Source organism: Cajanus cajan, chromosome 4 (assembly GCF_000230855.2).
Source record: "Cajanus cajan strain Asha chromosome 4, NIPB_CcT2T_4, whole genome shotgun sequence".
Lineage (NCBI taxonomy): Eukaryota > Viridiplantae > Streptophyta > Magnoliopsida > Fabales > Fabaceae > Cajanus > Cajanus cajan.
In genome coordinates, this window is record NC_138520.1 from 74,722,258 (window position 1) to 74,853,065 (window position 130,808).

Sequence of the window (130,808 nt, forward strand, 5' to 3'; positions counted from 1 at the left end):
TATAATTATCGGATAAAATTTTAACTATTCAATCAATTTTATTAAAATAATATATTTTGTTATAAATTAAATTTAAAAAATTAAGGGTCAAATTATCACATTTCACTATCAAATTGAATCCTGATTAATCGATATTATTATAATTTTTGTTAACTTTATTATTATTTTTTTTAAAATAAAAAATAAAAAATTTAATCTTTTTTTACTGTTTGCTCAGAACGGGCCGTTCCAAAACCAGAACGGCCCGTTCCAAACCAAGGTTTACTTCCTGAAAACGTCATCCGGAACGGGCCGTTCCATTGTCGTTCCAAATTCCAAAAACATGTTAAAATTTTGCCTCTGGAACGGGCCGTTCTGGTCCCATTTTAATTTAAAAAAGGCCTCTGTGTCTTTAAGCAGAACGGCCCGTTCTGCTTCCGGAACGGGCCGTTCCACTTCCAAAATTTGCCAAAAATGGGCCAGAAACACGAAAAAAAAAATTAAGTAACTCAGAATTCGGTTCCCGGGAATCGAATTCTGAGTTGAAAAAACAAAAAAAAAATAAGATTTTGAAGCAGAACAGTAAATAGTTCTACATTGATAAATAAACCTGCACAGTTGATACTTTTGTAATTTTTTTAAACAAAATATTATTTAAGTAAAAATTTCTACGCTCGTCCATATGAAGTTAATTACTTGATCCCCACCTAATTTTGAGCTTTTTTATTTATTTCAGTGTCAGCCACAAAATTCGGTTGTGGGAAATTGTTTGTAATGAGAAATTTTAGGTAAAGTTTCATAGGTGCGTTATTTTCTAAAATGAGAGTTTTATTTTGGTAATATATTTTAATAAATATTAATTTGATTATAATAATATTGGTGTAACTTTTATTAAGTATTATCAATAACTTTATATTAATTATGAATTTTATAAATTTAACCGTTAGATTGAAAGTTTATATCACTTTATATGTGTATACAAATTTTGTTAAAATTGAACAACTTAAAAGTAATCAAAGTATTTATATTTTAGTATATTTTGAAATGAATATATTACGTCAATTTTTTTTTATAAGAATTAAGTATCAAATCATCTTGGATTAATATCAAATTTTGTATATATGATATAAGAGTAAAGAACTTTCAATCCAATAGTTGAATTTACAAAATTCACATTTAATATAAAATTATTAAGTAGTGTAATACTTAGTAAAAGTCACATCAGTGTTATTATAACTTTCCTCATATTATAAAGATAAATTTTCAATTCTAAGAGAATAATAACTCCATTTATAAAACTATAATAAGTTTTGTTCTATTTAATATACTATGAGAAATGATAGTAACATACCATCCAGCACACTTTTTAAATAAATTCTCAATTATTGAAAAATATAAAATTTAGTGATCATGTATTCTATTTAATGACTCATTCTTTCTCTCCTAATTTTATAATTTTTAATAAATTTTATCCAATAAAATATATATTAAAAAAAATATGTCAAAGAATATTGTATTAACACTTCTTAATATATTGTAGGATTATAGTAGTAAAAGATTGGAACAGCATACACATAACCTTAAATTTGAATCCTATTATCTAATTTCTACATATTAAAAAATAATATAGGATCACATGCTTATGTGGTTGAGAAGGTCAAGATAAATGTTTCGAGACATTAATTAAAAATCACAAATTCTCATATTCTATTATTTCTTTGATGTATAAAATATATAAAGGTTAGGCACGAAACGATGGTCCTCAATGTTAAATGAAACTTTGCTAGCTAAACATATAACACAAAGTCATAGATTTCAACTTTATATGGCCCATAGAACACACAAATTTATTGTATATCATCATCCAGTTTGAGTTAGACCCCTCCCATACAATTCTTGCTAATGATTAAAGATGCCAAGGCCATGGTAATATGAAATACTTGTTACATATATAACAATGAGCTCACGTGGTTTAGAGAACAATTCCATCAATTGCATGGAATACAACTTGCAATATCTTTCCACCTTAACCTTGTGTTCCTATGCTACTAGCTATATAAAACCTACCCTCCGGCCCATTCATTTTTATATCACCTCAAACTCCAAATCCACACCCAAAAAACAAAGCCAATGACAACAAAGTTGTTTATCCTCTTCATATTTCTCTCTTACACTATACCTTCCCTTTCTAAAAGGTATTGCAATCCAGAAGACAAAAGGGTCCTTCTCCAAATCAAGAAAGAATTCAACAACCCAACCCTTCTCTCTTCATGGAAACCAAACACTGATTGTTGCCATGACAAGTGGCACGGTACCCAATGCAACCACAATACAAACCGTATTGAATCTTTAAAGCTCTCATACAACAACCACCTTGCCTCTCAAATTCCACCCTCAATTGGTAGCCTACCTTACTTGGAAACCCTTTTCCTCTTCCATTTACCAAACCTCACAGGCCCAATTCCTCGGCCCATATCCAAGCTGACCCATCTCAAGTACCTCACCATTAGTGCAACCAACATTTCAGGCCCAATACCTAACTTCCTGGCCCAACTCAAAAGCCTCATTAATCTGGATCTCACCTTTAACAACCTCTCTGGGCCACTCCCCTCCTCTCTCTACCAATTGCCTAATCTCACAGGAATCTTTTTGGGCTATAACAAGCTTACAGGCCCAATCCCTTACTCATATGGGTTCTTCAATGATAAGAACTATAACAACCCAAATTTGTACCTCTCTCACAACAAACTATCGGGGAGAATCCCAATGTCCTTGGGAAGGTTGAATTTTTCATCTATTTCTTTGTCACATAACAAGTTTGAAGGTGATGCATCCATGCTTTTTGGGCCCACCAAAGTGACGGCAGGAATAGACATTTCGTGGAACAAGTTTGAATTTGATTTTGGAAAAGTGGAATTGCCTAAGGTAACAACATCATTAGCATTGGATGTGAGTCACAATCAGATATATGGTAACCTCCCTGTTGGGATAGAAAATGTGTTTATGCTGAACGTGAGCTACAATAAGTTGTGTGGTGAGATTCCAAAGGGTGACAATGGGAATAGCCATGATCATGATGTGTACTCTTACATTCATAATAAGTGTTTGTGTGGATCACCACTTCCGAGCTGCAAGTGATCACTAGTATTTCTTTCCTATACAAGACGAATTGTATTAAGAAAGAGTTAATAGACATGTGTTCATTTTTAAACATTGTGTGTTCCTTGTTTGTTTGAATAATGAGTTGTTCTACCATGAAGCAACGTGAAAAGCACCCTCATGGGTGAGGCATTATGTTTTCGAATTTTGATTATACAGAATATATTAAAAAAAAATTGATGATATAAAAATATATATATATATATGTTTTAATTTATATTTGTATGAGAGATGAAAATTATAATAACAAAAATATCATTCATTAAAAAATATCTCCCTCCCCTTCTCTTGTCATCATCTCCGCCTTTGGCTACCTGGGCCTCACCCACCACTCCTCTTTTTTTGTTGTCGAGTTCAACACCTCCTTCCACCCTTCCCTCATGTAGCTATGATTGTCCTTGTTGGACTTCTTTTTGAGTGTTTTTCAACGTTAATACTTTTAATCACATGGTGTTATTTGATAAAGATAGTTAGGAATTTAAGAATATCACTTAATAATATGCCTTTGATCAAATGTTTTATTTCAAACTTTTGATGGGGATAAGATGAAATTGAAACAAGTTTTTTTCATTTTAATTTTCTTCTACTTTATTTCCAAACAATACACCAATAATAAAGATTCAATTGGGAAAGGATGGATCTGGTCACTAAATTATCTTTCATATTCCGTATGTAAAGTTTTTTTAAATAATGAACTAATGATAAAATACAAGAGATGAATCTTTATTCACTTATGCTAAAATTTTAAGATACAAAATTTGAAATTGTATTACATCTCTCGTCGCCACCACATCATCGTCATGACAATGTTTATGATCTACAAACAATATAAATAGAGACATCGAAAATTTTGATTGAAGGACAAAAATGTAAATTTAAAAATAACTTTAAAAATATACTCCTAGATAATGTTTAATATATCTAACCATTAAATTTTTAATTAATATATCCAACCTTTTTAAATCATGATTTATCCATATACCAACCAATAAACACTTTAAAATTACAAAACTTTAGTACGTCATTGATGAGGCACCACGGCTTAATTGTATAACAGTTCCTTGAATAATTGTCTTCAATATCAAGGCATGCAATAAGTTTTTTCTTTTCTTTTTTAAATATGAAAGTTATGTATTTTTATCATTCAATAAATATATATATATATATATATATATGTGACTATTTAACATTTTTTTCTATTTCCCTCTTCTTATCATTTTTGCAGGATCTTAATCATTTTTTTCATTTATATATTAATATTTATATTCTAACGCTTGATTGGAATAGCGAAATTTAGAAGCATCAATTGATGGTGGTCTTCCTAACATTAAGTTAAGAAAACAAAGATTTTGTTTTAGCCCAATAAAATAAAGTGGTTTTTCAAATAGAATAAATTAATAATATTACTATTAGAATTGTATTAGTTATTAGATGTTAGTTACTTGATATGCAAGTATCCGAATGTAAGTTAATTAGTTAGTTTGCTATTAATAGTTAGCTGATTGATCTCAATTATTGATTGGTTCAAGTTAGTTAGAAATCAACGGTTGGATGATGTAATATATATATTGTAGCTTCCTTTGTTAGCGATTAGAATGAAAATCATTTTCACATATTCTCAGTTTTTGCTCTAAGCTCTTCTCTCTATTTCTCTCAAATTACTCAACCATGGAGATTCTCAATTTTTACATGGTATCAGAGCTCCTTTTGAAGAAGTTTCTGATTACCGCTGCGAAATCTCTGATCCTCCATTCTCTTCTTATATTCAACACAGATTATTTCACAATCTGTTACTTTCGATCTTTTTTGATCGAATTTTCCGTTTATTCGAATCTTGCAAAGGAGACATCGATTTCTTGCGATCGATTCATTCTTCGGTTTTCTTTTTCTGATTGAAGTTTGATTTAGCAAAGGAGACATCGAATTCTTGCGATTGAACTTGCAAATTTCTTTTTCAATTTTGGCGGGAACTGTTTCAACAATTCTCAGTTTTCTGTTATTTCTGTTATCGAAGTGATTGAACTTACTTCTCATCAATGGCGAATGCTAATGTGGTGGTGAATTACCTCAATGATCCGACAAGTCCTTTTTTCATGCATCCTAGTGAAAATCCAAGTGCTAGCTTGGTTACTCCTCTGTTGAATGAAAATGGCAGTAACTATCATTCGTGGTCACAGGCGATGATTATGGCGTTGGAATCCAAGAATAAACACATGTTCGTGAATGGATTACTACCAAAACCGAATGTTGATGACAATACGTTTGCGGCATGGAGTAGATGCAATATCATGGTTCGATCGTGGATCAATAACTCGATTTCTCCAACAATTGTTCAGAGTGTGATGTGGTTTTCAACTGCATTAGAGGTATGGAAAGATCTTAAACATCGATTTTATCAAGGAGATATGTTTAGAATTTGCGATTTGCATGAAGAAATGTTGGCTGCTAAACAAGGAGATTTGTCGATCAGTGCTTATTACACTTATTTGAAAGGTTTATGGCAGGAGTTAGATGATTTTATGCCTATTCCTAGTTGTCAATGTCAAATTAAGTGTAACTGCATACTTGTGCCAACTATTCTGTCAAATAGAGACAAAATCTATGCTATTAGATTCTTAAAAGGACTGAATGAACAATATGCAGCAGTTAGATCCCAAATTATGTTGATGGAACCTTTTCTAGATATAAGTAAAGTGTATTCTATGGTAAGCCAACAGGAGAGACAAATGAACTTATTGAATGATGATTCAGTTAAGACTTTAGCCACTGCTTCTGTGAATGCTGTTGGTAGAGGAAGATCTAGGGGAAGAGGTTACAAGAGTAACACAGCCAATTCTACATCTGGTAGAGGTAGAGGACAATACACTGGAAAAGGTCAAAACACTAAGGTTTGCACTTTTTGCAACCGAACTGGACACACAGAGGATATTTGCTATAGGAAACATGGTTTTCCTGCACATTATTTCAAGAACAATGACACTGCTGCAGCCAATAATTTGGTTGGTTCTAATGAGGAACAGTTTGAAGATGAAATTGATGAACTTCAATCTGAAAAGGATAATCAAGAGAATTCTGGTCTTACCTTCACACCTGATCAACACAAAGCTTTATTGGTTTTACTCAAACAAACTTCAATATCACAGTCTCAGCATTCTACAAACCAAATTACTACCTTAAACACTACCCAAACCAATTCAGCATCAGGTAAACAGCTTAACCAGTCTCATTTCTGGATTCTAGACATAGGAGCCACAGATCATGTGTGTTTCTCCTTGTCTGAATTCCAATCTTATAAACAAATTCCATCAGTTTCTGTCAAGTTACCTGATAGCAGCATCACAATTACAAAGATTGCAGGGACTGTGATGTTTTCAAACCAATTTTATTTGACTAATGTTCTATATTTGCCTAGTTTTACCTTTAATTTGATTTCAATATCTCGTCTAACTAATAGCCTATTCTGTAAATGTATTTTTTCTGCTTCTAATTGTCACATACAGGATATCCATACATTGAAGATGATTGGTGCAGCTGAGCTCAGAGGGGGCTTATATGCAATGATGTCTAGAGGATTAACCACAAATTTACTAAAAACAGAATTCAAACCAATCAAACCTCCTGATCTTTCAACTGCAGCCATTCATCACATCAATTCGGTCAATCATACTGATATCTGGCACAGAAGATTTGGATACCCTGCCCATGATAAACTCTTAGTTCTTAGTAAAACCTTTCCTTTTATTACATGTACCAAGCATAGTAATAATAGCCCTTGTGATATCTGTCATTATGCAAAACAAAAAAGACTTGTTTTTCCTTCTAGTGATTCTCACTGTAATAGACCTTTTGATATAATAAATGTGGATATTTGGGGTCCTATTTCTGTCCCTTCTACTTTTGGTCATAAATATTTCCTAACTATAGTTGATAATCACACACGTCATACTTGGCTTTTTCTCATGAAACAAAAATCCGAAGTCCCTAAACTACTAGAATCTTTTGTTGTCATGGTTGAGAACCAGATTGATATAAGAATCAAGTGCATAAGATCGGATAATGGTCCCGAATTCAATATGACTGAATTTTTTCAATCAAAAGGGATTATTCACCAAGTATCTTGTGTTGAGACTCCTCAACAAAATGGAATTGTTGAGAGGAAACACCAGCATATTCTAGGGATAGCTAGAGCCTTAATGTTCCAATCTTCTTTACCCAAATGTTTCTGGAACTATGCTGTGTCTCACTCAGTTTTTTTGATTAACAGACAACCCTCTTCATTTCTAAATAACAAAACACCTTAAGAAATGCTCTTTAAACAGCAGCCCAACGTTATTGACTTAAAGGTGTTCGGTTGTCTGTGTTTTGCTTCTACACTCACTACTCAGAGAAAAAAGCTAGATCCTAGAGCAAGGAAGTGTATATTTCTTGGTTTTAAGTCAGGGATTAAAGGTTATGTGATGTTTGATCTCAAAAGTAAAGAAACCTTTATCTCTAGAAATGTCATTTTCTATGAGGATGTTTTTCCTTTTTCAAAGGAGTCACTGTCATGTAATAATGACATTCATACTGACATGTCTAGCCAAACCTTACCAATAACATCCTTCAGTGATCTTAACCAATTTTTAGACTACCCTGAACCTAATATCAATCCTGTTCCTGCCACTCAAGATCATTTACTCAATCAATCACCAATTCCAAACATAAATGATATTCCTGATTCTCCTCCACAATCACCTGTTCCTCACCAGAATATTCCAAATCAGAACCAACCTGTTTTGAGGAGATCAGAGAGGAACCATCAACCTCCATCCTACCTCAAAGATTATCATTGCAATCTTGCCTTAAAAGGAGCTATAACTGCATCAATCAACTCTAATGTCAGGTATCCTTTGTCTCAATTTCTTAGCTATGATAAACTGTCTTCTACTCATAAAAACTACACCTTAGCCATTTCCACTAATTCTGAGCCACGAACCTATGCTGAGGCTGTGGTTGATGAGTGTTGGAGAAAAGCCATACAAGCTGAATTGTTGGCACTTGAGAAGACTAAGACTTGGAGACTCGTGGTTCTTCCTGAAAATAAAAAAGCCATAGGTTGCAAGTGGGTTTTCAAGGTAAAACACAATGCTGATGGGACTATAGAAAGATACAAAGCAAGATTAGTTGCAAAGGGTTATACTCAAACTGTTGGAATCGATTATCTTGAGACATTTAGCCCCGTGGTGAAAATGACAACAGTTAGAGTTCTTCTTGCTTTGGCATCTAAGTTCAATTGGCATTTACATCAACTGGATGTAAATACAGCATTCCTTCATGGTGACTTATATGAAGAGGTTTATATGGAACCTCATCCTGGTTTGGCAGTAGCACCTAATGTTGTTTGCAAACTTGAAAAATCCCTATATGGTCTAAAACAAGCAAGTAGGCAATGGAATGCCAAACTCACTGCTGTTTTGCTATCCTGCGGTTATTATCAATCACAAGCTGATCATTCTTTGTTCACTAAATCATCTGGCCAGGACTTCACTGTTATACTTGTCTATGTAGATGATTTAGTACTAGCAGGCACATCTTTGACAGAAATTAGTCGATTGAAGCAAGTATTGGATGAAAAATTCAGTATAAAAGATCTTGGTATACTAAAGTACTTTCTAGGTATGGAGGTAGCCAGATCAACAAAAGGGATTAATCTATGTCAAAGAAAATATGCTCTGGATTTGTTATCTAGTGCAGGATTGCTAGGAACGAAACCTGTATCTACACCTATGGATAGCACCATCAAGTTACATAGTGCTTCTGGTCCAGCTTATGCTGATGTAACAGGTTACAGGAGAATGATTGGAAAATTGGTGTATTTGACTCATACACGACCAGACTTATCTTATGCTGTAAGTCATTTAAGCCAATTCTTGGATAAACCCACAGTTGCTCACTACAATGCTGCAATCCGAGTCTTGAAATATTTGAAGAATGAACCAGGAAAAGATGTGTTCTTTCCTGCATCTTCTTCTGACAAGGTACAAGGTTTTAGTGACTCTAATTGGGCATCTTGTGTAGACACAAGGAGATCAGTTACAGGTTACTGCTTCTTTATTAGTGACTCTTTGATTTGCTGGAAAAGTAAGAGACAACGCACAGTATCTCGATCCTCAGCAGAAGCTGAATATCGTGCATTATCTCTTGCTGGTTATGAAGCTCAGTGGTTAACCTATCTCTTTGCTGATCTGAAATTGCAACATTACAAACCTATTTCTCTATTTTGTGATAATCAATCTGCTCTTCATATAGCTGCCAATCCCGTTTTTCACGAACGGACAAAACATATCGAGATTGATTGTCACTCAATTCGAGAAAAAGTGCAAGCTGGGATTGTTCATCTTCTACCAGTGCGGAGTGCTCACCAACTCGCTGATGTTTTTACGAAGCCTCTTGCGTCTGGGCCATTTCACTTGAATATTTCCAAGCTAGGAATGTGTAATATATGTAACATCTCAGTTTTCAACATGATTATTACTATTATTATTATTATTGTCATTATTACTATGTGGTATTTGGTCATAAATTGGTGGTTATATTTTACTTCAATTATAGATAATTCACACTCCATTTATGCTTAGAAAGATATGTGTGTTGTTAGATCTAATTAGATAGTTGTGAAATTTTTTTTTTTTAGAATCATTTCTCGCTGGGCTGACTGACTAGTCTCAGTGTCCGAGGCATAACTTGGGCTGTGATGGTCCAAATGATGCAAAATTGGTGTCAATGGAAATCTAAGAGAAAAACGCACAACTTTTGCAGAAATAGCCATTTGCAAAATCGGTCGTTTAGAAGGTCAAAATTGGACTTTTATTAATACAATTGTTTCTCGCTGGGCTGATTGGCAAGCCTCGGTGTTTGGGGTATAACTTGGTCGGTGGTTGTTCAAATGATACAAACTTGGTGGCTATGGAAAGATAAGAGAAAATCCTACAACTTTCATGAAGGAAATATTTTCAGATTCGGCTGTCTATAAGGTCCAAATCAGTAGCCAAAGTCGGTGCGGAAAAGAACATGGCACCAACTCCATTAATTCACACCAACTCCATTAATTCATCCCACCAACTTCTATAATTCATTCCACTAATTCATTCCACTTAGTTTTGTCTATCTTTTTCTCCATTATTTTACATTATTTTAATGTGTTATGGAGGCTATAAATAGGCCTTCACTTCTCCATTGCAAACCATCCCAAGAAACACTTCTCATTCTCATCCTCTCTTCTCTCATACTCTCTTCTTTCCCTCTTCTTCTCTTTGAAGACCAAGGGAAATCTAGAGGAGGAGGTTCTGTCCTAGTTTTAGCTCCGGCCCCTATTTTAGACGGAAGGAGCCTTGGGGAGGCAGCTGTGCTATAGTCTCAGTTTCTGCCCGAGTTTCAATTCAGGTTTATCCAAGTAAGGGTGGCATTTATAAAATTAATCTAGTATGGGTAGTACTTATAAGACTTAATCTAGTATACATGAGCATGATAGGAGTAGTATAACTTTTAATATGCTATTTTGTTTGTATGAAGGTTGTTATTTATTTAAATTGATAGTTGTTATTTATTCAAGTTGGTGGTTGTTTTGGATATTTAATTTGGCATGGTTATGATTATGTTTATATATATAATTATGAAGTATGTGTATGTGGTTTGGAAAAGTAAATAGGACTGAGAGGAGTAAGGTTATGGATGGGAGGTCTCTTGGTGAGATCAGGGATATAATCTTTGGAGAAAATATGGTATTTCGGAATCCCATTGTGAGGATTTCCAATTTGGAAATTTTCCAAGGATTATATAGTAAACCGCTTCAGATGTTAGGTGAATTCTGAAGTACTCCTCTAAGTATCTATTTGCTACCGGTATGGGTCTGGGTCGAGTCATACCGATGGATGAGGTGACCCCACCAGGGTTACGTGACGACGTAATCCAACTGTATACTTTCCATGAGAGGTTAGGCGTGACACATGGGTTGCTGACATGTTTCACCGTATCAACACTTGGTTTGGATAGGTGTTGAGGCCAACATTTGGTTTGGATGTGTTGGTTACATCATGGATTATACGGTGGTGTGACTTTGCTTTGGATGTAGATTATGTATACATATGGTATGGATTGTATACTATGGTTATGGATTTCTTTAATTAATATGTATGCATTGGCATGGAGGTGTATACATTATATTGGTTTATATCTATCTTGGAAATACATGTTGGCTTGAATAAATAATTGTTAAATGATATTTATACTATGGTTGGTTTTATACGTGCTAACCCTTATGTTTCCATGTGGTGGAACTGTGATGATCTCACTATGTGGGGGAGCAGATTAGGTGTGAGGCCATGGGATAGCAAGGAGTCTTCTGGGTAGCTGCTTTGAGAAGTGGCTAGGCTTAGAGCTTGACCAGCACCTAGGGTGTTTCTGTTAATGGTTAATGTTAATATATTTTGGATGACTGTATGATTTTACTGAGAATGACTAATATACTTATGTTTGCTATTATGAAAACAATTTTTACACTCTAGCGTAGCTGGCTTTTGCTCTATTTTTTTTATTATAAATGCTCTTTTATTTTGGTTGGTTATTGATGTGATGACCTAAGGTGGGTCGTTACAATATACACCTTCCAGCTTGAGGGGGTCTATTAGAATTGTATTAGTTATTAGCTGTTAGTTACTTGATATGCAAGTATCTGAATGTAAGTTAATTAGTTAGTTTGCTATTAATAGTTAGCTGATTGATCTCAATCATTGATTGGTTCAAGTTAGTTAGAAATCAACGGTTGGATGATGTAATATATATACTGTAGCTTCCTTTGTTAGCGATTAGAATGAAAATCATTTTCACATATTCTCAGTTTTTGCTCTAAGCTCTTCTCTCTATTTCTCTCAAATTACTCAACCATGGAGATTCTCAATTTTACAATTACAATAAAGAAAGATTTTCTTTTGGCCTCCTCTAAAATTACAGGAATAGATTCTGACGTTTCCTACAGTGAATTCGCCGACCAATCTGCAACAATGGTCGAACTTCATATTGTGGAATTTAATGTTCTGAATTTATCAAGCTTACCGGTTTTCTTTATAAATCTTTAGGTGAGAATAGGGATGACAATGGGCCCCATGGGGGCGGGTAATAATAAACTCGCTCTCGTCTCGCTAGATAAAAATTGGCCCTATACTCACCCCATATTCGCGCGGGTATTCATTAAGCGGGTATTCATAAATTTCTTGAATACCCACGGATATCCATGGATATTTATAAATTTTTAAGAAATTTAAAAAGTTATATTACAAATAATTTTAAGTTTATATTTAATGTCATTGAAATATTAAAAATAAAAATTCAATGTTAATTTTGAACTTGTATTTAACGTTAATTTTGTTGAAATAATAATAAAAATACAAGATAATCAATAACATAAAATACATCAATCTCACAAGTAAGTTAAAGTCTTATCACAAAGCTACAATAATTCAATCTTTCATAATTTCAAACGCAAGTAAACAACTTAAAATACATAAATTTTATTGGTCCAATCAAAGCTAGAAAATTAATCAAATTACATCCAACATAATTTTATAACATGCTTAACGCATGTTGGTAACTTCATCAACCTCTCTTTTGTAAGAAAAAAGATGAGAGTATAGTTTTAGGGTTATGTAGTACAAAGTTAATTAGGATATTTAAGAAATATTATTAAACGGGTACCCGCGGGTATGGATATCATCATACCCGCCCCCGCCCCGTTTATAAACGGGTAAAAAATTATTCGTCCCCATTATCCACGGGTACCCAATTAACCTATTCATTTATTATCCGTAGCGGATTTTACCCGCAGATACCCGCGGGTACGGATATTTTTGTCATCCCTAGGTGAGAACTCCTTTCAACTTAAAGTTATATTTGATTAAACTTATCGAAAAGTACCTATAAGAAAAAAAAAATAGAATAAAACAAACTCCTATGTAAGTTAAACTTACTGATAAATTTACTATTACGGAGAATATGAATCTTATTTCTTAAGGAAAGGGAAAATAATATGTTACAATCAGAGTCATATTTCTTCATCGCTCATCAAGACACACTATTAGATTTTAATTCTTTAACAACATTTTCTTTCTTATATTTGTTAAAATGTTATTATATATTAAATAAATAGGTTATTTTGTAACATTTTTTTGAAAAATGTTACTATAGATATAATAACATTTTTTATTTCAATATTATTCTTTCTAATTGTTCTCAAAATCAAAGTCTCATATTGAATAAAAAAATGTAACATAGGTTATATCGAAATATTTGACTATAATTGCTTCTAAAATCAAAGTCTCACATCGAGTAAAAAGAAGTATATTTCTCTCATTTATGATTGTTACTCATAATTAAAGTCTCACATCGAATAGATGAATGACTCATAAAGAGTATATATATAATCATATAATTATACTTAAGATAAATAAATTTTGATATTTTATATATAATTAGTGGTGATTAACTAAGAATGTCTTCCCCTAAAACAAATTAAGAATGTCTTTAATCTTCTCTTAAAGATTGATAGTAATATCTAAATTAAAATTAATTATCATTTTATAGAGTTAACAAAATTTTAGCAACATCATAAAAATGTTACAAAAATAAAACTTTGTTAACCTTTGAAAAATATTGCCTAATTATGTAAAAATGTTATTAAAGGTTTAGTAACATGGACTATACACAACATTTAATAATATATTGCTAAAGTAAATTAGTAACATTTATACACAATTAACCAACATTTCTTAAATGTTACTGAGAATGGAGGTAAAATTTTGATTATACATATGCCTTTTATGAGCGGGAATGATGAGATGCTGTTAAAGCAATTTAAAAGGTACATGATGACTGAATTTGATATAACTGATGAGGTAATTTCCTAGGCGTTGAAGACTGAAGTGGTGCAAACTGCATATGGCACATTTATTAGTCAACGAAAGTATGCATATGGTTGGAATGAAGTCTTATGTATTTAAGTATTTAATTAACAGCTACACGTCCTGATCTCATGTTCACCGTAAGTCTAATTAGTAGGTACATGGAGCACCCATCACAGAAGAAGTACTTGAGGTTATCTAGTTAATTATGTCTTTATGATGAATTATATATCAGGAATAGTTTCATGTTAACCGGTTATTACTCTTCATATATAAATATTATATTTTGGGGAGGGTGATAATAACTGTAGATAGGGACAAGTTTGTTTATTTTAATTTGTTTCTGATTTAGTCAAATATAGCACAATTATAGGAGCAGTATAATCGTGGCTGTTATCTTATTTTGTGTTGGTTGTAATGCTATTTTAGTAACCCTAGTTTAACTAGTGTTTATTATTCCCAAAACATTTCTAGTTCAGTTCTAACAATTTCTTCACCGAGAGGAGGTCTTGACTGAGCCCTAGCTTAATTGGTTCCTCTTGGCCCTTTTTCTGCTTATATTTTGTTGCCATTTTCCGAGTAAAAGTATAAGAAAAAGAAGAAGAAGACATATTAATCAATGGCGGTGAAACCGACGAAAGCGCAGAAGAAGGTAGCGTACGATGCTAAACTGTGCCGGCTTCTGGACACTTACACACAAATTCTGGTGGTGGCTGCTGACAACGTGGGATCTAACCAGCTTCAGAACATTCGAAAGGGTCTACGTGGCGACTCCATTGTGCTCATGGGAAAGAACACCATGATGAAGCGCTCTATAAAGCTCCACTCCGAAGCCACTGGCAACAACATCTACCTCAACCTTGTTCCCCTTCTAGTGGTCAGTACCTTAATATTCTTGGGACTTTCCATCCGATGAAATGATACACATGCAACAATTTCTATAACATTCAAAAAATGGACATACAAAAATAATATTTTACAAGTTTTTATATATCATTACTTTTTTTATCGATAGTTCTGTATTAACAATAAAGTTAGAAGGTAAGATTTTATGTATATTATTTAAGTTTTTTTTTTTTGTTATTAGGCCAACCTTAATGTGTTTTGGCATTAATGTTTGTGAGTTTGAACCATTCAAGTGATTGGTCGATTGATTTAATGTACGTTGAATCTTGCAGGGTAACGTGGGGTTGATTTTCACCAAAGGGGACGTGAAGGAGGTTAGCGAAGTTGTTGCTAAGTACAAGGTAGGGATTTTCACTTGCTAGGTTTTGTTTACCGTTTTTATTTTTGGTGCTTTTATTTAATTTTAATGTGGTGCAATGAATCAATCGTCTTTGGCAAATAGCCAGTGTGTAAATTTTTTCTAATAAATTTTATACCCTGCAAAGCTTATTGGAAGACGGTTTATGCATGGTTTATGGATATATTTTGGAAATGAATAATGATATCTAAACATTCAAAATTTACAAACACTCAAATAACTCCTTTTATGTCTCACATTTCAGTTGCAATATTTTTCTTGTATATAATGCTATGTGTTGATTTTTTATTAAAAAAATATAGTTTATTACACTTTTGTTCTCCTTATTTATTTCTCAATTTCACAAATTTCATTCCATTATTTTCCTCTTTTTTTTTCCAATTTGATCTCCTACAATTTTAGTTCACAATTTTGATTCACGCATGAACTTAACATCCGGTATTTAATAAAAATGTTGTGCATGTAGTGGTGCAGTAAATTGTCTCATCAGTATTTCTAAAATATTAGATGTTAAAGTTATGGATCAAAATTACTTAATTAAAATAATGAAATTAGTCTGTATTGTGTAATTGCAAAAGTGAAAAATTAAAAAAAGAAAATGGAAGATGGAAATGGAAAATTTGAGAAAGTGAAGCAAAAGTAATTAAGCCAAGAAATTATATCTGTATGGTGTTGGAAGTTTGGTGCATAGTTGCATGAAAAAATTTAGCTTTAAGCTGCTGCTTGGTTGCTATATATTCAGTTTTGAATATTAATATTGTTGTTATTGAAATGTTCTTTACAGGTGGGAGCTCCTGCTCGTGTTGGATTAGTTGCACCTATTGATGTTGTTGTTCCTCCAGGCAACACAGGGCTGGATCCCTCTCAGACTTCTTTCTTCCAGGTTTCTGCAATTAATCTTGTTCCTAATCCTAGAAGAAAAAGTGAATATAACATATGGTGTTTATTACGTTAATTTGATGTATATACAAATTATATATATTTCAGGTGCTTAACATTCCTACCAAGATTAATAAGGGTACTGTGGAAATTATCACCCCTGTGGAATTGATTAAGAAGGGAGAGAAGGTTGGCTCTTCAGAATCAGCATTGCTTTCCAAGCTTGGGATAAGGCCATTCTCTTATGGGCTTGTTGTGGTTTCTGTTTATGACAATGGTTCAGTTTTTAGCCCTGAGGTTCTTGACCTCACTGATGATGACCTCGTTGAGAGGTTTGCTCTTGGTGTGTCCATGGTGTCTTCTCTTTCCTTGGCTATCTCATACCCTACAATTGCAGCTGCACCACACATGTTTGTCAATGCCTACAAGAACATCCTCTCCGTTGCACTCGCAACAGAATATTCCTTCCCTCAGGCAGACAAAGTTAAGGACTACTTGAAGGTATGTAGATACTATGGATAAATCAAATATCATTATTAATATAATTTATTTTTTTATTATTAAAGTGAATATAAATTATAACTAATTATTTGTGTTGGATAGATAATATAAAATTACTTTACAATGTCATTACATTGTAAAGTAATAGAAATTTGTATCTTATTAAGTGAGTATCTTCTAATTTAATGATAAGATCTATCAAAATTTGTAATTTTCAATCAATAATAAAAATAGTATTAAGAAGAGAATGTAAGAAATATTTATGGGTTATAATTATTAATAAAAAAATAATTTTTATTTCTTAACAAGTATCCTGTAAAGGTGCTATAGTTAGAACTTTTGTATTAATTATTTTCATGTTTCTTAATTAGTGACCATTGACATGTTGATTGCAGGATCCTAGTAAATTTGCTGTAGCTGTTGTTGCAGTACCTGCTGGTGGTGGCACTGCTCCAGCTGCTGCAACGAAGGAGGAGGCAAAGAAGGAAGAATCGGAAGAAGAATCTGATACTGACATGGGCTTTGGTTTGTTTGATTAAGTGTTGGATGGCTATGCTTATGGAGTCTAGTTTTAACTTTTGCTCTCTGCTTTCGTAAAATACAACTTTTCTTATTTAGGTGTTATTTTCTATTTTGACCATTTATAATGTTTCCATTATTATTATTCTTTATTATAAATAATTCCCGCTTTAATGTTACAACGTGTGACGTGTCTGGCAACTTCGCCGAGAGAAATGCTATTACATGATTAAAATATGGGACACTAATATACAGTTTTACACAACTAAAACTATTTTAAAAAAATTATAAAATGAGATTCATTAGATAGAAAGTGAGGTTCACGTGATTACATGATTTGCAAAAAAAAAATTTATTAATTTCAGCCAATATGCGTTTGAAAAGTATTTTTCATTTGGTTGATATGCATGCTTGAAGGTTAATTTATTTGAGCTACAAAGTTTCGTTGCCACTAGTTAATTATGGGTAGATCGAAGACTAAGGGGGGTGTATTGGATTAGGATTTTAAAGGACTTTTTTAGTTAAAAAAAATCCTGCGGATTTTAAAAGACTTTGCAGGATTTTCATGACTTTTAAGATTTTGCAAGATTCTACAAGACTTAAAATCATGATTTTAATGGATTCTGCAAGACTTTTAAATTAGGATTTTAATGGATTCTGTGGGATTTTGTGGAGTTTTGACATTTGATAAGATTTAAAAAAAATTATACATTCAAATTTAAAAAAAGTCAAAGATAAAAATAATAAATAAAAAAAAATAATGTCTAGATAAATAATAATAATAATTCTCTATAATATTCTATCCTCTTTTTATAGCATCCACTATCAATTGTAACAATTCATCGGAATCATCCTTAATCCAAGCTTCATAGTTTTCTTTTTCTTTTCATTTTTCTTTATTATTTTCTTGTGAATCTCCCATTTGAATTACTAAAACAATATATGTTAAAAAATAGTTATATAAATAATTACGGATAATAGACAAAATCAATAAAATTATATTATTATTTTTAGAAGCACACCATCATACAAGATCGAATATATTTTTGCTATCCAAATGGATCAAATACCTCAGTTATTATAAAAAAAATGTAAAAACGAAAATATAGAAACATAAGATAATTTTTTATATAAAAAAATTAGTATATTCGATACTGAAAAAATATTTAGATATATAATTTTTTTTTATATAAACAGAAGTATTTAGATATAGAGAATATATATATATATATATATATATATATATATATGATAATTTTTAACGATATTTATAAATATAAATTATTCTAACAAATATTTTAACAATATTTTCTTTTTTAAAAAATAAGTTAATGAAGGCATAAATCTTAAACCCTAAAAAATTAGATATTGCAATGTCTTATGTTAATTTTCTTTTTTTAAAATATAAAAAATCTTAATTTCATAATATAAAAATAAAAAAGAAAAATTCATAGTAAAAAAAATAAAATAATTGTTGAGTCATAAAAGGAGGAGGGATAAGAGTAACAAATTCAAGGGAAAGAGAGAATTCGCAATTTTTATGCTAAAAGGGTTCTTCCCCCTACTAAGATCCATTTTTATCTCATTCTACTCACAAAAACCCTAACAAATTCATCTTTTATATATATATATATATATATATATATATATATATATATATATATATATATATATATATATATTGTTGAGATTATGATATCAATTTCATCTTTCACCTTTTTCTTTTCTTAACGTGTGTCATAAAAAAAATTATCACTTAAAAGTTAAAATTTCAAGTATTTTTTTGTGTTATATAAAGGAACAAATTCAACTACATAGAATAAAATAAAGTAAGTCAATTAAAGAGAACGAACAGAAAAATAAAACAAGTCAATGACACTATCATTTACATATTAGAGTTTCACAAAATAGGAGAATGGTATGAGAATAGTATTATATATGAGCAATGAACAATAGTGTAGTATTATTAGTAGAGAAAAAATGGAGAAGACAAGAGCATAGAAAAAAAAAGATGAAAAACTCACTTGAAAATTCTTAAAACACTTGAAAAATCATTTCAAACAATCCTTCAAAATCCGATGGGTTTGGATGGGATTGTTTTATGAATCTGGTATTTATAGATAACACTAGAAAGTCTTTCAAAATCCCTCTCACACAACAATCCTTTAAAATCCTTAAATTTTTGAATACCAATGGATTGTTTTTAAGTTGTAAAAAATCTCAAATGAATACCAGTGGATTTTAATGGACTCTTTAAAAAATCCTAAAAATCCAGATTGAATACCACTGGATTGTTTTTAAGTGACATAAAATCCTGATTGAATACCAATGGACTTTTTTACTCAAAAAAAGTCTTTTAAAATCCTACGAAATCCTAAACCAATACACCCCCCTAATTGTCACATCTTCACTGGCTAGATAAGAATCTAATACAAAACGAATGGACTGAAGTAAAGAAGAACAAATAATATGAGAGAGAAAACTGAATTGTTGTTCCACCAATATATCAGCTAATTAATTCATATAGCAGTAACGCAGAGAAACTAAATTTATTAATAGTTACAAAATTTAGGGATTATTTTGTATTTTTTAAAAAAATTTAAGGACCAAATTAATCAATAGCATTTTTAGGAACTAAATTAATTGAAAATTTACAATTTTATGGACTTATTTTGTCGTTTTATTAATTTAGGAACCATTTTATCAATGTGAGAATTTTAGAATTAATTTATATTGTTTTTTAGGTATTATAAGTTTATTGTTATACTAAATATATTGTGTTTTAAATATATATGAATCTAGAAATTTTAAATAATGGACACAAGATAATAATTTCTACTTTATATATACGAAGTGATTGACTTTGACTTTTTTACAAAATAAAAATACCCAAAACAATAAAGATACTTAGTTTTTAAAATGATAAGTTGTGACATTTTATTAAAATATGTACTTGAAAAAATGAATATAAAAAAGTTAGTAGAAGCATTAGTATAAAAAAGATATACACATATGATAAGTTAGGGTACTTAGTTTAAGATTTGAGATTTATAAAATCATTATAATCCACTTAAAGATGATTATTTTTGTACACAAAATTTAAAAAAAAATGTTACACTAGAATATAAAATATAATGAAATTAATCAATTGTAATTTTAAAATAAAAAATATCATTATAAATATAATATCATGTTATAAATAGTATAATTTATAAGATAAAAGTATATTATTAATAAATAATTACTTTAAAAGAAATATTTATATATATATATACTTTTTAAAAAAATATATAGGACATGTTAGGAATTCAAAACATAACCCGAGCATTCTAATTTTAAAATTGAAATTTGTCTAAATCTATATGGACTAAATTGGGTTAATGGATAGGTTGACAAGGATAGAGGGAGACACGGACGGATTCAGCCTATGGAGTGTGGAGGCAGTTGTCCCTAATACTTTTTTTATTTGTTTTAATATATATATATATATATATATATATTCTTCTCTCTTATAATAATTATTTTTTCTTTTTAGTTTTTATTTTTTTATAATTTATATAAAGGATTGTGTTTGTTTTCAGTTTTTTAAAAATAAAAAACATTTTCAAAACTTTCATGTATTCTTCTTTATTTTGACTAACTCAATTATTTATGTTTTTCAATCCTAGTTTTCTTTATTGTCCGATATTTATATCTAAAAGATAATTATATATTTAAAAATTTAAATTCAAGTGTAAAATGTGTGTGTTTTATTTCTTTCTTTCTTATCATCATTTCAAATAAATCATAAGAACATGAAAAGTCAAATTAGATAAATGGTCAAATAAATTTTTAATTATTTATGTAAAGAAAGATTTTACTATTAAAAATAAAAATTCATTAATTATTTTTAAAATATGAAAAATTGTAATAAATTAATGATGATATATATTTAAAATTTTAAATAGTATATCAAATTTTTAGTATTATAAATTTTTCTTTTATAAGCATTGACTCTCCATTATATATATATTTAGCACACGTGCAAGCGAAACGGATCGTTCTGGTTTCAGAACGAGCCTTCATATCATTAAAGAAGGAGTGAGAAGGTATGTCACATATGCATCTACGTGGCATTCACGTCATCACATTTAACACTATTTATAAAATTTGGACGGAAAGTCTCACATTGACATTTTTTAAATTATTGGAGACCAAATTGAAATAAAAAAATTATAAAGGAATAGAATTGAAATTATTAATTATTATAAAAGACTCAATTAAGTGTTTTGCCAAATAAATACATTTTACATTAATTTTTATTATTGCCAACAAAATTATTAAATATTACAATTATAATATATTTTTCAAATGTATCACTGTTCACGTCAATCTATATATTTTTACAAAATATTATTCAGTTTAAATATTTATTACAAAATTAAATACCTAAATAAATTAATATATACATAAATATTTATTTTATTTATATTATAAAATGAAAATTATGTATATGAATATAATAAATATTTTTATTATCATTTTGCATGAATTATATAAATTAAAATAATTGTCTTGAATATGAATATACTTTTTAGCTGATTTTTTTTGAATGAAAATGTTTTTTAAGAATTTTTCTCAACCACTCATCCCTTTAAATATAACATTTCATCTTCAATTTTAATATTTTTGTAAATTATTAACAATTAAAATTTCATATTGCAATTTCATTATAAATATATATTATAATTTATATCTTTTAAAATACTCATTTATTGTAAAATAAACATTTATTTTATGCATTGCACATACTATTCATCCATTTTATTTATTTAATAAGTAAACAGTTGAAGTTCATCAACTAATTAGAACAAAATTGAAAGCCAAAGTTTAATAAGGAATTTAGATTCCATAGCAGTCTAGGAAATAGAGAACATATAACGCTAAATCAAGGAAGATTTTATTAATTATGTTTTCAATTATCAAAAGTGGCATTGACAACGACGAGCAAAGTAAATTGAGATGAAGAAACGTTGATCTTTTTGTTAACTTTTCTTTTCCATCATTATTGTTGCCATTAAATTAAAATAGTACTAACTTAACAATGACGATGACATCCAATTACTTTCACCAATTTTAAACGAACAATTCCCCAATTACATCACCCTGTCATCCATCAAAACCATTTACCTTTCAATTCATTCATGTAAAAGTAAAACAGTCTCTAACCATAATAGTGTTGACCTGGAGGCGAAGCGCCACCAGGTCTAGCATTTGGCTGAATCAATCCTTGAGCAGCTTGGCTGGTTTGCATGAGAGGTGAGGAACCAGGAACTGAAAGTGAAGCACCACTGGGCTGAGCTATTCCCATTGGATTTGCATTGTGAGCAATGGGGCTGCTTTGTGCAAGAGGTGAGGAAGCAGAAGGCATGGATGCTGGTGCATAGGGTGCACCAGTTTGAACAGGGTAAGTACCAGGTGCAGAAACATAACTCGGTCTAACAGCCTGAAGGCTTGGATCCCATAATGGAACTTGTCCTCCGGGAACTTGAGTCTGAAAAGCAGGGGCACTACCAGGGTACATAGGTGCAGCCTGATGATTTTGCCATGCTGTTGCAGGACCTTGTGCTGCAAGCAGACTAGGATCGGGCACTGTGTAGTCTCTACTTTTGTCACTGAAAGCCTACAACCAAAACATATTATATAATACAATACTAAAATCAGAATTGGATGATTATTCGACTATCATGAACAAATTACTATAGAAGGTAGGTTAGTCAAGTGACAAGAAGCATACATTTAAGAATCAAATCTCTTTCCGATCAAGTGTCCACATTGCTTCTTAGGATATCTTTAATTTTCCCCCATTTTTCATTTTTCCCCCTCATGAACATTAACTCAAAAACACATATTTTTATACCTTTACATTGAGATCAGTATGACGAGAGTATGATAGATGAAGCTTACAATAGCCACCATCATAAATGCAATGCCCCTCCAGAGCTTCTCTTGCAGCTGCTGCCGTTATGACATCTGCAAAAAAATTGTCTACACGTGATCAAGAACAAAAACACATGCTTCATCAAGAAATAGGGGATAGGGGCCCAGTAAACTTGTGTTGAGTATGCCATATGACATGGACCGTAATCTCCAAGACTATATAATTCATAAAGCCTGAAAGGTGGAGTGGAAAAGAAATTGCCAAAACAATCATATATTACTAGAAAAAAATTGAAAAGTTAAAGGGTGTACAAGAAATCCTTCTCATATAACGAACAAAAATAATACAACTAGAGAAAGGCTAAAAAATTGACCAGTTTCTCTTCTGTGTCATCAATGGAAGCTACTCTAAAGTAACATGTGCACATTAGTCCTCAGATAAAAATATAACTTATCTCAAAACCATAAAGTACTGTAATGTCCACCTACTAGAAAGAAACATCATCCACATTCAACATTGGGGCAGAAGGAAAGCATTTGGTTAATGAAATATAACAATAAAGAATAAATTTATAGTGTAGAATTAATATGGAATATTCCAATCACATAATGTAGCATGAGTTACAAGCTAGCAATCATACAATCGGAACACTTGTGCATAAGCCCTCTATGCTAATGAAACTACTCCCCCCCCCCCCCCAAACAAAGCATTAAACATGCAAGGAATCTCCAATATATATAAGGAAGCAGACATGCATTCTAGAAATATATATAAAAAGGGGCACAGTGCGCTAGTTCAAGAACTAACAGTTGAATATGATTAATACCAGGGTACTGAATTAGTGCCTGTGTTTGACCATTCTTTTCGAATATAGCAATTTTCTGTACAGTGCCAAATGCAGAGAACACCTGTAAAGATAGACTGGTGACGTAGAGTATAAATCACTTACAAATTTGGAAGTTTTTCTCAAAAATAGAAATTCTCACCGTGTGGAGGACATCGACGGTAACAGCATACTGCATATTTTCAATGGAAGCCAACAGCACGTTGCTCTCAGGTTCTTTCCTCTTCCCATCAGGGCCTACAGCAGTCTGAAGATTATGTTTGTTAGCATGTAATAAAAATAGTAAAGGCAGAATGCAATAAAGCATAAACAAACAAAATACCTGTACTGTCCCCTCAATAGCAGTATAATTAACAGGAAGCATAGGATTTGTGTAGTCCCTGAAAAGCCATGGGAAAAAGATACAATAATACTGACTGTTGACAAAAGACTAACATCAACAAAAAAAAAAAAAATCAAAACACAGAACTTTGGTCTTGCACATTAAATGTTATGCCTGAGTCAAAGATTTAAAAAAACAATTGATCACATTAAACATATATATAAGATTTCTCTAGATTCTATTTAGAGGCAATGAGGCATTGAACCAAAATGGTTGACTGACAAGATTTTTAATCACAAAAGTGATAGACAAGCCTGTGAAATTTATGTAGTAATAAAAAGACTGATAAAGATGCTTAGTTACAATTATGGTTCGCTAACAATTTCCAATGTCACTCTATCAAACTGTTTTAGCAAAAATGTTCTCCGGACAGCAAGTAAAACCAAGAAACTCAATCATAGCGATCAAAAGATATGGCAATTACAGACTTTCATTTCTTAATTCTTCCTGACATCTGGCTTGGAAACCTCATTTATGAAACAAGACTTCAAATTTGCAGCCTCTAGACAAAATAAAAATTAATGTAAAAGACATTTTAGAAAGTAAAATCTGATGGCCAATCAACTTTGGATGTAAAAACCATTCTGTTTTCAACTGAAGAACTAAATTGACAAAAGAAACTGGCTCTACAACTATAAATCAGTTAGTAATGAATACAATACAATACAATTATATGAGGCAGTTGCACATTGTAAACATCAGAATTTCCTTCAAAGACAAAGATGGAAACCACATTACAATGACAACAACTACAATAATTAGTATTGAATGGTCAATATGTTATAAAAAAAACCATTTAAAGAAAAAGTTGTTTAATACATTTCAAAAGGAATAAGAACAATGATTTCAACAATATTGCCAGAAAATGCATCAAACAGCTGGAAAATGATCAAGAAAATTACTAAGTGGTCATGGCAAGTCAACAGTATCCTGACTACCAAGCTTCAGTAACCCCTAAATGATAAAAGCACATATATCAATTAGCAAATTAGAGAACACCACAAAAAATGACATACAATACCTTCCACAATTTGCTTAAGTTTCAGAGGGAAATAAACAATGGCAAAAACAACTGAAGAATAATATAAGACGGTTGTCTTTACGTCTATCATTACCTGCTGCGATTTGATTGAAATTTGATGTTCAGATCTTTATGTGCAGAGTATGAAATACGTAAATTACAAGAACCAACATGGGCTGGAAGCAGGTATCTACATGCCAAAGCACAAGTAAATCAGCAAATTTATGACTTATGATCATGCTATAACCAGAATTAAAGATGGAATTGATGAATAAGGATCAGCAAATTTATGACTTATGATCATACTATAACAAGAATTAAAATGGGGTTGATGAATAAGGAGAAAATACAAAAGCACTTGCCTTGGTATGCTTCTTCCATCGAGTGCATCCCTAGCTGAAGAAGCAATCTCAGCATCGGTAAACTGAATCAGAGCCTGTCATGGCATTAAACATTGTCAAAACTTACAGTGAGTCAGGGACATTTTCAAGCCAGAGGCAAAGCAATTGATAATAATTCACTAACCTGGAAACCTGCTGTCTTTTCAAACGTAGCAATTTTGTGAACAATGCCAAAAGCAGAAAACACCTGAATAACAAATAAAGAAATAGTTCAAAATTCATTTTTTTTCCTTAATCCTTGTTCAGTTATTCATTAAATGAAAATGTTGGAAGATAATAGGTCAGCACACAATCAGAAAAACCATAACAAATGTTGAGATCACAAGGGAATGTCAAGAAGGAAAAATAAGTTCCGAACATAAGGAATAAGTGCAGAATGACACCTGTACATATATGCGTGACCTTAGAAAGGTGTATGACGTACATGACAAATATTCCAAACTGTCTCCAACAAAAGTATCTAAATATGAGAGATCACCATCTGTGTTTCAACCGATTTCAGTAAAAAAATGGCACATCATTTAATCAGGATTCTGTCTTAACTCTAAATAGAAGGGCAAAAGATAAAAGATCATGTCATTAAATTGAAGAAAAAAAACTATATAAATTAAAAAAAAAAAGTATTAAAACCCAGATTCCTGACCACTCATCCACAAGAAATCTTCACCCCTCCCAAATGGAAAAAGAAAAGATGTAAATATGAATGAAAAACTTGCATGAGACTTCAATTCCCAAGAACATCAGAAGATACCATAATATAAAGCAGGTTTCAATCAAACACAATATTTTTACATTTAAAACAATGACATGCAGTAAAATGTCATGCAATGACCCTGGTGCACATACATTTTTCCTATAGATGATGTGAATGTCTGTTTTAAACTCGGAGTACCAGACCTCCAAATTCAGCTAAAGATCTTTCTCCTAATACTAATGCCATTTATTTATCTTTCTAAGCCATTACCACTCCTTTCAGGGACTTTTAAGGAGGCAAAGACAAAATAGATTAAACACATCAATAAAAATAATTTAAAAATTATTATATCATGTATTACAATAACATATATATATCAACTTTACTATCTACTTAACTTTCTTTAAAAAAATTAAAACTTCAATGAATTCATAGTTCAGAAAGTAAAATTCTAAATCAAGAAGAATAATCCTTTTCACAGAAAAAAGGTGATATACAAGAATTAATTCAGGATTTGATTAGTATAAAGAATTAAATATTAAATTGATTGAATTTTCAAATAAGAAATCCTAACATTGCACTTTCTAGTACAGGGTACGTATCCCATACTGGTACTTATTGGGTACTCGCAGGAAAGTACTCAATACTGACATAATCAATAGGTAACTGATAGATGTTTGGTATAAGGAATTTTTTACTTTTCTGGAAATCTTAAGTTGGAAAAGTTAGTTTCCTATGTTTGGTTTATTAATTAAAAAATAACATTCCTAGGAAACATTATCTTTTGAGGATTTTTTTTTACAAACATTTCCCACAAAAATGTTCTTATGGGAGTAGGTGAAAATCTAGCATTCCCAAGTTAAAAGAAAAGTTTTACTACAGTAAAAATGTCATGTTACCTTTATTTGTCAATAACAAAAATCATTGATTCCTAAGTAAAATTTAAAAATATTCACAAATACATTTATAACCAACCAAACACATTTAAATCATTCCCATAAATCATGATTCCCAATCATGAAAAAAATTTCCTTCTACTAAACACCCCTTAAACATGTCAATCCACACAAAACACCAAGTTTTGTTGCTTAAGTTTTGCTACTAAATTAAACAAACTGCCACTTTATTCTTTTCATATACTGTAGCTTTAGAATATTATGAAAATTGTATTTATCTTATGGTTTATTCATTTAATTTCTTCATTGTTTATAATTATATATGTATATTCTAATGGTATATTATGTTATACCGATACCTTAATTTTCAGAAAATTGGATGAACCCTGTATTGGTATTTGTATCCCAACCCATGCAATTTATTTAGTACAAGCAAAGAAATGGTATCATAACAAACAAACAAACAAAAAAGCTTACATTTATCATAAAAAACTTATTAAAACAAATTATTTTAGTGAAAAAGTTGTTGTCTATAGAAATTTAAGTACATTTCAAAATATTCCATGTTTTTGTGTTGTATACCCCACCCCAACCTATTTAAACATTCCAAACTTTCTAAATTGGGGGAAAAAAACCTTGCATTATCCAAAAAGGGAGATGTTTCTGCAAGTTAACGATACACATAATCATAGCCTTCTATTACTATCTACTTCTTGGATTAGGAGCTTTTATAACGTTCACTTCATGATTAACCCCTATTGGGATTCGAATCTATAGAACTCTGAGCATACTACCCCAATCCCCCACCACTAGACTGACTAGTGGTTATGACTTTAATTCACACTTAAACATTTCATCTACACACAAGCCTTAAAACATGATTCCACCATCAAACCAGAAGTTTGGAAAATCACATACAGATAAAAGAAAACCACAGCAACTAAATAAAACTAAGTCACACTTACCAAGTGAAGCTTGCAAAATCACATACAATTAAAGAGAACCACAGCAACTAAATAAAACTAAGACACACTTACCAAGTGAATAACATCGATGCTCACATCCCCAGCTTCCACGCCTTCAATAGTTACCAGCAAGACATTTCCAGGAATATCTCCAGGGCTTTTGTTGTTGACAATTTCATGTCTATTAGAATACTGAATATAAACAGTTTTACCACGAACCATTGCAGGTTCTGAAGATGAAGCATAATACGAAACCATTGAAATGGCTTGATTTAGATCCGCCTGGAAAAGCATGCATACTTGAGAGTTCAGAAATCAGATTAAAAAAAAGGACCACATCTCAAACATAAAAGAAAACACATCCTCAAACACTCGGCAGTCACTTAAAATACTAAACAATATTCAAGGTAAAATAAGCTAAACTGGTGAACAGTAGCAGAAACAAAAGGTTTACATTCGAAACATCTTTTTTTTTTGTATAACTATGAGGTATAGTCGGCCCATTTATGAGTAAAATGGCATTTCAAACCATTTGTCCAAGGTAAGGATTGAACTCTAGTCCTTGATTAATAAACACAAGTGTCAAACCACTTGCGCTAACAACTTTCTGCATATATCAAATCTTAATTGCGTAGCAAGCTTAATATTTCCCAAAATATCTTCAATCTTTACAATCGAAAAATCTATTTTGTGCAGCAAGCTTAAGATTCCCAATATATCAAATCTTCAATCTATACACGAGAAGGCTTCTTCAACTCATAACAGATTTGAACAGCCATGGTGGCGCATGGAGTAAATTCAACTCCGGCAACGATACTTCGGGTTCCACCGATAAGAAGACCAGACCTGAACTGGAAACCCTAACAACAGTCGTTACGGCCACCACTGATATTTGCAACAGACTGCGATCTGGACGCTAAAACAGTATCATTGATTTTTCCTTTTTGCTTTCTCTGCTTGTCATCAAAAAAAAAAAAAAAAAATCCTCCCTAAAATATCACTCTCACGACCATCATTGATCTAATTATAAAAAAATTAAAAATTAAAAATGATCCATGGCTTAGAGTATAAATAGATGTAATTGGCGGTGCCGGTGCCAGCGTGACCACTAGGTTACAGCACAAACCCTAATAAAAAAAAAAAGGATTGAAAAGAATGGGAAAGTAGAGAAGAGAGGGAGTTACAAATTCAACGAAAGCCTGGTTGCGATTGGCGCCGACATTGCACTTGGTGTTGACGATCTTGCCGAAGGGTTTGCAGAGGTCTCGGAGCTCGTCTTCGGAGCATTCCCAGGGAAGGTTGCGGAGGTGCAGAACTTTGGAGGGGGTTTGAGTGTACCGGAACTGCTGCTGGCTCGAGGTCGACATGTCTTGCAGATTCCTATTTTGGTTTAGGGCGAGCAAATTTGATTTCGCTTTTCTACAAGGTGTTTGAGATTTTCCTATCTCCAAATGTGAGGAATTGGTTTCAGATTGGCGATTGCGATGGCGTTTTAATCCCCTTTCGTTAGAGACACAGGTTACATTAAACTCTTTCTTATTTAAAAGGAAATAAATATATATAATTATAATCAAACGATAATAAAAATTTAAAATAAAAAAAAACCTTTGCATAACAAGTTCCAACGTAGCCAGCAAACAGTAGTTGATTCCTTATCCACGTTGAAGTTTGTATAAGATGTTGTTGGCAGGCACAAAAATTCATTAGGTGATATTTACGCTTAAAAAAATATTTTTTTTAAAATATAAATACTCAACTTAGTCCTTAATACACGGTAAAAATGCTTGATAAGTCCTTGAAAAAATATTTTTTTATCTCAATTTCTAAATTTTAATTTTGTTATACAAATTAATCATTTATATTATACTTAATTACTAATTATATTAGTTTCGTAATTAATCAACCGTTAATTATTATGTTATACTTATTTTTTTGATTGATTGTTTTCCCCTAATCATCTAATATAGATTATAATGCAAGGTTTTTAAATTTTCTAATCAACAAATGACACTTTGTCATATTTAAGTATTTTGGTCATGGTTGTTTTGTTTAAAATGAACAATTATTTTTGGGTTTCATAGATTTCTTATAGTTGAATTTTTTTGTCTAAGTCGTCCTTAAAGTTTGTTCTCACTACAAGTCTAAAATTATAAATCCTAAAATATTTAATTTGGATTTAGCAAAATGAGTAGTCTTAAAGATCTCAAACAATAATGTATCAATCGAAGATAAATGTTTTTACTATATTTAACAAATTGCAAAACTCTAGTAAAAGTGAAAAAAAAAAGTTTAATGGAAACGATTTTTTGTTACTAAGAAAATAAAACTTTGTTGAGGGTTTCATGAACAACCAGAAATTCACAATTGTTTTTTCATTTGTCCTTTGTGAAGAGCATAGTAGTTATGTTATTGACTTAGTTTTTTTTTTCTCTTAATGGACTAACATTAAGGTGTTTTTACTGATGCAAGGATAGAGAACAATCAACTTTGGAAAAAGAACATACGTTAATGTGATAATTAACTGTTGACTGATTATAAAGATGGCAAAATGGGTCAGTCCGACCCATTTTGGCCCAGTCCACCAATGACCTGCCAAAACCAAGACGAGCTGCCATTAAAAAACGGGTTGGAAATGTTGGTCTGTCCCAACTAAGGGCAGGCTGGTAGGCCAGCTTGTATACCACTAAAAAAATGCAAAAAAAATTATCTTATGTTCAAATAAAAAAAATTACTACAAATAAATAAATATAACTACATGAAATTGAAAATGCATACATTTTGTGCATAATATATGTTCAACAAAAGCAAATTATAAACTTACAACAAAATCAAATAGAAATTAGTCCACTTACAACAAAATTAAAACCAAATTACAAACTTATAAATTAGTATTTTTTTAACAAGAACCTCAAATGCGGATTATTGGATTGTGACAGGCTAGCCTACCATTTGGCCCGACGAGTTAGTGAGCTTGGCGAAGCGGGCTTAATGGTTGGCGGGTTAGGATAATGGGCCTGACCCGCTAATTTTTTATGGGCCAACGAGTCAACTCACGGGCTACGATCTATTTTGTCATCCCTAATTGATTATAAGACTAACACACTTAGTGTTTGAGTATAACAAAATAACTAACTTAAATAACATAGTTAAAATTTAGAGACTCAAATACCACAAAAAAATCTTTCAAAGACACACCGATTACCTTTACCGTTTTTTACAATACCAAATTGGATGTTTACTTTTAAATTGGATGTTTACAAAAATATTTTCTATAAATGATATACATATTGTGTAACGACCCGCCATGGTCTCTACACTTAGTGGAATCGCACTACTACTAGCAAACTAAGAGAAATATTAAGCTGGATAACTCATACATACAGGTATAGGTAAGAATAAAAATAACTAAGTTTTTGTATACAAAATAGAACACCATATACGTATAGTCATCCCAAAAATAATATTCCCTAGTGTCGGTCAAGCACAAACAAAATTGTTACCCAAAATGGTAACTCTAACACGAGGATCAAACTTCCTGTCTCGCAGCGGTCACCTCAACTCCAAGTTATCCCTGACCTGCTCCCATACCAAGTATGATCATTGCAGTCCCACAACGTGGAAACAAAAGGGTAAGCTAGAGTTCAAAAATCAATCATACAAGTACAAAAAAAATCTATACTACACATGCGTCCAACTCAAGTCCCAAAGGAACTTTCATCTCAATTAAATCATCTTCATCAAACATGAAGTCAAACACCATACACTTCATCATCATAACAATCATGCAATACATGCAACTCATGACAGATATCAATGCATATCAATCATCTAATGCGTCATCACGCATACACCTAGGAGATCTCCCTAACAGTAGAGCAGTATAAGTGACATCCCATCCTACTTAAACCACCCCAACCGTTTTCACGCCCAATGCGCCCGCTTGGTCACAGCTAAACAGGATATAATCTTCAATCAGGTTTACTCAGATGATGTCACTTACACAATTAGAAGTCCAGATCCACCGTCAGGTATAGCACAGCTGGGTACAGACTTACCACGACCTTGGCATGCATTACCAAATCAATTGTGGAGTTCGCCCGCCGACTATCCGCAAGGATCCACGCACCTTCCCGATTACTTGTTTAAGGGAATAACCCTCGACTCATACCCCGCTCCAACACTAGTTAATGACTTAGAGGAGACTCACCTAATCAAGTGGCCTACCTGAGCACTACTCTCCCAAATCCAGTGGCCTACCTACGCACCACTCTCATATATCAGTGACCTATCGAAGCACCATTCTCAAGAGACTCTATGTGAGCTCTTCCAGTTCGAAAATATTTTTCCTCTCCTCAAGTCCTAGGCTAGACTCATGCCATAAGGCATCACATGCAATTATACATCGCACATCATACATGGTCTGCCCACCATCATGATCAACAATCATATACATGTCATAAAACATCACATGTAATAATGCATCATACATCATACATGGTCTACCCACCATCATGATCATCAATCATACTCATATGAGCATATACTCATGTCATATCATATTTATACATTCATATATATCATTACCAAGCATACATATGAATCACACCTCAACATACATCATATATCATACATACATGATCTAAAACCAACTTTAAACATGTCGAAGCATCATTTCAACTATTTCAAATAAACATGTTCATGCCCTGCGCAACTTGAGCGTGCCCGACCTAATCCTAGTTAGAGAGTTTCAAAACTCTCATCCAAACCAACAAATCCAGCCAAATGCAAACACAAAACACAATGCATAGACTCCATACAACTCAAAAATAAACTTAAATCTCACATGCACCCATCCGATGCATCAAAATCACCAAAAACCCCATTTTTCCAAAACCCAAAAAAATGAGCGAATTCTCCGATCCAACCATGGATCCTCGACTTTCATGCATCAATTGAGTTTCTAAACTCACATGCAACCTAAACAATAAACATTCTAGCTTCCCTTACTTGAAAATTGGCTCAAAATGGCCAAGAAAAGAAAAGACAGAAGATATTAGTGATCTAGAGGAGAAAAAGAATTATATAGAGAAATTTGGGAGAGAAAGGAGCTCACAGACCCAGAGTCCTTCTCTCTAAATCTTTTCTCTAAAAAACTTCACTTTCTCCTCAACAACACAACCCCTATTTATAGAAGTTCAGGAGTGGTCAGAACGACCCGTTTCAAATCCAGAACGGCCCGTTCTGCACCCCTTCATCATGTGCAAAAATCACATGCAGAACGACCCGTTCTTAAACCAAAACAGTCCATTTTAGGACTTATCTAGAATGATCCATTCTCCATCCAAAATGGCTCGTACTTCATCCAGAACGACCCGTTCTGGGGTTTGAAACGACCCGTTCTCAACTACGATTTATAGGTCAATTTAGTAGTTTAGAACGGTCCGTTCCAGTTTGGGAACGACCCGTTATGGGCTACTAAATCACCCATACGGGGCTTTTGGGCCTTCTGAACTAACTTATTACGTTACATATTGGAAATGTAAATGTCTTTTAGTTATTCAATTACAATTATAATATGTAATATATTTATTTAATTATAAAATAATTATTTTAAAAATTATGTTAACAAATATTCCTAACTAATTTTTAATATAAAAATATGTAATTATGATATATCTATTAAATTTAAATACTTTTATAATGTCTTTATGTGTGTGTGTTTGTGTGTGTATCTGTGTGAAGAAAAGAGAGATATTCACTTACTCTAATAGTATATTTACTCCACTTAATTTTTTGTATTCTATATTAAAATTCAACATTCCATCTATTAAATTAAAAGTTTTTAATATACGGATTAAATTTACTAATTTTTAAAAAATACAAATATTTGATACTTTGTTTTGTTGATTCAAATTGACATATAATCATAAAAATATTTTATACGTTAAATTAAATTTATATAATAAAGTATCAATACTTTTAAATTTCTAAAAAAATTATAGAATTGATTTATGTATTAGAAAATATTGATTCAATAGTTGAATTATTTAAATCTAATGTAGAACACGAGTTATTGAATGAAATAAGTATACTCAATAAGTGAATCCCTATTCTATCTATGTATATAAAGGACGGGTCAAATTTCTCAAAGAATATTCATCAATAAAATTATTTCACTCAATAACTCATAGTGTATGTTAAATTTTAACAATTCAAACACTAAATTAAAAATTATTAATATATCATTAACAATTTTTTCATTATCATCATCACTCCATTACTACCATTGTTATTATTATAGTCATTATTATCATTGTTATGCTTGTTGATATCACTTCTCCATGATAATAATGGTGATTGTTATCGTAGTAGTGACAATCTTATTAAGACTTCTAATTGGGTGTTACTTTCGATAGGGTGTTACTTTCAATAGACTATTAAGTTCAATTAGATTATATATATATATATATATATATATATATATATATATATATATATATATATATATATATATATATATATATAGGAATTATAATAATGATAATAAGATTTAAATTTAACACTTTTTATATATTACACTACTAGACCTACTTTTGTTGTTCAATAATTTTAGTTTTAATTTATTCAAACTAAAAATAAGAGAGATAATATATAATGTGTACCTACACAAGGATATATAGGTAAATTTACTGCTTCAAGTCCTCATCCAATAAGCTTTTATTTTGATAATTTTCATTCATAGCTTTCTGTCAATGATATATAACATCCTCTCTCTCTTTTTTATTAAGAGTCTCGATTATTGTTTTACAACCTATTATTTTTACCCATTACATAATTTTCATCACATAAATGAAAATGAAAATAATCAAATAATTTTTTAGTTTCACCTTCATCGTAGAAGGGGTGAACCTTTATCTCATTTGTCACAAGTTTACTCTTCGAGGGTTGTAAAGCTAAGTGGAGAATATTAGGTAACATGCCTCAAATTCCATTGAAGACTACAACTCAAGTCATTGTTACTTATATAACTTTGTATAATTTCATAAGAATGAATAATTCAAACAATGAAGAATTTTGTTTATATGATGAAAATGTTGTTTTAAAGGTCAATGTTGATTTACACGATACTATAGTTGAAAATTTCACATGTGAAGAATTAACTAAAAAACGTACTAGACAAATGAAGTGAGTTAAAAATGCTACTAGAGATCAATGCTTAAAAGTATCTTCTTCTTCTTTTTCTAAATTTTTACTTTGTTATCATGCAATGATTTATTTAATCATAGTTTTATAGATTATATGAAATTGGTTTTTAATTTTAAAATTTAAAATTTAAAATCATAAATTTTAATCATGATTATATCTATATATATATATATATTCATAATTAATTTCTCATATTTTATCATTAATCTTATTTTTATCAATTAAAATTAGGTGAATGATCTTTGTTTATTATTATTATTATTATTGTGATATATAATATATTTTTTATAATTATTTAACACTATAAAATTTTATATTCTTTCTAGTTAAGGTTTAATTTTTTTAATTAGGACAACATCTAATAAGTATTTAAATAATAATACATTCAAACATTTTAAAATAATATTAGTATTCTTTATACGCGATTGGACAGGCAGGTGGCGAGGTGGTTTCTCGCGTGGAGCGTCGACTGGGGATGCGCTACGTGCTGAGCTGTTGGCTTTGGAGGATGGCTTATCACTTTGCTGGGCAAGTGGGTTTCGGAAGGTGAGTTGTGAATGTGATTGTCTGGAAGCTGTTTCGCTGTTTCAAGCTAGGTCAACGGAAAGGGACCACTTGCACAATCATTATGATGTTATTCGCCGGATTCAGTGCATGCTAGCCTGGGACTGGGTAGTTTACATTAGCCATATCCCTCGTGACATAAATTCAGTAGCCCATACGCTTGCCAATTGGGGGGTGCGGAACATGAGTTCCATTGTATTCTGGAGGAGTCCTCCTGATTTCATCCCGTTACAGTTAGGAAGAGACTCGGTGTCTTGAGCTTTCTAGTGTTTTATGTTTCATTCTTTACCAAAAAAAAAACACAACAACTTCTTGAATTTTAAACACTTGTAATATAAATTTTTATAATATAGGATCTCATTAAATAATATATTAATTAAGTTGTTTATCCAAGTGGACCCTAAACCCTAAACCCTAAACCCTAAACCATAAATTATAAACTTTAAATTAAAAGCTCATAAGTTAATTGATTGAATTAAAAGTGTTAAGTGTCATTAGCTAATGACCTAATTGATTAATGTGAAATGACATATTTATTTAATTATAAGAGTGAAAGTATAAGATATAGGCAAAATAGTTTTTAAATAAAAAGGCATAAAAATCAATCTTGAGAAAATTAATGAAGATAAAAATAAAAAAGAAAAAAAAAGTTAAAACCTTGTAAGCTATTTCAATTATCTTCTATAAACAAACTATAAGTTCCTAAATCAATCTTTTGCACTAAACAAGTTTATTTTAATCAAATTAACTTATAAACTTATCAAAAGAGTTTATAAGTTAATCATCTATCTTGCTAAAAAAAAATTAGTCCATAGTTTCTTAAATCATCAATTGTAAATTGATGTTTATATTTTACTATTTTATCAATCTGATTACTGAAATGACTAAATAATAATGAGAAAAATATATATGAAATAGTTTATTCTAACGTCTAAACACAAATAATATGCATTTGTATTATATTTGAGGGGATATTCCATGAAAAATCTTAATATATTTTTATTCATTTTAATTGATAGTCTACAACAAGTTATAATCATCTATTATTCTATTTTGATAATTAGCGACAACCTTACGAGAAAGATTTTAAATATTCTTTTAACTTTCTAATTTAATTTTTTATCTATCATAATTATTTATAAATTAAATTTAATATAAATTATCAATAAATAAAGATTATATTATACTACACTATAAATTATTTATTATAAAACTAAAATATATTTTATATATTTAAAAATATATAGCTATTCAAAATTTAAAAATAATTTTATATATTCAAACATAATATTTATCTATATATAAAATTTATTTTAAATTTTAGTTATATATAATAAACATTTAATATAATTTGTGCATTGCACATATTAAAATATTAATTAACTAAAAATATTTTAAATAAAATAAATAAAGTAAACACTATAAATATGTTTGATATGATATTTGAAGAGCTTATAAGTTATTTCAATCAATTTTAAATTTTCATTTCATTTCATATTCATTATTAATGTTAGCAATATCAGTGATGATTAAAATTTTAGATAAAAATCAAATAATATTTTATAGATGTCAAAATCAAATTTTTTTATATTGACTAAAAATATTTTTCAAGGACCAGAATATAATAATTATAAAATTTTGAAAAATAAATAACAGAATTTTTTTATATAAAAACTAAAATCAAAATTTGATTATTTTATATGAATTAAAAATATATCCAATATTAAAAAGATTAAATAATTAATTTTTTTTAAAGATCAAGTAATAAATATCTTTTGTAAAATCACTCATGAAAATAGGAAAAATCCATAAGTATCTTATAAAAACGAAAATAAAGATTATTATTAGCCGGTGGCTTAATATATTTGATCAAATATTTTTATTTGGCAAAAAGAATGCATAAATAATTGATTTTAGATATTGTAAAATTTTCTTACATCACCATTTAATTAAATATAATAATATATGGTAAATTCATTAATATTATGATACTTATTCAAAAATCATCCTCAAATAATTTTTGTTTAAATATTTTTACATATGTTCATTATTGTAGATTATATTATATATATATATATATAATAATAATATATAATATTTTTTGAACCTTAATATACCCAAAAATAAAAGTAGTTAAAGTACAACTGCAAAATAGATAATAGATAGATACTAACCATACCGCAACCTTACCCAAGAGGAACCAACCAAAGCGACCGAATGGGCCGAGAAAAAAAAAAAAAAAGATAATGAAACGAGTTGTAGAAGGCGGCGAAGAATCCCTATATATGAACGGGTTGAAACAAATCTAAAACCCTAGGACGCAGAGCGAGTTGTAGAAGGCGGCGAAGAATCCCTATTCCCATATATATATAAACGGGTTGAAACAAATCAAAAACCCTAGCACGCAGAGCCACTTCTCTCTCTTTCTCTCGAAACCGTAGGCGATATCGCAGCACAGTCCTCACTCTCTGCGATGGCCGGTCAACGCAGTTCTCACGGCAAGCGCTCCCACTCGCACACGGATGCCGACGCCGGCACCAAAAACAAGCGCCGCAACCCCGCCGCGGATGACTCCTCCCTCATCGCCGCCGAGGACACCGTCTTCCGCTACCTCTGCCCCGTCCGCAAGATCGGCAGCGTCATCGGCCGCGGCGGCGACATCGTCAAGCAGCTCCGCGCCGACACCAAGGCCAAGATCCGCATCGGCGACGCGCTTCCCGGCTGCGACGAGCGCGTCGTCACCATCCACAGCGTCTCCGAGGAGACCAACCGCCTCGACGACACCGGCGACCTTGTCTCGCCCGCGCAGGACGCGCTCTTCCGGATCCACCAGCGCGTCGTCGCCGAGGACGCGCGTGACGACGACGATGACGACAAGAACAACGTCACCGCCAAGCTCCTCGTGCCGTCTGATCAGATCGGATGCGTCATCGGCAAAGGCGGCCAGATCGTGCAGAACATCCGCAGTGAAACCGGCGCGCAGATTCGGATCCTTAAGGATGATCGTTTGCCTCCTTGCGCCTTGAGCTCCGATGAACTTGTTCAGGTGAATTAGCGAATTCCTTGGTTATTGTTGGATCTGGATGAAAATAATGTTGAACGTTTTTGTTTATATTGGAATTCATAAAGCGAGAAAGTGGGCAGAAGGCTATGGAATCATTAGATAGATTTTGTTTCAAAATTTGAATGATTAACTGTATATTCATAGCTTGTTCTGATAGACGCATGGTTTTAAATTGCGGTCATAGTTTTGTCATAGTTTGGAAAACGTTGTCTGGAACCAATTGCAATTACGGCTGCTGATGTCAAGTGGTTTTTTTTTTTGGCGTTTCGTGAAAGCGTTGTCACTGCAATTGCTGCAGCAATTTTTTTTCAATATTAAAGATCGGGTTAAAACTGTCGCAACTGATAACAGAATAGCTGATATCAGAATTAGTTATGATACGCAACTGTCCAATGAAGTTTGAAAAGTATATATAGGCTTGGCCGTAATACTGTGAGCTGCACATACACACTGCAAGTTTAAAACTATGGCAGTAGAGACTCTAATGTAGGGATATTTTTGAATGGTTGAAGATGAGTTTTTGGTTGTGAAATTGCAGATTTCCGGGGAAGCTGCGGTTGTGAAGAGAGCTCTGTATCAAATTGCATCCCAGATTCGTGATAATCCGTCACGGTCTCAGCATATGCTTGCTTCTGCCGTTCCTGGTGCAGCTGGTGGTCCTGGTGGAGGGGCCCCTATTGTGGGTGTGGCTCCTTTTGTGGGTGCTTATGGGGGGTATAAAGGTGATGCTGGTGACTGGTCACGGTCTTTGTATCCTGCTCCTAGGGATGAATCATCTTTGAGAGAGTTTGCAGTTAGGTTTGTTTGTCCCACTGGGAACATTGGTGGTGTGATAGGAAAGGGTGGTGCCATAATAAATCAAATCAGGCAGGATTCTGGCGCAAACATCAAAGTTGATAGTTCAGCAATTGAAGGAGATGACTGTTTGATAATCATTTCAATGAAAGAGGTGAAATATTGATTATCAATTGTGGTATGGATGTGATTTTTGCAGTTCTGATGGTTCTTAAATTGTGTTTATGCAGTTCTTTGAGGACTCTTTCTCTCCAACAATAGAAGCTGCTGTGCGATTGCAACCCCGGTGCAGTGAGAAAGTGGAAAGAGATTCAGGAATTGTCTCATTCACTACCCGTCTTTTGGTGCCAACCTCACGAATTGGTTGTCTTATTGGTAAAGGAGGGACAATTGTAACTGAAATGAGGAGGCTTACAAAAGCAAATATTCGCATCCTGTCAAAGGAAAATCTTCCTAAAATTGCATCTGATGACGATGAAATGGTGCAGGTAAGGGCATTGACGAAGATTGATTGAATAATATTGTTACTGTTGTGGTCAAAAAGTTGAATTGCCCTATGATTATGAACTATGGTTGCTTTTATTTTAACTGTTGATTAGATTTCGGGAGACCTTGATGTTGCCAAGGATGCTCTTGTGCAAGCACTTACACGGCTGAGAGCAAATCTTTTTGATAAGGAGCGTGCTGTCTCAGGATTCCTTCCAGTGCTACCATATCTTCCTCCTTCAGTGGATGGATCAGATGGTTTGAACTATGACAGTAGAGATGGTAAACGACACGGACGTGGTGGACATTCATATTCAGGTGGATATGGAGGTTCAAGTGATTTGGCATCTGGTGATGGTTATGGAAACTACGGAAATTCACAGGTTCTTTTTACAACCATACATGCTTGTGAAAGTTTTAATTGTTGATGAGCTCACCAGTTCAATTACTATTTGTCAATTCATTGATTCCATATATCTATCTGTAGCTTGCTGGCGGTGGTGGTGCATATGGAGCTTATGGAAGTTATTCTTTGGGAAGGGCTAATGCCTATGGGTAACTACTCTTAGTGATTTTATTCAGTGTGTTCCAGAAAATATCAATGCTGATATTTAGTATCTATTATCAGGTCTAGTCAGAATGGTGCTTCCCGGAGGAGAAACCATGCTTACTAAAACCTGACGGGTCCTAGCAGGTAGATTGCAGTTTTCATTACTTTTGTATTTTATCTGGCAACTCTAATACTACTGTATAATATAGGACATTCACATTAGTATATAACAGACTGATATCTTAACCTGACCAGTGTACCATTTAGAATTCTGATATTCGTTTTCCCTTTGTTGCCTTTCCCTTCCCATCCAAACAGCTGAGTTCTGTGAAGCCTGAAGCCTACTGCCTAAACCGGAAGACCAGATGAACCAGGGTTTGACAAACTCATGCCCACCTTGATACCTCTTCTTAGAAGACCAAACACGTGGAGACTATTGAAATTGGCCATGCCCATTTTACCTTATTTCACAAGCTTGATAACTAATGCTCCCCCAAGAACCTATAAAGCTGGCATGCCTTTTTGGCTGCTTTTCAATTCCTGTTCAGTTGTCTTTAGATTTAATAGCACCATGTAGCTGTGATCCTTTGGCAGTTGTATACCTATATTTTTATTATGATTGGGTTTTGTTTTCCTTATTCCTTATGGTCCAGTGTTACTTGCAGTATGAACTTTTATAGTTATTTGAATTAAAATATTAATTTCTAGTAAAACTTGGTCTGGTATTTATACGTCAAAATCTGGTAGAGCTTTTGTGTCTGTCTGTATTGCAGGTCTTTATACGACAAAATTAAGGGTATGCTGCATCGTTTGACTATGATAGTTCATATTTATGGATGTAGTTGAGTAGTTCAGATGTGATGAATTAGAGGTATGGACTCTGTTTATATCTGCAGTTGATTGTCATATTGAAGCTCATAGTGCTTTCTTGGCTAAGGTAATGTGCATTCGGAGGCATTTAAAATTTTTCATGATACAGAATTTGAATAATATTTTGTTTCTTGTCTCTTTTCTGCACGCCCAATTTAGTACGCATGGTCAATGTTTTAAATTCTTGAACCATGATAGTCTTTAATTTTTGCTTAGTTGGTATTCATTTATACGTTGAAGTAATTGCATTCATTTTTTGGGGCCCCCGCTTCCCCAATTTTTTTTGTTGTGTAGGCCAATGTGCTACTTGCACATGTATTTGGTTTGTCTTATGAATCAATGGCCCTTGTGCAAAGATATGCCTTCTTTTCTTGGGTTAGAGTTCCCAGTTGGGATCAATTGAAAAATTGTGTACCACATTGTTAAGAATTGGAATCATTTCCCACCTTGGCATTATTTTTTTTTTCTATGCTAGCGAAAACAAACTATTATTTTCCTCGTAGGCACAATATTGTCTATAATCTATATATTGGAACCATTTTATTTGAAATTTTTTTTCTTAAAAAAAGCATTTTTAGCAGTTTTGTTATTTTGTAGTGTGCTTGTCTAAACCACTTATATTAAAAAAATTCGGTTTTCTGTTTTTCTTGAAGAAATTCAATTCCATCTGCTTAATTTTTTTAAAATTTTTTATTTTTATTTTTATTTGCAATTGTTTATTATAAGTTTAAACAAACTGGCCCATTAATAGATGTTCAACAAAATATTTATAGATTGTTAAATCTTAAGTAGGATGTATGTTATAATGGTCAAGCATTTGCTATGTGGGGAACTTAGGATTCAAATTGTGACTTGGAAAATCTGTTTTTAGAATTGTGAACATACCATTTTTATATTCCGGATCTTGTATGTCGGTCTTTTTTATTTTATTTAGGCTGAAAGGACGAATCAAATGCTAACATACCATTTTGATATTCCTGGGATTTTGTTAATCGAGCAATATTTTGAGTTATCGTGGATAATTGGAATACGGTGAATTGTGGTATGTATTTTCTTTTTTCTCCCTTTTCATCTGTAACTTAAATAGAATGCTGCTTAATCACTTCTTTGTAACTCATTTTGCCAGGTCATTTCAGATATGAACAGGTAAGCTTCCCTGGCTTAGGTAATTTATGATGCACAGTTGTGCAGCAAATGTGGCCGAGTTGGGAATTAACAGGCCTAAACAATAGGAATTTTCTAAATTTAATGGAGCAAGTTTGGGTCTGGTGATGGTCCGCGGTGAATATTTTAATTTCCTTGTGCTCTGCATGATTAGTATATATTGTCATATTAGTATATATTGTCATATTCCGTTCTCTACACCCATCCCCCCACCCCACCCCCGGTCCCTATTTCGTCTCTTTCGGGTAGCATGCTATTTTGCACCTATAGGTGAACGAATTGCCAAATCATTGTATCAAAGGAAATCATACTGTAGAATTCCAATGGATAAGTTAGACCGGATCCTTTCCGACATTTATCGTTCTTGATTAGGAGATATGATTGTGATTCAAGGATGATGTATCAAACAGAAAAATTAATTTAAAAAGAAATGATTGCAACGTCTTTGGAAGTGATACAGTTTGCACGTTGAAATGAGTGAAAGTTCGAAGAGCACATTTGAAGTGATTAACCAAATTTACACAATCTTATGCACACTCATGACGATGATTTAAATTATTTCTATCGTACGAACTACGAAGTTCACATGGGCCACGAGGTGTCGCGTTGCCCGCTGTGGATACAATGTTTACTTTTGATGCAATCTTTTGCATCTTAAATTGGGTCAAAATAATGCAATTTAAGATTAAATTAAAAAGTAAGCAAAGAAAACATAACTATATTTGATTAAAGTAATAGAAGAAAACATTTTTTACTGAAGTCATACGGTTGTCTCCGACAAAAAGGCTTCTATTGCACAAGTACAAGTATACAATACACTTGTCTTTGAGATAAAACTCTTCTACATTAGTTACAATCAAATATATATTCCTAATACATAATTACCAACATTTATGTTTTACACGTTACTGCTCATAATCAGTTTCTATCAAATGACAATAATGCTTTATTAGTTTCTCAAATAAATAAATAAATAGAGATTACATTCAAGTTATTAAAAATGTTGGAAGTGTGTCCGAGTATGGATGTTTAAGTATTCAATGATTAAAAAAAAAGTATTCAATGGGTAAATGGTAGGAGTATTAAAGTTTTTATTTACTTGGATATCGCTTTTGTTTTAAGCTTCTGTTTTTTTTAATAAAATAAATGCAAGAATGATGCATAAATTTTACTGCTATTCCTGTTGTCAACCGTCTATGAATCAACTATGCAAGCTGTGTATTGTAATGGTGCACTTCTAGCGATTGTAGTAATAAATAAGTTTTGCAATCAATTTTTTTTTGTTGTTGCAAGGTTTAATTTTTGAACTTGTGTCATGTTAAATATGCTTAAACCAAAATTTGTGCATTTTTTTAATCTAAAAACATATATTTAAAGGTTATATTTAGATTAAAGTTGAAATGTATTTTTTGTAAATTTAAATATATAAAATAAAGTAGGAAGAATTATTATTTAAGAGTAAAAGTACTTTTGACATCTAATTGAAATCCAAGTATACATTAAGTCATTGAAGCAAAAGTCCAAGTATGTTGCCAAGAAATCTACAGACCATAATTAAACACGAATGCTATCAATAAGGAGCCTTTGGATATCAGGACATTACTATTTTTATACGTTAAAATATAAGATTAGAAATTTGCCAATAATACCCAATTTTTCTACATAATTCATAATATACTTAAGTCCTCAGTTGAGGCCTGAGGGTGCAACTGTTATGGATAATAAATGGGATAACACAACTTTGAAAACATGTATTCGACGATTTATGGTATAAAAATAATAATTATTGTAGAAAAGCATAACTGTAAACATCATCTAATAAGTTTCAAAATATTAATATTTATTATTTATTTTATATTTCACATAGCCAAATGGAGTAAATCGGTCAAAACCTGTTATTTCCCTTAAATGAGCTTTAATAAGTGATCTGAGAAACTAGCTAGTTACTCAGACCTTGGTGATGGGGATGCATCTAATAAAGTATTTGTTTATTGGTCTTTTCACCATGCCAAAGTCACATCCGCCACTAAGATTACCCTCCTTCTTGAAACTTTCCCTTATACAAAGGACTAGCTCCATTAATGATTTGGGGTGACAAAGGCTACATGCAATTAATTAACTTCCTTTATATAACTAATCAGACCCTTTTTGTTCTCTTCAAACAAACTCCATTCGTCCATTTTCTGCCAGGAGAGGCCTTCATGGCCAATTGGCTTCTTCTTTTTCTCTCATTTTAGTTGGGAGTGTTGTCTTCCCCATCCGGGAAATTTAAAGTTGTATTATTAGTGCCAGTGATAGGGTTACTTTGATTGGTTGCACCAAATTGTGTAAGGTTAATGATTTGTGTGTGGCAATTAAAATTTCATCTAAATGTCTTGCATGTGGGAATGAGGTCTTGTAGTGCAGCCAAGGATGACTAGCTTGTTAAGCTTGTTTTGGCATCATTATGACCACCTACTCATGCCATGCTATGTATCATGTTCCTATGCTTACTAGTTGGCCGACAAGTCAACTCTGGCTACACAAAGGCCTCTTTCTTCCATGCTAGATATTTGATGAACTATTATTAGTGTTGGACATGCACACTGATAGATAGTCGAGAACTATATGACATAATTTGGAAGAGTTCTTTGTTAAAGCTGCTAGAATTTATTTCATTTGAGGTTTATATCCATTTCTTTGTTTGTTTTAACTTACAAAAATTCAGGTTTCACTTTGAATTTCCCTTAAATTGTGCCAATGTTTCAAGCCAAGGTTGTTACAATTTAAAATCTCTTAAATCACAGTGTAATGTTATGAATGCATTGATTGCCATCTATGATTTTTTGTTGGTTTAAATATACTGATTAAGTCCTTCAAATCTTATGAATTATTTCATTTTAGTCTTTGTTTGTATTATTTTTTTTTTCCTTTTTAGTTTTTGACATCTATTTGTTATAGAAACTAAAAAATAAATATGAAATTATAGAAAATAAAGAGTATATATAAAATTTTAAAATTATAAAAAAATATTTTTAATTATGAAGACTAAAAGTAAAGTTTATGAAACATAAAAGTTAAATGAATATTTAAACTTTTATTTTTGCATTTCATGTTTAGTTTCTTAGCTGATTTGTGTTATGTATATAGAAAGTTAACTTATTGTTCAAATTATTGGATTGATTAGTGTGAAGATACACTGTCAGGTACGTAAAGAAGTACTAGTTACACATTTTTTTAATTGGTTGAAATTAATTAACAAATATAAAATTTGGTAAATATCACACTCATTTTAATAATTTTTTTTATTTTAAAGATTTCAATAAATTATAATCGAAAAGTGAGTGTATTAGGTGAGATGTGTTATTATCGGACTTTTCTACATATACTACATTTGTAAAGTTTTGTTAGTTGTATTTTGTTGGGTATTTTTAGTTGGAAGTCAAAAAATAATCCTCGAATGAGATCATTTATATCTTCTAACAACAATGTTTTTCCATCGGATATTATTGTTTGTATCTATTGGTTAGTGATTACTTATAGCAACTGTTTGTTGCAATGTCTACAAAGCTACAGTATTGGCTTTTGTGATGCTAACACCAATTTCATGGTAGTTCTCCATGGCCAATAATCTACAGGCTTAGGTTTCACAAATTTGGAAGAACACAGAAAAGTGAGAATGGAAATCATGAAGAATACAATTCCATTTTGATGTCTTAGAAGGTACCAATCATCGTTATCTTTTATTTCTTTTTAGTGGGAATGTGGGATGCAAATGCAAATGGCTTGAATTAATTGGAAAAGAACGCATACGATGTGATGTAATATGAATCACTATTTTTTTTACACCAATAAAATCATAGTCTTTGAATTAAAATAATAGGAATATGAATCGCTATTTGAGAACAAACAAGACGAGGCATGAAATTTGAGGCGGTTAATCCGTCGACAACTATATAAACCCAATACAATGTTTAGCGCAGACACTGAATATTTGATTTGTGGCAGTAAAAAAGGACCATACTTATCATAAGAATTAAATAACTAATTCAATACGATTAAGAAAAGTTTTTTTTATTTTATTTTTAAAGATATGTTTATAATTTTTACATTTTTTAAATTACTCATAAATTAGTGACACATTTAATGTACATTTTCAAAATTTTTGTATTACAAAAATAAAAATAGGAGATTATTTGTATTTTAAGAAGCATACATTAAATAAATTTCACTTATTTCTTGAACTTAAAAATGTATTTAATAAAAACATTTTTGTAAAGTAAAATTAATGTTTATAAATTGAGTCTTATAAAAAGGAATGAATTAATTTAAAATTTGGATAATAATACATACTCTATTTCATAATAATTTTTGTTTTTATTAATATTTTTTTGTTAAAAATGATACAACATATAAATCTTTTAAAATTATACTTCTTTCATTTTATAACAAGTGTCGTTTAAAGAAATTAAGTCTTAAAATGGGTCATTTTAGTTTTAATTATCTCATTCTATTTGTATCCTTCATAATATTTCATTTAAAAGAATATTATTGTATTATATTATTTAATAATGAATAAAATTATTAATAAAATTAATTTTATAAAGTTTTCATTCTCTTTTACATTTATTGGTGGCATAAAAAAAACTTAATTAAGATGGCATTCTATATAATGAACACTTAAATTTTTTTTTACATATACTGACATACAAAGAGTATCACTATAAATATAAATCTATTTAATGTATAATTATATATAATTTTAATATTTATTTTTAATAAACTCAACAATATGTATTAATATAATCTATATCTACACTTTTTAACAATATATCAATATATATTATATTTATAATATATATAAAAATAATTTTTTAATAACAAGTATTGTAATATTGTATGACAATTTTTTTTAAATGAAAAAAAAGAGAATAATATTAAAAAGAGGTAATCATTTCATATAATATATATCAATCACATGATATCATATCATATCAAAATCAAATTTACCTATATCTGATAATTATGCTACTTAAACACAGAATTAGGATTGAAAACAAAGCCCCTTGTTGGATCCGTGGCATTGATACAACACTTCGAGTAAAGATTTTTCTTTAAGTATAGTTTCATACGATGTATACATATTTGGACTTAGTTTACATCCAATGGCACTACAAAATGAAATTAATTCGAGTGCACTAATAATATATTTTTGGCAAAAATATATTTTTTTCTCTTATATAATTTATTAGTATCAATTTAGTCCTATTTTAATTTATTGAATCATTTAGTCTCACATCTTTAAAATGTATCTCAATGTTTGACCTTCCGTTTCCTCCGTTTAAATACTTAATAGATCTGACACGTGTCATATCATCATGCCACGTGTCATACCATGTGTCATGCCATGTGTCATGATGTTATGCCACGTGGCATGGTAACATGACATGTGGCATGACACATATCACATCCGTTAAGAGCAATTTCAATGGGAGTTACTTGTTTCATGAAGCAACTCAAGCCACGGTTTCTTGTCATTGGAGGACTCTGATGTGGTAACATGAGTTGCTTGAAGAAGAGAGAGAGTTGCTTCCTCAAATAACCGTTCTTTACCAAATTTCAAACAGATCTTATTGAACATATTTAGGAACGTTTCAGAAATAATAATGATGAAAATTAATTTCGTATAATGTTTATGTATTTACTATTGCTTTATTTTATTTTTAATATCTACTTATTATGTATTTTTTCTCGTAATTTATTTTTTTTCATTATAGTGCAATTATCCTTTTCAATAAAAATTTAAATTTGGTTCATAAATAATTAGAAAAAAATTTTAAAAGTTGAATTTCTTAAAGTTTCTTACTATTAGAGTAAATTTGTGTTTGAGTTGCTTAATGCTGATATGGCACAATAAGGACCACTTTTTTCATTTTTTAATGCATGAAACAACTCAAATGAGTTGCTTCTATTGGAGATGCCCTAAGTATTTAATCGGAAGAAACATAATGTTAAACATTGATATACATTTTAAAGATGTGGGACTAAATCAATTCAATTAATTAAAACAGATTATCATGTGTGCTATTTTTTTGTTAACTTTTTTTAATAATATTTTAAAAACTATATTTAAGATTATTTCTACTTAACTGATGATATAGAAAAATTTACATTGATAGTATAAAAAAAACTGTATAAATATTTTATTTATATTACAAGGGAACCGCATTTTGACACTTGTTTTTTTTTTTTTTTTGTAGTTAAAAATATTTAATGATAATGAAAAATCTCAGTTATTATCATGACGGGAAAAATTTTGGTTACTAATAAGGTAAATATAAATTCTCACAATAATTTTTTTTTTGGGTTAAAAACTCCTACATTAATTTAGTTAGGAAGTAACACTGAGGACTTCAGTCACTCTGCGTACAGTATTTTGATTAGCAAAAAAGCAAGAAAATGTCCATTTGGAGGGTACATGAACTAAATGCTATATGAAACAAGAGTTTCGCATTTTTTTTTTGTTTTCCCATTATTGCTAACATGTAATTTGGACCTCCAAATATATTTTTTTGTAAAAAGATTGTTCCTTTTTTTTTTCTTTTTCAAAAGTCGAACTATACAAAAAAAAAGAGAAAAATAATTATTTAGTGTGTTATTAATTTAATTTAAGTTAAAGAAGTAATAATTTATTTTTACTAGCTTCTTCTTGAGAAAAAAATTTGAAAAATAAAAAGATTATTTATCTGAAGTTAAATGTTACCATATTCACATACCATAGAACCATTAAGATCAATTTAATTGTGAGAATTGAAATAGAATGCAGAAAATTTTAAATTCAAAATTTAGTATTGACTTTATACTTTCGATGGATAAAAAAATGTTGGCATAACATAAGTGACCAATAAATTTTAAAGTACAGGTCATTACATCTTGAATTTTATCCCACAAAATTATAGAACTGTTTCATCATTTAAAGTTCAAACAAATTATTCGCTACCGTCCTTTTCGTAGCAGTCTTTATGTCATTTTCTATTCTGAGCACAGAATCTTTACATTCATCCATAATCTGTATACTGAAATGATGTTAGCATTTGGTTTTTGTTTTATTTCCTTTGGCATCTACTGTTGAGCAGACAGATCGTTATTGTTCAGGTGAAAATCACTAATCAGTCATGCCATGCCACACATATGCACCATGAAATTTAACATCAAATTTATCACCCCAAGAGTTTTAAGCAAGAACTATTATGGCAAGCAAACTATTCAAACATTAAATTTTGTCATATATAAATAGTTCAAGCATGGCCATCCCATGTTTAAAAAAGAATTCATTTTACATTGACTACACATTACAAGAATGTGACGACAAATAATTACCTCCTTGCAATGGCATTTGATTTCAACTTTGGTTTTGATTCAAACAAATAATGCATTAGAGCTTTATTATCGGCTTCGATAAAGCCAGAGCTCATTCTCTGTCACACCAATGTGCATTGAAGCACAAGAAGACACGCATTACGCAACTCAATTGCGCGTTTTGCCAACCTCACATCTCCATTAACTATGCAAGCTCCAAGCAAAGTCCTTCAATAACTGCATTAGGTTCAATCTTCATCCAGGCTTTGAATTCAAATCCCGAGATTTATGAGTTTTTACATGGATTGCTTCATACTCCATATGATATGGACACGTTGCACGCACAAACATCTTAACAGCCCCAAAGATCAAATATATCTCCACCCCATCATGTTCACTCCCCTAGAAACAAATTGACCTTTGTGTGAATATGCCAAAACTAGTTTTCTTCTGCAAGCTCGAAGTTTCTTATTGTGGTTATCCCAATGGAGTTGGATCATGGGCGTAGACCATTTTTAAATTCACCTACTTATTGGTGTTAATATACCAAAACTGAATAAATGATATTTCCATAATTGATCAACATCCATGTTATCAATCATTTAACACGTGATGATCATCAGCTATATGCCTCAACAAAGCAGGAGCCACGATTTTTGGTCACACCATTGTCATCCATTAACTTCCTTACCTTCTCAGCCCCACCCCACTCACCTTGTGAAGCATATGTGTTTGACAGCAACACATAGTCACCACTGTGGTCAATTCTCATTCTAAGCAGCTGCTCATTTGCTCGTTTTGCCAACTCCACATCTCCATGAACTTTGCAAGCTCCAAGAAAACTCCTCCAAACAATCGCATTAGGTTCAATCTTCATGGAAGCTATAAAATCAAACGCTTCCTTTAAAAGTCCAGCACGCCCTAGCATGTCCACCACACACCCACAATGCCTAATGTTTGGCTCAATCTTGTACTTACTTCTCATAAGATGAAAATAACGATTACCCTCATCAACATTCCCAGCATGACTACAGGCTGCCAAAACAGCAATAAAAGTGATCTCATCTGGACAAACCTTGGTCCTCTGCATTTCCCTGAACAGATCAAGTGACTCTTCAGCATGGCCATGAAAGGCCAACCCCCAAATGACCGAGTTCCACGAGATGACATCTTTATCTCTTATCAACCAAAACACATGAATTGCTTTATTGATATTTCCACACTTGGCATACATATCAACAAGAGCATTCCCCAACACTGTGCTCAACTTCCCCTTGCTCATCTCCATGATCTTGTCATGCACCTTCTCACCACTCTCCAAATCCCCCAAATCAGCACAAGCAGACAACAAGCTCAACATTGTCACCTCATCAGGGCACTCTCCAACTCCACACATGTCATCAAACAACCCCAATGCCTCCCGGTTCAACCCCCGAAGCACATAACCGCCGATCACCGTATTCCAACTAACAACATCCCTCACAGGAGCCTCTTCAAAAAGCCTCCTAGCACTTTCTATCTCCCCGTGCTTTGCGTACCCCGTGATCATCACATTCCAAGCAACCAAATCTCTCTCCGGCATTTCATCAAACAGTTTCCGCGCAACACTCAAATCCCCTCTTTGGGCATACCCAGCAATGAGTGCAGACCAAGCAACCACATCGCCCTTATCCGATTCATCAAAAATCTCAGTTGCAACCTTCAAGTCTCCACATTTAGCATGAAAAACCAAAAGGGAGTTACTCACAACCACATTTGAACCGAACCCAAGCCTCAAAACGCGGCCATGAACAGTAGAACCGGTGTTGACCCATAAAAGCTTGGTGCAAGCCTTGAGAACAAAGGGGAAAGTGAAGTTATCAGGCTTCACGGAACGCTGGTCCATCTGGGCGTACAGTGCAACCGCGTGCACGGGATCGGGGCTCTGACATGAGCCTCTGATGATGGTGTTCCACATGAAGGTGTCTGGTTGGGGAATTTGAGCGAACATTTGGAGTGCGTATTGTGTCACGGCGGTTGTGGCGGCGGGACCCACCATTGACATGGCGGCGGCGAGAACGAGTTTTCGGAGGAAACCAACGTTCGAATTGTAACCGTTAACGATCATTAAAGCGCGAATTTGTTTGAGGGTTCTAACATTGCTAACGGTGCTGGTGCTTCTATTTTTTCTGATCATGTTTCCAAACTAATGTTTCTCCACAATTATTATTTGAAGAATACTTATAATGTTTTCTCACCTGTTTAATTTTGTTCTTAATTGTTGCCACTCGCGTTTATGTTTGAAGAATGCATACTGAATTTAAGACTCTGCTTGGTACAAGAGAATCAAAAATATTTTTAACTATATATAAAATAATTTAATTTCATATATTTTTATTCTAAATCTTTATGTTACAATTATTTATTTTAATACAAGTATATGTTATAAAATTATTTTTGTAATACAAATATGTTTAAAATTATTTATTAATATTTATTTAAAATTCCACATTTTAATAAATATTTATGGATACCTAACAAATATTTAGTGATGCGTGTATTGAAAACATGTGGGTTCAAAATCAAATGCCATATTTGTATGTGTTTGAGTTCTTTTAGTTGTATCTATGTGCAATACTATAACTATATATTTTTTTTAATAATAATGTGTATATTTTAATTTTATATTTTTATTAAGCAATGCCTTTTTCAGTTGTGATATATCACAATCTTCCTTTTTGGAAGAACTTCGTGTGCAAACCAAGAAGGGAAATATTATTGCCTTTCATAACTTGGATGTGGACACTTGTTCCTTTTTTTAAGCCTTTGGTTTGGTATGTAGGAGAGTTCAAGCTTGGTGGAAAGAGAAAAATGAAGTTTTTGAAGATGGATTGAAGAAGTTGTATGATGATAAGAAGGCGCTAGAATTATCATGTTATTTCAATTAGAAATGAGAAAATTGGTATTTTTGTTGAACATCTTAAAGTGCAAGAAGCTGTTATTATATATGAATTTTTTTAACTAATATCTATAAAAGAGAAGCTAGTGAAGTATGAGTTTGTAAGTATTAGTAAGGATGAATGTTGATGTGGAGGGTGGAGTAGAGGTACATCATGATGTATAGGTAGGTTCAAACTTATGGGGCAGAGGTCCAAACTGATATGTGTGATGACTTTAACAACATGAAGATTCTTTTATTCCAAGCAGACTTGAGGACAGTGAAGAAGGTAATGAGGTGGATGGTTTTTATGAAGTAGAATTTGAGAATGAGTAATTATTTGATTGATATTGATGCTTTAGATGATGATGAATAACAACACTTCCCTCTTTTTTCCTGTGCCACAACCAACTTCGCATTTCATCAACATTTAAGGATGACAAGTTAAAGAAACAAAGCATAAAAAATAGTTAATATAATGATAAAATCAAATTAAATCTTTTTTTTTTTCAGCAATCAAATTAAATCTTATATGCTAATGTAATCCACAGCAGATCAACATATAGTTAAGGTGATACGATTTTAAGAATAATATAAATGTGTATGTTTTGTTATATAAAACTTTAATTTTGATTGAAGAATAACGATTGCGCTTAAAGAAGTGTATTTAAGTTTTGTCCTTTATTTTATTTCTCCTACATTTATAATATGAATTCCTTGCTTTTAATCTCTTAATTGTTATTAGTTTTTAAAAATTATTAGTTTTTTTCTTATATTTTAGTTCATTTTCAACTTATTTTTCTATTACTAACGAGTATTTTTCCCTTTTCATGTAATTTTTATGTTTTTATTTTAATATATAATAATGATTTTTTTTTTAATAAATCGTCCTCACTAATTTAAGATCCTAAATTTGTTGCTTAGAGCACCTCCAACGGAGGGTGCGTAATGGGTTCCTTAAGGTTAAGCAACCTTCCTTATAAAAAATTCTCGTTGGACTTGTCCTACATGGCAGCTGGGTTTCTTAAATTTTTTTATGAATTGCTTGTACAAGCGACGTTCCTTAGTACTGACAACAACAATTTTATTGGTTGAAATTTATCTACGTGGACCACGTTTATGAAAAAGAAGATTTCCAGTGCCTCCAACGCTGCTATTCACACTCTCCCACTCATGGCATCGCCTTCTCTACAGCCCCACCTTCCCACCCTTCAACTGCCTCTACGCGCTGCTCGCCCCGCCCCACAGCCCGTCACTGCACTTCCACGCCTACGACCCTCTCTCCGCCACCTGGCAAGCCCTCCCGTCGTCGCCCCTACCCGCCCCTCCTCCTCCGCCACCCAGCCTTCCTCTCCCGCAACCTTTCCGTGCAGTCCATCTCCCTGGGGGGCGTAGCGTAGCGTACCTTGTAGCCGTGATCAAACGGCACAGGGCGAGAGAGGAGAGCGAAGATGTTCTTCTTGGAGAGATGTTGGTGCCTCTCGGGAGGCATGAGAAGGAGGAGATCGTGGTAGTTGGGAGGCAGCTTGGCTTCCCAGACGGAGTCGGCGGAGGCGGCGCCGTGGAAGGAGCGGTTGAGGTGCGCGAGGTTGCATATCTCCGGCGGAGTGAGGTGGAGGAAGACGCGAGCGACGCAACCCTCCGGGATGTCGCCGAGGCCCGGAGCGACGGCGGAACCGTTGCTTCCGAGGTTGGACAGCGAGGCCCCCATCCCTCCCGATGGATTCACCCCTTTTCCTTCCCTTTCATTCACAGTCACACCCTCTTTCTTTTCCTTTTCCTTCTGGAAGGACATGCCCGAGGGCATACTCAATGGCTGGAGAGACTTTGAAAATAAAAAAAAGAGACGTTGGATGTTGATAAACGAAAAAAAAAAAGAGACGTTGGAGTTGAAAGAGAGACGTTAAAGAGACGTTGATAAACGAAAATTAAAGAAAAAAAAAAGACGTTGGAGTTGAAAGAGAGACGTTAAAGAGACGTTGATAAACGAAAATTAAAAAAAAAAAACTTGGAGTTGAAAGAGAGACATTAAAGAGCCGTTGGAAATTTATGTATAAATTGATGTCCAACTTTCAATTCTTTTGCACTCTATTTTTCACATTCAGCAATTCATTTGCACTCTATTTTTCACATTGTGTAGTTTATTTGCAGTCTATTGTTCGGTTAATTTACATTTCATTATCCAAGTTTACAATTTATTTCAAAAAATTACTATTCACGTTTATTATTTACGTTTACTATTAGCATCCAAAAAAAATTATTTTTTTTGTTCATTTGTAATTTTTTTTATATTCTACCACATGGATCCCAATCAATTTAATTTTCAAAGTTATTTTAATTTTTTACAAAACCAACCACCACCTCCAATCCCTTCCGATGAAAATTCTCAAAATCCTCAATTTTTTACATACCCACCACCACCACCACATTCAAGCAATGATAATTCTCCAAATCCCCATTTTTTTATGTATCCACCACCACCACCACATTCAACCAATAATAATTTTCCAAATCCCCATTTTTTTATGTATCCACGACCGATACCAACCAATCCCAATATAATTTTTAGGCCTTCAAATTTTTTCGAAACAGATTCACCAATTGGTTCCGTATCCGAGTCTCAAGTAGGGCTAGCGAACATCACACTTGATGTTGGAAGGCAACAAGGAGAAGAAATATTTACTCAAAAAAATCACGTGTAAGTTTTTCTGTTGAAGAGGATAATTTACTTATTCAATCATGGCTCAACATTTCGAAGGATCCAATTGTTGGAGTTGATCAAACTGGAAATAGTTTCTGGATTAGAATCAAGGATAATTACAACAACAATCGCAATCAATTTCCAGTAAGAAATCCAGGTCAGTTAAAAAGTCGTTGGTTTCGAATTAATAAAGTTGTTCAATTATTTGTCGGATGTTATAAACAAGCTCGTGATAAAAAAAGTGGTAACTAAGAAAAAGACATCATGGCAAATGCATATAAAATTTACTCGCAAGATGTAGGTGAAAAATTCAATTTTGAGCATGCATGGCTATTATTAAGAGATGAGCCAAAATGGAAATCGGAATCAATGGAGAGCTCTTCCAAACGATCAAAGATTTCAAAATCTGGGCAATACTCAACGTCTTCTAACACAGATGCAGCCAATGATTGTGAAGAATATGACCCAACAACACCAATGTCTCGTCCAATAGGTCAAAAAGCAGCGAAGAGAAAAAGTAAAGAAAAGGTTGGCGAAACATCTTCCAACAAAGAGGAGTTGGAGAACATAACAAAAGCAATGTTAGAAAGAAGTGCTGCAGTAAAGAAATTGGCTGAAGCGAAGGAAGCAGCTAACTTTAGTGCAATGTATGAAATTCTCATGAAGGACACATCTGGAATGACTGAGAAGCAGCTCAAAGATCATGAATTGGCTTGTAATTTTATTAGGCGCAAATTAGGAGATTAAATATTATTGTAATTTTAATTTAGTGCGTATTTAATTTTTATATTTAATTTTATTGTAATTTTTTGTATTTCTTTTTATTATGTCATTTCTCTTTATTATGTAATTTTTTTTATTATTGTAATTTTTGGTATTTCGTTTTATTAATAAATTTATTTTTATTATTGTAATTTTTTGTATTTTTTTATTATGTAATTTCTTTTTATTATTAAAATTTTTGTTATATTTTTTATTATGTAATTTTTATTATTATTGAAATATGAGTTGTAAAAAAATTGAGGTGTCAAAAAGTGTAATATGAGTTGTAAAAAAGTTGAGGTGCTTATAAACAATTGCCATTGGAGCAAAAGTTGTAAAAATATAGTATGAGTTGCTTATAAGTGACGTGACAGAATGGGACCCATTTAAAGTGGTTGGGAGTTGCTTATAAGCAACTCCCACTAGAGATGCTCTTATATAATTCTATATGTGTAGGGGTGAAAAACGGGTCAACATTACCCATTTTTGCCTACCTTGGTTGATTAAAGCAAATTATAAATCTTGGTCTGTTTCACTTAAAGATGTATTAGCGACGTCAATTTTTTTTTTAATAAATATTTTACCATAAATTTAAATTAACAAATTTAATTATTTTTCTATAGCAATTGACAAATTTAATTAAAGTACTCATAACATAAATTTGTCCTTCAACTTTAAGACTACAACATAAAAATAATAAATTATAAATTATTAAAATTATTTTTTTCAATCAAAATTACTATTAATAGTCTATCAACAAAATAAAATTATATAATCCTAAAAAAACTACAACATAAGTACTAATAATCAATAATAATAAAATTAAGTCTCAACACAAAGTGATATACACTATAAGTTGTAAATAAATAAAAAGTAATATTTAATTAAATAGACTAGTGGGTCAACTTATCTTAACTTGTCATTTGGATTAACAAATTGATAAGACAAGCAAAAATGTCTATCTTGACTTGTTAATATTTAGCAAGTTGATAGGATGGTTTGCAAGTCATGATTCACTTTGTCACCTCTATATACATATTTATAACATCAATATTTTTTTAAAAAATTGACTTCTCTAAAGAAAAAATTATTTTAAAAAATAAAGTGTAATAATAATTATTAATTAAAAACTAATAATAAAAAATTATCATAAAATCAAATCTATATATACTAAAATCTAAAATTAATTATAATATTCACTATTAATTTTGTAATCGATAGTTATTATGACAGTATGCGATGTAAAATCTCTTCGTTTCACAAGAATATATAACTCTTTTTCTTTTCCAGTTGGGAAATAACCATTTGCTAATAAGGATGACACGTCATTGGTTAACAAAAAAAAAAGTTAAATGGCGGGACTAAACACGAAAACAAAATTACGATACACTACAACGGATCAACGACTTTACACGAAGGCTAAAAGCAAAATTAATAAACCTACATAAAAATATGGGCTTCTCGAATTTACCATGCGACTATCATCTTCTAATGTAATTATAATTTGGTAGATATTATTATTTAAGACCAGGGATGACAAAATTATCTACACTCGCGGGTGTTTATGGATAAAATTCGCTATAAATAATAAATAGATATGTTAATTGAGTACTCACGAATAATAAGAATAAATAATTTTTTACCCATTTATAAACAGGGCGATGACGAGTATGATGATATTCATACTCGCAAGTACCCGTTTAATAATATTTCTTAAATATCATAATTATACTTGTACCATATAACCCTACAACTACACTCTCTCATCTATGTGATATGAGATTTTCACTTACTTGTAAGATTGATGTATTTTAAGTTATTGATTATCTTGCATTTTTATTATTATTTCAACAAAACTAATGTTAAATACAAGTTCAAAATTAACATTAATTGAATTTTTATTTTTAATATTTCAATGACATTTAATATAAACTTAAAATTAATTGCAATATAATTTTTTAATTTCTTAAAAAATTTATAAATATCCATGGATATTCATGGGTATTCAAAAAATTCATGGATACCTATTTAATAGATATCCGCGCGGATATGGGGTGGGTATGACACCAATTTTCATCCAGCGGGACAGAGACGAATTTATTATTATCTACCGCCATGGAGCCCCATTGCCATCCTTATTTAGAATTGTTAAAATGTCAATTCGATTTATTCTCATCCACCATGTATTAGATAATAGGTGGGTCAATCCAAACCTAACTCATCTTTAAGTGACTTAAAAAAAAAACCTGTTTTGGTCTACTATGGATTAGTGGGTTAAACGGATTGGATCACTTAAATTACATATTATAATATTATATTTTAAAATTTAACTATATTAACAAATAGGATAAATAAAATGTAAAAAAAAAATATCATCCATAACCAACTTAATTAATATATAAAATCAAAGTTGTTTGCATTAAAAATCGATAAATAATATCAAATTGACACTAATTATCATAATTCACAACTAATATGTACAAAATTTAGTCAATGATATAAATGTATAATCACAAAAAATAACATTTGGGAACCTAAAAAATAGAATAAAATGATAAAAAAAAATATACTAGGTGAACCAACCTATGAGCTATGGATTGACTTATGGTGAGCCAAGTTGTAAGTGAGTCGAATTAAGTTTTTCTTATATCTGGAATGAGTCAAAAATTTCTGGCCTAACCTAACTCAAACCTGTGGTGGGCCAAATTGACTCATGAGTTTTGGCACATCAACTTTATCACTATCTTTGTTTTTAAAACTCAATTTAAAACCCTAAACACTTAATGGAAAATGAGCCTCACTATATGGTGGATAAACAATTCAATTTAACCTTTCAATTTTGAATTTTTTGTTGTATCTTCTAAATTTTATCTTTTATATATATATATATATATATATATATATATATATATATATCATTGATCACTGTATGTTTTTTTGAGAAGTTTAAAAATTCAAATTTGATATTGCTAACAATAAACATGCAAAGAATATATTTAATACTCGAGAAAAAAGGTAAATTCTCTGACGGACCATTTAAAGAAGTGGTGCATGGGTGGTGAATGAATAATGACCGTAGATTAAGTGTTAAGAAAAGTAAACGGTTGAGATTTAATTTAATGAGTAAGTTTTAACAATTGCAGAGTAGTCCCTTGAGATTTTTTATTGAGGGACATTTTGTATTGTGTTTAGGGTTTCATTTAGCATGTGGGGGTGTTACGATTGTCTGGGTAGTTTGTTGGCAACCATGGTTGAAGTAGGGCGGCTGACGGTGGTGGTGTTTTGTTTGTCGCAGTCCGCAACCCCTTTGAACATCCGTTTGAGTGACATGGTTGAAGTAGGGCGGTTGACGGTGATGGTGTTTTGTTTGTCGCAGTTAGCAACCCCTGTGAACATCCGTTTGAGTGATTTTTTAGATCTAAATAAATGGGTTGTAAAGAACGAAGTGTTTTGCAAATGACAAAGGCATTATGCATTATTGGTCGGTATTTTACTTTCCGTGAGGCGGAGATTTGAGGTAAAGGGTTTGTTGATTGTGGAGTCTGAATAGCGGATTGATGATGGGTGATTTTTTGTTTTAGTTGTTTGTTAACATTGTTGTTTGGTTGTGATACCTTTTTTTTAAATTGTAATTTGAAGATAGCATATGTGGTTGTTATACCTTTTTTGGTTTAGTTGATCCCTGATTTTGTGTGTATACGTTTGTATTGTTGTATGTGGCCCCATAGATTGTTAAACTCAAAATTTGATTAGTTGAAGCAGAGAATGTAGAGACACAGCTACAGCTTAAAGAAGTTGAACATCCAATATTGGGGATTTTTTGTTTTAGTTGTTTGTTAACATTTTTGTTTGGTTGTGATACCTTTTTTTTAAATTGTAACTTGAAGATAGCATATGTGGTTGTTATACCTTTTTTGGTTTAGTTGATCCCTGATTTTGTGTGTATACGTTTGTATTGCTGTATGTGGCCCCATAGATTGTTAAACACAAAATTTGATTAGTTGAAGCAGAGAATGCAGAGACACAGCTGCAGCTTAAAGAAGGTGGACTAAGTAGGTAGACTTTATGAGGAAGTGGTGGTGATGGTTAGGTGTTTGTGGTGTTTGTGTAATCCTTAATGTTGTGAATTGTTGTAGAATGTTGGGTTTGTTAACAAAATACAAATTTTGTCATAGTTGATGAATGACAATTGTAGCAGAATACGTTATTTTGAGGTCTGTAATTAATAATTACAAGAGTCGTGGCCAAATGAATTCATGGTTTAAGGAGAATGGTGTTTAAAACTCAGGTTCATTATATTTGTCTGCTTAAAGAACCATTGATTAGGAATTATAAATGATATGTAGCAGTTTGATGAAATGAAAATATGTATTTGTTAGTTGATATTCTATGTTTATTTGTTGAAACGTGAAATTGAACAGATTAGTTAGTATGGATTTGGTATGGGAAGTATAAATTTTTTGGTTTGGTTATGTGAAACATGATAGATATGTTATAGTTATGGTCATTTGTGTTGTAAGGTGTGGTTTAAGTTAGTATGTGGTTTTAGTTGAAGATCATTTAGGATGTAAAACATTTAGAAATGACAGTGCTGGTTGCACGTATTTTGGGTGATGTGGAGAATTGAATGTGATTAGTGTATGTTAGATTTAGAATATATTGGTTTGTTAAATTTTGATAGTTGGTAACCGTGTATGGATTTGTGCATGTTTGTAGCAGATGAAATTGGTGTTTAGGTATTGATTGGAAGTTGTTAATTGCATAAATACTGGTTTAATAATGTCAGTATGGAATACTTATTAAAAGCATGTGATTAAAAATGGATTCGTGTGTTTTTGGATGTAGAATATAATAAAAATCATGTTTAAATAGTACATTAAAATTATAATTATATTTGATTAATTGCATAATATAAATCACAAAATATGAAACACAAAAATGTGATTGTTTTTGGGTGAGTCTTAGAAAGTTGCGAAGAAAGATAGAATTACATTGGATCTGTTGCAATATATGTATCCAAAAAAGGAATCAAAAAATAATTGGGCCAAGTGATACAATTTTTTTGTTGCAGAATAAGGATAAAAAAATGTGCAGCCCAGCCGATGATATTAATCCGAAAGGTGTAGGTTCATTCGTCAAGTTGTTTTGTTGAATTGAAGTTATGATAGTCCAATACTTTGACAGAATTCTGCAGCTCTCATGTGGATGGTGCGTTTACATTCATTATGATCACCGGAAACCAAATCTAACGCAATTTTCATTCGAACAGTTTCTTCATCAAGGCTCTGAAAATGTTACATTGTTTGACATATATTAATATGCATAAGTAAAATAAAATGAAATTTCAAATGTATTGCATTATTTGCTCACCACTTTGATTAAGTTTGGTTGAAATGCATATTCCATATCCATCCATTGTAAAACCCAAATAATAGAGTTGTTACTGTTATGCATTGGAAAAAAAATTTGTGAATATAAAATTCATTACGAAAAAAAAATGTAAAGTAAAATAGTATTGGAATAGTATTGGTTACCTATGTCCACAATTTGGAACTGCTCTTCCTTGCAAAATCTCCCAGCTTTCTCCATGTACTAATTCTTTAACAAAATGTTGAGGAAAAAAACTTGATTCCATCATTTGTATTATGACGTTGGACTGAAAGAGGAAAATAGTATGTGACAAATTGATAGTGAAGTTAGGATGGTTGATTTATTTGGAGTTAATTCTGACATACTATTCGCATCATGTTGTGACGTCTACCAGCCATTCTTTCCTCCTTCAGATAAGAATCCAAATGGTATATTACATTGTCTTCTAAGCTAAGAACCATCAAATACCAGTGTCCGCTATATTCCTCAATTGGCACATATATCTATGAACACAAAAATGTTGTATTTAAATGTAGTTAAATAAATAGTTTTGTATTTGATTTGAAAGAAATATGGAATGGAGTATACATATTTTAATTTTTTATATGGTTTCATCCAGTGTTTGGCATATGTTTCCAATAGGTCTTCAATTGTGTCTCCTTCAATGATAGCTCTCTGGAAATATGACAATTTGGATACATGTTATTAGGTGTAGTAAGGAAGGAAAATTAATGATGAAAATGTTGATAATAGATGTTATATAAAGTTGATAATTGTACATTAAAAAGAAATGATAATTAAATTTACAGTATTTTAGTGTAAAAGTTATATGATAATATTTACAAATTGTGAAAATTATTAGTCAGAAAAGAAAAGTAAACTGTATTTGGTTGTGGAGTTGGAAAAAAAAAAAGAATTCTTACAAGAATAATAACAATGAAAGGTTACCGCAAATTCAGGAGGAAGAGACCAAATGGTTTGGTCAGTAATCTTGTCCTGCATATGAGTGATCTTCATTGACATCCAAGCAACAACCTAATGAGGTTAGAGAGCAGAAAGGCTAATGAGTAATGTTGTAAATGATTAAACATTATGAAATATTAAATTTATACGTATACCTGACGTTTGATTTTATTTCCAGGACTTAAACATTGTAATTGTTGTCTTGTAACCTCTGTGTAATTCATTTTTAGGAGTACTTCACTAGAACAAAAGAAATAGAAAAATAAGTAAACAAAAAATAAAAAAATTGTAGTTGTAAATATTTAATACATTATGAAAGAGTTATGAAAATGGTAACCTGAGTTTATAGTCAGGGTAAAAAATATAGGTGCAAAGTAGTAATTCTTCTTTTGTTAATGCCATGTCTTGGGTAGGCCTAAAAATTGAGTTGATTTTCTGCAATAGACATGTGGTAGAGGAGTTGAATTAAAAAAAATTGTAAATGTAAAGATTTTTACCCGTGGCAAAATGTGCCCTACAGCAACTAGACCATCTAACTCATCATCACTTGATGGTATATCTTGCACATCTGTCTTGTTTGGTTGTTGAACCTGCTTTTTTGCATCCTGTGTTAACTCAGTTGGTATGTTAGGGTTTTTAACATTGGTTTGTGCAGCTGAGTCGTTAAATGTCAAGTTTCTGTATACATTGGATGGCAACGCTGACTCCAATGAGCCTTCGTTAATTGTTGGCTAAAAAAACAGGAATTGTAGTTTTAGTGCAATGGAAAAACTAATTTCATTGACAAGTAATTGAATGTATTATAAAGAAAATGTAAAGTTAAGTATACATATGACCTTCCGTTTGAGTGGAATGGAAAAACTACTATTTTCATTGTAGTTGGGTGGTTGGGTTGACTGACGATGATGAACTTCCAGTTGAATTGCATTCGTCTTGTTCGAAGATGAATATCCAACTATATTGTTATTGCTCAAAATGCTTTTACCAATCATCTTACGCTTACTTGGTCTTGTATCAACTTGATTCAGAATGTGTGACTGATTGATAAATTTCCGTTGGGATTGCTTTGTCAATGGAGATGAATTCCGAGAATATATTCGCTTAGGTGTGGTGTTCAGTCCAGTATCTGGAATTGTTGTTGTTAATGTTGGAGAATTTTGTTGAACATTCATTGAGCGAGAAATTGCAGTCATAGTTATGTCTCTTGTAATATTAATTTGAGACTCAATCTTTGCAAGCTTCGTATGTATTTCATTTTGTTTTTTCTCCATTTCCTGCAGACGATCATTAACACCCTATAAAAGAAGTTTGTAAAAAAATGAAGTTAGTATATATGATTGAGGTTGTTGCGTAAAGAAAAAACTATAAAATGTTTGATGGCAAACCTGACTGATGTTAGAAATGAGTTTTGTTGCGGAGTATATGGCCTGAATAGTTTTGTCAAGAAGCAGTAGTTCAAGTGCAGTCTACAAAATCAAGCATTAAATGGTTTGAGCATATATATGTACATAATGACAACGATTTTTGAGATGTAGTAGAATAAAGAGTATTACCTTGGAATGATTTTCATGTTGTTTGGTTGTGTCAGGATTATTCGTTAAAGCAATAACTTCTATTGGCCTGTATAAAAAGTATTGTTTAGGAAGCATCCAACTTCCATGAATGAATATAAGTGATTTACAATAAATGCATTGTTAAACTAACCCAAAAGAAGTGGAAGTGGTTTCAAAGGCTTCAGCATTTGCTGACGACGTAATGGTTGGACTTTTTTTTGTTGAAGGCCCTGCCATTTCAATAGTAGTTGGTTCTATGTTCATGCGGTTGGCATTAGGAGAAGCCATAGCAAGTGGTGAACAATGTAGTTTATTTGTGTGTAAAGGAATATAAGTGTGCTTATTTATCGTAATTGAGATTTGATTTTATTAAAAATAAAAAAAAAAACTAGACTTAGGCTTAATAATGAAATGCATTAATAGTTGATTGAATGTTTGACATGCACTGAGGGAAGAATTTATTGCAAGCAGCAGTGATATTATTATTTTGTAACAAATGTGTGCTATTTTTGTACCGTAAAGCGTAATAATTAAATTTATTAATTTATTTAATTGATCTAATCTTTTGTGACAGCTACTGTGATATGGTGATTGGTGAACTATATGCATGTCATGTGTCTAATGACAACAGAGTAGTGCTGTTTAATTTATTTTATAATTTCCAAAAAGCCTTCAGTGATGTTGTAAGTTGTTCATTTATTTTGTTGACACGCAAACATATTCATGAGAGGGAGGGAAACAGCTGTGTTGGCAATTTAATGAGGCTCCTCGGCAAAGTAAAACGTTCATCAAACGACGTAACACCGTCCATCATTAACCTGCTTTGCTTGGGGTTCCGTTTTGACAAGTTTTAGTATATCAATTTAGTTTGATAAAAGTTAATATAAATAGATGAAAATTATAATTTTAAATAGTGAAAATTTTCTGTCTGATAGATAACAAATTTGATATTAATTTGATGTTTGTAGTCTAAAAATGTACAATTTTTCATTATGATACTTCTTTATATAACAGTTTATAATAAAAATTAATATAACAATAATTTGATAGAAGAATGAAATACAATATTTTTGCCATTTGGTAAATGAATTGGTAATTTATTTATTATAACAAAATTTGTATTTTTAAAAAAATATATATATAACATTTTATACAAACAAGTCATTATTATGAGAAACCGTAAATGTTAAACGCTACATACAAATTATTAATTTATACTGTTTAGAATAAAAGTTTTTTAGTTATGGAATTTTATTATTGAAATTTTATGTTTTTATGAATATATAATATTGGTTATTTTTGGAAGTAAAATATTAAAAATACAATTGTTAAATAAAACATATTAAATTTATATATGTTGTAATAATATATATTAAATTATTTGTTAACATTAAAGGCTTTAGTGATATAAATTAGGGTAACTACACGGATCCAGATTCTCTGACTTTGGGAAAATAAAGTTATGGTAACTTAATACATCTCAACCGTTAGATGTATAAAAATAAATCAGATTGTGACACGTGTACAATATATATTTTAACTTAAATGTACACGTGTGACAATGTGATGATTTATTACAAATCTAATGGTTGAAATGTATTAAGTTACCCTAACTTTCCCTCCACAAAGTCAGGGGATCCATTTCGGTAACTACATACTTCAATTAAGAGTACACACATGTACAATGCACTATTCATGACTTCGTAAGACAGCATATGACAATTTTAGTAATATTTAATAATAAATTCGCAGAAAATGAAAAGTTAATAATGAAAATAAAACATTAAGTTACAGTGATCGACATTAAAAAACAACATAGTCTTAAAATCCATTAATGTTATGATCATTAAATCATATATCCTTTTGAATGACCTGAAACAAACATGGAACAAACAATTACAAAAAAATATTAATTGGTTTATATTAAATATTAAAATGTTATTAAGTTATACTTTCAGTGCGTATACTCACCCGTTGCACATTATTTTGTGTTATGTTCAAAAAGTATGGACCACGAATACGCGCTGGTGCAAAGACGACTATCTGAACAAAATTGAAATAAATTAATTGAACAAATAAGTAAAATTAATTTCATATATTTTGTTATAGTACAAATATTACCTGCTTCAAAACTAAAACACAACCAACGACAATGTGGTGGCCGTATTGTGGGTGTTCTTTTGCTTTATAATGTAAGCTTGCCCCAATCGTTGCAGTTGGGTCCTAAATGAAAGATAATGTTATAATTAAAATGAATACATTGTATTAAGTTTACCAAAGTTTAGGGTTGGTACCTTCAAATTGATTGTATAATTGCCGTTGCCTGTTGGGGTCATGGAGTCGACAAAAGCAACAACAGTTGGAACTCTTTCTAAATTATGGTCTATGTTAATCAATGGTGTCACTTCTGGTAGCCCTATTGTTAATAAACAAAAAATAATAATTTGAAAGTGCGTTGGAATATTTAAAGAGACAGAGGTGAATAATGGAAAAAACCTCTGGATATGACATAATGAAGAGCATAACGCCAGGGTTTAATGTTGAAGGCCATGTTGGCAAGTCGAGCAATATTTGAATGCAGTTGTTGCGTTGTCAAAGGATTATCAGACTGCCTGTTCCTGATCTCAGCTTCAACCAAACCAGCAGGTCCAGGCATAACAGTGGCTATGTTACATGAGGTAAATGTGTCGTCATCATTGTCATCTCCAAGTTCCTCGGGTGGTGGTGATAATGGAGACAATGGTTGTTGTTGTGTAGCCTCAGCCACTTCCTTACCTGCCCTAATCCTTCTCCATTCAGATAGTAGTTGTTGATGTATGATTTCTTCCTCTGAGGGAACTAAGTGTTCGTCCTCATCGCTGTCTGGTACGTAATCCACTCCTCTACGAGACATTTCTAATATAAAAGAAAAAAAAATATGATTCTAATAATATTTATAAATTTTGTAAATTATTTACTATTTATGAAGTTATTGAATTTGGGGTTTAGATATTAAATTTGATGTATGGTTTTTATTTACAATATTTAATAACTACGTTCAGTCGTTCAATATATATATATATATATATATATATATATATATATTTATGATATTTATAGTTTTTATTAATTAAATTTAACACGGTATGTACTTTTATTTGAATTAATTAAAGTCATATAGTTTATAATATGTGTAAAATAATATATTTTGAGTATGTTGAGGAATTTTATTAAAAATTATTTAAAGTTGTCATCACATATATTATTTATCTTAACTTCCAATATAACTTATATATAGCAAAAGACATATTTTTTATACTGAAATGTAAAAAGTGAATTTACAATTATTTTATGTTTATGGTTAATAAATTAAGTACGAATTTCGTAAGAATATTCGTTATAATAAATATAGTTTTGTATTTTAAAATTTGGTTGACATACATCACATTTCATTAAACCAATAATGTGAGGATAAACGAGAATATATAATTTTTATATTATACTTACATGTAAAAAGTAGTAGTAAATAGATGATAGTTTTTTGTAACCTGCAAACGAAGAATACAAATATATTCAGAAAATATAAAACAACTATGAATAACTTATATTAATGTCATATAAAGATTATATACATAACATAAAGTGTTACAAAATAAAACTCACAGCAACGAAGTCTACCGGAGAAGACGAAATTAACGCAAACCAACGGAGGAAGAGTTGGTGGAGAGAATGAGATGTATCATGTATAAATAGAGAATGAAATACATTAATGAGTTTCAATGGAATGGTTGGTCAAAGGCTGGTCATAAGTCAGTTGATGCGGCATGTCCCTGGTCAGCAGTCAGATGGTGGTGAGTAGTCACGTCATGCAGCAATAAAAGATCAAAAGGCGCGAAATTGGACATGCGTTTGGTATGTATTTTAAGACAATGGTAGGCAACATGTGCTACACAACACAAGTCAAGTAAATTAACACTTAAGACACTCATATTGCACAACAACAGAACTATATTAGTACGTGTTAACTAAATTAAACAAGTTTATTAAAATTTAAATTTCATAGGTTGTACAACTGTTAACAGTTTAACAAATTTTGGTTGAATTTATTGTTTAATAATTTCAAACGTAATGTTATAGTACATTTTATACTATTTTAATGAATATAATAAATAACATTATTCGTATATATACACATTATATAAACAGGATATATTATGGTATCCATGAAAATTAATAGGTTTTGGTACTTTAAGTTATGTCAACAATTAATATTTCAAAAAATATTTAATATAATAAAAATTTAACATTCAAAATTAATATAACATCAATAAATATAAAACATGAATTAAAAATTAATAATGAAAAGGTAAATTTTCATTACAAATTTTAGTTATATGTGACAGAATAATCAAATATAAAAATAAATTAATATTAATAAAATATTCAAATAAATTAATTAAAAATTATTACAAGTGTTAAATTTATTTATATTATAAATTTAAGAAATTAGCAGCAAAGAATAAGTAAAATGTATTTAGGAAATATTAATATTGAAGTATTTAATTATAATAGATGGTATTAATGTATTATTAAGGTATGATGTATAATACATATATGATATATTTTTTCAAGATGGAGAGCAACCCGAGGACATCAAATCATTTGTATTGTCATGATTATGTGACAACTTCATCCGCAGAAGGTAGTCCCCGCATACTCGTGGATTCAAGTTTCATTTGTATTGAATGATGGCAATGGTTTTACAATGAGTTTAGATACAGAGTATGAAATTTCTTCCGACTCATCCTCCGATCAATTAAAATAATAATATTTTATAATAAATTTATTAAAAAATAATTATTTTATAATAAATTAATTAAATATTATTATTATTTTAATTGTTGGGACAAAAATTCGGAGAAACGATTCGGAAGCTGAATCATTTCTCTTTTGCAATTGTTTCAACTTTCAAATTCGTTCTCCAGTGTGTACACCTTTTTTTTTGGTTTTGTCATTGACCAAATAAGATGGGAAAAGAAAATATGAAATGATATGGGTTGATGGTTTTTTATATTATATACGTGTTGTACAATATTTATACATAAAATAATGTTTGCATTTGTCAACGTCATAATTTTATTATAAATGCTAATTGTGTATTGTGAGGTTGAGTCCTCCTCATTGAACACCAAAAACATGAGTACAAGCAGCTCTCAGCCAAAGGTTTATGTCGTCTTTGAGGGACGGAACCCAGGAATTTATTACTGTTGGGAAGAATGTGAATCACAGGTTAGGGGCTACAAGGGTAACAAACATAAATCATATGCGACGTATGAAGAAGCATGGTCCGCTTGGATGATGTACTGCAACAAACAACGCACCGAAGAAAAAAAAAAAGAAAACAAAGGTCACAGAAAATGTCCAAAAGAATCAACCAGTAGTGGAGAAGGTGAATTTTTCCATTAATTTATAGAAATATTATTTATTAGAAGAAATTATATATTTAATTTTTTTATGTTCGTTTTAGGTTTTAAGGCACATGATATTGCAGAGGACACAAATTCTGATGTGTTTCTTGTTCATCAAAGCATGGGAATATTGTTGTGTCACATATGTTCCGTTCGTGGTTATTCGGAGCCAATTTTCACAGTCGAGCGAAAACAGATTGTTGAAGGAGTTGAGTATCGTAGATACTACGGAACATTGGTTACGACTGATGTTGGGAACCTTGTATCATTGGGTAAATTTGCACCAAATGACTATGATGCTCAAGAGGATGTTTCCGCTTCATTGATTCGTCGACTACTAGCAGCAACGGGTAAAAAGATTCGTGACTACAACTACTATAATGTTCAAATCCTGGAGGACCAACTTGAAAAAACAATGAATCAAAATCTGGAGCTGGAGATGGAGGTTTGTCTGTTAAATCAACAGATGGCAAATTTGACAGCTGCGAAGGAAAAAGATGAAGAATGATTGTCTGAAACATGTATCCTACTCCCCCGTAGTGGGTGGATATTTTGTTTCAATTTTGAAGAACATGATAAATGTTTTTGTTTTTGGTTTTCGAACATTTTGCATACCGTGGTTATTCGCTGTTTCGTTTGGTTTATCATATTCTGTATGTTTTTATGTTTAATTGTTAAAGTTCCGACTCAACTCACCCAACGTTGTGTTTATTTATTTATGCAGTTAACATTCACTATTTTATGCGCTCCAATTATTATTCATTCAAAGGCATATGTTACATACTACTAATTTCATTTTCTTTTGTTTTTAGATGGACAAATTCATTAATATTTCATTGTAGTGTGCATGTTTAAATTCAGTGGTTAAATATAAACATATTCTGTGTATAATTTATGTTAATTTAATGTAGTCAACTTGATTATAAACCCTAACAATATAATTGTAAAGTGAATCATTACAAATTATAAGACATAAAGAAAGTCATGTAATACACAATGTCTTACAAATGAAGAGAAACAACGTTACCCTTTTTGTACATATAGTATTTTCTGATCATGAGTAAAATAAAATTGAAGGACATCGTCCACCAAAAAGTTGTTTGAGCAGACGAAGTGATACCATCCTCCACCCATGTACCTTTTATCACAACTTCCCTTAAGTTGACACAAATATTCCTTACCTTCTTCATCTTGTATGATTATTTGTTGTTGTTCATCTGGGATAAAATTTTTAACCACATCACATGGAATAGTCTGCAACAGCAACATATTTTAACTATTAGTCATGAAAATTAGTAATTAAAATTTAACAAACTTGTCAGTACTTTATTAGTTAAAAAACTCACCAGGGGTTCAAATTGAAATAAATCATCTTCAGTAATTATTTTGATCCAACTTTTGTCAACCATAAACTGTTGTAAATTTTCTTCATCATTTACAATTTCATAATTAATTTCAAATTTGCTTGCAGAAAAAACCCTTATTAAGAACTTATTATGTTCCAAATAATGCATCCAAACCAAATGATTGTTTTTAAGATGATAACTTTGTACTAGTTGCAAAGCACCAGTCAACTGGTAATCAACTCCACTTGAGTCGTATGCTAATTGCAAAGAAAATTCATTTCCTGCAGGATCAGTAATGACGGCAACCCCAACATTCATCTTATCTTGCCAAAAGAAATTAAAAGTTCCTCCAAGTGGCAATATATCCTGGTATAAATTAATAAAAGGAAAAATTTCAACAAATAAAATTACATATTGATACAGACAAGTGCAGACATTTTATTTATAGACGACTAAGTATAAAATGATGAATACCTGTTCCTTATTTATGCTAGTTTTGAATGTTTGACAAAAGTTGGTTGAAAAATCAATACTACTTCTGTCTATGAATGCGTTTGGAATTGGATAATCTATTTCAACATATTTGTCATTGAATATACGTACATGGAAATAATTATTTCCTATAAAGTGCATCAAAATAATATGCACTGTCTTCATTTCATAGAAAGTTTCCATTCGAGTGCAGCCACTTCTAAACCAATGCTTATGTTTTCTTTTAGAAATTTCAAGAGTGCTGACATTCCCATTCGGATCCATGGCATAACATAAATCAGTAACCAGATGATGACCCCAGAATTTGTTAAAGTACTTGCATATTTTCATTGAATCCTGTATATTGAAAAATAAACAGTTTCATTGACAACGAAAACACTTGGTAAACACTGTTACTTAACATTATAAATAATATGAATTACCTCTCCTGGAGTTAATTTTGAACCCGAAGTTTTAAACCAGTATTTGAACTTCCCATTGTTAACAGATGTCGATGAAGATGCCATCTTAAAAATGTCAACAAAAATGTTTGTTTAGTAACAATTATATATGGTGTTGGATTCTGTACTTAAAATAAATTTCCAAATGAGACTGAATACAGACATACCTGGATGACACAAGGATGAACTGAAGTCTGAATAAAACCCAAACCAACGCAACACTTTTATACAATATCAGTTTGAATGTTTTATATTTTTGGTGAAATATGAATACCGTGTCTCGTATGAACGGTTGTGTTCTGGAAAAAAAAATGACTCTTCTTTTCAACAATAAACCCTTCACAGAAAACACCAAATATGAACGGTTCGTACTTTACACTAAAATGGTACAACCCTTTACCCAAATGGATAATTGGATATTAATGATGTAAAAAAGAAAAAATAATAATAAGGCCAATCGACAGTAAAGCCAAAATGTAATAAATTTCTTCTTCCTATCACTGCGGTTAACAAATCGAGAACCAATTATGATTTCAGAAGTATAAAGTAAAAATCAAATCATACAGTGTTACACGCAGTAAGGACGGCGGTTCAGTATTAACAATAGTACACGTGTTATGAGACAGACATGTCATCTCTGTAAGATTTTCGGAAATTACTTTAAAACACAAAATAATATAGAATATTAAAAATATTATTAAAAATTACATTTTTAATGTTAAGTAATACTTTTTTTTTCTCTGTACATTTACTCTTAAAATTCTCAAATTGAAGTCATTTTGTTTCATTACTTCAGTATATAATTCAAAAATAAATATAAAATTTACCCTTCTATATATCTTATTTATTTAATAATATCTTTTTACTGGAATACACAGTTTTATATTTATTAAATAGTAAAAACCCTGCAACCTCATCCACTTAAATCTAGTTAAAATAAAAAATAATAAATAAATGTATTCAAAGGGGTGCATAAATTAAACAAAGACTTGTACTTGACCGGACGTCGCACGTAGGGACTGCACTGTTTGGAAACTAAGAGATGCAACTTCTATCTACTATGGTTATGACTGTTCGTAAAAGTGATTTTTGTATAAATATCACCATCGTCATTTCTTACTCATCATTGTCTCACTTGTGGACCAATACAGTCGTCTCATTTTGTACACTGAACATCAGAATAAAAATGGCACTTCCATTGGAGATAGTAACGGAGATATTTTTGCGGGGACCAGTCAAATCATTTTGCAGAGCCAAAGCCGTGTGTAAGGTTTGGTTTGCTTTGTTTGCTGAATCTGTGGTGGCCAAAAGGCATTATGCCCTAGCAGTAGCACAAAATAGAATGGCCAAAAAGATTATGTTTTTCTCTTGTTTCGTAAATGAAATACTATGCGTAGAGGTAACGCACCCTGTTGTTGCTCCACTCGCGAGTTGCATTCTTCAAAACCCAATCGCCAAATCCATTCGCTACAGTAAAATCGTTGGTACATGTAGGGGTCTCGTACTAATATCGGTTCCTACATCCATGTTGATTTGGAATCCCTCTACCGGATTTACTCGATCATTTTCTCCATGGGCACCTGGTACAAACAGTATTTGCGGTGATGTCTTTGGTCTGAACTTCTATGGATTTGGTTATGACCGATCTGAAGACAATTATGTTGTCCTTCAAATTTATCTGAGTAAAACAGATCCATCCCATCGCGGTTTGCTGTATTCTGTGAATGATGATTCATGGAGGGATTTCGAAGATGACTCCCTTTCGACTATTTCACACCCTTCTGTTTGTGTTCATGAGGGATGTATGGGACTGTATTTTGGAGATTCTCTTCACTGGATTACTTTCAACTATGAAACACATGCTGATGTTATTTTGACTTATAATTTATTTGAGTCAAAATTTTATCAACTAAGTATTCCTGATGAAGTTGAATTAGAACACTATAGGCTGTGTTGTTTGAGAAATATAAGAGACAATTTGGCTTTATGTACAGTCATGCAGGATCACAACTGGGACTACACGGTGGACATATGGGAAATGAAGGAATATGGTGTCACCACATCTTGGTCTAAGTTGACATGTATGCAGGTCAGTAATCACTTTCCAGGGTATATGTTACCCGCCTGTTCTTCTGAGAATTGCCTTGTATATGTCAACACTGAAACCGGACGTATGGCCACATGGAATGCAATAGACGAGACATTAGAATATACGACTTTTGACCATGTACTCCCATTTGAACACCACATGATAGTCTGTGAAGAGACAGTTCTTTCAAGCTAAACTTAATGTAATTTTTCTCTTTTTTTACTGTAATTTTTTGGTTTATTTCCTGTAGGCATTGTATGTTAATGTTTAGCATAAATTATTTAACATGTTATCAATTGGTATTTGTAATGTATACAGTATATAATATATCAATTTAATTTTTTTAATTATATATATATATATATTATATTATTTCATTTGTATATGGAATTTGAACCAATTTATATTAAATATAATTTTATTTATAAAGTATTCATTAATAGTTTATAAAGAATTTATTATTTTAAAATTAAGCGTTAACCAACATTAACACACATCGAAACGTTAAACCAAACAATCAGTATTGAAACTGAAAAACAAATAATTTAATAATATTGTCAAACATTTAAAATAACAAAAACAATTATAAATAATAAAGTTGAAAAACTCTTGTATATTATAAAATAAAATTAAATAATATTTAAATAAATTACAAACGTATTAACATAATATTTATATTAAATAATTCAAATATAATACATGCTACATTATGATAAAATTTAACAAATATAATAATAATTTATACGTATACAGTATTTTTTATACATAAATCATTAAAAAACAAAAATGTAAACCAAAAAATTAGTGCTAATAAACCCATGTGACCCTTCATGTGCTTTGCATACATACACGTAACCATTTCAAATTCGAAACTGCCCAAACCACGATGAAAACACCATAATTACACGTTCTACAAAATGAAATTTATTTTCAGAAGTGGCATACAAAGCATCTCATCGTAAAGGCCAAAACAACAATTTTTTCTTCGTCTTCCTCTGCCAAATTGGTAATATCCATTGAAGACAAACACTGAAATTCACCACCTTTGTCTTTGCAAAGGTAAACAACATCTACTTGTATCGTTCTATTTTATTCCAAACCCCTTCATATTTCAACTTTATTTTTTTAACTTTTGTTTCTTAACACAAAAATATTAACAACACTTAAATGTATGTATGTTGTTTTAGCTTTCAGTAAGTTTGGGTTTTTCATCATTTTTTATACTGTTATTATGAACAAAACATTGACTGTAAAAGTGTTTTGTTCGTCCCATGTATTTTCTTTGTTGCATGTTGTATATTAAATAAAAAAATTTATAATGCAGAAAATGGACCCTGTTATGAATTCTGATATGGATAACATAGTGAAACAGTTCAGATGTCCGTTATCACCAAATAAGGTTATCTTTTTTTATATTTTTTCTTTGCAATTGGATATAAATGATTTAACAGTATATTCAAATATTAATATTAATATTGATTCTTCGTTCAATTGTTTTGTTATTGTTAGGATCGGTTTTTTATAAATGCTAACTTTTACAGACACTGGAATGGTAAGATAGATGTAGGCGACTGCATCATAACAGACCCAAACGGGAATACGTTTAAACTTATTTTGAAAAATTTAGGTCAAACTGTTGGCATGTTTTATGGGGTAAAACAAATTGTAAATTTCTATGGTCTCACATCCGAACACATAGTTGACTTCTACTACAATGACACTAACACTTTTCATATGCGTATTTATAATTTTGCTGAGGAGGAAATATGCTATCCTCCGTTGAAAAAAGAAACCAACAACACTTCAACAAATATGGGGTAAACTTTACATACTCATAAACCCCAATGTATTATTATTTTAATACTATTTGTATTTTGTACTACTAAATTACACTTTTCATTTTCTCAGCATCGATACTGTCAAAATTATGCTACCTGAAATTCAAAAGGAAGATTTACTTGACAATCGTCAAACATTTCCACCAACCCAACTTCAATCACATCCTGCAACCCAACTTCATAAACATCCAATTGCTTGGTTTCCAACCATCAGCAAGGCCGCTTCATCCGGACGACAGCCTTTGGTGAGCAATTACATGAATTATATTTGTAGTTATTTTTTTATTAAATCAATTATATGTTTATGACCAACACCTTGTACTTGCGTTATTGCAGTATTTTCCAGTAAAATATGTTGATGTCTGGAACATTAACAACTACAAAATTTCTGTCTTGATTGATGAGCATGGAAATATGATCAAGTCTGACATTAACAGGAAGTCTAGTAAGCGCAACAAAAAGGAGTTTTACCTGGGCAAACAGTGGGGTCAGCTAATTAAGCGACAAGGATACAACCAACACCAAAAGTTGAAAGTTGAAAAACTCAATCACCCTAATTATTTAGTTTTAAATGTTCAAAAAGCTTAATTCAGTAGTTTATATTATACTTTTATTGGGGCCGGCTTAACGGTTTATGCTGCCCGGATTCCTTCTGTTTTTTCGTACACTGTTCCAAGTCAATATTTAACATTTTGTAATTACTTTATTTGGTACTCATACTTTAATATTGTCATTCTTTTATAACTAATTTTTATGTCTTTCATTAATAGTTGCATGAATTGGATTATGTACTTTGGTTCTATGTTCGCCAAATATATATTTGGTTCTATGAGACTAAACTCAACCATCGATAGTCGATATTAATGTGACTCAAATCCTAGTCACACATTGCTTCTCTTTGAAGGTCACACGAAATAACAATACAGGTCGACAATAATAAAGGTTTGTTCATTATTAAATTTAATTTTTATTTATTAATTATTATTAAATTTTTATATCATTTATTTTATTATTACTCTGATGCATGTTTATATTTTTTACTTAAATTTTGTCAGTATCATTATACCAATAAATCACAATTTTGGGATTAGGTTCATGATATATACACCACCTTTTGTTTATAACTACACCTCCTTTTTGAAAAAATTAATAAAATTTCAAAAATGTTTTGAATTTTTTTTGTTTTTAATTTATACTTAAACATGTACAATATTTATTTTAGTACTTTTTTTCTATACATCTTCCCTATTTTTTTTTCTATTTTTACATGCACCTTCTTACCTTTCCATCTGTATATATAATCACCCTTCGGATTATACTTTTCACAGCCCAACAACATACCACAACACCAACCTCAATCGCAACTCAATTTTTAGATTTGGGTTTATAAATTATTTTTAAAATTATACTAATATAATATTATTTTCAACAAATAACCATACTACAAATCATTTTCGAGTATTGCTCCCTAACTCCATCTATCAACCACCAAAAACACAACATTATATTATTATGTGTAATTTATTTTAATATTTAACATCATCTGTTAAACATATTATCAATTGGTATTTCAATAATATATGTTATATATTATATAATTTTTTTAAAAAATTTGTTGTATGCAATTTGAAGGAAAAAGTTAAAAAAAATGGCTTATTTATGGAACGTCAAACGAGACAGAATGGAACGTCAAACGAGACAGAATGGAACGTAAAACGAAAGAATCAGAATGATTACTCATGATGGTCATCACTCATCAACCGATTTGACCCTTCACTTGGTTTCCATACATACACCTATGCATTTAAAAATCCAAAACCCCAACGCAGTATCCAACGATAATAATTACAATTACTGTAAATTCATATTTTTTTTAATTCATTTAACAAAAGTCCAAATTCAAAATATCAAAACGCCAATTCACAAATAAAGTTACACAACAAAAAATCAACCTTTTCATATTCTTCCTATTGCGTATCCGTAAACCCTAAAATCCATTGAACACAATCAGCCAACATCAGTCACTTTACAAACACAAAGTCGGCAATACACACACAAGTGCCATCATTTCATCATTCTCTCGACCCTAAACAAATACAAGACAACAACCCACTTTCATCTTCTCCGAAGAATCATCTTCTCTGAACAATCATCTTCTGCCCACAGTCATCTGAAAAACTTCAAAATCCTTGGTTAGTTAACTTCATCATCTTCATTATCGTTGTTGAGGCACAAAATTATTTTCTTTTTAGGGCTTAATGTTTATCATACTTTACTTGATATAAAAACCAAAACTTTACATGTTAAATTCGTCCATTACAGTGTTCTTCGTCTGTATTGTCTAATACAAAATAAAAAAGCATTGTTCTTCATTGCATGTATCCTTAATAATCATTTCATACATTGCATATATTATTTTTGTCAAAGGTTGTTTTTATGTCAACGGTTTAGGGTTTATGTTCGATTGTGGAATTGAAGCCTTCAATTTACTTGTCTTTGTTCCTGTTCAAGACATATAATGGACACTTTTAAAGACGCTGATCAGGAAAACCCACCAACACACTTCAGATCTGAAGTCTACCCAAATAAGGTTAACTTATTTTATGTTAAATCAAATTCAATAACAGAATTCCAACGTATTCATAACTTATGTTCTTCCATATTTTTGTTTTGTTTTTCTTTAGGGTCGCATCTATTTAAATGCAAAATTTTACAACTATTGGATCTGTAAAATTGAACCAGGCGAGTGTCTGATTACAGACCCACAAGGAAACTCCTTCAAGGTTTACCTCAAAAATTTATGTAAAACTGTTGCTATATTTAACAAAGGCGTAAATGACATGATTGATTTTTATGGTATAAAAAACAAACATATTGCTGAGTTTTGGTACAAGGGGTCAAACGAATTTAAGTTGCGTATCTATACTGCTGCTGAAGAGGAAATATCCTATCCTAAAATTAAAAACGAAAAAGGCCAGAGTTCTAAAAGGTACATATAATCCTAAACTATATTTCATTAACTTTAATTTATTCATTATTTATTTATTTTTTTATTAATCTGCACTTTGAATTTTCTCAGCAAGGTTAATGTCCCACTTCTCCACCCTAAGAATGAGATTATAGATTTAACAGAGGTTGATTCACCACCACCCGAAGAACAACTTCTACAACTGCCTTTTCCAACAGATCATATGCCAATACATCCTGTTCCTTGGTTTCATACTATAACAAAATCTGCGGCGACTGGAAGACAACCGTTGGTATGGAATTACATCATTGTTTTTAAATTAACAAAATATTTTATTTCTAAAATCAATATACATAATGATGTTAATAATTCACTTTCATTCTTATTTCCAGTATTTTCCGGTCAAATACGTTGATGTTTGGGGCATAGACAATTACAATTCTTGTGTCTTAATCAACCAACATGGACAGATGGTTGAAGCTGAGATTAAAAAAACATCAACACAACGAAACAAAAGGGAGTTTTATGTTGGCAAGGAATGGGGGCAGCTTATTAAAGGCCAACAATACAACACAGGCATACGACTTAAGATTCAAAAACTTGGAAACTTCAAGTTCCTGATCCTCCATGTTACGAAACCCTGACTTGGCCTTCTTATTTTATGCATCTTTTATAACTCTTTCACTTCATTTTACTGGTTCTGTATCATGACATTCTGTTTTTTTTATCAGTATCCCAATTAACAATCATGACAATTTCACGGTACTTTTAAAATCTATTTAACTTATTGCGTAATTTAAACCAACTTCATTTTTTTTACAGTATTATTTTTTAATTTATATCATAATTGGTTCCTGATGTTTTTTAAAATATGTTTAGCCTTTTATATATGTTTAGGGTTTTATATATGTTTAGCCTTTTATATATGTTTAGCCTTTTATATGATCGTCATTTCAATCAGACGTTGAGATAGGTATTTTCATCATACGAATATAACAGGGTGTTACATTTTCTCATTCCATTCTTTGATTGGATCATTTTAAGGGATAAATACAATGATGTGCTTCAGATTATTTTTCAATCTACATTATGTAAATCATACTTACGAACCAGTGGTTTTCTCCCTTACTGTTGGATTCTTTGTTTCACTTTATAAGCAAATTGCACATCCATGACACTTTGTTGAATTAACATTCCTTATTGGTGTCTCTAAAGATTAATTTATGGTTCAACTTCAATTATTTTAGTAATTTAAAAATAATTTGTAATAAATGTAATAAGCTGACGGATAATTCTTGACACTGTATTTGGTAGTCGGGATATATAATACGATATGATTTGAGAGTAACATATGATAAGACCATCATAAATTATAATGTTATTCAATGTTGGTGCAAACCATGTTAACAAATAAAATAACAATATTATATCATATGTTTTCTATTTAATATAAACTAACAACATATGATCAAAATTATGTTTAAATAACAATTTGTATTTCATTAAAATTATATATAACTTTTTAGAAAGTAATTTATAACTTTTTATTTAAAGCAATTTCAAAATAATTTTTTTTTAACTATATTATATAAGTTTTTTTTTTACCTACTTATTTTTCCAACTGGTTAAGGTTTGAATTTAAAAAAAAAATGTATTTATTTAAATTAATTTTTTTAACTATATAAAACTAAAATTAAATGTATATCAACGGCTGCATAAATTAAATAAACACTTGTATTCCACCGGACGTCGGACGCAGGGATTGCAGTGTTTCGAAACACAACGAAAATTACAAAAAATTTAAACACATTACAAATTTCATAAACATAAATTATTAAATACAATCAATTAAAATAATATTAAACAACTAATTACAATACAATCAACTATATACATATTATATATACGATGTTTCCGGTAACCTATAGGCACGTTAAACGAAACAAACCAAAACCCATGTCACCCTTCAAAATCGTAATATCCATTGAAGTCATTCACCCAATAATTTCAGCAATAAACCCCAATTTTGGGATTACACTTTCCACCTGCCAACAACATACAACAACACTCTCAATGGCAATAGCAACCCAATTTTTTCAAAAATTCAAAATATATTGGTTTCAAATTCAAATATTTGTATCTTTAAATATTCATGTATCATAATTTCATTACTGAATAATATTTTCCAACTACAATTAAATACAATATAAAATAAAACTCCTGCATAAATAACAACAAAAGTCACATTCATCTAAATTTTCAATCCAAACTATGTGAATTCATGCATTTCCATTCTACTGCAACCGCCATCAATCGTATAAAAAACCTGCAAATACAATTTAATAACAATTATCAGCAATCGATTAGTTCCAATATTACACATACACAACTAAAATAATATAACATCATACTAATACAATAAAAATTAACTTACTACTTCTCATACACCTACAATAACACACTTGAGTTACTAATTCATAAACATTACCTGCATCACTGAATGCTGGAGATAACGACACTTCATAACTATATATTGATTCTGACTGTGAAACAGACATGTCACCAACCCCATTATCAACTTCATCGCATTTGTCAAACAAATCTTCAATGTACTCATCTTCCTACAATGACAACATTAAACACATCACATCTAACTCTGTTTTACAAACAAATATATAATTTTAATATAATTTATATTCGTTACCTCTTCATTTTCGTAACCTACGTAACTTTCTTCAAATTCAATACTCATTCCACATGTGCTTTGTTCCATATCATCCAAATTCTGTTGTCTTCCACACGTTCTCATGTTATGACCTATTTGTTTACACAAATTACACTTATTACTCTTTTTTGATTTCCTACCTTTGCGCCATGAACCTTCAACAACACACCTTCCTTTACTTCTAGCAATGGCAGGATTTCTTATCACTACACTTAATTCATCATCCAATGCATTGCCTTCTTCGGATTCATCACCTTTTTTACCTCTTATTTCAGCTAATTCATTTACAACTTTATCCCTTTTATCAACATAATCATCATATGTTTCACATGCCAAAGTACTTAGCTCTTTAAAATACTCCATTAATGACAAGTATCTAGCATCTTTCTCAGAGTCCCACCTATGTCTACTAACATTGCCCTTCACTTCATCCTTCGCAACCTTAGTCCACCTTTTTAACACCAAACATTTAGGTAACTCTGATAAATTCAGATGAACCAACACTGCAAGTATATGATCACATGGAATGCCGACTGATTCCATTCTTAAGCACGAACACTTCAAATCACACGGTGTTGATTGATATGACACATGCCATTGTTTGTCAATCATTTCATATTTTCTCACTATGTATATACAACAACCAAATGTCTGCTTGCAACCAATCACCCTCATCAAAGATGAACTATGAAGCTGATCACGAAATAATTTTAGTATTTCTTTCGTATAACACTTTGCCCCCGATAGCTCAAGGTTATGATAATCTGTTTCTGGAACGGGATCACCATGAATTGATGCAAAGTCAGCTTCAACTTCCCTATAACGCATATAACTCACAAGACGATAAAATTGTTGAACAAACTCTGTCAGATTAATCTTCGGATGAATATATTTTTTCAACTCAGAATGTAATCCTTCACACCGAGAAGTTGCCCTAAAACCACCAAAGAAAGCCCCTCTAATATAAGCTGTACACCACATCTTCCTCTTTTCAAATAAGTCTATAACCCAAGGATGATCATGCAACTCAAATTTGTTCAACATTTCAGACCACTTCTTTCGAAATTCACCAATTTCATACTCACCCAACATGCATTTTCTTAGATCCTTTGTAAATGCTGGCTTCTTAATGTTAGTTGTCGCATTCCTTAATAAGTGCCATGCACACAATCTATGCTGTGAATTAGGAAATACCTTTCTTATCGCATTTTTCATTGCAACATCACCATCAGTGATAATAGACATTGGAGACTTTCCTTTCATGGCTTCTACAAATTGCCCAAGTACCCATATATATGTTTCTACAGTTTCATTTGAAACAATAGCACTCCCAAATACTATCGTATGATTGTGATGATTAACACCAGAAAATACAACTACAGGACATAAATACTTATTTTTCCCATAGGTTGCATCAAATGCTAACACATCACCAAAAACTTCATACTCCATCTGCATCATGCCATCACACCAGAACAAATGTTGCAATCTGTTTTCCTCATCAACAGTGTGACCAACATACATTAAAGGATCACTGCGTTTTAAACCATTCAAAAATTCCAGTGCACATTTTGAATCCAAACCTTGCAACCTTCTTTGCCTTCCAATTTGATTGTATATGTCCTTTTTACAAAAAGAAAGTCTCTCATACCCTCCAGGGTGATCTGCAAGTGACCCATAAACTTGAGGAGTACTTATGCCAACTTTTCTCATTTTATTCAACTGCATTATATCTAACTCACTCATATCTCTATGAGAAGCTAACATTCTACAATACTTATCTTCCAAAAAACTATGGTTGTGGTCATCCACAAAATATGTAATGTACCATAGTCCACATCTGCTATCAATATGCACTCTTAGTTTTGCTTCACATCCGCACCTTGTCTCCGGTGTTTGCTTTCGCTTTCGATTCTGTATGTTCAAACCACGGTTATCTCTAAATCCTTCCTTGAAACAAACAAAGGTTTGTTGTAATTTTTCCCCCTTAATATTTCTCAAAATCTTGCTCTTTCTTGCGGCAAATCCATTAACTTTTGCAAACCAGTAATAAAATAAATAAGCCATCTCAACACTTACAAATTGAACATTCCTAAGCTCATGGGGACTTAAATGCAAATCTAAATTAAAAATATCATCCAAAGTAGAAACTATCACCCCGTTTTCATTGTCAAAAACCTCAAATCTTCCTTCATTAACAACATTTTCCACTTCTTCATCACAAATTTCCTATAAATCAATAACCAAATTCTCATCTTCCTCATTCTCATTTATATTATCTTCTCCTTCACTTATTCCTTCAAAATTAAACACCCCTTCATTTATGCCTTCAAAATTATCTACTCCTTCATTTATGCTTTCACAATTATCTACTGCTACTGCCACCTAAAAAGTTTTAATCCTCAATTAAAGCTTTTCAGAACATCAGAAAATTAAAAACAATATCAACCTTCATCATCACACTTATCACACACATGACACAACGCAATATTAAAGGATACAACCCTAAACATGACACAAATGTCACTTACCTCTATACTTGAATTCTCAAACTCCATTCTACTTTCACGTTTAATAACAATAAGTCAATCTATGAACATCAAAACACTTCCGTAGCAGTTAATCTCTCTATTAACTGTACACACGAGAAACAGATGTATCAACAAAAATCCACATACATATAAAATCAAATGCAAAATAAACAAAAAACGTTAACCTCCAAAACGGATTCTTTTGTACGCCACACTTTAGGTTTCAACAATAAAAAAAATCGATTCGTCACCTCTTAAACCTAACAAATCTTCGCACCGGTTGCGGAGTACCACCAACAACAACGGACGGGCCGCCGGAGGCCCACTTCGAACAGATCCACAAAAGGACCACGACGCCAATCGCACCTCGTAATCGGAACTGACACAACCAAAACACCACACCCTAATAAACCTTAAAACACAGACAAATACAAATTTTACAAGGACTACTTTGCAATATATTACATCTTACTCATTATATTATAATCTGAACCCTTCAATATTATAATATTATATCTACGGTCATCATAAACCTTACACATGCAGCACGGATGGACCACTTCTCCAACTTCCCTATCAGAGACTTCACCGAGAAAAAAATACATATGTCACAATGGCCCAAAGTTGCACATGTATGAAAAAAAAAACCCCCACAATGGGCTCTTGTACTACTTAAGAAAAGAAATTAGTATTAGGAGATAGATAAAAAAAATGTTTCGCTAGATCTTATTGAATATCATCTCACAATCGACTTTAGCAACATCAAATTTAGCATCACATGTTCCTTTTTGGAGCCACTCTAACATGAACAAAAAAGAAATTGACATGGTTTGGATGTTGTTAGGTTGATTAACAACATTCAACATTGACTACCTCAAAAATGTAAAATATTTCAAAACAACATGAGATTGATAATAAGTTTTCATAATAGTATCACGAGTTAAAAAGTCATGTATATAAGATCAAATTCATATTATTTCATATATTCATTATTTTTATATTAAAATATCCTTAATTAGAGTATGTTCTTATATATATATATATATAAAAGATGTATTAATTATAAATTCTTTAAAGATCATGTACTCTAATTTGCTAGAAGAATAATGAATATTAATTAAGAAAGATAAACAGAACAATACAAAATTTAGGTGCATGTATGGTTAGTGTTATTGCTATCTATTTAGAATTGAAGTTTTATGTTGGTAATATGCATTTACATTTAATGCAACATTGAATGTAAATGAATATTACAAAAGTAAAACTCTAATTTTAATTGGTGAACAACATTAACTGTATATTTAAGAAATTGTATTTTTTTCCAATAATATATGATATATAGTTTAATTGGTTATAAGAAATTTGAGTATTAATTAAGAAAGAAAAGTAGTATAAGAGTAATTTATATATATATATATATATATATATATATATATATATATACCACAAATTTATTGTAATAAACTAATTAACTATTATTTCAAGAAAAAAATAGTGAATTAGATAATTGTTTCATGCATTTAGAAGTGAAAGTATATTTGTAATTATCAAGTATCAATTTTTTTATTTTTTTTTTAAGTTTCCTCCTCTGTCCGCCTTTTTTCAGTTCCACTGGTGTCTTTGGTTTCGAATAATTTTGTCCTTTTGTCTTCCTTATCTTAGATAATTTTGTCCTATTGCTCTAAAAGTTAAATTATCTTTGCTAAACAATGAGGTAATTAATTTAAAGAGCACAGTTGCGTCAACATTTACATGCAGGCTAACTTGGTGACCGGTGAGGTATTCCTAGTAATCATACGAAAGGTAACACTACACAATTGATTTGGTACGAAAGTATATACAAATAAAGTGAAATGATTTTCAATCAATCTATGAGTGTGAGCTTCTAATCTCTCAACAAAAAAGCTTGGGTTAGTTTCAAGCACATTTTAATTTTTCCCCTTTATCAATCAAGATTAAACTACAGTTATTATTATCTTATGATTTTCACCTTTCATCTTTTGACATACCCAACTATGCAAATAGCTAAAATCATGAAACCTCTCCAAGTTACCTTGTGAGCCACGTTTCTGCATACCCAGTATTTAAGGGGTTCAGTTTTTTTTGACAGCACAAATTTTATTCATTGAATTCCTCAAAAAAACAAACCTTATAGTTCATTCCCTCTACACCCTTTTCCAACTTCCGTTACATATTTCATATGCCGAAAATTCTGTAACCCCCCCTCAAAAACCAAAGCCCCTTTTGTTTTTTCTTACAACAAACACATGATTACTTGATTCTTTAACGGGTTGGTTCCCTTGATCTTTATTATTATTATGATTATTATTTTATTTTCCACTTCGGTTCATGCACCTGTGTTTGAGATTGGTCGGTGTTATTTGTTAGTACATATATATTGAAATTGATGGGTTTGCTATTTTTTGTTTTTCACTTGCTTCTTTGATGAAACAGGGGGTTTTGGTGTGGGGTGGGATCAATGGAGAACGTTTCCAAACCAAAGAAGGAAAATCAGCAGTTTGAATTGCCACTCGGTTTTAGATTTCATCCAACAGATGAAGAACTCATAAATCACTACCTCACCAAGAAGGTTGTTGACAACTGTTTCTGTGCTTTGGCCATTGGTGAGGTTGATTTGAACAAGTGTGAGCCATGGGATTTGCCTGGTGAGTATATAATTTCTTGGATTTGTTGAATTGCATCCTTATGACTTATGTTATCTTGCTTTGATGGAAATGTGTTCTTCTTATAATCATGCTTGTTTTTTTTTTTGAAGGGTTGGCTAAAATGGGTGAAACTGAGTGGTATTATTTCTGTGTGAGGGACAGAAAATACCCAACTGGTTTAAGGACTAATAGGGCCACTGATGCTGGTTATTGGAAGGCCACAGGAAAAGATAAGGAGATAATAATGCAAAATGCACTCATTGGGATGAAGAAAACCTTGGTTTTCTACAAGGGAAGAGCTCCCAAAGGTGAAAAGACAAACTGGATTATCCATGAATATAGGTTGGAAGGGAAACATAATCAACTCAAACCAGGAAAGGTATTCTCGAGTTTGTGTATTTCTTTTATGAGTTTTTTTTTACATAATTTTAGACATGATCTCGATCAATCTTTATGTGACACAAAATCGATTTCTATAAACTCTTTCTAGTAAATTGAAAAACTTAGTTATGTGTCTGAAGATTGGTTTAGACTATAAACATTTAGAGGTTTAAAGCTTACATGATGTGATAATTTCTTTTTATTTTTTACTTCAAGGTGAACTTTTGTTAACTGAGGTTGTTTTTGTTTTGACATTTTCCCCTCACTTTTTAGAGTGAATGGGTTATTTGTAGAGTCTTCGAGAAGAGTCATCGTGGAAAAAAAATGCATGTTCCAAAGTGTGGGAGATTCAAGTTGAACTCCTTTGGAGTGGAACCATCATCACATGCTTCTCAATTGCCTCCTTTGATGGATTCTTCTCCATACAACAGTGAAACAAGAGCCACTGCTGGTGAATTGTCTCAGTTGACCTGCTTCTCTGATCAGAACACTCATGATGACATTGTGGAAAGCATGGAAACTCCTATGTTGGACTTTTCACCCTCTTCAAGACCTGATGGTGATGTTTCCGCTTCAGCCAAAGCAACCCTTTCAGTCTCAAATCAATCAACACAGATTGCACACCAAATTGGAAACTCTCAGTGCCTAGATTATTGTTATGTGCCTCAAGAGCAGTCCATGTTGAGAATGCTGATGGAAAACCGTGGATCAAGTGCAATGCAATTTCAGAAAACTGAGTTTTCTGAGGGAAGAGACTTCGATGCTGATACATCTTTTGTGATATACAACAACAATGACATGATACACAATATGTTTGGTAATCAAGATCATTCATCAGCTTCTATTGGACCTGTGGACACCAATTGCCTATGGAATTACTGAAGGTTACAGAATATTATTTAGTGTAAGAAAGAAAATGTCAATTATATATTTATTAATACATGCAAGTCGATTACCTGCAACTGAATGAACTTAATATAGGAAGAATGGGAAATGCATGAAATTCAATTTCTCCCTTTTGGTTGGTAATTTTGAGAAAATTAGTGTTGAATAGTCCACATTTAATGTGACCTGAATTTTTAATTGTCATTCCAATCCAATTACATGTAGTTACCAACTTTAGACTTATTTGTGCAACTTTTGGGTGTAGTATTAATATACTGTCTGGTTTAGATAATGTGATCATAGCCCCTAAATAAAAGTTAATGTTACCTCGTTCCGTATTTATATAATCTTTAAGAAAATTGATTTTGTTAAAAATATTAAATTTGCTCATAATTTAAACTACTTTTTTCAAATTCATCTTTAAAATCTCTTAAATTAACATTTTCTCTTTTTATTTAATTTTTTCTCACCTAATTAGTTAATATTTGGAAAATTCAACCTATATATCTTAAACAATAGCATTTTTAAGAGTTATTCTTGAATATGAGTATTTTTTAGAAATCTTCTTAACCTCTTATCTAATTTAAGTTTTTTATTTATCATATTTATTTATGAATTAGATTTTAATTTTAAAAATAAATTATCAATAATTAAAAATAAATTTTATACCACAATATAATTATTTATTTTAAATCTATAATATAATATATATGCTTAAAAATATTTATTTATAATTTTTTTAAATATAATTTATATATTCAAATAAATATTTATATATATATATATGTATAATTTATTATATATTTTAGCTATATACAATAAATATTTAGTCTGTGAAATATACATGCTAAAATACTAGTAATAATGTAAAACTAGATGAGAAAAATGTCTATTTGTCTATTTATTTTTTCCAATCTTAATAAAAGAGGTAAAAAAAAATTTATGCAATTATTTTTAAGTATTTATTACTTTTTATATAAAAAATATCAATTAAATAATAATATTTTAAAAATATATAATTAATGCCACCGAAGAAAATCTTATAAAAATGAAGAAAAAAAGAGGTTTTATATATACCGATGAAGGTAAAATTTACTCTTTTGAAGTGTTAACTTTAGTTCTCAAAGTATGATTTTTTTTTTCATTAATTATGGTCTTCAATCACCAAAATAGATTGATAGACTTTCAAGAATTCTTGATACCACCACTTCAAAGAACGTATATGACAACACAAGAAAAAAAAAAGGAGAAAAAAATAATGCATAGAATTTCTATCGTTTCTTGCTATTTTTTTAATACAAAAAAGTAGATAAAGAAAGGCTCTTAGCTCTTATTTTTTTAATGACATGAACAAACCCAAAAAATGAGAACTTATAATTATTTGAATATTATTATTCTTGTAATTTTATTGTAAAATTATCAATAATTTATTTATAATTAACATTCTTTAAAAATCATGAGTATTTTTGTTGTTGTAATAAAGTAAATTTTACTTTAAAAATAGAAACATCACTTAATAGTAAATAGTTGATTAATGACTGATAATTTTTTTATTCGATATAATAATTTTTTTATATAATTTTTATTTTACTATTTATGAAACAACAAAAAAAATAAATGAATAATTGGTGTTCCTCTAAAAATGGAGTCATGCCACTTAGTGTCGCATCCCCGGGATCAGGATAATTATCAAGCTTAATGAGTATATCTATAATTATAATCTGATAATTTTCACCATTTAATTTTTGTTTCTCATGAAAAAACTAGTTTAATTATATTGTTGTTACAAAGTTTTTATCCATGAGGAAAATCTTAAATCCTTAACATTTTGTTTTATAGTGGAGTGAATGAATAGTTAGTTGACTAGATAGGCTATCTAGGTTGGTGTCATAATTTTTGAATTGATTAAAAATATGGTATCAGTAAATTAACATCCCACGTGAAAAACGTGGTGAATAATAAAAAATAAAAAAGAAGAAAAATTCTCTTACTATTTCTCCCTTAATTAATCATAATTGGTAATACCCCTTAAAATAGTTTTAAAACTTGATGTAGATGGTTACAGGCAAACTCGACTCAAAAACAACTAAGATGAAATTTAAGAGTTGGTATAAGAGTGCTGTCTATATGTAATATAGATGCTTCACTAAAATGTATGCAATTTCAAGCATCATAAATGATATTTAACACTTGGAAAATGCAAGAGAAAAACAAATAAACAATACCTAAAATTAAAGATATATCGCAGTAAAAAAAATTTAAGTTATTAATATATTAGATACCTAATTTATAAAATATTAGTGGAGTGAGACATTTAGTGTTTTTATATTTAATTTTAAAAATTAAAAATTAAATAGAATTAAGATTATTAAATTATAAAGATAGTTAAATAATAAAAATAGTAGAGTGATTAATTATTAAAAGAGAATGATAATTATTAAAAAAATCTATTTTTTTAATAATAAAATGATATAATAATCTTCTAAATATGAAGATTAAAGGTGACTTTTAAAAAGAATATCTAGTATAGATATTAGTATTTTAGCATATGTATTGTATATGTGTATGTTTATTATATATAATTAAAATTTATAATAAATTATATATAAGTAAATGATATATTCTAATATATAAATTATATTTAAATTTATATTAATAAATATTTTTAAACATATAAATTATATTTTAAATTTATAATAAATAATTTATATTTTAAATTAAAAATAAATAATTTATATTATAACAAAAAAATATTTTTATTTACTAAAAATTTATTTTAAAATGTTAACATTTAATTTATAAATAATTATGATAAATAAAAATCAAATTAGATAAGAAATTATGAAAATTTCTACAAATTTTCTCGCTGAAGAAAAATTTATAATCCCACAAGATAGTAATATGTAGGATGACAATGGGACTCGTGGGAACGGGTAGTAAGGTATTCGTACTTACCCCACCAATTAAAAAATCATCTCGTACCCATTTTATACTTGTGCATGTATCTATTAAGCGGGTACCCATAAATTTTATAAATACCTATCGATATTTATAGATATTCATGAATATTTGTGAATTTTTTTAAATAAAAAAATGTAAATAATTTTAAGCTTATTTTTTTATGTTAAGTATAGTGAAATATTAAAAATAAATAAATAATATTAATTTTTGAACTTGCAATTAATGATAATTTTTTTGAAATATTAAAAATAATATAAAAAATATAAGATAAAAATATAAATATTTAAGTAATATTATATAATGAGTATCTGCAATGGGTATGGATACTACTATACTCGTCTCCACCTTGTTTATAAATAGGTAAAAAAATATTTGCATATGTTGCTTGCTGATATCCATTTAGATTCTTCATTTATTATCTGTGACAAATTTTATGCATAAATACCTATGGATACATGTAATTTTGCCATCCTTAACAATATATGTTTGATATATAAGAGTTGATTTATCAATCATAAAAGTGGCATTTAAATAAACTCTTGAATTTAAATTTTCTACATAATAAAATATGATTAAAAAAAAGATTTCATTAAAGATGAATAACTAGATTTTTTTAAAAAAAAAAATAATCACAATCAAAGTTAATAAATACTATCAATAATGTTCGATATATAAATATTAGATAGTTAAGTTTTTAAACATATTATACACTTGATTTTTAACCATGAATATGGAAAACTTCATTAATATAGATAAGACTTATTTTATTGAACGAGGTAAACCACATTTAAGTAATTTTTATATCTAACAAAAAATTAGTCTTCAACTTTAATATTTATGAGATTTGATTTCTCTATGATTGCAATATTTTGACACTTTATATGATAACATTTTACAAGCTTTTCATTGGTTAGAACCTTTTTTAGATAATCCTTTATGATATGTTCTTCTATCTTTGAGATTAACAATTGACCCCACAAATTAACACAAAACTTTTCAGTATACTTTATCCCCACTCACACTTTTTAAGAAAAAAAACTCTTCCATCCTTAAATTATTCAAAGTCAATCATATTTCACTATGATAAAACTCTTAAGTGATGAGTATTAAAAAATAGATACATCTTATTTGTATATATAATATTAATTAATTTTTAAGTTATTATTATCTGTACAGTTTCATATTTATACAAATTCTTTTATTCTTTTCATTATGATATGTTCATGTTGTTACATCAACTATTAGTTAAAAATAAAAACAAATAATTTAAGACCTTCAACCTAATTATCTTTGCTAGTTAAGGTAGATCATGCATGGTTACGAATAATTTGTATTGTTTTCACAAGAAATCAACTTGACTTAACTACTAATGTGTCATTAGTTTATAAAGAGATTTAGCGTCTCACCGTGAGTTTGCAGCCACAAATCTCACAAGTCAGTAGTCACAATTAGTTATTCCAAACATTTCTACGTGTTAACATGTTTTTTTTAGTAGATTTCTCTAAAAGTACTTTTTAAAAGTGAAAAATATCAAGAAAAAGAAAATATTTTTTTATAAATTAAAATTAATTTATAAAAATTCTCTCCTAATAATTTTAATAAATTTTTTAAAATATTTAACTTATTTTAATTTATTGGTCTGACTGATGTTGCTGTTAGTCGATAAATTAGTCAAATCAAATCTTAAATTTGATTAAAAAAAACGGATAGAATTTCTACATTGATAAACCAATAGCCATAATTCATGGTATGTCCAAACATGTTGATTGATGCGTCTTCCATACAATCATTTTAGGCAAATGTTATTATATACACCTTCAATTTTTATAGATACACTGCTTTTACAATTTTTTCTATTTTTTTAAAATATCTTTTTAATTAATTAGTTTATTTTAAAATAATTTTTAAATTTTTAATATCTCCTTTCATTATTTATTTTCTTCCACAACTTTATCTCTCTAATCATTTTTTATATACCTTTTTTTATTTTTTATTTCTTATTTTTTTCTCTTCGACAATTAAAAAACTCAATGACTCATATTTTAAACTCTATTTTTTTCACTCTTAAATTTAACATTTTTCAGACCCCAAAATTTCACTCTAAAAATATTTAATATTGCATACATTGAATATAAGGTTGTCAATTTTATAAAAATGTTATTTCTAAAAATATAACTTGTTGATTTTAAGATGAATTATTGATTAAAAATAACACATCTTTTTATTACTCTTATGAAATTGTTTTTTTTAATTCTTAAAATATATTTTCTAAAAGTACTTTTAAAAAAAAATAAAAATATTTCTCTCTCAAATTTTTTTAGAAGTATAGTTTTACTCTTGTGGTTCAGGTGTTAAAACACACTTCTAGAAAATATTTTTTTAAAAAAAATATACTTTTAAAAAGATACTTTTTGGAAGAAAAAAAAATATTTATGAAAGTACTTTCAAGAAGAATAAATTTATTTATCTTCCAAAAATTAATTTTCAAAAACATATTTTTTTATCTTTTAAAAAATATTTTTCAAAAAAGGATATGAAAAATGTGCTACTATTTACCACCTTTGTTCTTTCAGAATAGTCATTTGTTATTTTACACAAAGTAAAAAATGTTATAAATTTCTCCATTTTTCATTGAATAATTTTATACTTTCTCTCATTTTTCCTTCATAATAAATACATATCAGTTGTCATATGTAAATTAATTGAAAATTAGGTAAAATATGAAGATATAATTAATAATACAAGTATTAATATTGTCTTAAAAATAAAAAATGATAAATAAATAAAACAAATTTTTACTAAAAAAAAAAACAACAAGTAGAAAAGAACGGGAGGAGTATTAAATTCCAAGACGTAAAATTCTACTGATTATTTATTTATGCAAGTTTTGTGAAATCTTGCAAGTGGTTTCATTGATTCAGTTATTGGATCATAAGTATTAATTAGTCTCAGCTATTATTTGATAGCTACGCTAGCTTCTTAAATCAATTATTCCATAAAAAACTCTTATACCATCCCAACCTCGCCTTTTATATTGACATGAAATAACAACCACCAATTTGTGGCTATTCATGTACAATTAGTGATAAGATAGCCATTTATTCTTTATTAAAATATAAAGTATACATGACCTTCTTATTAGTCAAATTAATAATTATATTTTAAGTCTTCTTCTGCCTTATATAGTCTGGAATAATAAATATCAAACTCGACACAAGCGAAAAATATTTATATCGATGATAAAAGAGATATCATTTTTTTTGGTCTTCATAATTTTTTTTTGTTTTTTAAGTTAATTACCTTAAAAAAATTATACATGATTCAAAAAAACTGTTCCGATATTGTCTAAAAGTCCCACATCGCTTAGGAGTCGATGCTAAGGGTAGTTTATAAACACCCTTCCTCGTTAACCCACTGAGGCGCCTTTTCAAGGACACAATCGTGACGGCCCAACGAGCGCCAAAACGGACAATACCTCGGATGCGGTGACCCTAACGATGACAGCGGACTTACGGTAGGAACATTGGCGCTAGAGGAAGGGCCCAGGCCACTCTTGCCCCTTAGCATCGACTGGGAGGCTCGTTCTGGTATGCCTAAAAGTCCCACATTGAAGGCCTTCCACTGGCCTGGCCGTCTTGATCATGGCTTGATCAGCCGAACTCAAAGACTCCTTGGAGAAGAACTTCTCCGAGGTTACCCCCGTGCTCCACAGAGAATCTATGTCCTCCGAAGTGCTTACATGATCCAGCCGCACCCGAGAACGATCCTTCCCGAAGCAATGGGCGAGGTACTAGCTTCTGGGAGGCCCCTTCGACGAGCCAGACGGCGACGTCGAGGTTGCGGGAGTAGGTGTCGGGACCTCGGAGCTCGGGCCCTTTCCGCGGGCCTCAGCAGAGACAGAGGCAGGTGCCTCCTGCTCAACCACAGGGGCACCCGCCCCTGGTACCTCCGAACTCGGAGCCATCGGGACCTCGGCAGCATGCCTCACCTACAAAAAATACAAATTTCCCCCTAAGTCACCAAGCAAGAAAAGAGCAATATAGAAGAAAAACCACAAAGAAAAGGCACCAACCTCGGTGGCCTGGGCAACCTGCTCAGCGGCCTGGGCGGTCTCCTCGGCGGCCACCTGAGGAGCTCCCCCGGGTGGAATAGGGATGGCAACGGGGCGGGGCGGGTACGGGTTTCATGATACCCGTCCCCGTCCCCGCGAGCCAAACTCATCCCCGTCCTCGTACCTGTACCCGTCGGGTATGTGATTTTCATCCCAATCCCCGTCCCTGTCAAGTATCGGGTATACCCGTACCCGTCAAATTTTTTATTTTTATTTTTTAAAATACAATATTTTTATATTATTTTTTTAATTATATTATAATTATAATTAGGTTATTTCTTTATCTTATATTATAATAAATAATCACACATAAAAAAATATTAAAATTCTTTAATATAATTAAATTGAAAGTGAGTATTAAATTAAAAATGGGAATGGGGACGGGTACGGGTACGGGTACGGGACGGGTAAGTACATACCTGTACCCGTACCCGATTTAATATATTGGATTTTACCTGTACCCGTACCCGGTCAAACCGGGTATTTCCCGTCAAAGTCGGGACGGGTTCGGGTATTACCTGCGGGTACGAGTATATTTGCCATCCCTAGTGGAGAACCCCAAGTCAGGTCGACCGCATCAGCATCGGCAGCCTTAGAGATCACCTCCTCAGCATCTCGAGGGGCAGAGGTCCCCCCGACCTCTTTTTCTCCCCTTTTTCTTTTTCTTCGGGTCTCCAGGGGGGCCACCTCCTCCTTTTGAGGCTCAGGAACCTCAATCTCGGCGACGTTGTAGCGCGATTTCAACTCGCGCCACTTGCTTCTGCCCATGATGCCTGCAAATACAAGAAACAGACACATCAGTAAAAGAAAATTCTACAAACCCCTAACAATAAAAAAGAAAAGATGAGATACTCATTCTCTAGGCCCCTCTCCTTGTACACCGAGTTAGCGAGCGACAAAACGAGCTTGCAGTCCAAGGGACGAGGGAGCGCCTCTAGGTCGGCGATGGCAGCAACCTCCGAGGCCGTCAGTTGCAGGTTGCCCGACCCGTGAAACCTGGCTGGGGCTTGCCGCTAGTAAAGTGGGAACCTCGGCAACCCACCGAAGTAAAATACCCCATCTTCCAGTGGGTTCACATCCACGAGCCGAACCCGGAAAAACTCTTGTTTAAAGTTTTTATAAGACTAGGAGTAAAGGGAAAACAACCCCCCAGCCTTACTACCGTTCAGAGACGCCCAACCAAAAGGAGGGACGCCCAATTTTAATTGATAAAAATGGAGAAAAATGGGCAGAGACACCTCTATCCCCAAGGTCGAACATAGGACTTGAAAAACCCTCAAAAAACCCAAACTGTTGGGGTGTAACTGGCAGGGAGCCGAGTTGATAAAATTCAAGAAATCATATTCAAACTGAGAAAAGGGTAAGCACACGCCCAAATCCCTAAAAAAGCACTGGTACATATAAAAGAAAGGAGGGTCAGAGGGACCCCCCATATAGACACACTCACCAGGCTGGCACGGCTCCAGCCGGATAAGCTTGGAAAGAGAGGATTCACAGATCCTATGCGATTTCCACATCGCATTGATCTCCATAAACGACCTGAAGGTGCTCCGAAACTCCCCCACGTCACTCTTGACCCAGTCGTAGCTAGGAATGCCGGCGAGGGGTTCCTTGGGCTGGTTCTACCATTTCTTCTTTTCGGCGGCGGCCGTCCCAGTAGCCACCGCCTTGTCGCGCGCCTTACCCTTGCCTCGGGCAGGCGTAGAGGGGGCGACATCATTGTTACCAGCCATCAAGAAATCAAAGACTCAAGAAAAGAGATGACAGAGACGAAAAATGAAAAAGAAGATTGCAGAAAGGAAGTACCTGGTACTCTTCTTCAGAAAACAACCCTAACAACAATGGAGTTACTGGAAACGACAACGATAAAGGCAAACAGAGACGAGGAGAGGAAAAATGCCAATCGGCATGCACAAGAAGCTATAGAAAGAAAAGAACGAAAAAGAGAGAAGTGAATGGGAAAAGGCGCGAGTGAGAGAAAAAGAGATCCTCCAAATTCAAAATGGTAACAACACGTGTCAGCGAAAAGACAAAACTGACAGTGCATTAATGAGGCCCCATCATGACGAGCACTACCATCACTGCGCAACCGTCATGCCCATTAACGCGCCGACCTCGCGTTTCGAAATGTGAAACAACAATTGCGACACATGGCAGCACAGCAGAAAAGCGCACGCGAAGAGTCACGACCCCCTACTAAGCTCAGCATTAACTCCTTGACCCACGGTCTTTGGAGCTCAGGGGCTAGTGTACTATCCGTACCGCTATGCCGAGCTTGAGCTCGGCTTCACAGCGCAGGACGACCTTGGACACGCGCTAAGCTACGTCAGCTCGACATCCAAATAGATCATAACTAATCTAGGGCCCAAGGCCCAGTAAAACCCTAATCCACACAAAGGTACGTGCATTACTTATACGAGACTCATACTCTCACAAACACTAACTTTAGCATTGGAGTCTCTTTTGCAGGTATCACCCCCATCTTGGAGCATCAAACGTACCAGTGAAGGAGGTTCGCCGATCTTACCCAGCAGATCGTCCCCTACGACCGATCTCCGGTAAGAACAAAAACTATTCATTAATTAACTGTAAAAAAAAATACTATATCTCTCGAGGCATGAAATGCCTTCATCCTGCATTCCTGCTAGTCAAAATAAAATAAATACAATGCAAGATTCGAGCTTTTATAAGCCTTTTTTTTTCCTTTTCTTTCTATATATCCTCACATATACTTAATATTAGTTTTGAAATGAATTGAGAAAATAGAAACTTTTGTTTAAAATTTTCCTAAACTGTTGATTATTTTATATCCAATTTGATTTTGTGTCTATTCACAAAAAGGTTTTTCCTTTATAATGTGAATAAATAAAAGGCTTTGAAACAAATAATTTTCAAATTCTTGTTATATCTAGTATCTTCTTTAGCCTAGGCAATTGGAGGAAGCCGAAAGTGTTAAGAGCTTGGCTATTTTCATATATACTTGAAACGGAGAGGAATTTCTTTTTATTATATAATTGGAGATATGAACGGTAAGGTTATCTCTCCATATTTTGTAAAGGGAGAGCATAAAAACTATTTATAAAGTGATGTAAAAGTTTTTTATAAAATAACTTAAAGTATTTGTGCACAAATGTTTAATTTCTTAATCTACATACTCTTCATCTAAAATCCACGTATTAGATATATTTCACCTTTTATTATGTTGGTTAAACAATTGTGTGAGGTTAGTGTTTGTAAGTCAATTAAAGTTAAGGAATTAAAGTGTGTTTGATAAGTTTGTCTAAAAGAACGAAAAGGTCAAATCTCTGATGATTTTATTATATATATGATTGAGTTGTGAAAACTTTTGAATATGTATTTTACATTTAAACTGAATTTTTTTTTATTAAATAATCTTTTTCTAACCGTTTTAGAATAATTACGAGATTTTTTATAGGAAATACGAAGTTTTGCTTTTTGATGTTAGGAAACAAAATGATATGTGTTATATACATAAACTAATTTGTAAAAGATCTTTCATATAACTTCTTAAAAATTACAAATAAACTTATATATAAGTTAATTTTAGTTTATAAAAAAATTTATTTCTTTTACTTTTGATTTCTTTTCTTCTTAGAAGTTGTTTTGGAAACCCTTAATTATAATTTATATTTGCTTCCATAATAATTGCAGAACTAATCCATATCTCTAATGTCTATAAAAATTCTTGTATCTGATGTGAAGAATGAATAACTGAACATATATTAAGCTTTGTTATGGCCTTATATTCTAACTTTATTTGATTAATGAGTATGTATTTTCTTTTAATTGATTCGATAAATGTTATGATGGTATCATGGAGATGATCCATCTCAGAATCAACTTATCACCATCCTGGTCTTGCCACTATAGAAAGGAAATGACTACCACTCATGTGTGTGCTCTCTAAGAATAGCCTTGATATCCAAGAACATGTTTGATTCTTAGATGCATGGCTTGATATCATACTTTTACATGATTAATATAATTTATTTATGTTAAAAATTATTAAGGATTTTATTTTATTGATTTTGACATTTAGAGTGTCTTGGAAGTAGGTAGAGAGACAATATAAATAAATGTGTAAAATCATTTTAAGTTTTCATAGCTTTCTACCTCTATGCTCCATACCAAAAACAAAAAGGCTTTTTACCTAAACGTTCAAGAAGGAAAAAAAAAAAAAAAAACCAAAATAAAAGGGCCTTCTACGTAGGAAATGGGTATTTTAAAAAGCCAAAGGGAATCCATTAACGGAAAGGCCCAAATTTCGAAAGGACATGCGAGTCACTTTCGTTGTGTCTAAAGATCGAGTAATGTTAAAATTAACCGTTTAAAAAATTGTTAAAATAAATTAACTTACATTTTTTTAATCTAAATATATTTTAAACTGTGTAAATATAATTAAATTTAACTATAATCCTTTTAGAAAAGTTATTAATGTAGATTTCTATTGTAAGTGGTAAAATGAGTAACTCGCCCATTGCAAGCTACCTCAATATAGGCCATAGGTTATAATGAGTTGGGTTATAAAATCGAATCTAATTTCGATCTTCTGAATTGATACATAAGTCCAACACTACGTGGAAGCAAGCTTTTCATGTCGTTTTCACATTTTTAACTTTTTTGTTAATTTTCTATTCTTTTTCAAAAACTAAATAATTATTGTGATAAATATAAATGATTAATTTATTCTATTATTATATTAAAAAATATTAAAAATTGATAATATAATAATTATTGTGATTAATTGTTTTCACTTATGTATAATATGTCATTCTCATCTATCATTTTATAAAATTTAAAATGCAAGCCATAGACTTCACTGGGTGGGTTCTATAGATGCTGGTGTTGGTCCTTTCCTCAACTCAACACAAGCCCAAAGCAGTATTAAGACGAGGGCTAATGATATATACACCTCCTATTTTTATAAGTACACTTCCTTTATTTATTTATTTTTTAAAAATTTTAAAATATTCATAATTCTTTTTATTTTTAAAAATTTTAATTTTACATCTCTAATTTTCAATTTACTAATTTTTCTTTTCACACACTTCCTTCCTTCTCTTTTCCGATTTTCACATGCATCATCTTGTCTTCCTCTAATTTATCACATATTTCAGTGGATAGTTTTAATTCTCTCAATTTTTATATTATACTCTTATTTTCTCACTTCTTTCACTTTTTCATATGTATTCAAATCATAGAACTGGTAGGCGACAACATTATCGGTAAGTGTAGCTTCCTCGATAATTTCTATCAAACTAGATACATATTTTTTCTTTCAACACTTTTACCCATCCAAAAATTTTAACATCAAATTTAGTGTTATGAAAAAAATATTTTCACTATTCTAGAGTACTATGCAGATAGTGAAATCAGTGAGAAAACTGGAAGAGGAAGGAAAAAAAATAGTGTAAAACTAAAATAATTAAAATTACCTATCAAAATAGGTGAGGTGAAGAAAAATTAATGGAGTGCATGTGAAAATAAGGGAAAGAGGTATGTAAAAAAGAGTATTAAATTAAATGTTAGGAATGTAAAATTAAAAATAATAAAAAATTAAGAATATCTTAAAATTTTAATTTTTTTTGAAAAAAGGGGTGTACTTATAAAAAAAAAAGAGGTGATACATCATGATCCTAAGATGAGGCCTCATAATTATCAGCCCAAGTTCTCTTTTCTTACTTTCCATGGCCCAAGAACAGTGAATCTTGGGAGTTCCTTTTTAGTTGGCCATGATTGTGTAAGCGTCGTATCTTAAGGTCACTGTAACAGTTATTTGACATGAAAGGAATATTGAAGTTATTCTGTATCTTAGTGTGTTTACTATTTTACTCTTTTTCTATTATTCATATGTTTTAGCCTAACAGTAAACAGTGATGAATAGGTTGTCTTTGTATTGATATCCCTTTTTAATCATTTTTCCTTTTGTGTCGCTTGTTTAATTTTATTTTTTAAAATCAATTTAAAATCCCAAATGGAATTTGTCAATACATTCGTATATAATGATTCTTTACTTAATTAACTTAGATTGACAAACAATAACTAAGATGTTAAATTCTAAACCTTAAATTTTAAATTTTAAATTCTAACTAAACCTTAAACCATACAAAAAGAGAAATGTTGAGATTACACTTCATCAAATATTTTCATATATAATTCCATGATCAAATATGTAATTCTAGCTCATCTAACAATAAAAAAATATTTAAATATTATTTATATTCATAAATGCTTGCAATAAATAAAATATAAATAGTTAAATTGGTACATGTGAGTAATTTAAATAATATTTTATTAATAAAGTGAGATGGCAACAAGTTAATTGTACTCAAAAGTATCTATTATTACTCATTATTGTTATATTACTTAAATATTTAATACTATCTTAATTGTTAATTTAATTTTACTTGGTATTGATTAATAAAAAATTTTCATGTCGTTTTGTTTTGTTTAGTATTTTGGCCTTTAAACTATTTATATAAAATGCTGAGTATATTTTAAACTCTTTTTAAGCTACTTTTAACTTTTTAGTAAATGTCCATATATATATATATATATATATTAACTAATCTTCACAAATAGCGATAAAATCAGCAAATATTTTCTTAATATATACTAACAAAAGTATTATCTCCGATATTAATTATAAGTAATAAATTACATTTTTCTTTAGTTTTAATTATAATCAATAATCATTAATTTTTTTAAGTTATTTAAAAAAAATATTTTATACTCTTAATTTATTATTAACTCTAACTATACTTTCTATATATTTATTTATAACTAATATTAAATATAATAATCATTTATGGAAAAAATAAAAATTGAATTTATAATAAAATTAATTAAAATTAAACAACTTAATAATTTTTTTGTCTTCATAATTTATTGTATGTTGCTTGTATTTTGATACAGAATTAGTATGAAGAAAGATGAACTTTTATGCAGTGGATAGGTAACAAGGAACTCCTACCTTTGCCCCATATTCGTTCCTACTCTCACTTTTTCAAATAGAGAAAAATCAAGTTCATATCCATTCATCCATCTTTCAATTACTAATAAAAGTTTGTTATTAGCTTACATACCTAACATATGATCTAAGGCAGCTAACTTTTTTTTAATAGATGTACTAGTAATTTTAATCTATTTGAATTAAATGCTCCCTTCATAATAGATTGAAAATAAAATAACATATTTAAACAGATTAATTACACCAATATGTCACTACTAACATTTTAGTTTTACTTAATATAATGTATAAGAAAAACTAAAAAAAATATTTTATAATTTAATATATAGTAAAAATAATTTATAAATTGAATATTACTTCCATAGATTTATATAATTTTATTCTCTTCAATTTTTCAATTAAATACTTTAAATACTTGTTATTATTGTTATTTATAGTTATACTTTATGCATTATTTCAACAATGGTAAAAAAATCTCTCTCAATCATTCATTTCAAACTATATTTCTTTCTATCTTTTATGTAATTTTTTTTATCGTAAATCTCTTTCACTATACCATCTTTTGTCTTTATCACTAAAATTTAATATTTTTTAAAATTATAAATAGTTAAAAATAATTTTATATTATAATTTAAATTGTTCGTCATAAATATAAAATTTATATACTTGATTAAATACATCTATTTATTATGAATTAGTAATAATATAAGTTGTATATTAATTTTATTTATTTATTATTTAAATTTTAATTATATAAAATAAAAAATATTATTATATACAATAAACAAATTTATATATATATATATATATATATATATATATTATGACGTAGACTATATACAACATTTATTAAGATATTGTAAAAGTAAAGTAATAATATTTATATAAAATTATATAATTTTTTTTAAATATTACTAAAAATTCTTTTTGTTGTAAAATGGAACTTAATAAAATATCATGTCTTATTTTTAAATTGTTTACTATTATTAATTTTTTGTTAAAAATTGAATGCTAAATTAACGGAAAATCTAATTTTTTTCTGATAATAAATTAAATTGTTTAAGTGCAAAAGAAATCCTTAATTATATTAAATTTAAAATCCTATACATATTACTTAATCTCCATCACTAGACTAATCCTAGGAGTTCCAATTATAGAACTTAATTGCTACTGCACAAAAATTATTAAGACACTAACCACGAAATAATTATTAATTGCTACAATTAGACATCTTTTAAGCTTAATTAATTAAACTTATACTATTGTACAATAAAACTGTGCTACTATGTACGTTTAATGCACTAACCACGAAATAATTTGACTAATATATGTATTATTAGTGCGTATACAAATTAACAAAAAATTACACTAAAAATACATGCCTAATAAACTCGATTGATTTTACTATTTATTGTCCATACTGTATTATTAATTAGCCTTAAATTAATCTTTATGATAGGTCTGAACTCCTACTTGTAACTTTTTGATTTACATTTTTTTGTGAGATATTAAGCACGTATCTTTTAGGCAAGTGTAATGGGCACTGATGATTTAACAGGATCAATAAAACTACAGTGGACCATATTAGAATACTAGAGCTGGCAGTGATGAAGGAAAATTTAAGAGTGTGTCCCCATTGTCCCTCATATGGCCAATGCAACAAGAGACCTTTCCTTCACACATTTATACATGTTTTCTATTTTAGCCCTTTATTTTTCATGAGGGGACCCTTATTTTGTCTTTTCAGCACCAAATCATTCAAGATGCCCTAACCCTACAGCCCCACTCCCATAAATTGCCCCTGCACCTCCCAAATTTCGAAAATGTTCTCCACCTTCAATTGTTAATGGGGGAGTTCTTCAATGAACCTCATGGTTATCCCCACGAATAGAACTGTCTCCTTTTACGGGTTTAACAAAGTGACTATCATCATGGGGCTCTTGTGGATGCCTATTTAGTTCATGTGATTCCCCTCCCTTAATAATATGGCAATTAGATGCTTTAAGAGGAAAATGAAGTTCAAGATAATCAACTTTTATTTCGATAGTAAAAATACTATCAACCGAAGCATTCAAGGAACGAAGATGAAGAAGAATCTCCATCTTTTCTTTAGTTTTCATGCTTTTTATGTAAATCTTTTTTCCCCTTCATCTTGAAGACGATTTTCTTCCGCTATCTAGCCAAAACCTCTTTATCATATTTTTTTGGTAATTGAGATAAGTGATTAAGTCCAATAAATTTTAAGCTCGTGAAAAACTAACATGGATCCTATCAATTAGAAAAGATTACCCTAAATAGTCACATGTTTCTATTGAAATCAATTATTAAAAGATTATTCAATTATCATTCAACTATACAAGTTGGTCAATAGGTCAGTTTGGCACATTGCCACCAATCTCAAGTCATAGGGCAAAAAAACAATGGTTGTAAAATAAATCTAAAATTATCCATGTCGGTTGACAAATGACTAACAAGTCAGTCAACATGTCGATAATGTTCTCAAAAGGTATAAGAGAACACATTCTTAAAGAAAAATTGAGTGTTTAATTTAAAAATAATTCAATTTCATACTGAAGTTGACTATATATGTTAAACTTGAAAAATAAAACTTGAGTTTGATTCTCTCACAAAACACATTCTTAGAGACAAAGAATTTTATGTATAACTAAGTCATAGACAAGATTAATTTTATAATTGGCCAAAGAATCAAAACTTGTAGAAATATTTCAAAATCTTATTTTATAAAGAGCGAAAGAGATCGATCATGATAGTTAATTAAAAATTATCACAATAGCATACTTAATATATTATAGTATATGAGACACCCTCTATTTCACATTCATGATCAATAAATATAACAAGAATTTTTAAATAATCTTATTAAATAAATTAAAGATCTCTAAGTAGAAGTATCATATTACACTATAACTCAACAATAAATAAAACCAATTTTGAAATTGATTACAATAAAATCAAACTTGATACTAAAAAAAAGCAAACTATTAGAATCCAAATTACTAATGCAAGTACTAGTAGAAAATAATTTCCTATCTATTGTCTCAATATTACATTCTATCAAAGCATTCTTAGTGTAACATTTAAACCTCTCCTCCATCATTATCATAATTCAATTCACCTGCAGTCATACATCAAAACAAACCACAAAAAAATGTAGTAAGAAACATCTCACTCTGACTACCAATATAAACTATGATCGAGTAGCCACACACAGATAACAACAGTTATATAATAATAACAATAATTATTCTATACATTCAATATTATTTGCATTCGTAGTTTGTAATTAACCAAGATATAATTAAAAAAACATATGTATGTTTACAATTAATCCTCAAGATACAACAATGTTTATATCACACATCTCATCATTGATCAAATTCATAATTCATAGTCAATAAGGATGTTATAATAATGCAACAAACAAGACTCTCTAAACTATATGCATGTGGTACCAGTAAAATCTCTTATCCCGACTTGAAGGTTGAGTAGCCTAGGAGAACATATCGGGACACAATCATATCATTCTACACTAGGAGGATATATACTTGTGGTGTGTCAGGATAGCTATGTCGAACAAATTTCACCCTATTCACATAAAGGGCGAGACTAGGGCTCCCAAACCTAATCATCCCCAAGATCATGATTCTCAAAGTTTTTACACAATGGAGATTTTCCATGACAACGTATTTTGTATTATGCCTATCACAGAAACACATTATACACATGATGCATGTCATACAAGACTCGATGCATATTCATATCAAGTTATTCATTATCACATACACAACTTAAGACCACGATTACCTAGACTTTTACCTTGTTAAGTTAGACCTAGACTTATCACATGATTCATCACGTTTCTCGCATAATATCAAGAATCACTTTAGTAAAAAACACATATATTTATATCATTAAAATTCCACACAATATTCTTAATTAATTAAACATACTTCACCCAACATAATTAATTAGTTCAAACAGTTCATATATCCAATAATTCTAATTCATCAAACAATTGTATGCATTTCAGGCACGGGAATAGGGTGACACTTGGTGGTGAACACCTTGTGCCCAATGTGGTTCAAATAAAGAGTAATTTAATTTATCATTGGAAGGTCACGCTTGATGCAACCTTGATCTCAATGCTCGATGAATTTACAATAGGGAGTTCACTAGAGCGCTCCTACACCCAACATGATTCCTCACATGCTCGACGTGATCATCACAAAGAGCACTTTATGGCTTTCACACCCAAAGTGATCCATCCCACACCTAACATGAATGTCATAGAGTGTAATCCACACTTTTTCTCCCTCATCGCACCTGATGGCCTCATGTAGCGCCCAACACAGTATCAATAAGGTCTCTTTTGCATAAAATACGAGTGATGCACAAATGGTTTGTAAAACATGTTTTCACAAATTTATTTAGTGTTAGGGGAGTACATAGCATAGTTAATTGTCATACTCTACAAGTTTCCTATTCACATATATTTCTACAATAATTTGTTTTGTCCCGATTAAGGTTCCCTTGAGAATCCATAAGTACTCATAGATTCACAAACAAAGACAAGTGCACAAATAAGAAACAAAATTGTTATCTATTAACATAAAAAGATTACATCAGAATCCACATATAATATTGATTTACAATTACAATCAAGATTGGAATTACTCCCTCATGCATCAACACAAACAAGACGGGATTGGAAGTCAATCCTGCTACCAACAAATAACCCACACCCAAAGTGAGACTCTCACTCTTCCCTTACCTCGTGATGTGGATCTCCGAGGTTGTCTCTAGCTGCCTCTAGCTCTCTTTCCTTTTCAGATCATAAGAGCGTGTGTTAATTAATGTGTGACAACCCTAACCTTACTTTTATATATATATATATATATATATATATATATATATATATATATATATATATATATATATATATATATATATATATAAGGAGAAGTAAGTCTAAGTACTCTGTTCAATAATTTATGTTCTACATTAAATTTTTATTAATTTATTCTAAAAATTATAGGATATTGCAACATAAATATTTTTATTAAATTTATTATAAATGGTTAATAAAAAAGATTAATAATAGTCACCGGTTAATAAAAAAATATTTTATAAGAGAATAGTACATCATTACTCAGTAAGTATAGGCCTGCACATCGCATCTCATCCTAATTAATCCTAATGCTATATCAAATGTTGCTCATTTAATAAAAGATACTTTTGGATTGGGACCATTTTTATGTGATATTTGACAACTAATGGACATAAATTAATGCAACAATAAAAGAGATTATGAGAATGGGTATGCCTCCACTTTTTAGCAACCTGAAGTGTTCAGCTAGTAATTACAATTGGGCCTAAAAGTAATAATACACCGTTCTCGTAGCCACGAGACGTTCTTCTTTTATTAATATATCACGTTATAAATATTTCTTTTATGAAAAAGTGAGAATTATAATTATGAATTAAAATTAAAATAATAAATGAAATTCATTATAGTATACTCCATATATGTAAAATCTGTAAAGTATATTTATATATATAATATGGTAAATTTCTTATATTCATTAAAAAAAATATTATAAACAACTTCTACGCAATTTGTTAATAGTGTAAAAAATTTTACATGAACAATATATTTATTAAAGACTCGTTTAACAATTACAATAAATTTTTTTTTTTAATTCTTGTTTGATGAGGATATAATTAATAATTATACCCTTATCCTATTTTGTTAGTCTAACATATTTTTTTTATCATATAAGAAAGCTGAATAATAAAATAAGTTCTCTCAATATTATGATATGTTATATAATTAATATATTACATATTACAATGCTACATAATATATCATACTACATTATATAATATAACATTGCATAATATATACAACAATATATATAAAAGTTAAATTTTGATATTTAAATTTAAAGTATATTATTAATTAAATTTTAAAATTAATTAATTATTGTTCAAATATCATATAAAGAAAATATTTGAATATTAATTATAATTTTAAAAATTTAATAACTTTTTCATAATTTTAAGAAAAGTTACTATATAAATAAAACTTGATTTTGTTTAATTTATTCAAATTTATATATTTACAATTTTTTATTTTAAAAAATAAAAATAATAAATTACTTTTTTAAAAAATTATATATAATTTTAATGAAACAATAATTTTGTCATTGAATAATCATAATTTATATTTTATCTTATCATTATTATATGGTTTGTTATTAAATGTACTAAATAATATATAGATAAGATTAAAGTTATTTTGACCTTATTCTATTTTATAAATTTATTCTATCATATTTGAGGATCAAAGGCGCTCTAAACTTTAATGTTTAGAATCATTTCATACTCGACTTTTTTGTATCCTTAGTATCTAAAGAAATTTAGTGAACATAACCTGTAAAATTAATTAAGGCGAAAAATGATATAATGTGATTCGGTGACCTGATGAACTTTGTCAACATAACTAAAGTTTTTGGTGTACATCAAGAATATCTTCTATATATATAGTTAGGCATTTATTCCTTTTAAGATATAAAAATTAGAAATAAGTTTTATTTCTCCATCCAAATTAAGCCTTCATACCTAAAAGAGCCAATCAACCAAATTATGTAGTGCATCTCTCTATTTAGCTAGCTTCATATTTTGTTTTTTTAATATATTGTTTGTTATTTAATAATAGTGTTTTATTTCAATTAATATACGACACAAAACGTAGAAAAGATGAGCTCTTCCAGAAGTCCTACTCAATATTCATAAACTCGATAATCCAATAAAGGAAGAGTCGTGAGGGAAATATTAGAATGAGTTCCAAATATTTTGCATGCAAAAGCGTCTTCTATTAACATCACACACATGAATAATTCGCTAGCTAGGTCACTATTTTCTTGATCATTAAAGTAACACAAAACATTCAAAAATCCAAACTGGAAGAAACTGTTCTTTGTTCTTTCGGTAGGTTTCCGTCAACCTCTAATGGATTCCGTCGCTGCCTAGAAAATAGAAACACTTCATTGCTTTCAACGCTCCACTGATCTAGCATCTGTACGGACAATTTTTTTTTTGGTCAACAATATTTCGTCCAACTAATTAAAATAAAACGCAAAGATAGTTTGATGTAAACAAAACTTTAATTAAAGACAAATCAAGTGTACATAAAGTTCATAGATTGATTATTATGATTATTATTAGAAGTAGTAATTAATCTCTGTCAAAGATTATGAGGATATATAAGTAGATATTTTTCTTTAATTTTAATATAATTTATTTTATATTCAAGGTTAAGATTTGAAATTTTGACAACTTAATTAAAATTCTTGACAACTTAATTAAAAGATACAAACTGTAACTACTTGTGTCAATTAATGTTAATATTATATATAATTGATAATGTGTAATGAAAAAGAGAAAACAAAATAAAGAAAATTTTAAGAAGAATATAAGAACTAAATTAGTAAGAAAATGAGTTCATACTTAATCACAAAATGTATACCTTTGAATTAGATCATGGCCAACAATCCTTACCTTCGCAAGACATGTAACTGTTGATAAAAACGCGTGTATCTATTTCAGGACTAAGATCGAGATCCTATCTATCTTAATGTTAGTGGTAATCTTTTTACATAGGACTCCAAATATTGAAATTATTATTAGACTCGTGAGTCGTGAGTAGTGTGTTTTCGTTGGTCCCCCTCAAAAGGTTTTTTTTTTTTTTTTTTTTTTTTCCAATACGTTTCTTAACCAATCGTACGATCGATCGTTGCCAACATTTTAAAAAAAAATAATCATGAGGACGTTTTTATTTTTTCCCAATAATCACGAACTCATTCATAATTTTATATATTATTCATTTAGGCAAGGCAAGTATATATCTCCAAAATAGATAAGAATAAAACTTATATATGTAATATCATAAATAATGTTGATGTTGTTTTCTGATTAAAAAATTATTAAATGATTTAGAACTATTAAATGTTTATGATCACATTTAATTACTAAATATTATATATTCTTTCTGCTCTCTATTAACAAGTAAAAAAAATTATATATTAAAGAAATTAGTTATTTGTATTAAATTTTATTAATCTTATAATATTTTTCTTAAATTTTTCTTGTTATAAATGTCAAAATAAGTAGTGAAATTTCATACATTTAAGGATATTTTAATGAAAATATCATTAAATAAGATAAAAATAGTTAAAATTTGTTTATATTTAAAAATAAAAATATTTTTTTTATTATAATAGAGAGAATATTTAAGTTTTACAATCTACGAGAAAAATTTAATATCACACTTGATATTATATGTTATGTGAAAATTAGTTAAGGACCATGTGATTTATGAATAAATAAAAGTTTCTCCCAAAGATTATAATTAAAATTTTAATTTAATATAATATATGTAATAAAAATTCATTAAATATTTATAATCAAACAATAACATTACAATATTCATAATATTTTCTTTATCTCACAATATTACAATTTTAACATTTGAAAAACTTACCAAAAGAATTAATGTTCTCACTTTTGAATGTAATATTAATTAAATTTTTTATAATTTATCTCCTCATAAATTATTTAACAATTACAATTTAAAGTAATGCATTTATTTAGAGACCGAGTTATTTTAGTAAAATTATATAATAAAGGTACACGTTTATATTATTTCTCTTTAATTTGGGTGGAGAAATTTTATAAATCGTAATCATTGTGGCATGAAGATCATATTTATAATATTATACTCCCACTATTCTTTATCATAAACAAAAAAATTATTTTACGCATATTAAGAAAGTTGGTTATTTGTATTAAACTTTATTACCTTCATAAGATTTTTCATAAATTATCTTTATAAATATTTAAAAGAAGTAATGCAATTGAAAGGTTATACATAAAATGAGAGATATTTTAGAAAAAAAATCATTAAATGATGTAATAGTAGTTAAATTTACTTATATTTAAGAATAAAAAATGTATAATTTTTTTTCTTACAAAAAATTTTATTACTTTTTTACAATTTCATAGAAAATATAGATTACATTTCCTAAAGTATTTTTAAACACATTCATGATAATATTGTTTTCATTTATTATCATATAAGTATTTATAGATTAAAAATATTAAAGAAAATTGACTTGATTAAATTTAGTTTATATTTTGATTCAAAAAATTTATATTTTTTTCTTATATATAAATCTATGGTGATTATAATATATAAGTTTTTTTGGATAAATAATTAAAATTCATCCTTAACTAAGCCATAAATTCTCAGTGACGTGTCACTAAAAAAAATACGGCAATAACTTGGTAGCTGAAAGCTGTGAATAGGTTTAAAATTCTACCCCATACACTAGGAAAAGACAATGGAACCATTGAATTTTCATAAATGAGTTGTAGGTAATATGAAGGGTATTCTAGTCGATGACTGTGTCAAGTTAGTTTCTCGTCCCATTATTTATGCCGCTGACCTTCTTCTTTCTCCATTATCTTTCTCTCTTTCCTCTTGTGCCTTATAAATCCATCACACTCTTTACCACTTTCTCCAAAAATGGGGCGATCACCATGCTGTGACAAGGTGGGTTTAAAGAAAGGACCCTGGACGCCAGAAGAAGATCAGAAGCTCTTGGCTTATATTGAACAACATGGTCATGGAAGCTGGCGTGCTTTCCCAGCAAACGCTGGTAATCTTGTCTTCATCTTAGAGTAAATTCTCCTTCTACAACACAAAAATAACAAGGAAAATAACTATTTTCTTAAATTAAGATTAGTTAAACTAATTTGTAAAAACTCTTTCTTACTAATTTTTTAAAATGTTATCTTTAACTTATGCATCAATTAGTCTTTATTTATCAAGAAATTTATTTTATTTTTTTTCTTTGTAAATTATTTCTGGAAAAGTTTATCTAAATAAAGTAAAATTTTCGGTGTTGTTGAGTACTATTGTGAAGTAATTAATGAAGATGCTGAATATATACTGTGTTCAGGACTTCAGAGGTGTGGCAAGAGTTGCAGATTGAGATGGACTAATTATCTAAGGCCTGATATTAAGAGGGGAAAGTTCAGTATGCAAGAAGAACAAACCATCATTCAACTCCATGCACTCTTAGGGAACAGGTTTGGTATCTTTAATCATGAAATCTATCTGTATTACTATTATCATATCTGGAAAAATCTAGAAGTTTTGGGATATATGTATAGTTGGTTTTTGGTTAATAGCTAAACAAATTTTAGCACATTAAGAAAAAGAAGAAAAGAGAGTTTCTTACTGATAGTACCAAAATTCTTAAAATTTTTAGGGTAACAGAGGATTCTTTTGTATATTTTATATTTTGGGTAGTAGGTTATAACATTCTTCTAAATCCAAACTTTCCATTTCTTAAAAAAAATATTCTTCATGTACCAAGTCTTCAAGATTTTGAGCTTGGATGTTTAATGGGGTTTCATTTGATTATTAATTTTCATCGTTTTTGAACTCACAATTCTTTCATATATAGTGCTGAAAACTTTCATAGAGAAACAGTGATATATATCTTTCCCTTGCTCCCGTAAAATTAAATAATCTAATTTTTGAAAATTACTACAATGTATGGGATTATTGCTAATTTGACACCTCCATTGTGTTCTTGCAAAAACGCACTTAATTACTAAATGTTTCAGTAATTTAGGGATTTGCTTTTCCAATGTGCAGAAAGTCTTAAATGCGAGGGCATCTCAATTTCTCTAACCACATATGCTATCCCACCATTTCCAACACTCATAACTTTAATTGTGCTCTCTGTCATGTTCATAAATTTACTCCCTGACAACGCAATAGTTTATTCAAGATGGTCCCTTAACCGCAACAAAGGGATCTTCTTCTTCCCCAAGCTAAATCAATGGTCCATCAATGTTATTTCTAACTTCGAAATGTCGTCATGCGCCTTTAAGATCTTACAAGATATACATTATATTCCATTACTTTAAATTTATTCAAAATCATAAAATTTATTATAAAAAAATATTAGCGGCAATTTTACACACACACACTCTTCTATCATTAATTTAAATTTATTAAAAATCATAAAATTTTATAGATCTTATATCTCATAATTTTGTAATTTTAATAAACTTTAAATAATATAAGTGTGTTAGGAAAAATGTTTTTAACAATATTTTTCTATTTCATAATAAGTGTTATATAGGGAAAAAATGTCATTTTAATTTTTTAATATAGTATTAATTATATCTTTTTGTTTTATTCTCTAATAATATTCTTTAAAAAGTTGTAATGTAACATTGTAATTAAAAATATTTAAACAATTTTAGTATAGGTTTTTTTTTATAAAATTATTATTATTATTATTATTATTATTATATATTCTAAAAAAATGATCCCTAGACACTGAATGCTTATATAAACCTTGAAAGAGAAAGAAAAAGAAAAAGAAATGTAGATGTAATAAGTAATATAGTGTGATAAAAGTAGAGAGAGAGGAAATGAGAGGTATGTGACTAGAGATGACAACAAGATAGAACCGTGTGCAAGTTTTAATATTGTTGTCTTGGTTTTTGAGTTCGTATTTTATAGTCATCTTTGTTCTCATATTTGATGAGTATGAAATGTATATCCTATCATTTTCTTCATTGGATATTGAATATTAAAAAACAAGAATTTTAACATAGAGTAACAATTATAAAATTGCAATTAAGTTTCATTTAACATAAGTTTAAAATAGAGTAAGAATTACATAAATTTTAAGTAATTTTTTTTTTAAAATTAAATTTTTAAAAATTTAAAGAAATGATGAAATTAAGAACAAGTACGGGATGGATAGTATATACTCATCTGCATTTCCATACTTAATTTAAATAAATTGAATATTACCCATATTTATATCAGTATATGATCAAATCAGACATTTCTCATCAATGTCATAATGGATTCAAATATTACTCATGATATAAATTTATTTATCATTTTATGAGACACATAGAGATACAGGGAAAATAAGATTTATTAATTAAGTATTTGGAATATACACTAGTGTCTATACATCGTTACTAGGGATAGAAAACGAGTTATAAGTCGCTCAAGAAAAAACTTTTGAATTAACTTACATTAGACACAAGTTTGACTAAACAATATGGAAAAAAAAAGACTTTTATTAAAGCTTATTCATTTAAAAATGTTAAGTACTTTGGGTCAATTAAAAAAAACCTAACAGATTGATTCTATTTAAATAAAAAAAAATATTTTTTAGTACAATTATTATATTATGTTTGTCACACTCTATTACGATTATATATTTTTTAATATTAAACATCTTAACATACACAAAGAGACAAACTAATAAGTTTATTAAAAAAAATAAACATACGTCTTATTTAAAGATATTATGGAAAAATATATTTTTCTAAAAAAAATTATCATTAAAAATGTTGGATTAAACCTTAAAAACACATATTTTTATAATCTTGATTTTTATAAAATTGTAACATATTTATTTCCATTCTTGTCATGGTATAAAACTATTACAAGACATTAAATAATAAGTTCACCCTTGGCAAAGGTGAACCTGAGCTTAACAATATTCAATCATGAGTAGTATATGAATGAGAGCTAGGGCTTGAATAATGATTGATTCTTATGAGATGGGTGGGTGTGTTGTAGGTGGTCTGCAATAGCCACACATTTGCCAAAGAGAACAGATAACGAGATCAAGAACTACTGGAACACGCATCTGAAGAAAAGGTTAGACAAAATGGGCATCGACCCAGTCACCCACAAGCCCAAGAACGATGCCCTTCTCTCCACCGAGGCCCATTCCAAGAGTGCCGCCAACCTCAGCCACATGGCTCAGTGGGAGAGTGCTAGGCTCGAAGCCGAAGCAAGGTTGGTCAGAGAATCTAAACTACGCACTTCAGCTTCAACACTACCACTTCCACCCTCACATCATGCTATTGCAACTAGGGTTAGTGACCTCGATGAGTCCTCCACGTCCACGTTATCTGAGAACAATGCAACCACAATTATGAGCAGTGTGGTTGATTTCAATGTGAAGGAAGAAGAAGAGTGGAAAGGCTCAACAAACATGGGAGAATACAAAGATGAAATGGAGAATTCAATGCCTTTCACGTCTAGTTTGCATGACTTGACGATGACAATGACCAGTGCTAGTACTGCACATGCACATGCTCATGTACATGTGGAGGGATTTACTACCCTTTTGCTCAATACTAACAACGCTGACCGGACTGAAAGGGACTCTAATATTACTAATTCTCATCACTGCAATCATGGTGGCGCTGACTTATATGAAGATAATAACAAGCACTACTGGAACAACATCATTAATTTGATGAATTATTCTTCTCCTTCAGATTCACCCATGTTCTGATTCGGTTGCATGGCAAGGTAAATAATCACCCAATCTTTTGGGATAAACTATAAGTTGCTTTTAACTTTCAAAGCAGGTTACCTTCTTATTTTAATTCTTTGACAAATAGTTATGAGAATGAGTTGAATTCAAATGTGGCATTTTAATTTTTAGTGTCATCTCTCTGCTAGATATTATAAATACGCGGGGCTTGTTTACAATACACATAGAGAGAGAGAGAGAGAAATAAATACAAATTTTCAAAGGTACGAAGACCGAATCAAGGGTCCATTGTTGTGTTGGAAGTGTTTGAGTTTGCTGCATCTCCATCAAATTAAACGAAATCAGAAGGCCATTGGTTTTCTTCATCAGAGTGTTGCCATAATTAAGAAGCGAGCTTAGAAAGATAATTAAGTACGTGTCGCTTCCGTGCATCATCAAATGTTCATATCATTAATTAATTTGTTTTGGATTTGTCTTGATTTCTACGTATGTTTCCTGGTTGAGGATATGTTTGTGTAGAGAGACAGATGATAATGGATAGAGTAGTGTGTACTCTATAGTAATTTCCTTTTTGTTTTATACTGTATACAAGCAATATCCAATAATAGAAGCATTTAGTATGGACTTTATTGCTGTTGGTTTTATGTCGCAATCTACTTTTCAAAACATTCAATTCATTGTATATATTTGGCTCATCTCAATTCATTTGCTTGGCTGTAGTCTGTATATATATAAGTTACAAAAGCAGTGTAGAATTTTATTTTATTTTTTTACTAATTAATTTGGATTTGAATTGCTGAAGAAGAAAACCAAATTTAAAAGGGGATCTGTATGGATGTCTGAATCAAACACATCTACATCACCCCATAAGTAGGGACCTTAATTTTGAGTAGTCTTTAACATTTTTTTAAGAAATCACGTGGGATACTTCAAGTGAGTTTTAAAAGTAGGATTTAATATTTGTAGGTTGTAACAGCCAGTCAATTAAGGAGGTTTTGTAATCAAGCCAAAGATGAGTATATATATATTATATTAAGAATAATTTTTTAAAAATTTGTATATTATATTATATAAAAGGTTTAAATAACTCGAAGAATAAATAAATGATTATATCACTAAAATAATTGATCATATCCTTTTGATAATTGATTAAGGTACCAAAACAAATGATTATGACAAGTTATTTCCATAAATAACAAATTTTGAAATTTCCATGCTTTTCTCCTTTTCTACACCATAAATTCTTAGATATGTGTCACTAAAAAAGTACACTGTTATAAAAATATGTCACAATTTTGACATGTCGTCATATGAAAAATCCATTAAATATTTTTAGAGCTAGAGATTTGATATTGTGATCTTTAAAAGGCTAAAAATATAATTTAGACATACAATTTAAACGTAATTATAATGGCATTAATATAGAAGAATTTAATTACAAAATTTTTAAATTATAAGAATTTTTCTAAAGTATTTTTAACATTAGTTACTTGATTAAAAACTTCATAAAACTATAAGAACTTACTCATGAAAGTAAAAATAAAATAAAATAAAATAAAAAAAGAAGAAGAAACATTCAAGAATTATTACATTGTTTATTAAGTACAAGTATTATCACTACAATAAAATGTATTTTTAAAGAAATTAAAAAAATGTTGTTAAATTATGAGTAAATGTTACTAATATATTTTTACAATATTTTATCTAATATAAGATAAAGTCCATGTTATTAAAAAAAATTAATAATATTTTACATATTAATTATAATATTTTTTAAAATGTTACCAAAGCAAAATTTTATAACATATTAATAATGTTGCTAATTTTTTTTCAAAACTAAATCATATATCAAAGTTTATTTATCTTAAGTTTCACTCTATGATTATATTTTTTTTATGTGTCATTTTTTTAGTCGATGTGAGATTTTAATTTTAAAAAATAATTAAAAATAGGAATAATATAATTTTTATATATTATTCTTTTACTCGATATGGTAATTATGAAAGACACTTATAAAGAACGATATTAAGATAAAAAAAATGTTATTATAGTAAAACTTTCTAAAAACATGTTGTAATAGCCTATTAATTTAATCACTATATAATAACATTTTAGTAAATATAAGTAGACAAATATTGCTAAAGATGTTAAATGTAATAGTGTGTGACAAATGAATTCCAAAAGCGTCAAGAATATAATAGAGAAGGGGATGAAGGCTAAAAATTAATCCCAAATTGGTTTATATAAAATCAATGACACTTTCTACTCCACATGCATAATTAAATAAATATAATAATCATGAAAAGGAAATGTGATATTGGAATAGCTTTAAGTAAAGATAAAGAGTATCACATTTGAAATACAAATAATACTACAATAACGCCTAACTATTACAAACTTAAAGAAGATATGTTTTATGGGAAGAAAACTAAAATTCTTAAAACATAAAGCATGAAACATCTCCTGCAACCACATATAAAACAACAACTAGGAAAATAAGGGAATGAGAACATATCTCACTCCGGCTATCAATGTAAAATAAGGTTGGGTAGCCATACATAATATTTTATAAAACCAATAATTAATTTTCTCATCAAACGATGTAATAACTTCAACTCATTTTATATCTCATTCCATCATGGCATCAATCAAAACACAATTTAAACACAAACAAAATATTATGATCATACATAGATTAGACTCTCCTAAACTATATGTATGTGGTGCCAGTGAAAGCATACTCATCCTTAGTCTAAGAGTACATGTCAAGTCAAGTCATTTCAGCACTCTCACTCAAAGAATATACTACTAAGATCTCATTAGGATAGTTGAGTCTCGTAAGATATGCTTCATGCACACAATGGACGAGATTGAAGCTTTCCAAGCCAAACTATCCCCAAGAACTAATCCCAAGCTTTTACAGAGGGGGATCTTTACTAACGATGTATTCCGCATTGTACCCATCACAAAAAAATGCACGTGCTGCATGAGATTCAAGACTCAATGCATTTACCACGCATAATCACTTATCACTTATAATTCATAGCACATCACGTTTTGTCACTAATTAATTAATCACTTTACATAATCACTTAAGGACATAGATTCTCTCGTACATACACACATAAGAACTAAGTTCAAAAACAAGGTCATGCCTGATGAGACACATTCTACACCTGACACATATGAGGCCATGAGCTTTTGAAAGGAATCATGCCCTGCATGATCTCCCCGTGCTCGACGAGATGCATCTAGAGGACCTTTGGAGCCCTCACGCGTAGTGGCAATAATGCTACAAGTATTTCGGGCTTCCTCACCTAATGAGGTAAACAAGTTTTTTTTGCATAATTCGCGATTTTTCAAATATAAGACTCCTACGATTTTAATTCGTTAAAAGAGGTTCCTGTAGTCTAAATAATCCATATTTTAGTTATGCAATTTACAATTATTATGAATTCACTCCTAATCAAGTTTTTAGATACATTCGTTCCCCTAAGAATGCACATGCACTCATAGATTCATGATCACATACAAGTTTTATAATCCCCACATCAATACTCATTTATAACATATTTAAAACATCTATTACACAAATTACACTAGGTTCAAGTTTAATCCCTCACCCACAAATATATGCACATAACTTAAGGATTGAAGGTCAATCTTACTACTTAACAATTACCCTACACTTCAAAGCGATGATCTCACTCTCTCACATGTGAAACAAGCCTAACACCATTAATATATCTAAACAAATACTTGATAATTATTCAATATTATCTTATCAAATCACTCAGAATATTTTTATCCTCTAATTAATTAATTGAAAAATTTATTATTAATCTATTTTAAAAAGTGGAATGTTATAAAATCAAACTAAAAATAAAGTAAAAGAAGATTGCATCATATGATTAATCCTGGTTTGGTATCTAACTAATCACACTTTTTTCACTTACAAATTACAATGCGACAAGATTTTTATACTCTACTTGACAACTTAGTCTCGCCACTCTACTTAGTCACTGGAGAAAATCCACCTTAGATATCTCAGGAAAATTAACAAACACAAACCACGAGAGAACTCCTTGAATTTTCCAAACAAGTCAAAGATATTAACTACTTTAAATAATGAAAATAACACAAATTGAGAAACAATCATATTTCCCTTTAAGCACTAGCTCAATGAAATAATACCAACCCATTTTTTTTCCTGAAGTTTTGTTGCAAAATATTTTCAAAAGATAAGAATAAAATTTTTCTTATCAAGATCTCAATTTTTTTTTTTTAGAAGTTAACTTAACAACATAGATTATTTTTTTCATTTTTAACCTGTACTTAGTTAAGTTCTGGAGTTTTAAATACAAATCATTTTCCAAATTAATTTTTAATTTTCACATGTCAAATCATTTTCCGGATTAATTTTTAACTTTCACATCCTTTCGAGAGTTATACTGAGATAGAATTTGTAGGTCTCCATTCTTTCTTTATGATTTTAACTTTGTTTGCTTTTGGTTTGTCTCTAATAAGCTCAAAAGTCATACTCAACAACATCTATGCATTTTCAGGATAAAGAACCACTTTTGTTCTAAGTTTGATTTAAAACTTTTAAGTTACGATTTAAAATGCAAAAATATTATATTCAAATATTATGACTGATTTTCTATAAACGAATGTTTTTAATGATCTTTGAATTTAGAATTATTGTTAAAATATTTTATTTTTTCAGGATTTGATGATTTAGAACTACAACTATTCACGCCTTCTATGTAGTTGTGTTGTGCACGGTCAGAATTTATGACCAATGTGATAGATGGCATAACCTCACTAGTTAAATACTACTAAAAATACTTGCAGACACGTAAGGGGATACCTGAAAGATAGCAGAAAAACTAATATTAGCCTCGTAGGTGTGCAAATATAACTGTATTACAATGGAATAAACTTAAACAAATCATATTGCCTAAGAATAAGATTTGCGTTTATGTAAAGGGTCCTAGAAGCAATAAGACAAGATGAAGTGTTTATAATGTAATGCAAAAATCAGTTCTGTTTCTTAAACACTTAATCAACACCTCATTTTCTAATTATTTTTTAAATCCATTTTTTAACATAATTTTCACATAGAACACCGAAGAAAAGAAGAAAAAAATAATAATAGTGTTACTTAAGTGTTCTTGTCTTATATAAGATCAAGAAAATAATCTAATACATCAAAATATAAGACAAGAACACTACACCCTTGAGATGTTTGTTTTGTGAAAATTGGGTGTTATATAAAAACACAACCATTTGTTAGATAAGCATCCAATGATACAGTTATCACGGAGACTGTTGAAGTGCAATATAAATAGGAAATTCCTTTCATCTCAAGGCCATACCACAAATTTCAGAGCAGAAATGTATGATGCAGGGGAACCTGTGACAGCAGAACACATTATCATTCCAACTGCCAAAACATAATGTCAAAATTCCCAATATTTATGTATGCACGTTAAGATTAGGCTTCCAATGATAAATAGCAATGGGGCCTCGTAGGAGTGCAAAATTGACATAAATACATCCTATGCAACCCATCTTGAGAATTTTCTTGGCCATCCAACTGAAAAACCCTTAGAGTAAAGGAGGAAGACAAACAAAGCCAATCTTGGAAGAAGAAGGAGAAGAAAAACTATTTTTTTTATTAATTAACCCTTTCCAATTCATGAAAAAATTAAACAAGCAAAAAAAGCACTACAAAACACTGGGTCTAACTTCAATTATCCAATAACTACTTTGAGAATCAAAATCAAAACATGGTACTTATGTATGGGTTATACAGGCAGCCCAAACATGTTCGTCAGATCTGCAAAGCGATGCCCAAAATTATTTTTTGCACGTTGATCGGACAACTGATAATGTTGAGAAATCACAGAGCCTTGTGTAGTGCAAATCAAGGAATCAAATCCCCATATGCATTAGAACAACCCATCACACACTATCACATAAAAATAAGAGTATGCAAAACTATTGAAAAAAAAAAGAAAAAAAAGTAATGACTTAATATAAGGTATAACAAAAGAATAAGGTATATATGGGTGTATGAGGAGAAAAAACAAAAAAAGAATCAAGAATCAGATTTTGCATCTGAAAGTACAACATGGGCAGACATAAAAGCATCCAAATTAATGAGAAAACAGTACCGAATTAAATAATGAAACTGCACAATTTTTATCCCCCGTTAGTGAAAATAGAAAAGAAGCTTTCTTTACCGTAATTCGGAGCAGCTATGAACGTAATGAACAAGTTGTGGTGACAGAACTACGAGAGTTTGGGGAAAAGGATTTGAATTTATAGGAGCGAGGCAATGAAATTAGGGCATCGCATGAACATGTACCCTCTGTAATTGGGTCCGCCAGTAACAGCCCAAATTTATCAATTGGGCCCAAATCAATTAAATCACAATCTGACCCAATTAAATCCTGGGTATTTTTAGCCATCATGTACAAATTACTCCATTGGGTTCAATTGGTACTGAGCCTGGGTAATTTTGGTGCATGAATGTAAATTAGACTGCATGATAAGTTGTTTGCCTCAATTATTGATATATATATTCAGTAATCAGTATTTTATCCCTGTCAAATATATACTTTGAATGCCTCTTATAGCTTCTCGGATATTTCCTTACAAAATTTACACTTAACGTCATAAAGCTTACTTAAGTAGTTACTTATTTTTAGAAGAAAAAAAACACTTACTAAAATAGTTAACTTTGTATACTAGTAAAAAATAGGTACTTCTTGATTATATAATTTTTACTTAAACATAGTACAAAATAAAATATATAAATAATAGACATTAAAGGAGATATATATAATTAGTTAAGCGTAAATTAGACTTAAACAAAAATGGAGACCAAACTTGATTATTGACTAATTATTATTAAAAGAGTAGACACTTATATATATATATATATATATAATCTTAACAATAACAACAAAACAAATATTTACTTATTTTTATTTAAAAAGACGACTTATTAAATCTAAAAGATTTTTTGAAATGTCTAAATTTTAACTTTTTTTCTAACTAAATAGACTTTAATAAAACGATGAACTTAGTGTATTTCTTAAAATAAACTTGGTTTAGCTTAAGTTTAATAGGCTTGATTGTTGCTTTATAAGTTTTTGTTAGGTAATCTGATTTATTTTTGTCCTTAATCAAAATAATAATTTTTTAAAAATTTAATATAACAATAATCAGTATATATTATATTTGTATGCATTAAAAACTTCCTCAATTTGAATCAAATAAAAAATTTAATTTTAACTAAAGACTAATTTACATTTACATAATACATAGATATAATATTTATTAATGTGTATCTTATATGAAACTTAACGTGTTAATCAATATTAATTAATATTATATCTTTTATTCATATAAATTACAATGACAATAACAAATTCAAATATAAAATTTTATCCATACTACTTCAATATATAAGGATTTATGAATTAAATATTAAAATTTAGTTATAGTCAAAGCCTTTAAGATATTAGTTAAGGAATTAATATATAGTTTTTTTTAAAGAAAAAAATTACAATGAAATTATAGAAAAATAATATACATATTGAGTAGTTAGTAGATTAGAAACAATAATTTTGATTAGTTAACTAGTGGCGGTTAGAGTTTTGCTTAAATATTTAATGAGTTTGAGATGATTTATTTTGACGGAAATTAAAGTGGGTCAGCAACGATGGGCTTGACCAAAGTGTTAGGTTAAATACGATGTGAAAAAAGAAAGAAAACAAGTCCACTTTGTTTTACTTGCAATTTTTATTATTATTATTATTTTTTTGATCTAATAGTAGTTGTCACTTTACATGTTTGCATATGAGAAAAATGAAGTTAAACAGCTCAGAATATGCAACAACTAGCTACGGTGACTCGCTTCTACAAAAACGTCACTCCCTCGTACTGTCTTGACGACGTAATGTTTTCATTAATCCATCCTTTTATTTATTTATTATTATATAAACCAAATGGTTCAAATCACATCACTACAATTTCTTAAAATCACAAAAAAATAAGTATTAAAAAAATGCGATTTTTGTAATTTTTATTGAAAACAAAAATAATAGAATAAATAATAGTACATTTTTTTCCCTTTTATTGTTTAGATGAAGACAGAAATAATTTTTTTTATTATTATCAATTTTCCTTTTCCTTGTCTAGTTAGGAATAAAAGCTAGAAGAAATAAAATATATGTTTATATTTAATGATTTTAAAATTATTTTAATAAATAAGTTTCTCCAAAAACTAAACCTAACTTATCCATAAATTAAAATTAAAACTTAAAAGAAGTTAATTAATTTTAATTTATGAATAAACAAATTTTATTTATTTCTCTTATAAAAACCTAAAAATACGGGTTTCTCAATTATGATTGAAAGTAGGTAGTGGAAGAGAATTTGCACATTCTTCATTGTTTATTGCCTTTGGAGCAGAAAAAAAACATGGGTAGGGTAAAATGTGGTAGTTGAATTTTATAGATGGTCCCCCAATGTTTTATTGCTTTATGCTGAATGCTGAGTGTGACAGGAAAACTCATTGGTCCTTTGAGAGTTAGCCGCAGCCACATACATGCATTATGCATATCCTCCTTTTTCTTGCTTGTCTTGCTGCTACCACTGTTGTGGTGCATGCTGTGCCCATACATCGCCATGGTGGTCCTCGTCATCAATCATCAATCATCAATCATCATTAGTGTTCCTTTTCGGAGAGGTCAATAACATTCATCACAATTTCTTCACTCTCTTGCTTACTGGTAATCTCCCACCAATGCACTTTAATAATCACAATCTATGCTCGCAGTATTAACCCCTCAAGTTATAGGGTTTGCCTCATGTGAACCCAATCATTAGAGTAAGATAAGTAATATACTGTGTTTGTGTTTTTCATTTGCAGCATGCAAGCGTCGGTTGGTTTTAATATATTAAGACTCATGTTTTTTGGTTTCAGTGTTTTGGAATGCACGTTATAAAAACACACAAATAGTTGTTGCATGATTTTTATATAGTATTTCAATTTTCTTGTGTGTTTTTTTTTTAATTCAGGCCTTATAATAAAATTAGGTTAAACTACTATTTTATTTTTTATTATAAGGTCTAAATTATACTTTTTTAATTTTCTTTGTAATATCAAATAATAAATTTTGGTTTATAAGTTTTAATTTCGTAATTTTAATCCATCAATTTTATAAATTTCACAATTTCAATCATCTCATTCAATATTCATTCGTTAACTATTAAAATTGTAATCCTAGTTATAATCTAATATTAAGTAGATGACACAAAAATTAATATCCAATGATAATTAGGTTAAATATCTCTTTTGACATAAATTTTTTATCTCAATAAAGTTGTAAAATGAGACTAAAATGAAAAATAAAAAATATAATTTAGTTTAAATATTATCAAATGTTAGCTATCATGTTATCTACTTAATGTTAGGTTAATGTTATAATTTTAATGATTGACAAATGAATCAACAAAGAGATTAGAATTGCATATTTTATAAAATTGGAAAAGTAAAATTGGGGACCAAAAATTGTGAATTTGGTATAGAAGACTAAAAGTGTAATTTATCTTAATTAAAATATTTAATTTAGTCCTTTGATTCTTTATAATTGTACAAAGTAGGCTAAAAGACTGAATGCCCCTACTGAACAAAGTCAAACATCCTTCCTAAAGGTCAAATACACCTATCAAATATGGGCAAGTGTCTTCCCCAAAGTAAAATACCCACAAGTATGACACTCTCTACCTCACATACTATGATAACATATAATTCAATAGTAATTTCGAAATAAATTCACTGGATAAAGTAAATTCTCATGGGTAGAATTATCAATTTACGAACAAAGACAAAATAATGAACAAAACCATGACTCAAAAGAGTAATTACAATGAACTAATATTAAATCCTAACATTGATAATAAATTCTTAACTAATATCATGATATCACATCCTATAAAAGCACATCCAATACAAGGTTCATACGTCGTGTCCAGCCCTATCATCCTCATGATGAAACTCATCTACAACCATACACCAAAAACCAACAGAAGAAAAATGGAGTAAGAAACATTTTACTTTGACTATCAGTGTAAATTATGGCCAGATCGCCACACACAACAATCAACACATATGCATTCACATTTATAGATCAATAAATAACAATTACACTTTATATAGTTCAACATAAGTAATATTTACAATTTACATCTATTCAATATATCATTGTTATGTTCATGATAATGCAATTGACATGGACATCCTAAATGATATAAATGTGGCACTAGTAAAACAATTTAAACTATTGCCCGAAGGCTCAATTAGAGTAGCCTATGAAAATTTGTTAGGTTAAGACATCACAACACTTTACACTAGGAGGATATAAATTAGGACGGTGTTGCGCAAGTTACATCCCATGCACACAATGGATGAAATTGAGACTCCCAAATCTAACTATATCTTTAAGGTCATGAATCCCAAGCTTTTACAAAGGAGGACCTTCCTTGACAACATATTCTACATCGTACCCATAACAAAAATAAATTATGCACATGATGCATGCCATACCATACTTTATGCATAATCACATTAAACACAATTATCATCACATGCTCATTAACATTCAATATCATATATTCATTTTAAACATCACAACAATCTCAACTGACTAGGCAATCTCACTTTGACTTTAATGCAACTATAAGCTCAACTTAGGATTTTCACCATATGACCATCACAAGGTCCACACACTCAACACATCACATATTTCACAATATCATCAAGGGTCACTTATACTAATACATGCATACAACCAATAATTCAATAACATCCTTAATAAAGCAATTTAGTTTGTTCAATGTTATTGTCCCCATCAGAATGTCTCAATATACATAGAATTAATAATAACACAAGAATAGGGTGACGCTTAGTGTGGGGTACCTTGCATCGACACAGTCCAAACAAAAAGCACACACTATTGTCTAGTAGGAGCTCACCCAATGTGATTGCTTTTCGTGCTCGATGAATTAGCAATAAGGAGTCCCCTATAGCTCTCACGTCGACATAAACATCACAGAGAGAAACCCATGCTCTCTACCACGCTCACGCCCAATGGCCACTCATGGCGCCCTGCACTACATCTGTACAGATGCATATGCAGAAAATGCAAAATTCACACATAACCATCAAACATGCATTTTAACGTAGTTCAATCGATAACAACATACCATAAGCATAATCAAAAGGTAATACGACATTGATTTACATTCTCACATTACTTACTTCAAACTAAGTTGATTTACTCTATCTTTAATTTAAGGTTCTCACGAAAACCCACAAGTACTCATTAGATTCACAATTACAAACAATTATACAATAATAAACATGACTACTTATCAATTATTATAATTATAACAGATAAAAGTGACATATAACACAATTACAAGTTACAATTATGATATGAGGTTTCCCCCCTCTTACCTCACACACAAATAAAGCGAGATTGAGAATCAATCTTACTACCCCGCAGATAATCTACACTCGAGAGCAAGATTACTGATCACCCCTTCCCTTACCTTGGTGGATACCAGATGTAGGGTATGAATCTTTGAGGTCTTCTCCAAATGTTCTTCAATATACAAAAGCGTAGATAATTAAACAAACAATGAGATGCATGAGGTAATCATAGTGTAAATTTTCTTTACAAAAGAAATCTAAAACCTTAATATTGTGTTTAACTCATTGGTAAAAATAAATTAACCACGATTGCTTATCCTTTCCTAATTTCCTTATAATTAAATAATAACAAACAAATTTGAAATATTTTTTATTTAATAACATTCATAGTTATAAAATAACACAATTAATTATTTAAAACTCATATTAATTTATTCTAAAACTTGAGGTGTTACAACAATTATTTCTTCCTTCAGACCCATTGGAGTTGAATATCTTATCTGAATAACTATATTTATTACATTCTCATCTAGAGATATTTGACCTATGGTAAGTGAAACAAAAAGTAAGTTATGTTCGATTCAATATTATCATTAATAATGAATAAATGCCTTAAATTATGACTATTAATAATAAGTGATTTAATTATTGCATTTAAAAAAAAACATAGTCATTATGTACAAACAAAATTATATAAACAAAAAAAAAATACTTAAAATTATTAAACTCAAATATAAATAATTTCTAACTAACTTTGACCATATATAATGTTATTATTTAAAAAATATTCCTTAAATTAAATGTGTGACACCCTCTACCCTACATACATATTACACAATAAATATAAAGTACATTCTTGAGTAAATAAAACTTTATTAAAAATAAGGTTTCAAAACACATAGATAGAGAATTCACATTCATATTTCGTAAACCGTAGTCCAATACGAAAATGATGACAAAATAAAATAAAAGATCAATCTTTCCAAAACACAATAACAGTAATGAAACTCCAATGCTAAACCTAGTTAAGCCCCGATATCACATATCCTATCAGAACATGCCCAACTGAAGCCTAAGCCTCATCACCAACATCCTCATGCTGATGATCACATGCAACACAATTTAAACACATACAAAGAACAACAAGGGAGTGAGAAATATCTCACTCGGTTCCAGGTGCAAAAATAAAGGTTAGATAGCACACACACACACACAACAAACATAAGTCACATGGAAACAATACACATACACAATCAATATTACATGCACACTCATTTATCATGCAATGATGTAATGGACTCGACTCATAAATGCACGTATGTGGCGCCATACAGAAGTTTCACATTTCTCATCATTTCATCACATAGCTTGTTACATCACTGGTGACCCTAAGGTACACCTTGTTAGCTTGTTACATCACTGGTGACCCTAAGGCACACCTTGTTAGCTTGTTACATCACTGGTGACCCTAAGGTCCACCTTGTTAGCTTGTTACATCACTGGTATGCGGCCTAAGCGGCACACCTAGAATAGATCATATATGCACATGATGCATGTCACACATTCACTATTTCATTAACTCATCAACATTTCACTTGTCATGAAATTTCATGTCTCATATCATCACATTTCATATTCTCATAGTCATAGCTCATCTCATTTCATTACATTTCACATTCTCATTCACATCATGTCTCATGTCACTTATTCATATTTTACATAGTCATATTCATAATTGTTCCTCATAGGGTTCCGTACAGGAACTCACAGAGCACTTTAATTTATATTAAAACATATCTAATTTTGAAATCAAATACATATTTACACTCTACATCACACAAAGAACGCAACAGAATAATTAGAAGACAAAACAGAAAACATTCATATTTTACCTATTTCTCATAAGGTTCTCTCAGGAACCCACAGAGCAGTATAATTCATATCAAAACATATTTATTCTCAAAATTAATTACGTATTTACACATTACATCCAACATGGAACACAACAGAACAATCAGAAGACAAAACATAAAACATTCATATTTTGTCTGTTCCTAGAATTGCATCAGACAAGGGATGGGGGTCAATCCTACTACCCAAAAATTATTCCCACACCCCCGAGCGAGGTTTCTCACTCCCCCCTTACCTGGATAAGCAGAAGATGAAGCTATAGCAGAATCGTGCTGATCTCTTTCTCTTGTTGTCCTTGTTCTCCAGAGAGTGTGTCCAGAAACAGTGCCAGAGTGCTCTATTTATAGATTTCAAGAGTGGTCAGAACGGTCTGTTTCAGATCCGGAACAGCCCGTTCTAGATCCTTTCATCGTGTGGAAAATTCACATCTAGAACGGCCCGTTCTAAAAACCAGAACGGCCCGTTATGAGTTTGCGTTTTAACACACAATGTCCATATTTGGAATGACCCATTCCCAACTTTGGAATGACTCGTTCCCAATTAGGGTTATAGGCCATTTTGGTGGTTTGGAATGGCCCGTTCCAGGCAACCAAAAATAGGTTTTTTTAGTAGTTTAGAACGGCCCGTTCCAATTTGAGAATGGGTCGTTCTGGACTACTAAATTACCCTCAATAAATCTTATAAAAATTATTAAATTACCCTCTATAAAATGTATGAAACTTGGGGTGTTATAAAATGTAATTATAATTATGATAAATATTATTAAGAATAGTTTAAAAAATATTATTTAATTTTTATATAAGATTAAATAAACTAATTAAATAATTCCCTTAAAATATTAGAAAAGGATAAGTAATTGTAGTTAATTTATTTTTACTGATGAGTTAAACACGAGATTAGAATTTTAGATTAAGTTACACTATCATTACCTGCATTACCTCATGTGACTCATTTTTCGTTTAATTATCTATGTTTTTGTACCTTAAAAGAACGTTTGGAGAAGACATATAGTCATTAAAATATTTATATATATAAATTTTAGATACTTTTCCTTGTATATAAATTAAAAATAAACATCATCATCATTTGTGTATGTCATTTGCATCTAATTTAAACTAATGACCTCAATTCATTGTATAGCTGACATAATACGAAAAGACATGTAGTCACATCTCACTGTTAGTTTAAATTGAACAAAATAACAACATTATATATTTTTTTAAAATTAAGAGATGAAAATTAATAATAAATTAAATAAAAATTAGACCAAAAGAGTAATTTGACAAAAAAAAAAACGTTATGAATTTAAATATTCATACGTAAATTCAAAGAAGTATCTTTAGAATTTATTAATGACCTAACAAATACAACGTTTTTAAACTTATTTATGTATTAATGTTGTAAAATTTTTTATATTCTTAAACACTCGTTGATATAG

At 30.3% G+C, this 130,808-nt stretch overlaps 13 protein-coding genes and 3 long non-coding RNA genes across 23 annotated transcripts; 10 read left to right on the top strand and 6 right to left on the bottom strand.

Annotated features, from left to right (window-relative positions):
• Positions 1-2,054: 2,054 nt before the first annotated feature.
• LOC109801847 (polygalacturonase inhibitor) lies at positions 2,055-3,190 on the top strand. Its single transcript, XM_020362982.3, has one exon. It carries the CDS (start codon positions 2,110-2,112, stop codon positions 3,115-3,117), a length of 1,008 nt encoding a protein of 335 aa, XP_020218571.1. The 5' UTR covers positions 2,055-2,109; the 3' UTR covers positions 3,118-3,190.
• A 1,984-nt stretch (positions 3,191-5,174) lies between these two features.
• Positions 5,175-7,439, top strand: LOC145957526 (uncharacterized). The gene is made up of 2 exons (XM_083073799.1): positions 5,175-6,500; positions 6,639-7,439. The coding sequence occupies exons 1-2, from the start codon at positions 5,175-5,177 to the stop codon at positions 7,437-7,439; spliced, it is 2,127 nt and encodes a 708-aa protein (XP_082929925.1).
• A 7,075-nt stretch (positions 7,440-14,514) lies between these two features.
• On the top strand, positions 14,515-17,414 carry LOC109803059 (large ribosomal subunit protein uL10). Its single transcript, XM_020364524.3, has 5 exons — positions 14,515-14,946; positions 15,248-15,316; positions 16,118-16,216; positions 16,321-16,713; positions 17,109-17,414. The coding sequence occupies exons 1-5, from the start codon at positions 14,689-14,691 to the stop codon at positions 17,250-17,252; spliced, it is 963 nt and encodes a 320-aa protein (XP_020220113.1). The 5' UTR covers positions 14,515-14,688; the 3' UTR covers positions 17,253-17,414.
• A 4,836-nt stretch (positions 17,415-22,250) lies between these two features.
• Positions 22,251-29,855, bottom strand: LOC109802062 (polypyrimidine tract-binding protein homolog 1). Of its 4 annotated transcripts, none has more exons than XM_020363269.3 (10): positions 29,540-29,855; positions 28,428-28,637; positions 25,925-25,987; positions 25,762-25,835; positions 25,494-25,589; positions 24,319-24,376; positions 24,139-24,243; positions 23,979-24,060; positions 23,132-23,244; positions 22,251-22,894 (listed from the first exon to the last, which is right to left on the bottom strand). In XM_020363269.3, exons 1-10 carry the CDS (start codon positions 29,720-29,722, stop codon positions 22,436-22,438), a joined length of 1,443 nt encoding a protein of 480 aa, XP_020218858.1. In that variant the 5' UTR covers positions 29,723-29,855; the 3' UTR covers positions 22,251-22,435. The 4 variants fall into 4 exon arrangements, 3 of the variants coding, with proteins under 3 accessions (XP_020218858.1, XP_082929187.1, XP_020218859.1); XM_083073061.1 differs by lacking the exon at positions 29,540-29,855 and adding an exon at positions 26,184-26,241 and having other exon boundaries at positions 28,428-28,593; XM_020363270.3 differs by having other exon boundaries at positions 22,751-22,894; positions 23,179-23,244.
• Positions 29,856-30,903: 1,048 nt separating this feature from the next.
• On the top strand, positions 30,904-36,383 carry LOC145957527 (uncharacterized). The gene is made up of 2 exons (XM_083073800.1): positions 30,904-30,907; positions 35,995-36,383. The coding sequence occupies exons 1-2, from the start codon at positions 30,904-30,906 to the stop codon at positions 36,381-36,383; spliced, it is 393 nt and encodes a 130-aa protein (XP_082929926.1).
• Positions 36,384-38,335: 1,952 nt separating this feature from the next.
• Positions 38,336-43,509, top strand: LOC109801891 (KH domain-containing protein At4g18375). 3 transcript variants are annotated; one of them, XR_014433398.1, is made up of 8 exons: positions 38,336-39,171; positions 39,728-40,138; positions 40,215-40,472; positions 40,584-40,853; positions 40,958-41,025; positions 41,099-41,164; positions 41,794-42,932; positions 43,017-43,509. XR_014433398.1 is itself a non-coding variant. In XM_083073063.1 (7 exons), exons 1-6 carry the CDS (start codon positions 38,599-38,601, stop codon positions 41,142-41,144), a joined length of 1,626 nt encoding a protein of 541 aa, XP_082929189.1. In that variant the 5' UTR covers positions 38,336-38,598; the 3' UTR covers positions 41,145-41,164; positions 41,794-43,509. The 3 variants fall into 3 exon arrangements, 2 of the variants coding, with proteins under 2 accessions (XP_082929189.1, XP_082929188.1); XM_083073063.1 differs by having other exon boundaries at positions 41,794-43,509; XM_083073062.1 differs by lacking the exons at positions 41,794-42,932; positions 43,017-43,509 and adding an exon at positions 41,339-41,658 and having other exon boundaries at positions 38,338-39,171.
• A 6,787-nt stretch (positions 43,510-50,296) lies between these two features.
• Positions 50,297-52,715, bottom strand: LOC109802471 (Pentatricopeptide repeat (PPR) superfamily protein). Its single transcript, XM_020363855.3, has one exon. It carries the CDS (start codon positions 52,566-52,568, stop codon positions 51,012-51,014), a length of 1,557 nt encoding a protein of 518 aa, XP_020219444.2. The 5' UTR covers positions 52,569-52,715; the 3' UTR covers positions 50,297-51,011.
• A 1,599-nt stretch (positions 52,716-54,314) lies between these two features.
• Positions 54,315-55,160, bottom strand: LOC109789305 (F-box protein PP2-A15). Its single transcript, XM_020348217.3, has one exon. It carries the CDS (start codon positions 55,114-55,116, stop codon positions 54,625-54,627), a length of 492 nt encoding a protein of 163 aa, XP_020203806.2. The 5' UTR covers positions 55,117-55,160; the 3' UTR covers positions 54,315-54,624.
• A 1,114-nt stretch (positions 55,161-56,274) lies between these two features.
• LOC109789302 (uncharacterized) lies at positions 56,275-56,757 on the top strand. The gene has a single exon (XM_020348214.2). It carries the CDS (start codon positions 56,275-56,277, stop codon positions 56,755-56,757), a length of 483 nt encoding a protein of 160 aa, XP_020203803.2.
• A 3,029-nt stretch (positions 56,758-59,786) lies between these two features.
• LOC145956967 (uncharacterized) lies at positions 59,787-62,125 on the top strand. The gene is made up of 2 exons (XR_014433399.1): positions 59,787-60,289; positions 61,844-62,125. It is a non-coding gene; the product is annotated as an uncharacterized LOC145956967 (long non-coding RNA).
• An 11,444-nt stretch (positions 62,126-73,569) lies between these two features.
• LOC145957528 (F-box/kelch-repeat protein At3g23880-like) lies at positions 73,570-74,667 on the top strand. Its single transcript, XM_083073801.1, has one exon. It carries the CDS (start codon positions 73,570-73,572, stop codon positions 74,665-74,667), a length of 1,098 nt encoding a protein of 365 aa, XP_082929927.1.
• Positions 74,668-82,141: 7,474 nt separating this feature from the next.
• On the bottom strand, positions 82,142-85,118 carry LOC145957529 (protein FAR1-RELATED SEQUENCE 5-like; the record flags this gene model as incomplete). Its single annotated transcript, XM_083073802.1, has 1 exon — positions 82,142-85,118. A coding segment is annotated over exon 1 (1,929 nt), but the record flags the coding sequence as incomplete, so codon positions are not given.
• Positions 85,119-86,653: 1,535 nt separating this feature from the next.
• LOC109802843 (NAC domain-containing protein 100) lies at positions 86,654-88,670 on the top strand. Its single transcript, XM_020364244.3, has 4 exons — positions 86,654-86,824; positions 86,989-87,200; positions 87,311-87,579; positions 87,855-88,670. The coding sequence occupies exons 2-4, from the start codon at positions 87,014-87,016 to the stop codon at positions 88,461-88,463; spliced, it is 1,065 nt and encodes a 354-aa protein (XP_020219833.1). The 5' UTR covers positions 86,654-86,824; positions 86,989-87,013; the 3' UTR covers positions 88,464-88,670.
• Positions 88,671-105,446: 16,776 nt separating this feature from the next.
• On the bottom strand, positions 105,447-107,405 carry LOC145956968 (uncharacterized). The gene is made up of 2 exons (XR_014433401.1): positions 107,322-107,405; positions 105,447-105,665 (listed from the first exon to the last, which is right to left on the bottom strand). It is a non-coding gene; the product is annotated as an uncharacterized LOC145956968 (long non-coding RNA).
• A 4,592-nt stretch (positions 107,406-111,997) lies between these two features.
• LOC109802080 (transcription factor MYB16) lies at positions 111,998-116,576 on the top strand. Of its 2 annotated transcripts, XM_020363290.2 has the most exons (4): positions 112,000-112,269; positions 112,573-112,702; positions 115,239-115,982; positions 116,136-116,576. In XM_020363290.2, the coding sequence occupies exons 1-3, from the start codon at positions 112,137-112,139 to the stop codon at positions 115,963-115,965; spliced, it is 990 nt and encodes a 329-aa protein (XP_020218879.1). In that variant the 5' UTR covers positions 112,000-112,136; the 3' UTR covers positions 115,966-115,982; positions 116,136-116,576. The 2 variants fall into 2 exon arrangements, with proteins under 2 accessions (XP_082929190.1, XP_020218879.1); XM_083073064.1 differs by having other exon boundaries at positions 111,998-112,269; positions 115,239-116,576.
• A 1,974-nt stretch (positions 116,577-118,550) lies between these two features.
• Positions 118,551-122,865, bottom strand: LOC114916134 (uncharacterized). Of its 2 annotated transcripts, XR_003804473.2 has the most exons (3): positions 122,196-122,738; positions 121,326-121,363; positions 118,551-120,817 (listed from the first exon to the last, which is right to left on the bottom strand). It is a non-coding gene; the product is annotated as an uncharacterized LOC114916134 (long non-coding RNA). The 2 variants fall into 2 exon arrangements; XR_014433400.1 differs by lacking the exon at positions 118,551-120,817 and having other exon boundaries at positions 121,086-121,363; positions 122,196-122,865.
• Between the last annotated feature and the right edge of the window lie 7,943 nt (positions 122,866-130,808).

What these genes read in the sequence shown, in the direction of transcription:
- LOC109802471 (XM_020363855.3), bottom strand. Translation starts at nt 52,568, where the DNA reads ATGATCAGAAAAAATAGAAGCACCAGCACCGTTAGCAATGTTAGAACC.
- LOC145957528 (XM_083073801.1), top strand. Translation starts at nt 73,570, where the DNA reads ATGGCACTTCCATTGGAGATAGTAACGGAGATATTTTTGCGGGGACCA.
- LOC109803059 (XM_020364524.3), top strand. Translation starts at nt 14,689, where the DNA reads ATGGCGGTGAAACCGACGAAAGCGCAGAAGAAGGTAGCGTACGATGCT. An exon ending in ACCTTGTTCCCCTTCTAGTG is followed by an intron (nt 14,947 to 15,247) that starts GTCAGTACCTTA and finishes TGAATCTTGCAG; the next exon opens with GGTAACGTGGGGTTGATTTT. An exon ending in CTCAGACTTCTTTCTTCCAG is followed by an intron (nt 16,217 to 16,320) that starts GTTTCTGCAATT and finishes TATATATTTCAG; the next exon opens with GTGCTTAACATTCCTACCAA.
- LOC109801847 (XM_020362982.3), top strand. Translation starts at nt 2,110, where the DNA reads ATGACAACAAAGTTGTTTATCCTCTTCATATTTCTCTCTTACACTATA.
- LOC109789302 (XM_020348214.2), top strand. Translation starts at nt 56,275, where the DNA reads ATGGCAAATGCATATAAAATTTACTCGCAAGATGTAGGTGAAAAATTC.
- LOC109802843 (XM_020364244.3), top strand. Translation starts at nt 87,014, where the DNA reads ATGGAGAACGTTTCCAAACCAAAGAAGGAAAATCAGCAGTTTGAATTG. An exon ending in TGAGCCATGGGATTTGCCTG is followed by an intron (nt 87,201 to 87,310) that starts GTGAGTATATAA and finishes TTTTTTTTGAAG; the next exon opens with GGTTGGCTAAAATGGGTGAA. An exon ending in ATCAACTCAAACCAGGAAAG is followed by an intron (nt 87,580 to 87,854) that starts GTATTCTCGAGT and finishes CTCACTTTTTAG; the next exon opens with AGTGAATGGGTTATTTGTAG.
- LOC109802062 (XM_020363269.3), bottom strand. Translation starts at nt 29,722, where the DNA reads ATGTCGACCTCGAGCCAGCAGCAGTTCCGGTACACTCAAACCCCCTCC. An exon ending in CCGTCGATGTCCTCCACACG is followed by an intron (nt 24,061 to 24,138) that starts GTGAGAATTTCT and finishes CTATCTTTACAG; the next exon opens with GTGTTCTCTGCATTTGGCAC. An exon ending in ATACTGATCTCAATGTAAAG is followed by an intron (nt 22,895 to 23,131) that starts GTATAAAAATAT and finishes TTTTGGTTGTAG; the next exon opens with GCTTTCAGTGACAAAAGTAG.
- LOC145957526 (XM_083073799.1), top strand. Translation starts at nt 5,175, where the DNA reads ATGGCGAATGCTAATGTGGTGGTGAATTACCTCAATGATCCGACAAGT. An exon ending in TTACAAAGATTGCAGGGACT is followed by an intron (nt 6,501 to 6,638) that starts GTGATGTTTTCA and finishes TGTCACATACAG; the next exon opens with GATATCCATACATTGAAGAT.
- LOC109802080 (XM_083073064.1), top strand. Translation starts at nt 112,137, where the DNA reads ATGGGGCGATCACCATGCTGTGACAAGGTGGGTTTAAAGAAAGGACCC. An exon ending in TGCTTTCCCAGCAAACGCTG is followed by an intron (nt 112,270 to 112,572) that starts GTAATCTTGTCT and finishes TACTGTGTTCAG; the next exon opens with GACTTCAGAGGTGTGGCAAG. An exon ending in CATGCACTCTTAGGGAACAG is followed by an intron (nt 112,703 to 115,238) that starts GTTTGGTATCTT and finishes GGTGTGTTGTAG; the next exon opens with GTGGTCTGCAATAGCCACAC.
- LOC109789305 (XM_020348217.3), bottom strand. Translation starts at nt 55,116, where the DNA reads ATGCCCTCGGGCATGTCCTTCCAGAAGGAAAAGGAAAAGAAAGAGGGT.
- LOC109801891 (XM_083073063.1), top strand. Translation starts at nt 38,599, where the DNA reads ATGGCCGGTCAACGCAGTTCTCACGGCAAGCGCTCCCACTCGCACACG. An exon ending in GCTCCGATGAACTTGTTCAG is followed by an intron (nt 39,172 to 39,727) that starts GTGAATTAGCGA and finishes GTGAAATTGCAG; the next exon opens with ATTTCCGGGGAAGCTGCGGT. An exon ending in GGAAGGGCTAATGCCTATGG is followed by an intron (nt 41,026 to 41,098) that starts GTAACTACTCTT and finishes ATCTATTATCAG; the next exon opens with GTCTAGTCAGAATGGTGCTT.